General features: G+C 54.7%; 6 protein-coding genes and 2 long non-coding RNA genes across 22 annotated transcripts in view; 2 read left to right on the forward strand and 6 right to left on the reverse strand.

Annotated features, from left to right (window-relative positions):
* Positions 1-25,428: 25,428 nt before the first annotated feature.
* On the reverse strand, positions 25,429-35,081 carry FGD2 (FYVE, RhoGEF and PH domain containing 2). Of its 2 annotated transcripts, XM_063418183.1 has the most exons (16): positions 34,852-35,081; positions 32,769-32,994; positions 32,615-32,695; positions 32,160-32,308; positions 31,620-31,776; positions 31,359-31,497; positions 30,794-30,852; positions 30,320-30,466; positions 29,848-29,940; positions 29,459-29,538; positions 29,348-29,378; positions 29,152-29,244; positions 28,862-28,987; positions 28,407-28,553; positions 27,793-27,936; positions 25,429-27,604 (listed from the first exon to the last, which is right to left on the reverse strand). In XM_063418183.1, the coding sequence occupies exons 1-16, from the start codon at positions 34,914-34,916 to the stop codon at positions 27,371-27,373; spliced, it is 1,971 nt and encodes a 656-aa protein (XP_063274253.1). In that variant the 5' UTR covers positions 34,917-35,081; the 3' UTR covers positions 25,429-27,370. The 2 variants fall into 2 exon arrangements, with proteins under 2 accessions (XP_063274253.1, XP_063274254.1); XM_063418184.1 differs by lacking the exon at positions 27,793-27,936.
* A 1,579-nt stretch (positions 35,082-36,660) lies between these two features.
* MTCH1 (mitochondrial carrier 1) lies at positions 36,661-47,581 on the forward strand. The gene is made up of 12 exons (XM_063418447.1): positions 36,661-36,912; positions 37,973-38,057; positions 39,348-39,454; positions 40,223-40,300; positions 40,739-40,796; positions 41,521-41,572; positions 42,331-42,390; positions 45,438-45,531; positions 45,884-45,931; positions 46,125-46,192; positions 46,885-46,960; positions 47,362-47,581. The coding sequence occupies exons 1-12, from the start codon at positions 36,676-36,678 to the stop codon at positions 47,434-47,436; spliced, it is 1,038 nt and encodes a 345-aa protein (XP_063274517.1). The 5' UTR covers positions 36,661-36,675; the 3' UTR covers positions 47,437-47,581.
* A 278-nt stretch (positions 47,582-47,859) lies between these two features.
* On the reverse strand, positions 47,860-59,197 carry LOC134561448 (uncharacterized). 3 transcript variants are annotated; one of them, XR_010082918.1, is made up of 4 exons: positions 55,998-59,188; positions 52,996-55,438; positions 51,399-52,472; positions 47,860-50,721 (listed from the first exon to the last, which is right to left on the reverse strand). It is a non-coding gene; the product is annotated as an uncharacterized LOC134561448 (long non-coding RNA). The 3 variants fall into 3 exon arrangements; XR_010082917.1 differs by having other exon boundaries at positions 50,914-52,472; positions 55,998-59,185; XR_010082916.1 differs by having other exon boundaries at positions 47,860-51,954; positions 55,998-59,197.
* On the forward strand, positions 54,469-73,660 carry LOC134561450 (uncharacterized). Of its 8 annotated transcripts, none has more exons than XR_010082926.1 (5): positions 59,353-66,520; positions 67,125-67,374; positions 71,031-71,116; positions 71,680-71,779; positions 72,886-73,660. It is a non-coding gene; the product is annotated as an uncharacterized LOC134561450 (long non-coding RNA). The 8 variants fall into 8 exon arrangements; XR_010082920.1 differs by having other exon boundaries at positions 59,357-66,520; positions 67,145-67,374; XR_010082922.1 differs by having other exon boundaries at positions 59,357-66,520; positions 67,148-67,374.
* Positions 73,661-75,929: 2,269 nt separating this feature from the next.
* On the reverse strand, positions 75,930-84,496 carry PI16 (peptidase inhibitor 16). Of its 4 annotated transcripts, XR_010082907.1 has the most exons (9): positions 84,256-84,495; positions 81,595-81,813; positions 81,226-81,335; positions 80,378-80,466; positions 79,852-79,944; positions 79,538-79,599; positions 77,962-79,447; positions 77,401-77,613; positions 75,930-76,393 (listed from the first exon to the last, which is right to left on the reverse strand). XR_010082907.1 is itself a non-coding variant. In XM_063418407.1 (8 exons), the coding sequence occupies exons 1-8, from the start codon at positions 84,406-84,408 to the stop codon at positions 77,471-77,473; spliced, it is 2,352 nt and encodes a 783-aa protein (XP_063274477.1). In that variant the 5' UTR covers positions 84,409-84,496; the 3' UTR covers positions 75,930-77,470. The 4 variants fall into 4 exon arrangements, 3 of the variants coding, with proteins under 3 accessions (XP_063274477.1, XP_063274475.1, XP_063274478.1); XM_063418407.1 differs by having other exon boundaries at positions 75,930-77,610; positions 84,256-84,496; XM_063418405.1 differs by having other exon boundaries at positions 75,930-77,613.
* Positions 84,497-88,704: 4,208 nt separating this feature from the next.
* LOC134561423 (peptidase inhibitor 16-like) lies at positions 88,705-97,625 on the reverse strand. Its single transcript, XM_063418410.1, has 7 exons — positions 95,883-97,625; positions 95,124-95,278; positions 93,882-94,119; positions 92,446-92,658; positions 91,751-91,860; positions 91,405-91,493; positions 88,705-90,361 (listed from the first exon to the last, which is right to left on the reverse strand). Exons 3-7 carry the CDS (start codon positions 94,032-94,034, stop codon positions 90,228-90,230), a joined length of 699 nt encoding a protein of 232 aa, XP_063274480.1. The 5' UTR covers positions 94,035-94,119; positions 95,124-95,278; positions 95,883-97,625; the 3' UTR covers positions 88,705-90,227.
* A 6-nt stretch (positions 97,626-97,631) lies between these two features.
* Positions 97,632-119,702, reverse strand: C23H6orf89 (chromosome 23 C6orf89 homolog). The gene is made up of 8 exons (XM_063418409.1): positions 119,574-119,702; positions 116,009-116,216; positions 114,478-114,643; positions 102,728-102,882; positions 102,297-102,418; positions 101,131-101,257; positions 100,308-100,431; positions 97,632-99,944 (listed from the first exon to the last, which is right to left on the reverse strand). Exons 2-8 carry the CDS (start codon positions 116,195-116,197, stop codon positions 99,859-99,861), a joined length of 969 nt encoding a protein of 322 aa, XP_063274479.1. The 5' UTR covers positions 116,198-116,216; positions 119,574-119,702; the 3' UTR covers positions 97,632-99,858.
* A 3,682-nt stretch (positions 119,703-123,384) lies between these two features.
* Positions 123,385-136,335, reverse strand: part of RAB44 (RAB44, member RAS oncogene family) — a 14,899-nt gene continuing 1,948 nt past the window's right edge. Inside the window, exons 2-17 of one of the 2 annotated variants that reach the window (XM_063418234.1) lie at positions 136,272-136,335; positions 136,064-136,178; positions 135,600-135,771; positions 135,197-135,340; positions 134,787-134,877; positions 134,592-134,687; positions 134,095-134,282; positions 133,691-133,739; positions 133,297-133,391; positions 132,422-132,816; positions 127,337-127,897; positions 126,793-126,874; positions 126,346-126,460; positions 125,600-125,701; positions 124,715-124,791; positions 123,385-124,275 (exon numbers count right to left, since the gene is read on the reverse strand). The exon at positions 136,272-136,335 is cut by the window's right edge and continues 179 nt beyond it. In XM_063418234.1, the coding sequence (XP_063274304.1) occupies positions 124,188-124,275; positions 124,715-124,791; positions 125,600-125,701; positions 126,346-126,460; positions 126,793-126,874; positions 127,337-127,897; positions 132,422-132,816; positions 133,297-133,391; positions 133,691-133,739; positions 134,095-134,282; positions 134,592-134,687; positions 134,787-134,877; positions 135,197-135,340; positions 135,600-135,771; positions 136,064-136,178; positions 136,272-136,335 (2,434 nt within the window). In that variant the 3' untranslated portion in view covers positions 123,385-124,187. Of the gene's footprint in view, positions 124,276-124,714; positions 124,792-125,599; positions 125,702-126,345; positions 126,461-126,792; positions 126,875-127,336; positions 129,982-132,421; positions 132,817-133,296; positions 133,392-133,690; positions 133,740-134,094; positions 134,283-134,591; positions 134,688-134,786; positions 134,878-135,196; positions 135,341-135,599; positions 135,772-136,063; positions 136,179-136,271 lie in introns of those variants that run through there. The other variant, XM_063418233.1, reaches the window with a different exon arrangement.

The raw sequence follows: 136,335 nt of genomic DNA on the forward strand, positions 1-136,335 counted from the left end.
CGGCGTCCCCCGGTGTCACCCCGCTGTTGCTTCATCACGGGCCAACCCGTGCCTGAACTTTTCGCCTTTCCAGTAAAAGTGGCCATGTGGCCGTTCCAGCTGGGGACTCTTGACTAACATCCCTTTTTTTTTTTTAGGGTTTTTTTTCCCCCCCGTCTTCTTTTTTCCGGAGAAGTCGCTGGCTGAGATGCTTCCCCGAGTTCCAGAGATAAGATAAATAATTGACTGGATGGAGATCTCTGATTACTCACTCTATTAGCATTTGGAGCAAAGAGCTCCAGCCACTGGGAGCTGAATTATTCCAGACAAAGCCCATCTGGGCTCCTGCTCCTAAGCAAGACCGAGGAGTTCCTGGCATCCCACACATACTTGTGGGATGAATTGCTTGAAATCGAATGGGGTTTACTGGAAATGCTGGTGAGATCCTCTCCCCTTTAGTGTTAAGGAAAAGGATTAAATACTTTAACCAAGATGCACCCCCAAAATGGGGTTTGGAGCTGCGGCCCAGCCCCCGCACCGGCCGGGAAGGACTCGCCACCACTGCTGCCGCTTTTAGATTTACGCAGAATGTGACACATCCTCTTTTAGAGGCTGAGACAACCAAAAACTGGAAGATCAACCTTCCGTTTTACCCAGAAAGTGGCATTTTTATTTAGGGAAAAGTGTGGAGAATCTGACGCAGCGCCTCCATTCCTCTTTGTTTAAAATATATAAATGTTAAAAATATTTTTTAATATATTGTTGTTGCAATTTGAGGTGATGCAAGCTGAGAGTGGGGCAGAGGGGCAGGCAGCGCCTTTCCCCTGCCTTATTCCCACCCGACGCCTGGGCATATTTAGGACAACTGGTTCTGCCAGTCCATGCTCAGCCGTGGGATGAGGTGACTTAGCATTTGGGCCCGAACTCATTATCAAATTCTTTGCCAGGATGATGAAAGGCACCGAAGGGGCTGCTCCTGAAACCTGTTGACAAACAGAGCTCGCCCGGAGCGGCCGGGCTGGGCTCTCCCGGGGGCTGCCTGTCCCTGACTCCTCGGGAGAAGCAGCTCTGCCCAAACCTGCTCATTAGCGTCGGAGGGAGCAGCGTGTCTTGCAACCGGGATGATCTGGGGCCAAAATCATCCTCGTGCGTAAACCTGCCCGGCCGCTCGTTTACCCCGCACTGAGTCAGCGGCCGTCCCTTCCTGCGGAGCGCTGGGGCTGGGTCCCCTCTGGACTGGGGAATCCCCCCTTGGAGGCGAGGGGAGCTCGCTGCTCCGTGCCCTGGCCGCGTGGAGCTGGGAGGCAGCCGCACTTCCCGGCCATATCCATCTCTTTCCAGAGTAACCCATCCAGAAGCATTCCTGTTCCCAAAATGACCCCTAACCAGGGCTAGGAGTCGCCTTTTCCTCTCAGCCCGTTCCACGTACTCAGCTTTCCCCTGCCAGCCCAACGAGGCCATCGGGATGTGTCAGACATTCAAACTAAAATGAAATAACCCCCATCCTGTTGCTCTCACCCACTTTGCCCTCATCCCTAGGGATCACTTCTTTCCCCAACCCTCTCCCCTGGGATGAAAGCCGCCGAGGACAGTGCAGGAGAGCAGCCCACATCCACCAGTCCACCTTGCCCTCGCACGGACATGGGGATGTCCTGCGGGTCCTGCCCTGGCCAGGGCTGCCCCTTCCATCCCTGGAGCAGCCCCGGCTCTTGCCATGAGCCCTCGGGGAGCAGTTTGCAGCCCGGAGGAGACTCCGCTAGGCTCGCTAGGAGGGAAAACCCAACCAGGACCATGCCCGGGGAGAAACAGGACCCTGGGGTGGCATATGGAGCTGATGGCAGGTCTGGGGGAGAGGAGCTCCCAGCAGACATCAAAAGATCAGTTCTGAGCCCTGCAAACAATCCCAGAAGCTTTCAGGCTCTTCAGCGGCATTCCAGTCTAACCGGGGCTGCCTTGCATGATAATCAGGCTTAATTACTGCTTTATCGCTTGATTGCTGTGCTGGGCCCTTGGAGCTGCAGTGTTGCTTTCTCAGTTTACTTTTTGTATTTCCTCCCCCTCGCCTTCCCCGCCAGCACAATTAGCAAATAGGTGAAAACGGGGAGGGCCGGGGCGATACCCAGCGGGGAGACAGAGGCGAGTCTCTCCCCAGGAACGCCTAGGGCGAGGGGTTATAATTCAGGTTTCCACTGATGCCCTGGAACAAAACAGCAAGGTCAATGCCACGCCGGGAGCCCGGCCCCGCGTCAGCCCCACGAGCATCCCCCGGCACAGAGGGGAGGCCGCGGGGCCACGAACGCCGTGACACACACGAGGGCTGTGGCTTTCCACCAGGAGCTTTGAGTCATTGCGTGACCTTGGCTGAGTGTGCCCGTGGCTCCCTCGGCTCGGGCTCGGTCGCCCGCGGAACCGGCTGGCCCAGGGCGTGGGGCGAAGCACCGACCTGCAGGTCCCCGGGGAAAGCCCAAAACCTTCCTCTTCTCTTCCCGGTGCTCTGACGGGTGCCCGGCTCTCTCCACCTCCCCTGACAGAACCGGGAAAAAAGGGACTTGAGGGATCTCAGTGATGCCCACTCTCCCATGAGGAGGGCACGAAACCCTTTGTCCACCCAGGGCTTGTCCCAGCCTGGCGGTGGGAGCCCGGAGAGGGGAGAGGTAAGGAGAGGCGGGAAGTGAGGATGCTCCCACCTACACAGTGAGCAATCCCCAGCAATCCTCACCCAGGCAGTGCGAGGGTGTCACCACCTGCACCCTACAGCCACCACAGCGTGCTCTGGGGTCTCACATTAGGAAATGCAATAGGATGTGTGCGTTCCTCGGTGTCTTGGCAGTGCAGGTGAGGGACATCCCTGCAGGATGAGCCGATCCTGGGGTACACAGTGTCCTCAGAGAGAGGAGGGCTGGGATCCCGTGGGTTTGGGTCATGAATTTTGGGAGCCAGTGCAGCCACAGGGCGCTGGTTGGGTGCTGCTTTTCCTCCTTGCCTCATCCTCAGGGGTCCCCCCAGCCCCAGCTGGGCCCACAGGGCAGTGGTGACACATCCTGGGGCTGGAATCAGCCGAGCACAGGGAGGAGGAAGGTCCTGGCGGGAGTGCTGCAGCTCCCCAAAACCCCTCTCAGCCAGCACCCAGTCCCAGGACTTTGGGGTGCCAATTCCCACAGGCTTAGGGGAGTGATGGGACCTTAGAGCGGGGCAAGAGATACTGAGAGCTCTCCTGCTCCCCGGCGGGAGCAGCCGCGGGGATTTCTTCTTAATAATTGTGATTTTTTTGTGTGTGTTGGCTTTTTCGCGGGCTTTTTGGGGCGAGGTGTGCGGGGAGGCGGCAGCATGGCTAATCTGCTTTGTGAATAGAGCCTCACGGGGGGCGGCGGAGGGGATCGGGGAGGTGGAAGGAGCCGCATATTTGGGATTCCATCATCTGGGTGGGCTCCTTCTCCCCAGACTCTCAGGATGTGGGAAATGGAAGATGAAAGGAGCTGCATTTCCAGGCTCTCGGGTTACAATGTCTAAAGCAGAAAAGGGTGGTTGGGGAAAGAAAGAGAAAGAAAAAAAAAAAAAAAAAAGAGCGGGGGGGGGGGAGTGGGATGCTACAGGGAAACCTGGGTTGGGAAATGGCCCGGGTAGGTTGGGGCAGGGAAGGGGGCGGCTGGGGCCGAGCCGCTCGTGTTTCACATCACGTCAGGGCTGAGGAATTTCCTCTGCTCTGGGGGTGCCTCGCAGAGAAAAAGGGGGAGGCTTTAAGGTTAGCTGGGGATGAATAATAGCCAAGAGAGGGATTAGAAGTGTTACCCAGGGGCTGCTGTTTACAAGCAAACCCTCCTACCGAGAGCAACAGGGGAAAGTGGGATGCATCGGGGTGATGCTGGCGATGCCATGTGCCACCCACATCCCTTCCCCGAGAGCACAGCGGGGCCATCACCCCCAGCCCCTGGGAGATTTTCTCCCCAGCGGTCCCCTGCACACGTGGCGTGTCCTGGGGTCCTCCTGTGGCCCCAGGAGGTTTCCCACCCTTCTGTAACCCTGAGACGCAGACACCCAGATCATCCCTGTGCACAGGCAAGAGAATCCAGGAGAGCATTTGTGTCATTCCCTGGAGAAAGAACAGGGAGAAGGGCTATAAGAGCACAAAGACACAGCCCGGGGGCAGTGCCCGGGTGTGGGGCTTGTACCCTGCTGGGTGATGGGAGCAAACCCTGGACCTGCACATCTCCTGGCATCGTCCCACCACCTCCTGAGCCAGGGCCCAGGTTTTGTCCCAAAACACTTCATTTTCATTTCCCTTTTATTGTTATCCTGAGTGATGCAATGTCAAGGTGAGGAGGAGTAAGGGGAACCACATTTCTCCTGGGTTATTCCATATCATCCTCCATCTCTCTTAGGACAACTGGGTAGGGATTGTCACAGGGTGGAAGTGCAGCCTCCAAGCTGGGCCCAGGGAAACTGTAGGATCCAACCTGCCCACCGTGGGGTAATGGCAGAGACACAGGAATGTGCTGTGGGCAGCTGGGCTCCACTTCCAGGGGGTGTGTGCTAGGGACAGGCTGTTCTCCCTCATTTAGCCCAGGGAAACTGAGGCACAGGGGGGCCAGGAAGTCCCTGTGAGGCTGAGGTGGGGAAATGTGCTTATTCCACCCCATAAAGGGGATAAAAGAGCAAGGGGAAGATGTAGCTGGAATCAGCTGAGTGCTGTTTGGAGGAGGCTGAGCTGGTGCACCTGCACTGTTGGCCACTCTGCTGAGACCTCATGCCCAGGTGAGACCCCTGCCCGTGCCTGGGGACTTGGACCTGGCCCAGTGACAGCACGAGGGACAGGCACCAATTGGGGGACACAAAACGCATCTCTGCCCGAGGCTCGGGCTGAGTGCAACCCCACCTGCCCCGCTTAACAGGTTTCTTCCTGCAGAGCATTTGCACAAGAAAAGCTCCTTTTAAAGGTTATACAACAAATGTTGGTGGCTAACTGTGGACAGGAGGGTGCTCAGCCCTCCTCTTCCCCCTCCACCCTGCAAAACCCTGCCTATTCCCAGGTACATTCCTGGCATTGCTCGGTCCTGGAGTGCAGGGAGGGCCCTGACCCCCTGAGCATGGGAAAAATGCCTGTCTGCGTGCGGGAAAGGAGGTGCAAACAGTGCGGGGTGAGGAGGTCAGCCGGGAAATCCCTTTCATCTTCTGCCGGGCCTTTGCCGACACGCGGCCGGAGAGCGCGTGGGGAGAGCGGGAAAGGGTTTTGTCTGCAGCTGGAAAAGAGGAGGCTCCCGGGAGACTCCTGCAGGGACGGATGCTGGTTCCAGGCTGGAGGAGGCTGAGTCGCCACGTGGGGTTGGGCTCTTTCTCCAGGCAGCACTGACAGAAGGAGAGGACACAGTCTCAAGCTGTGTCAAGGGTAATAGAAGTTGGATATTAGGAAGAAGTGTTTCACAGAGAGAGTGATAAAGTACTGGAATGGTCTGCCTGGAGAGGTGGTGGAGTCACCATCCCTGGATGTGTTTAAATAAAGATTGGATGTGGCACTGGTGCCATGGTTTAGTTGAGGATTTAGGGCTGGGATGGACTCGATGATCTTGGAGGTCTCTTCCAACCCAGTGACTCTGTGACTCTGTGACTCTGTGTGATATGGGGTGGGTGGTGTGGAGATGGGCAGGCCCTGGGATGGGTTTGGTGCTCATCCCCTTGTGCAGCTCGGTGGTCCCTGGGACTGGCCACAGGAGAGGGGGCAGAGGGGCACCCCCACACCCCATGGTGCCCATGGCACACAGGGACCAGCTCTTGGTGCAGGTGACACAGAGCTCCCAGGGCACAGGGCACTGTCCCAGTGTCACCCCAGAGAGCTCTGAGTGCCAGAGGGACTCGGACTGGTGCTGTCCCATCTGGAGAGATCCCAGTGGAAACCCATCCCCATTCCCATGAGACCTGACGTTGCTACAAAGGCTGGGCCTGACTCTGCACCTGGGCTGCTGCAGCAGGAAAAACTCCTGGCAGGAGCACAATAAAAGGCAGGTCTTGCCCTCCCTGTCTGGCAAAAACCTCCCGGGTGGAGGAGAAAGGGGGAGCCCCTGAGGAGCCCGGGAGATGCGGGGCCATCCCACCCTCTGCCACAGACCCGCTGCATTCTGTCCCTCCTCTCTATCTCTGCATCCCACCTGGACAATTACAAACCTCTCCCTGCGGTCTGAACTCTGCCGTCTCCCTCCCAGCAGCTCCCCCCGCGCCATCCTCGTCACCGCTGTCCCCTGCCCTTGTTGGCCAAAGGAGGAGCCCCAGCGCTGCCCTGCCCCGCGCCTGCCGAGCCGGATCCAGCCTGGCTTCCAGGAATCGGGGCTGTGCCGGCGGCTGCGGGTGACAGCTGCTGCCTTGAGTGGCACCCGCTTGTCCTGATGTGCCCAGGTCCCCCTGCACCCCTTTCCTAAAGCACCCACCCTTCTGTGGGTCTCACCTCTCCCCAGGGGTCCCCACTACCTTTCCCCAGCGTGGGACAAGAGCTTCTCGTGCCTGCACAAAGCAGATGGCAACACATGGACTAACAAGATCAGAGATTAATCTGCACTTTACTTCCAAATCGCATAATCATGTAATTATTCCCAGTATTGAAGAGGAGCAGGCTCCAGGCTCCTGGGCCACTTTGCACGGCAGGATGGTGTCAGGGGGTCGGATCCTGCCTTGCTGCTGCTGCAGGGCACCGTTACTGTGGTGGAACTGCCCAGTGTCCCACCAGTGGGAAGTGCTGGGGGAGGCCCAGGTGTGTGGGAGCAGCAGCTCCCATCCCACCCCACATCCCTGTCCAGCCTTGCACCAGGGTTATCCACCTTGTGTCAGGGCAGCCCAGCAGGAAGCACATCCCAGAGCACCTTTCCACACCCGCTGGCACGGCACTGGAGCAAACCCAGCCCAGTGACTCCCAGTTCCTACCAGTAAGAGTCTCCGGGGTGGAACTGGGGTACTGCTGCTGTGATGCTGCTCTGTACCCTGCACAGGAGTCAGGCAGCATCAGCACCATCTGCTGCTGCCCCAGCACCATCTCTTGCTTTTGTGGGAGAGGAAATGGGGGAAAATCCCACATTCAGGGCAGCACGTGTGGCCATTGGCTCCGAATTCCTGGGTGGCCGGCGGCACGGCCCCATTATCAGCAGGCCCGGGCTGTTTGCTGGAAAAGGGCGGCAGCGGGGCTGGGTGACCCCACACTTCCTTCCTTTCCTGGAAGCCGCTCGCTCCGAGCGTGACGCCCGCGCTCTGATAACCAGCTGCTTTCACAACACAAGCGCAGGGCCGGGCTCACTCCCTGCTCTGTCACCATCCTTCCCGCCCAGCTTCCTCCACCTGCCTTCCCTGCCTCAGCTTCCCCCTTTCCAGAGGTGGGAACACAGCTCCGAGCACTGCAAGAGTGAGGGTGTGGATGTGTCTCACTGCAGGGTGAAATGAAGTGTGTTGGGCCTCAGATTCACTGTTCATCCATCCATCCATCCATCCATCCATCCATCCATCCATCCATCCATCCATCCATCCATCCATCCATCCATCCATCTATCCATCCATCTATCCATCCATCTATCCATCCATCTTCCATCCATCCATCCATCTGTCCATCCATCCATCCATCTGTCCATCCATCCATCCGAGTAGTGAGGGCTGTGCTGGAAATTTTGCAGCATTTGGACTGGGGGAATGAGAAGTGGGGGATCCTTCACCACCTTGGCAGCACCCAGGAAAGGGTTCAGGAACTGTGCTGAACCATGGAGCTGCACTTGTGGCCGTGCTCTCCCTGGTCCCCCTGTTCCCTGGGGTGGGTGGGGAGCTCGGTGCAAGGTGCAGGATTGGACAGGAGCGGGTTGGGGGGTTCTTGGTCCCCCTGTGCCCAGGGAGAGCAGCCGGTGGCTCCTGTGTGATCTGAGGGGCTGAGAAATCGCAGCTGCCTTTGAAGGGGAGTGGCAGGCAGGGTCCTGCCTCTGTCCCCTCCCTGCATGGTGGCAGGTCCCTGCACGCCACGCAGGAGCCACTGCCGCGGGTCAGGGAGGGACAGGCTGAGGGGGAAACTGAGGCAGGGCTGGGGAATGCCATCACTTGCCTGAACCCTTCTGGACAGGGACCCAGCAGCCCTCCCTGGACACCAATTTGCAGCTCTGGGGGCTGCGTGGAGCCAGGCTGGTGCAGACAGGGTTTGGCTGTGGGCTCCAAAACCTGGCAGGGGCTGGTGCTCAAATCCTCCCAAACCCCAGTGGGATCCACTCCGCACTACCCTGTGTAGGGCAAAGGGTCACAATCAGGGTCTGGGGCTCCAGGTCCTCCCTGCGAGGCCGGCACACGGCCGAGCTCGGCTCCTTGGGCTGTCCAAGGAGGAAGTTTGCAGGGTGGATTCCAGCGGGCAGGTAAACAGCGGCCAGATGGGACCCAGGTCTCTGCCCAGAGACACCCGCCGAGCTGGGTTTGCACAGCCCCGGTGTTATTTGCTCTAGGGAGGGCTTTTCCCTCGCTTGGACGTCAGCTGCGGTGCCAGGATGTCACCACTGCCACCCCGCCGGGCTCCTCCGTCACGCTCCTGGCCAGGTGCCTGCAACTGGGGCTGGGAGGCTGCACTGCTCGGTGTCACCCACATAGAGCCTCACCTCCCACAGCCACCAGCAACACCCAGGGCTCCTCCAGCACGGCCTGAAGGGCTGGGGGTCTCCAGGTGCCCGGCAGTGCTGGCCTGGGGGACCTGGCCTCACTGGGGCCCTTTGCAGGGGTGAGGGGTTGCTGCTGACTCCCTCGGCTGGCAGAGGATGCCAGGCATGCCCTGGCACACGTGCTGGAGCAGCTCACACCCAGCCCTGGTCTGCAGCGCCACTGGGATGCTCCCGGCCCCGGTTGCGAGATCCTGTCTTGGCTCATCCAGCTTGCACAGCTCAGCCTTGTGCTGCCACACCCAGCACCTTCCCTGCTCCCGGGGAAACTGAGGCACGGGGATGGCAGCATTGATGCAGGGACATGGAGTGAAGCTGCTGAGGGACGGTCACCGAGCATCACCCACCCGTGGCACCGCAGCAGCCTCCACCCCAGGGTGCTGCTGTGTTACCCAAACCCCGGGGCTGCATCGCTCCCAGCCAGAGGATGCTGCCGGACTGTTCCTCCTCTCAGGTTTCCATCACTCCCTCATTACATCCCCGTCCCTGCAGGCCCGAGGTGGGACAGCTCCGGGGCGCAGTGCCCACCGCAGCATCACCCGCATTTCCCTGCCCTTTGTGTGGTGATGAATAATGCAGAGCCCAGCCCGGAGGGTTCCAAGGACGAGCACCCGCGGGAGGCTGCTCCCTTTGCTGCCGGGGCACGGAGGGGAAATGCCGGGTCAGGACCCCGTCAGCGTGTGTTTACTGTGTCAGGAGAAGCCGTAAATTCACTTGGTTTAATTGAAAGCCGGTGCTGTGGGTTTGGCTTAATCCACCCTCCTCCTCCTCCTCCATTAGATAACGTCTCGCTGAAACCACTTTGCAAACTCACGGCATTCCTGCGTGCTGAGCACCGGGCAGCGGGCGGGCCACGGGCCACAGCCACGGGCCACGGGCCATGGGCCACAGGCCACGGCCGCTCCGGGGCTCCTGTTCCTCGGGGCCACTTCTCTGCCACCAGCCCCGCCCCTCATCCTGCCCCGGTGCTGGTCCCAGCTGCGGAGAACTGCCCCACTCGTGACATGAACCACGGGTGGCAACAGAGCAGGATGGCTGAGGGCGGTGGGATGCAGAAAAATGCAGAATGGAAGCACCCCGAGGGAAGCAGGAGGGATTCAAAGGGCTCAAGTTGAAAAGAAGAAGGGAGGTCCTTTGGGTGGCAGGAAATCCAAGCAGTAGGTGGGCTGGGATGCTCCCAAAAAGAGCTGGTGGGGAGAAGCAGTGGGAAGCATCAGAGGGGTCAGCACTGCTTCTCCTCACCCCAACAAAGGGAAACTGAGTCACAGAGCTGGGCAGTGCTCGGGGAGTGCTCGGAGCCCGTTCCTCTTCGGAGTTCTGCAGAACTGGTGGAGAAGGAAGTGCCCGGGCCACAGAGGTCACTTTGCCGGCGCAGGTACTCCCGTGAGCTCTGTCCCCATCCTCTGGCGCGGCCACCCGGGGGGACCCCGCTGCCTCCCGGTGCCCCCGCAGCTGCGGGGCCGAGGAACCCCCGCATGTGGCGCGGGGGGAATCTGCTTTGCCAGCGGAGTTCAGGCGGAGGCCAGGGGCGGCGGGAGCTGCCGGGGTGTCCTGCGGCCGCCGCTGACCTGCGAGGAATGCTGTGAGTCACCGCGAAAGCATCCCCCGCCGCCAGCCCCTCGCCGTGCCTCCGGAGGCTGCGAGCCCGGCACCGAGGGCTTTGGGGTGCCCGGGACACCCCGGGACACCCCGGGACACCCCGCAGGGGCACGGGCAGCGCCCACCCAGGGGTGAAGGACCCAATGCTGCGGTCACCCCGGCACACGGGCAGAGACAGGGCGGGCAGGGCAGGAGCGAGCCGGGGAGGCCAGACATGAACTCAGCTTCTCCGAGAGGGAAGAGCTGACGTGATGCTGGGAGGTCACCCGGGGCCGGGACGCCGTCCCAGCCCAGCACTCGGGGCTCTCCCGCTCGGCCACCTCCGTCCCCTCCTGCCGGCGGGAGATGCTCCCGGAGGCGGCTCCTGCTCCGCTCCTTCCCCCTCCGGTGTTCCAGGCTTTATCAGCTCGGCGCACATTGGTGCCCGGCGCTGCAGAGGAGAGAAAGGCTTTTCCCGGTGGCGCCTTATCGAGGCGCTGAGCCTCGGACGCTGCATTGTTTCTGGTCATGTCGCACAATTAAAGAGGCAAATGGCATTTCGGAGAAGAATTGCGAATTCCTGGAAGATTCTTCTGAGCGTGGCACCTCTCCCTGGTGTGGGGCAGTGGGAGGTGGCAAGGGGCCAAGAGTGGGAATCCCAGGAGGGGACAAATCCCAGAGCATCCATCCCTCTGTAGGTGAACACCCAGAGCCTGCCCAGCTGTGCCCTCACAGCTGGATACATCCTAACAGGGAGGAAGGTTTGCAAAGAAGCCTCAGCCCCGGGCTCCTCCCGGGCACTGGGAGGATCCTGGAGGGCTCTGGCTGCACTGGGAGCTGAGCGAGGCACCAGCACCGGCCGCTGCCCCCGGAGCAGCTGCTGCCCTTGCAACAAAACACAGCGGGTTATGGAAGGGACAAGTGTGAGACAGAAGGAACCTGGTGCCACCTCCTGCCTGTCCCCAGCACTAGGGCAGGACACCCAGGAGGTGACGGAAGGGATCAGCTGGGGGCAGAGGGATGTGACCCTGTGGTATCCTAAAGGACACGTGGTGCCCTCCCTGCAGCCAGAGCTCATCTCCCCTGCCTGGGGCATCTCTGTCCCCAAGGCGCCACCCCAGGGGCCACTTCAGCACCCATTCCTCGTGTCCCACACCGCTGCTCCTCCTGCCAGGAAGAGCAAAGACCTGATGCTCTTGTGACACCTAATGGCAGTCGCTGTTATCAGACACAGCGCTCTCCCAGGAACGCTCGTCTCACCCTGGAGCTGCAGGTCAAAGGATGTTCTGCTCCCAGTCCAGGCTGGTATCCCTGGGCTGCCAGAGGGGTTTGGGAGATGGAAATATCCCAGTCCAGGCTGGTACCCCTGAGAAGGACAAGCCCAGGAGTTGTTTTTCACCCCATTCTTTACAGAAACACTGGCTGTGATGTGCTGGGTGTCCTTTTGTCTCCTCCAAGGGATGTTTGAACCTGCTGACCACTCCCAACTCCCAATGGTGCATGCACAGCCAAGAAGAACCAGGCAGGTGCACACACAGGAGAAGCTCCCACTGTTGCTCCTCAATCCTCTCCCAGCACGATGGGAGAGGCAGGACCTGCCCACAACCACAGCACCAGACATCAGAGAATCCACACCTAAACACCACTCAGCAGTCCTGACTCCCCAAAACCTGGGGAGCTGCTGGGGAACGCCCTGATAAACCCAGCCCTGTCCCTGGGGAGGAGGATGCGTGCCCTTGGATCACAGCACCGAAACCTCGGATCAGGGGCTGCCACAAGGTTGTGTCACCGAGGTTGGAAAACTCCTGGATCAGTCCTGAATCCGTCACCAAAGGGATCAAACCCTTTGAGTTACCCAGGACCACCAACCCCAGAGCCTCCTGTGTTGAGTCACACCCCTCAGTCCCTGTTTGCTCTGACCCTGCAGTGCTCCAGCCACTTTCCAAACCCCAATTCCAGCACACACAGAGCGGACTTGCAGCCCCTCAGACCCAGCTGGGGCCACGGGGGCTGCCAGGCTCCCTTCCCCGATGGCAGAGCAGGATCCTGCCTCCAGGCCCTGCTATTTTCTGCTTGGTGCACCCAGCCCAGCCCAGGGATTGGCATCCCAAGGGGCTGCAAGGTCCTTTTTCCTCCCCACAGCCTCCTTCTGCCCAGCCAGGGCTGTGCAGGGTGCAGGGGGAGTGGGTGATAGACCCACGAGTTCCTGGGAATTCAGCTACCGGACCACACACCACGCTCACCACTACTTCTGCTCCTGGGAACAGGGGTGACAGGGACATGAGCAGCACCCATGGGTGGCTGCAGACAGCACTGTGGGCAGGATGGGGAAACTGAGGCACAGAGCAGGTACCTGGGCTGCCTGTGGTGTCATCACAGCTCTCTGAAGAAAACGAGGGTACTGAAGGAGCCAGCAAGCCCAGGAGTTGCCCCTGGAGCTGGGAAAGCATCTTCTGGACTGGATCAGACTCCAGAGGATGCAGCCCCGGAGCCTCCTCGCTGCCCCCCCTGAATTTCCACCCACCTTCAGGCTATTTTTCCTTACTGAAGTGGCTCTTTGCAGGGCGGCTGGCAGAGGGGGGCACTGGCTTTAAGTGTATTTGATGGATAATTCCTCATTACTCTAATGCATTTGCAAGCTGGGATAATTGATGGATGTTTAACAGGATGCGTTTCCGACAGTCGGCTGGAGAAATGGACTCCCATTACCCCGCAAACGTTTCTTTTTACCATTGAACTCCTTTGTTTCAATTGATCCGCGCCTTTCCCATCACTTGCTGCTCATTAATAATCCCCAAAGCAGCTGCTCCCCCACTCCGGCTCCTCCCAACCTGCGATGCCGGAGGCTTTAGCAGGGGTTTGCAAGCAGATCTGGGCATTGCTGCAGTTTTATAATAAACAAGATTTTTTCCTCCCCAAAGTGAGGCGAAACCTGAACAGGAGCAGGGCAGGGCACGCCCAGGGTATCGCCCGGGTCCCTCAGAGTGATACAAGCCGCTAATCAGGGGCAATTTGGGGTGAGAAGGGGGAGGTGGCCGGTCCGTGGGGCTGAGCCGAGCCCAAGGGAGAGGTCGCCCTTCGGGGCTGGTATCAGCCCAAGCCAGGCTTGGAGCTGAGCCCTGCTCTGCCTGCAGAGCTTTTATCTGCAGCTCCCTCTGCTCGGGAAGGGCAGCCAGGGGTTTATCGGCTCTGCCTGTCCCCTGTCCAGGCTCCATTCCCACCCGGAGAGGGTCCCTGAGTCCCCACCCTGCAGAGCCACTCGGGGGGCTGAGCTGCTGGCCAGGAGCAGCCTGGCATTTAATTCCCCTGGGATTTCCTCAGCAGAGCCCTTGGCGTGGCAAACAGGGCTCCTTCCACTCCAGAGTCACCCCAGGTGTGGCTGTGGCCCTGCCCCGAAGCTGGGGGGCACTGAAGCCCCCAAGTTCCAGGGTGCCAGGAGCCAGCAGTGCTGGGGATACCAAGGAGCTTTTCCCCAGGGTGCTGAGCTGTTCCCACTCCCAATCCTGCTGCATCCCAAACCAAGATGCTCCCTTGATTCTCCCCTGCACCCTCAGGTCAATGCTCCCACCTGTATCCCTGCTGCAGCCCCATCCTTGGCCGCTCTCACCCTCAAATCTGGATTTGGAGCTCACTCTTCCCCTCCATTCCCCAGGAGACCTCCAGCCTTGCAGAGCCATCCCTCACACCTTCACTTCTCCTTCCCAGTTCCCCCAGAGCTGCAGACAGACCTGCATTCTCTGGGCTCTCTCACTCCCTGACATCACTGGGGCAGGAGCTTGCACTGCTGCTTGCCGTGATCAGAGCTGACCCTGCAGCATCCTTTGTCCTTTTCCCATCCACATCTTGCCCAGGATGAAGCACAAGAGCCTTGGCATGGGACAGGAGCATCCACAGGCTTGGCTTAAGGCAGAATTTAAGAGGAAAAAATTAAAAAGAGGGAAAAAAAGAGGAAAAAAACCCAAAATCCATAAAGGAGAAAATAAGCTGGGGCTGCTCAGGGGTTATACAGACCTGAGAGGGTGGAATGAGGGAGATCAAGCTGGATTCAGGTCAGCTGGGGAGATGGGATGGGACGAGACTGTGAGACCTGCAGGAGGGAGTGGCTGGGATGGAGTGTGGGGAATAGAGGCTCCACAGGAGGTGTTCCTGCCCTGGGCTGCACTTGGGGCTGTCCCAGGGCATGGACCCCCTGATGGAGCCCACCCTGCTGGGCCCAGTGAGAGCAGCAAATCCCTCAGTCCCACATGGCTGAACCGTGAGCCTGAGCCCCTGCACGCCCCAAAACATGTCCTGCACCCCGTGATCCTCCCCAGAGCCCTGTGCCAGGGAGCAGCTGGCTGCTAACACTCCCTGCTCCTCTGCATGGCCTGGGGAGCCAATAACCTGCTTTGAGGGGCTCCCTTTGATGTTTCAGCTCAGGAGGATCTGGGGGTGGCAGAGGAGCTCACAGCCCACCATCCTCTATGGGGTTAACACCCTGAGAAGGGATGGGCAGAGAGGGATGAGACCCCTCTTGCTGCAGACAAGGTGCTGAGCAGGTGAGGGACAGAGGGACAGCAGGGACTGGGATTTGTCATTGTTCCCATAAAGCACATCCCAGGCAGGTGCCTAAAGCAGGCTCAAGTCCAGGAGATGCTCCCAGTGACTCTGCAGCTGCCCCATGAACAACCCTGGTCTGCCCCTGCCCATAATGGAGCATTTCTGAGTCAGGACAAGCAAACCCTGGGCACACCTGGGGGGTCCCCCAGAGCTGCCAAACACGGCTCTGATCCCCTCCTGACCTGCAGAGCTGCTCTTAAATCATCGCGGGAAGGCTGGTAAAAGCCTCAGTGCCTTCAAGCATGAAATACAAAGCACTCACCACCCCCTTTCAGCCTCTTCCCTGAGTGCCCGGCTCACCACATGAAACCTTTTATATCCCCCCTCCCCGTTTCCCCCCTCAGCCCGGAGAGCGCCGGCGCGCCGCCAGCAGCACAATCCCAAATTGCTCCCTTTATTAGGGGAAAAAGGAAAAAAAAGGAAGAAAACCCAGGCTTCGATTTCCTTTCTCACCTCTGAAATGGCCTGGGGGGGTTGAGGAGGGGGGTGGGAGGCCAAAGTCACCCCAAACACAACACTGACCCCAAACCCAAACGCACCAAAGGGTTTGATTTTAACAGGAAGGATCAGGACGGCTCTTTGCAGGGAGGGAGGGTGTGACTGCAGATGAACCGTGGGGATGCAAAGAGACCCCAGCGCTGGCTCAGCCTGTGGCAGCGCTGGTACCCCCCGGGCACCGCAGCAGGAGGGCGGATGGACCCCGGGGATGCTCCCCGGGCAGGGATTGGATCGGGATGCACGATCCCACTGCAGTCCCATGGGGATGGAGGCAGCCGAGGGTGCCTCAGGGTGCGGGCGAGCATCCTCCCCGCAGCCCGGGGGTGGGGAGGGCTCGGTGGGGCGATGCCGCGGCGGGCAGATGGGGCTGCGGGGCTGTCCCCGGGAGCCGGGGGAGGGCGCAGATGGCGCGGGGTGGGTCCTGTCACGCTGCCATCAATCAGCGCCGGCTCCTCCGAGCGCGGCAGCGTCTCCGGGGTGTAAATCAGACCTGAACGAGGCTGAGGGTTCCTCTGCAAGGTCTGGCCTCGCTGCTGGCATTCGCTCCGGTGACAGCGTCGCGACGGGGAGACCTTGTGTCCCCGCCGGCCCGGCAAAGGGCGCGCGAGGACGGCTGCGAGAGGATGCTGAATGTGCCACCTCTTGCTGTGGGGGAGAAACAGCCCAGAGGAGCACGAACGGCAGCTCCTGGCAGCCTGAACTCCTCCTCAGCCGTGTTTCTCGTGTTTCCCACCTTCCCATGTCCTGCTGATGCAGCCCCAGCCGAGCAGGTGTCTCCCCACCCGCCGGGGCCCTGCTGGTGTTTGTAGGGGACAACAAGGCACCGCAGACCCTGCGCTGCACCTCTCCCTTCCCAGACCAGGGGTTGTGTGTGTAACACCAGGACTGGCCCCCCAGCTGCCCCAAGGAGTGTCTGGGATGGGGACAGGGGCTCTCTGGGGAGCCCCTGGGTGTCCAGAGGCTGTTTGGTCTCTGCTAGTGGCCTGTCACCTTGTCCCCATCCTGCCTGGGACAGGACAGGGCATGCGTCTGGGCGGGTTTCAATCCCCTCCTCCTCATTTTCCTCAGCATCCTCTGGGTGTGGTGCAGCCCAAGGTAGCACAGCATCCTTCCCACGTGCTTTATTCTCCCTCCTAGTACTGTATGCTCCCAGCAAGGCTGGTGCCACTGAATTGTTTCATCTCTTGCCAAAATTTGTCCCCCTGGGAGCCGGCCCAGCCCTCAAACTGTGCCATGCAGGCATCCCCATGCCGAGCCAAGCCTTGCTGGCACTGCTGCTTCACCCGGAGGCACCACTCTGCCACCAGCGTTTGCTCTGCAGGGTTTCACTTTCCTGCCCCTGCTGCTTCTCTGTTCTGCCCCGCGTTTCTCCCATCGCCCCCAGCACCCTCCATCCCAAGCTGCGGCACATTCCCAGCTCCCGACAAAAGGTGGCTGGATCCGCTCCTTCCCTTCAGCGGGGGGAGAGCGGGTGAGCTCCCTGCCTCGCCTCATGTGAGCATCTTTCATCCCTGCAAAGAACGTGCTCACATTTAAGGAGTAATTACTGCGTGACTCAGCCGTTTTGGCAAACACCCGATGGCTCCGTCCCCGTGCGCTCCCATCGCTCCTGCGGCTCCCCCGTTCCCCCTCCCCAGCCCTGCGGATGTGAGCTCAGGGCATCCCCAGCAGCGGCTTTTGGGGGGAGCAGGGCGGGGGATGCAGCGCATCGTGTCCCTACAGAGCCGCGCAAGCCCCGGGGACAGCGATGCCGTGCGAGGGGCTGTGGTTCAGCATCCCCCCGGGCTGGGGCTGCCAGCGAGCGCCCGGGAGCAGGGGAGGGCTGGGCGGCCGCGATTATTCAATCTGGAGCAACCCTGACCTGCTGACAAAGGCAAAGTTATTTTTAAAAAACAACCACTCAGCGAAATTCGCCTCTGCCGCTCGTCCTGCCGCTGCCCGCCGCCGGGGAGAGATCCGTCCCGGGAAACGCTGCTCTGGGATGCCTGACACGGGGAAGAGGCGTGGGCCCTGCTCCACACCCTCCGGGCTCCATCCCCGCGCCCCGCCGGCTTTTTGGGCTGTCAGATCTTCCACGGGAGCATGGCAACCTGCTTGCCAGCATTATTCCAGCCCCACGTGCATGGTGAGCCCAGGGCACCCCGCATGCACCCCCCGAGGCTCCCCAGAGCATCTCCCTGCTCCCTCCTCGAGCAGCAGAATGGATTCTGAAGGGATGTTTTTATGCCAGGACGGTGCTCACTGCAGTGGTGCAGGGAGCGGAGCAGCGAGGCAGTGCCTTTGTGCAGGGCGGGGGCGTGGGGCTCCCCCATCCTCACTGCCCCCTGCTCAGTCTGTGGGGCAGGAGCAGCCTCGGGCTCCCCCCGTGCTGGGGTTTGTCCTCTCCGTGCCAAGGCTGGCTGGCATCGGGAAGGGATGCAGCCAGGGGAGGGCTTGGTGTTTGCAAGGGAAGAGCTGGAGCTGCTCCAAATTTCCAGGGTGAGAAAATCGCCCCAAGTCACGCTCCAGCTCCAAACAAATGCTCGGCTCCAGGGGCCGGCGATGATTCACCCGGATGAGACCTCGCGGCTCCCACCTTGCAGCCGCCCCCTTTCCATCTGAGAACACTCAGGGAGGGTTAAATCCCAATTAAGGGGGGATGGCTCCAGGATTGCCTGGCTGTTGCCCAGGGCTGTGATCCCAGCCCTACTCGCCCTCACTCCCCCGAGGTGGCCGCGCTGCCCGGGAGCCCTCCTTCCCTTTTATTGCCACGAGGTGAATTAATACCCATTTCCTGAAGCTTTTATGGTTTCCTCCCAAATGGCTCTTACATCAGGGGCATATTGGGTTACAGCAAATACCAGCAGCGAGGAACGAGCCCAGGCTTTGCTGTTCCTAAATCCGCCGGTGCATTTGGGGACCACCAGCCTCCGGTCCCTCTTCCCCTCGCCGCTCCCTTCCCCCAGAGCCTGGGGGATGCTCACAGCAACAAATGACTCCCTTGAGATGTCGGGAAACAACGAGGACTCTTGTGAAGCTCTGCACGAGGAGCACAGCGCTGGCTGAGCTCCTGCGGGTGGGGATTCGGGGGTGGCCCCCGGTTTCGGGCTGGTTTCGGGGTGCCTGGTGTGGCTGCTGAGGCTCCGGCTCCGTCTCGCTCCGAGCGCACGCACACCTCTTGGGCTGGTTACTGTAGAAACGAAATTAGCACGGGGAGGGAATGCAATCCCAGAGCTAATTAAGGTAATTACAGCTTCACACCAGCTGCTCACGAGGTCCAAGGACCTTCTGTAACTTGTGGAGGGGATCAGGCGCTCCGGGGGACTTTGAATTCTAATTCCCCGGGACCACGCGGCTTCCGTGGTGGCACTTGTGTCACTTGCCAGTGTGACATTGAGCTGGGGGGGATGCACGGCGCCAGATGCGCCTCCCAGATGTGCTGGCCCCAGCGCAGCAGTGGGTTTCAGGCTGTGATTGGGGCCTGGGGTGTGTTTGGGGTCCCTGGGGAGCTGATTTGGAGGGGGGTCAGTGGTGGGGGCTGGCAGGAGGAGCTCTGGGAGCCCAGGGCATCCTGCTAGAGGTTGTATTTTACAGATGTGTCACCTTGGCTCTTCAGCTGGGGACATGCTGACCTGGCAGGGAGGGAAACTGGAGCCAGCTTGGGGTCCCCCTCCACCCCAAGGGGACTGGCTGGGGCCAAGGGCTGCAGGACGGGTGCAGGCAGCAGGGAGGTGGCAGAACCTGGAGCTGGTGGGTGTCAGGGGTGTTTGTGTGGGTGCTGGAAAATGGGACTTCTGCTCCAGGCCGCTGGAACCAGTCAGACACCCTGGGGTGGGTGACCATGGGGTCTGGCACAGCATCCCGGGGGCAGGAGCACCCCCAGATCTCCCTTTCAGCTGCCAAAATGTTACCACCCAGCGGGTGCCCTCCCCAAACCCGCGGCTTTTTGGAGCCGATTCCTGGCACCGGCCGAGACGGGAGCCAGGAGAAGGTGGCCAAACGCGTTTGTGCCGTGGCCCAAAGTGCCCAGTGGCCCGGCTGCGGCCAGGGGCGGGACAGCGGCGGCTCCGCTGCCCGGGGACCCGGAGGGCTGGCGGGGGGCCAGCGCTGGGGACAGGAGCGCCGGGGAGCCGCGGTTTGTCAGCAGCAGCAGCAGCAGCAGCGCCGGGAGCGGGCGGTGATTCACCGCTTCCCAGCAGCTGATATTTATTACTCAGCCTCGCTACGGGGCCGACATGAAATGTGGTACAGGGAGAGGAACAAACACGGAGCAGGGGGCGGCAGCGTCGCCCGTGAAACCTGATGGGTTTCCCCATCCTCCCCCTCCCGCTGCTCTCTCCGGCTGGTGGATTTTGATGGAGGAAAATAAACGCTCACAAAAATCACTCTCTCTCTCTCTCCTGGCTTGTCCCCGTTTGCCCTGCGCCTTGGCAGCTCTGCCGGGGTGGGCTGGGACGTGGCGGGGATGGGAGCCAGGAGGGAGGGACGGCAGGAAGGGGCTCCCCTGGGACACTTGGCCCCACCAGGGTGATGGGACTGAGCTGGGACCCTCCTCCTGAAGGGGACCCCCCTCCTGCAGCCTGTTCTCCGTTGCTTTGGAGAAAGCCAGGCTCGATGTGGAACTGCCCGAGGTACACAGGCAGGAGAACTGCCCAGGCTGGTCCACGGATGGGAGGCAGGAATGGGGTCCCGTGGGATGGAGGGGTGGGAGAGAAGGGGGCAGATCCTGAGCTGGTCCCCAGAGCTCATCCTGCACCCTGAGGAGGGTGGTGAGGGGAGAGTGGGGCAGTTCGGGTCTGGGGCAGGATCCGATGAAGGGAGATAGATCCGTAGCAGCAGGATGGATCCACACAGCACAATGGATCCACGGCAGCAGGGTGGATCCACACAGCAGGATGGATCCACAGAACCAGGGTGGATCCACAGAAGCAGGATGGATCCACAGAACCAGGGTGGATCTGGTCCAAAGCGAAGGAGCTAAAGCAGAAGGATGCAGCTGCTGCGAGGGGACAGATCCAGCACAGAAGGATGGGTCGGATGCGGGCGGCTGGTTCTGCTGCAGGGGATGGAGCTGCTGCAAAGGGACGAGTCTGATGCAGAGGGATGTGACTCAGAGTGACACGAGTGCAGGGCTTTGTGTGTCTCCCCCTCCAGCCCTGCCATCAGCCCCGGGCTGATGCCCTCTCCCGCCCCAGCAAACGGGTCCATCACCTCCCCTCCCTCCCCAGCAGAGCCCCACCTGTGCCTCAGTTTCCCTGTGCAGCCAAGGGGCAGAGGCTGCTCCGCCCCGTTTCCCTGTGCGCCTCCGTGTGTCCATCCACCCCTCCGGTGGCACGGAGAGGACGGGGGCTCCGACCTCCTCCCTCAGCTACCGGGCAGGGCCGGTGTGAGCCTCCCCCCCGGGTTATTTATCACCGGGTGCCGGAGTGCGGCGGCAGCTCCCGGGGATATTTTTAGCCCGCAGCGGGGAATCACGGCGGCAGGGGCTCGGGAGCAGCAGGAGGGAGGCAGAGAGGGAGAGGTGCCGCAGCACGAAGCCCTGCCAGCATTCCTGCTCCAGAAACCCTTTCCAGGGAGGATCCCCGCTCCAGGATGCTGGCGGGGTCACGCCTGGTCTTGGCACCGTCGCCTCCCTTCATGGCCCGCTGGCAGCCGGGGGACCAGGTCCCTGTGACCCCCGAAAAGCGAGGGCTGCAGGCTGGGCTGGGGCTCGCAGCGAGGAGCCGAGGGCGGCTGCAGCGCAGGAGCTGTGCAGGCTGCTGCTGTCTGCTCGAGACAGGGAGACATTAGAGAGCAGCACTGTCTGCATCCCTAATCGGCCTCGCTCCGCCGCCCGCCCGCTCCCCCTCCCAGCGCTGCGCTGGGCGCTGCGGGAAAGCCAGGCTGGGGACCCCGGGAAAACCGGGCTGAGACCCCGGGAAAGCCAGGCTGGGGAAAACCGGGCTGGGGACCCCGGGAAAGCCGGGCTGAGACCCTGGGAAAGCCGGGCTGAGACTCCGGGAAAGCCAGGCTGGGGACCCCCAGGGGCTCCATCCCTGCAATGGGGGCTGCTGCCTGCCCCCTGTCCCCGTGTGTGGGTGCTCTGCAGCACCCGTGTGGCACTGCCACACATACCCGTGTGCACATGTACAAACACACCCACCCCCATGTGCACATGTACAAACACACACACACACGTGTGTGCATGGCTGGCAGGCAAAGAGCACCCACTGTGAGCTCTGGGCTCACCACCCAGGCTGTATTGAGCAGAAAGGGACCATTGAGTGTGCCAGCCCCGCCAGACATTCTGTAGTTTTATTCTCCTGTGACCCTCTTAGCCCCAGTACCAACAACACTCCCCATTTCCCACACCCCAAAGGCCATCACAGCCCACAGCAGCTGCAGAGCACTCAGTGGCTGCTCCCAGACATGCCAGGATGTGGGCACAGGAAGATCTGGGGATGCAGGACCGGGGCTGGGTACCCCAGGGTGCAGGGCTGGGCATACCAAGGTGCAGGGCTGGGCACCCCAGGGTGCAGGGCTGGGCACCCCAGGGTGCAGGGCTCAGCATCCAGGACCAGAGCCGGGCACCCCAGGATGCAGGGCAGGATTCCCAGGACCAGGGACAGACACCCTGGGGACAGGGACAGACAGACACTCACCCCTGGCAGCGCCAGCAGGGCATGGGGCTGATGTGTGAGGCACTGCCCTCGTGTTCCAGGCAGTTTCCCAGTTTATTTTCTCCCCTATTAGATTCCAGCTGGCAGGATGGTTCCTATAAATATACATAAGGGCTCATTTACATGACGGTTTATTCGGGAGCAAATTCCACAGCTGTCTGGCAGGCACTGCAGTGGGTGAGAGTCGGGCCCGAAACCAACCCTGCCTCAGTTTCCCTATCTGCGACCCAGGTGACAGGGAATGGTTTTCCCCACATTTTTGACAATCCGTTCCTGGAAAACCCAGGGTGTTATTATCAAGGCTATTTATAGCCTGGTAAATATGTTATTAATATGATTATTTGCCGTCTGGCAATGGGTAATTGCCCTGGGTGGAGACGGGGACAGTCTCAGGCCCAGCCTGCCTCCAGCTGAGGGGAAAACTCACCCCAAAGTGCCAGGGGGGCACTGGGATGTGCCTGGTGGGCGATGGGGTCCCGGGGCAGGAGCAGGGACTCAGGGCAGGTGAGGGGCTTTGGTGCCTCCCTGCTCCAGCGCTGGACTCCGGCTCCTGTTTCGATCACGATGATTAGCTGAGTCACAGCTGGGGTGCTGCTAATTAAATGTATTTCTTAATTAACAAGATCACAGAGACGGCCTGCCAGCCCGGCCTGGCTCTCCATCACGGCTGACAGAGGCAGCTGCGGCCACGGGGCAGGCGGGCCCGGGGTGTGGCCGCATCCCCGCGCTGCCCCCGCGGCCCCCGCGCTCCCTCCCGCTCCCGAGGGCTGTTCCCGCCAGCCGCAGGACTGTGAGGATGAGGAGGGCTCAGGGCCAGCATCACCCAGCCCCTGGCTGCCCCACTCTGGGGTGCAGTGGGTGCCTCGGGGCTCAGTGCAGGGCTGGGCCGCCCCCTGCTCCCTGTGACTCAGGGCTGCTTCATCCCTCCCTGCCACCTGAGCCCTCGCCGAGCCTGGCTATTAATTAATATTAATAACAACCCCCTGCAGCTGCTCTTCACTGACCTCAAAGAACAACCTGAAGTAACCCCGGTCCTGCTGCCCGATGGGGAAATCTCCACTCCTCACCGGATGGGGAAACTGAGGCATGGGAACTGGGGCAGGAACCGTGCCAGAAGCTTTCCCTGCTCACCCATCGAGCCTGGGAGATGGGGAAGCAAAACCCCGGGGACTCCCCCCAGCCCCACGGCGACACAGGGAAGGGTGAGCCAGAGTGGGTGGGGAGGGTTTTCCTAGCTGGGAAAAAACCCCACAAACAAACAAACAAAAAAAAAGGGCAATAAATGACTAAATAAACGAATAAATAAGCTCATTGTGCCCCCCATGCTGAGCTCTGCCCCACGGCGAGGGGCTGCGTCTCCCTGGGAAGAGGGAGGCTGAGCTCCCCGAGCGGATTTGGCGCGGGCGGGAGTCGGAGCTGGGGCTTCTCCCGGTTTTTGGCAGTCTGGTCATGTCCTGCCGGCAGAGCAGCAGGACTGAGTCACGTTCCAGCGGCAGCAGTGACTCACGGCCACCCCAGCCTCCCGGGGAGCAGCCGGCACATTGCAGAGATTCCTGGATGGAGGAAGGAAAATAAAATTAAATAATAACAACTGCCAGCTTCCCCCCCCTCCCCGCTCCACCTCCGCCCCTTCTTCCTTCCCCCAACCTCCTGCAACACAGGCGCAAACAGCGAATTCCTGCGCCACCGGGAAACACCTCCCGCCTCGCCGGGATGCACGACCTGCTGCTCAGCGGCACGAAATGCCCTTTGCGGGCACCCGCGGGGGCCACCGGGGAGCAGGTGGAAGCTTCCCCCCCTCAAACTCTCCCCCAAACGTGGGGACAGCCCCACAGCGAGGTCCTGCCCGTGCATTGTAAAAATGGGGTGCAGCAGGCTGGATCCTGGGATCCCCCTCCCGATCTGAGCTGCTCCCCTGAGGGACTTGGGGGGTGAAGAGCAGGGTGGGGTACCCCAGCCCTAAGGTTACACAGTCCTGGCTGTGGGCTGGTTTGGGTTTTTTTGAGGGGGGGATATCACAAATATTTTACATCATTTAGCATCATCTGGCATCCTTAAATCCCCGCATGCAGGGGTGTCCCCAGCCTCAGGGGACACAGAGTTCCCCGTGTCCGCAGCCCTGGCACGGCGGAGAGCGATGCCCCGGGGCAGGGCTCTGCCGCGGCCGCCTCCCAACTCGATTTATTTCTTATTCAAAGCGCTTGGCGGGAGCGGCGGGAGCCCCGGAGGGCTGCAGAGGCTGCGTGGAGGGAGAGGCTGAGCTGCTGCAGCTCCGGCACCGCGGCGCTGCGGCGAGAGCTGCCCAAAATCCCTCTGCGAGGGGGAGCTGCCCCACTGCCCCACAGGGAGGGATGGGCTACCCAAAATGTCCCAGTGAGGGATGTGCTGTCCCCGAGCAGGGACTCTGTGGGTCACAGCCCCTCCAGCCCCTATGGAACTCCACACCTACAAGCAAGAGCCCCCACTGTGTGGAGCTGGCCCCTATGGAGCCCAGCACCCACAGAAGCAAAGCCCAGGGGTTATAGAGCAAAAACTGCTGCCCCAGCAGAGCAGACCCCTAAAGAACAGTCTCTAGAGAGCCCAAACTTCCATCCCATGTAGTGCAGAGGGACCTGCAATTAGAGAACATGCCCAGTGGGACAGTCCCAAAGAGGGGGAGTGCCAGCCATGAAGAGAACCCCCCTACAGAGCCTGGCCCTATGGATGTAGAGCCCAGACCTTCACTCCCCACAGCTGAGCTGGTCCTTGGGAAGAATCCCACCTAAAACTTTCTGCCTCGGGCCCCTCCCACCCTGCGAAGGTGAAGCAGCTCCTGGAGCAGCCCTGCAGGCTGGGGCTGTGTGGTTCTATGGGCCCGTGTGGTTCCCATCCCACCCCACACCTGCAGGGGCACCGGCCCAGCCCCGCTGAGCCCCTGCCTGGGCATCAGGGGGGGATTGCACCGCACAGAGCCCTGCAAGGGGGGACCACAGCTCTGCCCCTGCCAGCCCGCTCTGCTCCTTCATGCCCTTGAACCTCTCCACATGCCCCTCCCGTGGTGATGGATGGAGGTGTGGGGCCCAGCCGGGGTTTGGGATCAGCACGGGACAGTGGAACCCCTGCAAGCGTCCCCCGGGCCCGGCTGGGGGCTGTGTGTGCTGGGTGTCCCGGCCCCGGCACAGGCACTGCGGCTTTCACAGAGTATTTTGGTCAGTGCTTACGAGAAGAGGCGTGGGGGGGCCGGCGGGGGGGATGCCAGTAAATGGCCTGTGAGCCTTCCCCATTCTCGAGAATAGGAAACTGTGACTTCTGCATGGGGGTTTCACTTTCTGCTCTGCAGGCGCGAGGCCAAACTCTGCTCTGCTTGACCGCTGCTGTCACACCGCCCGGGGACTGAGACAGGAGGGGCAGAGAAAATTCATCTGTGTATTTTCTGCACGTGCAAAAATAATTTTTATAAATTTATTTATTTATTTATTTATTAGGAAAACAGAGTTGGGGAATCATGCAAACCCCTTAAAGTTCAGTCTCCCACACTCCTGTTAGGGATGCTCAGGGCATCAGGGCAGTGATGCTGCCTCCCTCTCCTTGAGGGTGGCACGATGCCAAAGCCACGGCAGTGACCTGCCCTAGTGCCCTGCCACCCCCTCCACCCCTGGGCCACCTCTCCTCTGTGGCAGCCCCCTTCCCGAGGCACCCCTGGGTGCTGCAGTGGGGCAGTGGTCCCGAGGGTGCAGGGGGTCAGGAGGAAGGAGAGCAGGAGCTGGTAAAAATAGCCCCAGGTGCCCTCTGCCCCAGGAGCGATTCCTCACTGGGTAAACAGGAAATCTATTCTTAGGCCATTCACGAGCCGAGGGCTGAGGGCAGCTCCCTGCTCCGGGCTTGTTTTGTTCCTCGCTGACACAGAGGTGACGCCGAGGTGGAAGAGCCACCACGCAGAACCTTCCAGCCCCGCGGGCTTCCCCTTGCTCACTCTTTCCTCCGGCAGCAGCACCCTGCACTCCCTGGCTTTTCCAGGGCTGCGGGGGTTCCCCTTCCCACGGTGTGATGCTGGGAGGTGAGGGCTGTTTTGGGGTGTCTCTGGGAAGCCCTGATTGTGCTGTTTGCATCTGGGCTCAGCCCCGTGGCACCCTGAGGAGCAACTGCTTTGGCAGAGCTCTCGCCCTGACATTCAGCTCCTCTCCCCCCTCCTTGATGGGATCTCTGAAGTTGGAGGAGATAAAGCCACCACAGTTTGCCCTTTCCCAGGATGAGCTGAGTGGAGTAGACTGAGGAAGGACATTGCTCACAGCTTTTTCACGTCTCTCCAAAGGCCCCCAGAGCGGTGACAGCCGTGGCTCATCTTTACCCCCCCATCCTTTCCCCAGGTACTGTTCCCATTTGCAGTATCCTGCTCCACCTCCTTGCCCAGTCTGCAGGGATCTGTTCAGCCTGTGACACCCCTGGGCTTGCCTGTGCTGGAGCTGCTGCGTGGTCCAGGCACAGCAGCAAGCCCTGCCTGCCAGGGATCCTGGGCTCATCCAGCTCTGTGCACTTCTGGCAGGCTCAGAGGTGGCAGCTTCTGCCTGGGCAACATTTTTTGGGAGCTAGAGAGGATGCAAGAGAATAAAGTGTGGGGCTGCAGCCTAAAGCACTGACTGAAATGAACAGGGGTGCTCGTTATGCTGGTGATGGAGAGGGGGATCCCCCGTGCCCCCCCAGCATCAGAGCAGCACTGTGTGGACAGGACCTTGTCCCAGAGTGTTTTCCTCCGGAGAATATGTAACTGAGGGAGGTACAAGGGTGGAAATCCAGGGAAAGTCTGGGATGGGCAGGAGTGCGGGCTGGCTCAGTGAGGCAGCTGAGGGCTGTCTGTGGTTAAGGGGTATCCTCACACCATGGGACTGCAACGTGAGGCCAGGAGTGATGACAAGCTGGAAAAGGGACACCCTGAATCCCTCACTGGGGTTCCTGGGCTGCGAGGCTGAGCTACAAGCTGAGTCCCTGACATATTTGTGCCATCTCCGGCCACGGGGACAGTCCCCCGGGGCTCTCTGGAGAACACCCGCCCAAAGCAGGCGGCACGGGGCGCAGGGAGGGCTCGCGGGTGGGATTTATCTGGGATTGATCTCCGCAGCCCCGGCCCCGCTCCCGGCCCGGGGCAGCCCCGCAAGGACGGGGCCGTGCTGCCCTCGCGTGGCCGCGGGCGGCACCGCACAGCGCCCGGGCCGGGCTCCCCAAAATCCCCCGCCGCCTCCTCTCCCAGCGCCTCTGTCCGGCGAGGAGGGCGAGGAGGGAGGGAAAGGGGATCCAGCGTGTCCCTGTGGTGGCAAACGCGTCCCCATCTTGCGCCTTTCACGATGGAAAAGCAGAACGCAGAGATGTCGGGGGTCTGCCCAAAGCCAGCAGTGAGAGCAGGCAGGGGAGGTGTGACCCCCCAAAGGCAGCGCAGGGGTGGGAATGGCCTCATTGTGCTTCATCACAGGGGCCTGCACCCTCCTCCTCCTCCTCGGGGTGTGTGATCCCCGCAGCAGAGCGCGCCATGGCCTTCATCCAGCGCTGTTTCAGCTCCTCGGAGTCGGCCACGAAGGTGAACACCTGCCCCGACTGCGCCAGCTGGAAGAGGTGCCGGGACTCGCTCCGGGGCATGTCCCGCACCTGGTAGCCCAGCAGGGGGATGGAGGTGTGGGCTCGGACGTCCTGCCAAGAGGAGACAGTGGTGGGAGGCAGGGGATGGGCACAGCGGGGATGGCCCCTGGGCATAGCGGGATGGCCCCTGGGCACAGCGGGATGTCCCCTTGGGCACAGCGGGATGTCCCCTTGGCACAGGGGGATGTCCCCTTGGCACAGGGGGATGTCCCCTGGGGTGGATTCCAGCCAGGCCTCACCTGGGGCGCTGCATAGATGTAGAGCACCAGGGGATCGTCCTGGGGGATCACGAACCAGCCCCGTGTGCCCCCCTTGCCGTTCTTGTCCAGCAGCTGCAGGGAGCTGCAGAGCAAACTCCTGCTTGACACCTCTGCAGCTCCTTTCTGCCAAAAAACCCAACAAATCCCTCAATACCCAGTGCAGGTGGTAGAAGGGGCGCTGAGATAATTTCCTGGGGGATTCCCTGCCCAGAAACGCCCCCAAAGCAGGGGCAGGTGAGGGGCTGTCCTGGCTGTGACGGTGCTGCTGACATTCTGTGGTGAGGTGAGCTCTGGATGCTTGGGGGAGCTGCACCTCTGCATGCAACACATGCACCTTCTGACTGCAACACATGCACCTTCTGACTGCAACACATGCACCTTCTGCATGCACCTTCTGACTGCAACACATGCACCTTCTGACTGCAACACATGCACCTTCTGACTGCAACACATGCACCTTCTGGCTGCTGTGGGAGTGACTGCCACGCCTCCTGCTGCGGGTGCAGGGCCAGGCTGGACAGCGAGGCTGGAGACCAGGGTGGGTGACAACGCTCGGAGGGCACGGGGAGGACAGAGGGAGGGGCGGAGCTCACCTCCAGGATCCCTTTGTGCTTCCCCTCGCGGTCCTCCAGCACCGTGTGGCCGCTGAGGAAGATGAAACACTCCTGGCAGACGCGGTTGGGGCGGTTCCCGTCGTACTGCAGCTCGGCCTTGTAGTCAGAGCAGCGAGCACAAACCACCTGCAGCCACCACAGAGGGACACTGGTGACACTGGGACAGGGCGAGGGGACCCACAGACACTGGTGACCCTGGGACAGGGCTAGGGGATCCAGGGACACTGGTGACACTGGGACAGGGCTAGGGGATCCAGGGACACTGGTGACACTGGGACAGGGTGAGGGGACCCAGGGACAGCTCCATGGGGAGCTGAGGGGCAGGAGCAACCCTAAGCCTCGGAAAGGGGTTCAAGGTGTAGGAGAGGTGCAGCCCCAGCCCAGCAGCCCCCTGAGCAGGCCAGCAGGGAGGGAAGGGGGCACGGGGGGCTCACATATCCGCAGGCCCGGCAGTGGTGCCGCCGGCGGGTGATGGCGTTGAAGGGCTCCCTGCAGCGCATGCACATGGTCACCAGATTGTCCCGCACCCACTGCGGGGCTCGGCGGCCCAGCTCCTCTGTCTGGGGGTGAGAACAGAGTCTGGGTGGTCTCAGCTCCTCTGTTCTCACCCCTTGCCCTCCTCAGCCTCTCCCAGGTCAGTTTAGTTGGGAAACTGAGGCACAGCAAGGTGTGTTCTCCCGAGCAGCTGGAGGCAGGTGGGGCACAGGGAGAGCAGGAGGGTTACCTTCAGGGCAGGGGTGTCTGTCTCCAGTCCATGGACTGCTGTCTTAAAAGTCTCACTCTTCTTCTCTTTCCTGTCAATGGCATCTTGGAAGGCCTGGAGGGGAAGGCAGGGCTGGAGCGGCACTGGGGGTGCCCTGACCCAGGGCATCCAGAGGGAATGGGGGGGCTGTGCCCCCTCTCCCAGCACTCAGTGGTACCTCGATCCAGGCGTCCATCTCCTCCCCAGACCTGGGCACAGAAAGGAGGTGGATGAGCTGTTGTCCCTCCTCCCCGAGGGAGGCTCTGCATGATGTCACCCTTCCCCTTACCTGGCTTGGAGCTCCAGCGTCCGCTTCTTTCCCGAGACCAGGAAGGTGTGAGGGAACTCAGTGTCCTTCAGCTCCCGCACCTGTGGGAGACCAGAGAGAGGATGTGGAGCTGAACCCACTTCCAGCACACCTGGACCTTTCTCCATGGCATGGGGCACAGGGATGTTCCTCGGGCACAAGCCCTTCAGTGCCTCAGATCCCACATGAACAAGATTTCACTGGCACTTCCCAGAGTATCAGAGCATCAACCCCACTCACGAAGCCACTGCTGGCTCCAGCTCCTCCCTCCCTCCCTCCCGAGGAAGTTCAGGCAGCAGCCACACCCTGGAGCAGAGGTTTTGGAGGAGTCAGGAGCTGGGGGAAGCACAAAGACAAGGTGCCTGTCTGACCTTCATGCCCTCCACGTCCATGCGGAGGTGGACCTGGAACTCGGCGCCCACCTGGATGAGCTTGGGCACGCAGTACAGCAGCATGTTGTTGAACTGGGAGGGGAGAAGAGGGTGGGTTGGAGCCCAGCACTGCCTGCTCTGAGCTGTGGGCTTCCCTGGAGCCTGGGGTCTTCCCCACGGCTGAGCTGGTTCTTGGGAAGAATCCCACCTAAAACTTCACTGTTTCTTCCTCAGGCCCCTCCTACCCTGCAAAGGTGAAGCGTCTCTCAGGGCTGCCACACGCAGGGATCAGCAGATTCCCAACCGTGTCCTGCACAAGGTGCCCTGCACTGAGTGGGGTCAACCCCCCCTCCCCAGCTCTGAATTCATCCCCTCTGTGTCAAGGTGACCCAGCAACACCCTGGCCAGGCTGTGATGCCCCTCTCCCATCTCATCTGCCCCCTCCCCTTGCTCCAGGCATCCCAGCTCCCACCAGGAACAGGTACTTCTCCGATGTGCTGTTGTTACGGGTGGAGATTTTTTGGATTGGTCCCTCCTTGATCAGCTCGTTGGAGGGATCCACGATGTCATCCTCGAGGCCCAGCCTCTGATAGACCACCCAGAGGTTCTGCAGCCGTTCCTGTAGAGGGGGAGGCACAGGGACCTGTTTTTGTGGGGTGCTGAGCAGCCACAGCCTTGTGGCTCCCCTCCATGCCCACCTCCCAGCCAGTTGCTGAGTACTGGGAGAGGTGGCACAGCTCTCTTAGCCCAGACTGATCTCTGGGAGCAGCTCCCAGCCTTGACCAGCTGGTCACATCCCAGCTGATGCTGCAGATGTGACTTCTCCAGGCCTGAGGTGCTGGAGTTGGGCATTGAGAGCAGGGTCTAAGCTCCACAGGGCTCTTGTCCCCTTCAGGGGGACTGTGCTGTGAGCTGCAGAGCATTTCCAGCTGGGACAGGGCCTCACCATCTCGGCAATAGCTGCATTGGAGTGCTTGGCCACCATAAAAATCATCTCCAGGGCCTCTGCAATGAGAACAGACAGGCTGGAGGTGAAACACCTGCTCTGGAGCTCTGGGAGGAAGCTTCTGGCTCTGTCCCTCATGGATGCACATGAGCAGCAGCTGCTGCTCTTCCGTGAACAACCCAAATGGCCCTGAAATGCTGTGCAGGAGTTTGGGTACAGCTGGACTGCACATGGAGGGGTCTTGGAGGGACAGACAGCCCACTCCTGTATCCCTCCATCCCAGCAGGACTGGGAACTGTGTTATCCACAGGGGCCTGAAAGCTCCCCCATCTGCTACGGTCTCTTTAGGGGACACTGTGGACACCTGACACACCATCCTTCCCCTCCCCAGCCCCTGAAAAGGCAGATTAATCCCTCTCCCTGCTAGAAAAGGATCAGACTGAGAGGTTTATCCAAAGGCACAGGGCAGCTAGTGAGTGAATCCAGGTATTCTGGTGCTCATGTACAACACGGGGGGTTGTTATTTCCCTAGAAACCCACTCTGCTCTCCCCACCGCGCCCTTACTCTCGGCGTCGCCCCTGTCGGGGGACTGGGGCGGGAGTTTCCGGATATATTCCTTTAGGAGGAGCTCGTAGCGCGGGATCCTCTGCACGGGTTCCAGCATGTGGTGCTGCAGCGTCAGGTTAGCACAGACCTTCCTCTTCTGGGCAGGGAGAGCAGGCACGGGGAGAGGAACAGTGACCAAGGCAGCTCCCAGCCTCTGCTGTTTCCCCGTTCCCAGGAGATTTTGGGAGCTCTGCTGCGATTCCCCTGCCCTGCCCTTACCTGGATGTCAGCAATGAGCTCCTGGAAGGGGGGTGATTTCTCTGACCAGGCAGTGATGAGCTCCACGGCCTTGTCGAAGTTCTTCACGTACTCCCCATACATCTTGAGGAAGGGTGCAAGCTTCTGGATCACATCCCCAATGCGGGGGTTGCGGTTCCTGCAGGAGGGAACCACAGACCTGCAGCTTCCCCAATCCCAGACAGACAGTGAGGGATGGACTGAAGGACCACAGTGGAGGACTGAGGTTTTCCCTGATGCAACCTGCTCCATCCCCACACCATTTCCTGCTCTCCAGAACAGCAGTGTCCCCACCTTGCAGCCAGCCTGGGCTGTTCAAACCCGGGCACACCCTCAAACCACCTGAGATGTCACCCAGCTTTCCATACTCTGATCCGAGTGTTTTAAGGAAGTGTTTTCCAGCAGAAGACATTTGGAGCAAAACAAGCAGAGCTCTGGTCCTGGTGGGAGCCCGAATTCAGTGCTGCTCCCCCATTCTGGCCAAGCCCCCCAGGTGTCCTGCCCTCCCCTCCTGCAGCTCACCAATCCTCCATGCGCTTCCGCAGCTCTGGCAGGAAGAACTCAGCGTGGAACTGGTAGATGGAGGAGATGTTGGAAAAGATCATTTTCACCACCTCCTCTGGCACCGTCTTCCCGGTTTTGGCTTCTTTCATCAGCTCTGTATAGAATACCTGGAAGAAAGAAGGGTGAACAAAAAGGGCCAGGGAGATGCTTGAGGATCCCATTCCCTCTCTGAGACTAGCACATCATCCAGTGAAAGGCCTGACTGTGCAGGAGGGAAATCCCAGGCTCCAAGAGGAGAGGGGAATGGAAGGCTTTGCTGGGACAAGTCTGCTTCCCAGAGGTGTGGGGTGCAGAAAAGGCAAAGGCCAGACCCAATCTCTGGCTGTAAAGACCAGTAGCCCACATGTTTCTCATTTTTACAGCTTCAATCTCTCAAAATCCCCTTGCACTGGTCCCTCCACTCCCCAGTTCACCTGGTCAAGCAGGTGGAGGCGGTTGACATAAGCCTGTTCTGTCTCCAGCAGCTCCAGTGCGATTTTCTTTTCCTCTGGTTCCTGCATGGAGAGCAGGGCTCAGTCTTGTGGGCAGAGATGAGACCCTGAGCCACCATCAGCCTCTGGAGCTCACCTCACTGCCAGGCTCCAGGCCTGGGCCCTGTGGCCTCCTCCAGTCATCCTCACGGATTTTGTATCGCAGAGAACGGAGGCATTTGAAGCTGAGTCCACGCCGACCTTGCTGATCCTCCTCATTCTCTTCTCTGGTCAGGGAGTGGCTCTGGCTGGCAGGGAATGTTGGAAGCTCTTGGGGATGGCTGCCTGCCTGCCTGTCCCTCTGGGCAGATTTGCTGTCCCTGCTACAAAGGAATGTGATCAGCTCAGCCATTCCCCCAGCACAGCCCCCAGGCCCAGCTTAAAGCCACCAAAAGGGACAAGAGCAGCTGACACTGCTCTGCTCCATTACAGCCCTGCAGTACAGGGCTGTACTCAGCATCCTCAGCATCCTCCACGGCGCCAGGGTCCATCCTCTCTCCTCTCAGTGCCCCCTGCTGCGGTGCCCAGTCCCTCTCCTGCTCTGGAAATGCAGGATCCTGCTGTTTATTCCACCCACAGCTCTGGTTTCTGCCTGCTGCCACCATGGAGGAAAGCAGGTAGCAGCCCGATAGCCAAGGGGCAAGAGCAGGCCATGTGTGGGTGGTTTTGCAGACAGGCTGGTTTTTGGTGGTGTTCTCTCTTCCCTTTTCTGGCAAAGACAAAGAAAGCAGGTCCAGAGCAGGCCTGAGAGAGGAGCCAGGCTGTGAAAGTGGCAGCAAGTGACTTGTCTGTCATCCAAGAGCTGGTCCCTGCAGGAACTGCTCTGGGCAGAAACTGGAAAGACATCCACTGCTGGCCTGGAGACAGGAGTGGGACGGACAGGATGGGAAAGACATGAAGAAATTGGACATCAAGCTGCAAAGCTGAGGATAGGAGGTGACTTGAGGGGCAGAGACTCATCTGAAGAGGAGATCAGCTGCATCCCATGCTCAGGATGTCTGTGAGCTCGGGAGTGCATCCACAGCCATGCACAATCCCCTCCTGTCCAAGGGGGCTGGCAGAACTCTTCAGAGACAAAGAGGCTTTTCCCATCTCTCCCAGTGCCTTCCAAACCTGTGTCAGCCTAAAGCCACAGCTCAGTCCCAACAGGGAACTTCTCTCTTTCTACTTATGCTGACTTAGGCCAAACCATTGCCTGTTCCAAAATGCTCTGCTCATTCCCAGGTTCCCCAGCTTCCTCTGAAAGTCCTGAGTTGCTTTTATTTCCTCTAAATCAAACTCGCACTCCAGAGCAAAAAACAAACACACTGCAGCAGTGACATGGGGGCAGATCAAACACCGCAGTGGTTCCAGCACATCGCTGTGGGAGGATGGGGACAACCACAAAGCCTGGGGAAAAGCACACAGCAGAGATGTTCCTGGAATGAAAGGAAATCTCAGCATCTGAGCATCTGCCTGAGCATCTTCAGGAATTGCTGCAAAACTCACCTGCCCAACCACCTCCTCTCCAAGGCTCACTGAGAGCATCTCACGGGTACTAGGAACGGCAGGATTCCATATTGTGATCCCACAGATGGAGAAACTGAGGCACAGCCCTGACAATCACTCACCTGAAGGCTCAGAATTACTACACCAGAGCCAGGGCAGATCCCCTCTCTCCAACCCCAGCACACGCTGTGTGAGGGTCCCAGCTCACACTCCAAGGAAAGGAGCTGTTTTATGAAGGGAATTCTCTCTCTCCCTTAATATAATGCTTCATATTTCCTTTCCTAGGAGCCACATCTCTGCAAACAACTGGACAGTTTGAGGCTGGGACCCTCCCAGGCAGGCAGTTAATTCCCAGTGAAAACCCCTGCCTACATATTTGCAAACCATGATTCCTTTCCCCAGCAGCAGCAGCAGGATGCACCAGCCAGGCTGAGTGTGGGGGAATGGGCTGCCACAGCCTAACCCTGAGCCAGGCAGAACCACTCACACCCCACTGAGGTTTTCAGATTTCTGGTCATGACCCGCAGCGGGAGGAAGACACTGAGGCAGACCAGAGTGGTGAAGAATTGAAAATCACCTTGTCAGCTTCTCCAGAGGCTCCAAGCCACCTCCACAGTGGGTTTCTTCCTTCCCAAACCCACTCCACGTGGAGACCTAACACACCCTCAGCACCCAGAGCTCTCCTGCCTTACCAGTGCTCTTCAAACACGGCCACCAGCTTCACCACGCTCTGCTGATTATCCACCTTTCCCTCCATGGCACGGGCTGGGGGCAGGTCCTGGGTGTCCAGGAGCTGCAGGGGCAGGTGCTGGAGCTGCAGCTTCTTCCTCTCTCCCCCTCTCTGCTCTGAGGCGTTTCTGGCTGCAGCTTGGGGACAAGGATTTGCACGAGGCAAAGCCCACCTGCTGCCCTCTCTGTAGCAGTAGAGCTCCTCTCTGGGCTGGCCTCAAAAGGGAAGGGAAAGAGGAAGCACAGCAGTTTGTGGGTAGGAGAAACGCTGAGAAAACACTCAGGAATCACTTCAGTTTGGGAGGGATCAAAGTGGCAGCACAGCCAAGGCCAGAGCAGCAGCAGGGACGGTGCAGGGCAGGTGTGACCTGGGATGATTCTGGCTGTGCAGCCCAGGTGGGGTGGGCTGTGTCCCACCAGGGTGGGGGTCTGGGCAGTCCAGACGGCTGCAGGGGCCAGGAACGGGCTGGCAGGACCCCGGTGCCCAGGCAGGGCTGATGTGTCTGTCTCAAACATCACCAGGTGGATGGATGGCTGTGGAGCCAGCCAGGCACTGCTGGTAACAACAGACAGGGATTGTTGGTAATAATCATCAGAAAGAGCAAGATGTGTTTGGAGAAGGGGCCACGTGGAGGTAGGGCAACACTTGTTGCCAGAGATCAGCCAGAGTCAAGACAGCACTCAATATGAATTAAAGATCCTGCTCATTTATTCACCTATTTGTCATACATGTATACTGTGCTAAGCATATCATGCACCTATCTCTGAACATCATTGGTTAAACCATAGTGTTCATGTGTCCTTGCAGCACACAGAATTGGTTCAGAAGCTCTGTCCACGAGGCTAAATGCTGCAAACTTATGGTCAATGCATCCTGTCTAGCATCCTGTCATGGCTATTGCTCCAAACTTTACTTCATCCTTATCCTATCTAAGGAACAGTTCAAGGACGTTTCAGCTTCTACTCATCCTTTAAGCTAAAAGCAGGATTGTGCACATGTCCCTGCTCTTCCAGGCATGCATCCACAAACACTCTTCGAGAAAGGTCTTAGAGTGCACTGTGCATGAGAACCAAATTGCACAGAAAGTGAGAAACCCATCCCAGAGCTTGTGCCCCAGGACAGCCCATCAGCCAGACCAATGCTGGAACCAGGACTAGAGATCTTTCCTTTTTCCTCTTTTATTTGCCTTGTATTTTTGGGGTTCTCCTCTCCTCTCCTCTCCTCTCCTCTCCTCTCCTCTCCTCTCCTCTCCTCTCCTCTCCTCTCCTCTCCTCTCCTCTCCTCTCCTCTCCTCTCCTCTCCTCTCCTCTCCTCTCCTCTCCTCGAATCTCCTCTCCTCTCCTCGAATCTCCTCTCCTCTCCTCGAATCTCCTCGAATCTCCTCCTTCCTCCCTCCCTCCCTCCTCTTCTTTCCCTTCCCTTCCCTTCCCTTCCCTTCCCTTCCCTTCCCTTCCCTTCCCTTCCCTTCCCTTCCCTTCCCTTCCCTTCCCTTCCCTTCCCTTCCCTTCCCTTCCCTTCCCTTCCCTTCCCTTCCCTTCCCTTCCCTTCCCTTCCCTTCCCTTCCCTTCCCTTCCCTTCCCTTCCCTTCCCTTCCCTTCCCTTCTCTTCTCTTCCCTCTTTAACTCGTGTTCTCTTTTCCCTCTCCCCTCTCCCCAGGCCCCTCTGCCGATCCTCACAAAGCCCCTCAGGCGCTGACACCAACTCTGTAAATCCCGAATCCCTCACTCGCTTCCCGCCGCCGCCATCGCCGCCCCTCAGGGCGCGCCCCCCCGCGCCCTTCCCCGGAATGGTTCCTCCCGCCGCGGCTCCCCCCGCGCCGCGCGCGGTGGTGGCGGCCGGCGCGCGGCGTGACGCGCGGGCCATGGCGGCCATGGCGGCGCTGCCCCCGGGCGCGCTGTCGCCGCCTGGCGGGGGCGCGGCGGACGCGGCGGGGCCTGAGGGCGCCGAGGGCCTGTTCGTGCTGCTGGGCGCGGGGCTCGCCGCCGCCAGCCACCCCCTGCTCTACGTCAAGCTGCTCGTGCAGGTCTGCTCGGGGGGGAGCGGGGGGACGGCGGGGTGGGAATCCCGTGTGTAACGGGGGTGGCGGTTCCAGGATAACGGGAGCTGGATAATGCTCCCGTGCAGGCCTCCGTGCGCTGGGGGTCCCTGTATGTACAGCCCTTCGCTGTATAACGGGGCCTCCTGTGCGATGAGGGCACCTACAGCATGGGGGGACCTCGGTGTATGTAACGGGATGGGGTCCCAGTGGATAACGGCGGGTCGGGACCCCACTATAACGGGAGGAGGTGGATTCCTGCACAGTGCCCCTATGGGAACCCCCATGTGCTGGGGCTGTATTTACAGTATGTAAACAGCACCCGCTGTTACAACGGGACTCACTGTGCAATGGGGGCATCGACAGAATGGGGGGCACCTGTAGAATTGGGGGGCCCCCATGTGTAACGGGGTCCCTGTGTGTGGTGGGGGTGTGTAATGGGTGGAGGTGGACTCCTGTTTCGTGCCCCTGTGGATGCTCCGTGCACGGGGGGTCACTGCATATACAGCCCCCCTTCATGAGGGGATCCCCTGAGCACTTGTAGGATGAGGGACATCTGGGCAATGGAGTGCCCTGTATGTAAGGGGATGGGGTCCCCTATGTGCTGGCAGGCCCTATATAAAAATGGGGTTCTGTATAATAGGAGGGTGAGGATGCCTTGTACAACAGGGGCACCCTAAATAGGGACTAGGGGACACCATATAATGGAAGGGTGAGGCCCCCTGTGCAGTGGGGCTCCTTTGAAATGGGACATTGGGACCCCTCCTATGATGGGGAATGAGGACACCCAGTAACCTGGAAACCCCTATAAAATTACCCCTCTGCCGTGGAGCCTCCCATGTAAGGAGAGACAGGAAGCCCCAAGACCCTCTCAGTAATAGGGATCCCCTAAAATGGGAGGGTGGAGGATGCCCTGTAACCTAGGGACCCCATAAAATGGGGAAAGGAGTGCCTGAGAGTGATTGGGGGGTGCTGGCATCAATCCTGCTCATCCCAGGGACTTTGGGAACACCAGAACAGAGACCTGCTCACGAGGTTTCTCCCTCAGGTTGGGCATGAGCCTCTACCTCCAACCATTGGCAGAAATGTGCTGGGAAGGAAGGTCCTGTACCTGCCTGGCTTCTTCACCTACGGTGAGTGACTGTCCCTCCCTGCCAGGACAAGGTGCTGCCCTCGGGGGATCGGGGCTGGGAGTTGCCAAGCAGACTGAGCTGATCCCCACATCTCCTTGGGATCATCCTGAGGCTGCAGTGAGGCACAACTCCTTGCAAGGCTGTCAGATTTATGTACCTGTTGCTGGGGACAGGGGATGGTGGCCACAGTGTTGGTGCTGCATCGTGTTCCTGTGGCACGTTGCTCTGGGTTTGCACCGTGGTGGAGGGGTTTGGGGGGGTTTAGGTGGTGTAGGCTTGTTGCAGGAGGGTTTTGTGTGTTTTGGAGATTGCAGAATACTTTCCTTCTGCTCCAAAACAGCCCTGGAATAGCCTGTCCCCCTGCCCTGCTCATTTGTGTTGTAGATGGAGCCCTAAAGGGACAGAAATAACAAGAAAAGGGCAGGTAATATGTTTAGAAGGAAAAAAAAAAGTAGTATTTTCCTTTTTTTGTGGGTGGAGCAGCATGGGAGAGGTGGGTGAATATTTTGTGACCTGCTGTCACAGCAGGTTTGCTGTGGGGAGGGGGAATGCACTGTCCAGACAGCTGAGCTGGGCCAGTGCCCAGTGGTATCCGTGGGGTGGAACAAGCACAGGAGCAGGAGGAGAGCACTGGGAGTGCATCCTGGGACACCCAGGGCTGGAAATGCTCCAGTGCTGCCCTTTGGAAGATGCAATTTCCAAACAGATGGGCAATGTTGGGTGATGGAGAGGTGCAGAGCCTGCCTGGCTTTGCTTGGACAGCACAGGGCAGGGGCCAGGAGCAGTCAGTAGCCACCAGCACATAGTGGCTCCTATCCCACCTTGTTATATGTGGGAGAAATGGGAGCTCTGGGCTTTATTTGCAACTGGAGACCTGAGGAAGTTTGCCTGGGAGAAGGTGGTGGGGCAGGAACTGAACATGGATTTGTGAGGTCCGTATGAACCCTGAGTCAGACTTCCCTGGGGTGGAGGGAGGAGGTGACAGCACAGAGCACATGGGACAATCCCCCCTGACTGGTTCAGTCCAAACTGCCTTGGAGCCCTTTCAAGTGAGCAAAACCATCAGAAGACAAAAAGTAGCCCAAAATCTTGGAGCTGTCCTTCCAGATTAGGCAGATGACAGAGAGGAAGAATTCCTGTCCTCCGGTATGAAGTTTATTTAGGACTGTTACAATAAATCACTAACTGGGCTGAGCCTGGCGGGGTTTTGGCTGAGCCCTGGGGCAGTTTGGGGTGCCCTCCATGCACTGTCCCCCCTCACTGACAGCAGCCTGGTGTTGTCCCACCCAGCCAGACACATCGTGGAAGTGGATGGGAAAAGAGGCCTCTTCCGTGGCCTGACTCCTCGCCTCATCTCAAGCACTTTATCAACCATCACCAGGGGGAGTGTGAAGAAGGTAAAGGTCGGCTTCTCTCTCCATCAATCACCTGAGGGTCAGTGCTACTGCAGCAAGTGCCTGCAACCAGCCAGGGCTGCACAGGAGGACCGAGTCACCCATCCCTCTCCATCTCCTCAGGGAACAGTCCTCCAGTGCCCTTATCTGTTGCCCGGAACGCAAAATCAACAACACGGAGGCAGAGGTCTTCAGTGAAAAGCTGCTCCCCACCAAAAAAGGGGCCAGCCTGTTTATTTCTTTTCCTTTTATAATTTTGTGGTTCTGGTAGCAGATTGGCTTCTGGGGTTACTACCCCTTAACCCCACTGGCCAGACCAGCTGTCAACCAACATTGTTTTCAGGCTGGAAATATGTAAGCAAAGGACAGTGAACAACATGTAAACAAAGGACAGTTTATGTTCCAGAGTGTGAGAAAGTGAAAAACTGACCGTTAATATTGTACAGAAACTAAAGAACTGACTCCATCTTATAAGCAAGTAGAAGGCTTTAAAAAACCTCAGAAAAACCAGGGCAACACTTATCCCCAGAACATTTTTTTATTTATAAACCATTTTAATTTGATTTAGCATCCCCTTGCCTTCCCCTCTATCAGCAGTTTTGTAGCTCCTCTATTCCTCTATTTTACTTTCCATCCTTTCTTCTCCTGTGTTCCTTCTTGCCTGTTTGTCTTGTGCTTTCATCTAGAGCTGTTGTGGTTTCCCCCTGTCCTCAGACATTGTGGGTCAGCATTTCCATCAGTTCTGACCGTGTTTCTTCCCTCTCCACTCAGGCTTTTCCACTGGAGGACATGGAGCATGTATCTAACAAGGATGATGTGAAAACTTCGCTTAGGAAGGTGGTCAGAGAGGTGAGAAATGGATATTGCCCATTAATGAGTGGCTGGGGAGGTCCCTGGGGATGTGGGTGAGAAAGTAATAGTTCACAGGAAAGGCTTTAACACAACCCAGATTGTCTCAGGAGGGCTCTGAAGTTCCCCATGCTCTGTAACCCTCTTAGGAAATCCCACTGCTGTGAGGGGAGCATAGACTGCATCTGAAGGACCAAAGTGCTGGTTTGCTCCTCTCAGCCCTCCTGGTGCAATCCCAGCAACTGGAGTCAGAAGTTTTGGTGTTCAGTGGCCGTTCTGTGTCCATCCATGAAATAATTCACAGGAACAGGGGTTTACCACAAGAACAGACTCAAAAGAGGGGCCCAGAATGGGTTTCCCCCCACTGAGGGGCAGGGCCTGGGCCGTGCAGGAGGAGCAGCACAGCTTTCCTCACAGGTGTTTTCTCCTCCTTTGCAGACATCCCATGAGATGATGATGCAGTGCGTGTCCCGGGTGGTCTCACACCCGCTGCACGGTGAGTCCTGTCCCCTGCTGGCAGCCCCCTCCAGGCTGGGAACCACCCCAAACCCTGCGTACTCAGGAGGTGATACTTGGGGTACTCCTCCATCATGTGAGGCTGATGCTGGGGTTTGCCTTCAGGCACTAACACAGCTGAGCCAATGAGGTTCTCTCTTCCCACTCATCCAGGACCTTGTCTTAGAGATCCCATCAGGGTTAGGGCCAGTAGCAGCCTTCCAGTGCCTAAAGGGGCTCCCAGAGAGCTGAACAGGGACTTTGGACAAGGGCATGGAGAGACAGGACATGGGGAATGGCTTCCACTGCCAGAGGGCAGGGATGGATGGGATATTGGGAAGAAATCCTTCCCTGTGAGGGTGGTGAGGCCCTGGCACAGGGTGCCCAGAGCAGCTGTGGCTGCCCCTGGATCCCTGGAAGTGTCCAAGGCCAGGTTGGACGGGGCTTGGATCAACCTGCCCATGTCAGGGGGTTTGGAAAAAGATGATCTATCAGGTCCCTGCCAACCCAAACCTCTCTGTGATCCTCTGAAATCCTTCCCACCACTTACAGGCTCAGGAAAGGCCCCAGTTTCTAATGAGTCTTGCAGTGCTGATGACCACTGAGAGGAGCTGGAGATGCTGTGAGTTGAGGGAGAGCAGAAGGGTCGTGTTTCATTTTCTTTCACTTCCATTACAAGCCAAAGTGGATTTGTTTCTCTATGAGCCCTGTTTCTTTCCTCCCAGTGATCTCCATGCGCTGCATGGTCCAGTTCGTGGGCCGGGAGGTCAAATACAGGTGAGTGGCAGCAGCCTGGAAGGGTCAGGGGTGCCAGGGGCTCCCAGCCCGTGGGGAATGGGGTTATCCAGGAGGCTTGAGAGCCTGAAAAGTGAATCTGGGCTGTGCTTAGAGGGAGGGTGACTGGGGCTTGAAGGGATGTGGGAAGGCTGGGCTCTGTTCCACCTTGTGCCCTGGGGCTGTATCACCCCTTGGTGATCCCACAGGGAGTCTCCTGCCTTTTTCCTTTAGCTATTAATGGAAAGGGAAGGCAGCAGGGAGGCAGAGTGGATAACACAAAGCTTTGCTGCAGCCCTGCTTAGTCTGTAAAATTTTTCCAAGGCTTTTGCAGTACCAGCTGCCTCTCTGCAGGGCAGAACTGCCTGTGGAGCAACGTGGAGGCATCCTGGACAGGATTGCAGCCAGCCCAGGACAGGCAGCTCAAGTTCCCAAAGGCAGGACAGGCTTCTTGGGCTTAGAATCAGCCAAATCAAACCATGTCACACAACGTGTCCCCTCACAAAGCCTCACAGAGCTCGTGTACCTTCAGCATTGAACAGTTGTGTGCAGGCTGGGTGTTGTCCCGGCTGTCACTGCAGACTGGCAGAGTACAGACACGACCTTCCTTCCCTCAGAGCTGCCTGGTCTGAGGAGGATGAGCAGAACAAGCTGGAATTATGGCTGGGGAGGAACTGCCCTGGCTGGGGGCTGCAGGGTGCCTGTGCACAGGGCAGAGGGGGAATAAATGCACACTCACAGCTCTTTTCCTTTCTTGGCAGCGGTGTGTTCACTGCCATTGGCAGGATACTTAAGGAAGAAGGGATCCTGGGATTCTTTGTGTACGTGAGTTGTTTAAATACTTTCTCCCATAGCTTGGAGGCAGTGATGGCTCTCCTGGCAGCTCTGCCAACCCCAGCTGGAGTCACGCTGAGCTGAAGCCTTGTCTGACCAAGGAACCCCCACATCACTCCCATGATTAAATCTGTGCCTTTGACCTCCAGTTTGACCATTAAGTCTGCCCCAGATCTTATCTTCAGTCAAACCTTCAGTGCCCAGAGGAAGCTGTATTTTTTCTTATCTTTCTTTTTCCCTTGGTGCTTCTGTGTGTTTCAGTGAAGGGCCATTTAAAACATTTGTTTGTGCAACAGGCACCAAGATCAAGTGCAACAATAAGATCCCGTGTTGAAATGAAAGCCAGGGCCTGGATAAGCAGCATATTCCTCTGCAGAGCACTGTGGGTGCTTGTAATGAGCAGATTTACCTGTGTGCTGGGAGTGTGGTGGTGCCTGGACTGGGAGGAGCTGAAAGGTGTTTCCAGCTACTTACACAGCATTGCAAATTGGTGCATCACTGAAATGGAAGTTTAGTGGACACCTTTTTGCTTGAACCCTTAATTAATGCTGCCTGCCTTTCTTTTTCACATCTACATAAAAGCAGAACTACCTGCTGTCTCTGCTCGTGGTGGGGAGATAACTCACTTTATTATGTCAATAATAGTAAAGGCAGCTCTGGAATTTCAGTAGGGGTTTTCAGGATGCCTTTGGCTCTGCTGTCACTAAAATGAAACCTGAATGCATCAGGAAGAGGGAAGGTCTCATGCTGTCCTTCCCCAAGGGGAAATGGCCAGGGGTCTGCAGAGACCCCACCCATTGAGTGTCACTCCTTCTTCCTTTGGCAGCCCACAGCTTCTGAGCTGAGCTGTGCAGCTCCAAATCTGCTCCACTAAATGTAGGATCCTCTGGGATGGTCCCTGCGAGTGGGGCATGGCTGGAGCAGGCTGCTCACAACCCTCCACCTCCCAGGGAAGTGATCTGAAAGAAGCCGCCACATTCCCTTCCATCCACATCAAATAAACCCTGCTGGTGGCCTAATGAAACATAATAGTTCACAGGAAAGGCTTTAACACAACCCAAATTGTCTCAGGAGGGCTCTGAAGTTCTCCATGCTCTGTAACCCTGTCAGGAAATCCCACTGCAGTGAGGGGAGCACAGACTGCATCTGAAGGACCAAACTGCTGGTTTGCTCCTCTCAGCCCTCCTGGTGCAATCCCAGCACGTCCACTGCCCTAAAATCATGGCAGTGCTCTTGATTCTCATGGCATTATAAGCACCCCCAGCAATAACAGTGACACATATTCTCCGTGTGTGCTAGCTAGAGATAAAGATTTTTCAAGGATGGATTTATCTCCCTTCCCCTCAGGCTCCTGCCAGCCCAGGAAGGTGTTCCCTGAACTCCAGAACTGCTGGGCATGGTCAGCTCAAGGATGGCTTGTCCCAGGTCCCTTGCACTGGGGTTTCTGCTGTTGGGTCACATCACTGTACATCGTTCAGGCTTCCTCCTCTGCCTGCTGCAGCTCCAGCTTTTCATCATCTTCCAAAAATATTCCCAGTTCAGATCTTGGACATCTCAGCAGGTGTGAGAGTTGCAGCACTCACTTTTTTATGTCAGTAGTAGCAAAGGCAGCACTGGAATTCCAGGAGGGGTTTTCCCTCCTGATGCCTTTGGCCTGTTGCCTTTTCTTAGTTCCTTTCTGCAGCTCTCAGACCCCTGGTTTCCAGACATCCAGCTCAGGGCCAGCAGCTGTCGTTACTTTGGAGGGGAGAGAGGGATGGGATCCTTACTGGAAGTGGAATAAACAGTCTATCAGCACTTGGGTGAGGTTTTCCTTACGGGGCTGCCCTGGCCCAGCCCTTCACTTCTGGACTTTATTAGGCTCTGTTGTATCTGCAGCAGCTCAGGAGCTTCAGATTTAACTCTGAGTTAGAGAAAGGATGGTTTTTACAAAGGCTGAAAGCCAAACACAAAGCAGAACATCTCTTTGGGGCCAGAGAGCTTTGATTTCTTTGTCCTGTCTGCTGCTCTCATGTATCACGTCTTTGAAGCCTTCTGTTGAAGGTTTCTGCTGTGCCTGGCCCCTGAGACCTCAGCTGCATCCCCAGGGCTGCTGGGGCCTTAACAATGCATTGGTTGTTCCCAAAACCAGTCCCAGTTGCTGCTCTGCTGCTGCAGCAGCCACAGCAGGAAACAAACTGGTCCCTTGCTCTGAGGAGGCAGCGTTGTGTTTGGGAAGAAACAAATGACTCAGATTAATGTGCTTGGAGGTGGCTCCTTCCAGCTCAGCAAACACTCATGTGGCTCTTGACAGGCTCCTTTTCAGAACTGTCCACATCCCCTGGTGAAACACAGGTTTGACACTCACCTGGATCCTTTTGCAATGGAACAACCCCTGCAAAAGCAGGAAACCCCTGCACTGCTGCAGCAGATGCTGCAGAAGCACCAGCAAACTGGAGAAACCCTCTGGAACATTTTGTTAAAGTTTTAATGCCATTATCTGCAAAAGCTGGCAGTGCTGGGAGCTGCAGTGTGTCAGTGGGAGGTATTCACCACAGAGCTCTGCTCCTGGGGGCAGCAGGGACTGGGAAAAACCAGAGGCACCTGGGTGTTCCTCCAGTTACCCCCACTTCTCAGTGGAGCAGGTTGTGCAGGAACAACCCCTCTCATTTTGATTTCTAAAAGAAGGGAGGTTCCACAAAGAGATGAATTTGTCATTCTGGATCCAAAAGAACATCTTCAGAAACCGAAACAGCTTTGTCTGTGTCTCGCTTGGGTTTCTCAGCAGGAGTTGGGCCAGGAAGGGATTTGGGATAGAACAAGGGGACTTGAGTCATGCCCAAAAAATGGATTCCAAAAACTTTCCAGCCAGAGCAGCACGTGTAGTACCAAGTTTGAAGGCTGAAAGAGCTCTTCCCTGAAATCTTTTTCAGTTCCTCCCAAAGTAAAAAATTCATTTTGGGGGAGTGGAGTTCCTCTGAGCTAATGGAGGAAAGGAGGGCTGGGCACCATTGGCACCCTCCTGCACCTCACACTCCTCCTTTTGCCCTTGCAGTGGGTTGGTCCCTCACATCCTGGGAGATGTCATCTTCCTGTGGTGCTGCAACCTCCTGGCTCACTTCATCAACACCTACGCAGTGGATGACAACGTGAGTGGAGGTGTCTGAGGGAGGGCTTGGGGTCTGGACCAAGCACCTGCAGTGGGAAGGAGTTACTGGGGGCAGGGGCTGATTTAATGCAGAGCCTGGGCTTTGGGGATGTCCCTGTGAGAGTGCTGGAGGTGCTGTGTCTGCTGAGGCTGTGCTTCACCTGCACTTTGGGGGATCACAGTTGACAGCAAATGCCTCCCCAGACTCTCAGCTGGAATGCAGCTGCTCTCCCATTGCGTTCTGCCTCGTCCCCTGCCCCTTGCCCCTCACCTCAGGCTCAGGGATTGTCACATAATGACAGTGCCAGCCTGGTGTCATCCCCCTGCTCCACAACACTGGTTTCTCTCTGCAGTTCAGCCAGGCATCGGTGATCCGGAGCTACACCAAGTTCGTGATGGGGGTACGTAGGCAGCTGCTGTGTCCTTTCCCCTCCTCCTGCCACCTCTGGGCTGAGAGCTCGTGCTCTGGGGGCACAGGCTGGCCTGGATTTGACATCCCGTATCCAAGGATAACTCTGCTAACATGCAAAAGCTGGAAATGGCGTTTTTGACACGGGGAGCGTTAGAGAGGCTGCTGGTTTTCTGTGCTTTCAGATCGCTGTGAGCATGCTGACGTACCCATTCCTTCTCGTGGGAGATCTCATGGCAGTGAACAACTGTGGGTATGTCCTTCACACTGAGATCTAAAGCTTTTCCCTTCCTTTCTTGCAGCCCCTTGTTGTCTGAATGGGCTGCTAACGACCGTAAAGCTTTCCTACAGCCCCATAAACTCTGTGGCACCTCGCAGAGCTGGCTCGTTTCCTGTCCCAGGTTGCTTATAATTTTAGATCAGAGGGCACAGACACAAGCAGCAGAAAAGCTCAGGTGGTAAGAAATCGGGAGAGTTGTGGTGGTGTGGTCCGATCTGAGCTAAGCTGGAGGCACAGAGATCAAAGGGACCGTGCTGGCTGCAGGGAGCAGCGTGAGGGAGGCAGAGCTCTCATTGCAGTGATGGGAGCAGACAGGAGCAGGACCCAGCTTGCCTTCCCAGTCACACTGCTGCAAGTCTTCTGCCTTGGTGCTCATGGGAACAGGGTGGGATCCAAGTCTGGTGCAGTGTTTTCTCAGTATCTGCAGGTTTTTGAAGGTGTAGATACAGTCCTGGACTTTGCACGTCTCCAGGTAATGCTCCTTGTCTGTGCACTCCAGGGGTAATTAAATTACAGATCTGCTGCACTGTAAATAAGGAGCTGTCGCTTGGCTGCCAGCCCGGTGCAGACACTGTCCCCTGTCCTCGTTCACACTTCCTGCTGCTCCTTTGTTACCTCTGGGTAAGGTGACACATCCACCTCAGCTGTTCCCTGTTGCCGTGCAGGTTGCGCGCCGGCCTCCCTCCCTACGCTCCCGTCTTTGCATCCTGGATCCACTGCTGGAGGTACCTCAGTGCTCAGGTGAGGGAGCAGGGCACACGCTGGGCTTTGGGCTCCCCCTGCTCCTTCCCCAAGCCTCCAGCATTCCCCAAAGTGCCTGTGCTGCATCCTTGCCGTGCTTCTGTCCCTGCAGTTCTGGCACTGGTACCAGCGTGGCAGTGCTACCGTGCCCATTGCACACCCCGAGCTTGCAGCCTGTGAGCTTTTAGCCCGTGCATTGCACACAGCAGAGTCTGTGCCCCTCTGCACCCCTGGGGGAAATGCCCAGCTCCAGCACCCGCAGGGCTGGAACCTCACTTTGTCCTGCGGAGCAGCCCAGGGTGCCCAGGCCTTGCAGGGGGCATGGAATCATGCCCTGCTAAAAGAGCTGCAGTTCCCTGGCCGGGTCTGAGGCTGCCCTGACCCCGGGCTCTCCTCCCCAGGGGCAGCTGTTCCGTGGCTCCAGCCTGCTGTTCCGCAGGGCGCCCATCCCAGCCGCCTCCTTCCCCATCGACTGACGCCTCGGCAGGGAGAGCTCTTCAACTTGGACTCCTCAAGAAATCCCAAGCTTGTTTCGATATCTGTATATTTCTATTTTCTGATCCAAAGTCCATGGTGCCAGAAATGACACCTCCTCTCCAGCAAGGCCAGCAACAGACTTCTGGACATCTGGCTTCAGGCTCCAGCTGGACCAAAGCTCCATCCCCGTGGCTGTATCGACTGGGATGTGTAGGAGAGAGAGCAGAAAGGCTTTGTCCATTTGGTCCAGGCTGTGGCCCTGGAGTTGCTGGGGAAGTCCAGGAATCCAGAAAATGCCCAGGTACTAAAGGAGCCAGCCATGAGCTGCAGGGACAAAAGACTGCTTTGTTCTGCCTGAGCTGGGAAGCAGCAGGAGTTCCAAGGTCACCTCCCTGGGAAGGTTATGCCAGGTGACAGCCTCCTGCCTCGTCCTTTCTGGAGAGAGCACCTTTGCCTGGCAGGTGGCTCATCCTGGGCAAGATCAACCTGGCATCCATATTTAAGGTTTGAGGGATACACCCAGGAGTATCACAACTCCCATGGGCATGAAAAGGAAATTATAGGATCCAAACAGGGAAGGGAAACAGAGTCCCACTGCAGAGTCCCAAAGAGACGGGTCCAGCCCAGCTGAGGGCAGCGATGGGATGTGGACACAGAGAGAGCCCTTGGGAAGGGCTGTGCGCTGCCTTGGTGCTGCTTTGGACAGGATTTCAGTCACGGTGTGTTCAGGATCCACCCAGCAGAGCTGTGGGCTGGGCAGGCAGCCTGCACACACTCAGGGGAGGCAGGTTGGACTGGCCTGGCTGCACCGAGGGGCAGCTCCCAGGCAGCAGCACCCGAGCCCTGCTGGGCTCCTGCTCCCTCACTGATGGAAACGGAGCCACTGGGATTGGAGAGCTGCACACAAAGGGCTCTCCTGCAGCAGGGGCAGCCCTCCAGGGCTGTCTGCAGTGAAGGGATACACCTTGAGCTGGTGAGGCATCAGGCTCCAAGGCTCCTGGTGCTCAGTGGGGCATGGCTGGCTCGGTGTAGCAGAGCAGGATTGCTGCTGAGGGCACTAGGGCAGGATTGATGCTCAGCTCCCCACACAAGAGTTTCTTTGCACCAGTCTGTGCTGTGATGGCAGCCAGGCAGATTTCCCCCCTTTCAGTTCCCCACAAAGCAGTCTTTTGCACAGAGGTGATGCTGCACTCCTGGGAAGAGCGTTCCTACAGCAGGTTCCTGTGTGCTGCAGCAGCAACAGCAGCAGCTGGGGTCCCATCTCATCCTGGTCCTGCCATCACACGGGGTTTTTTCTCCAGCAGGCAGGGCGAGTGCACACCCCAGGCAGGGCCTGCAGGACAGTGGTGGTACCTGCTGGGACTGGCAGCCCCCACCCAGCTCCCTTTGGTGTCGTGAAGTCGGTCCTGTCTGTCCTCCCTCGCTCCCAGTTTGTGTTACAGTTAAATAATGCATGGACCTGTTCCCTAACACCAGAGATGATTGCAAAGAGGATTTAATTATGCTCCAAAATACAGTTATAAAACAACTATTGGGTGTTGCCATTTTTTTTTTCTTTTGGTGTTTTTTTTCATAATGTTCTCCCTCCGGAAGGTTTCTGTTTAAGACAGGCACTTCCATTGGTCTCTTCTCCAAATCAGGGGCTAAAACAGCTTTTTAAAACTCAGATTCTGCCTGATTTTCCTCACCTTCACAGAAGGTGGGCATATTTAGGATGAGCAAACTGCAGTGGGTGCACCTGGAGTGAAGGCAGCAGAGGGCTTGGTGCTTGAAACAGTAGATGTGGAATTAGGTTTTTGGAGTTAAAATGGACCCTGAGTCTTCTTGAAGGGATGCTGGAGACCCTTTGCTGCTGTCAGACCGGTCAGGTGGGCTCAGCCATCCCATCTTCCCCCTCACAGCTCCATCCTTCCCCACTGGCCTTTTATCACCTTGTTTTGTGACCTGTTCAACACAGGGCATTGCATCTGCCAGGTCACACAGCACCTGCTCAGGAACCTTTATCCTCCAAATTAAAGCCACCTTGTGCTGCTCACATGCCTGTCCAACCTCCTGCAGCCTCTGCACAGCCTGACTGCAGCCACTGCAGGGAAAAGTGCTATTTCCTGTCCTTTGAGGAATTTACCTAAGGAATGTACCTAAGGGATTTACCTAAAGCTGCACCATTGGATGCATCCTGTCAGTAATTTCTGCCCAGTTCATCAGGGCCCACAAACTTGGCTGAAAACCCAACAGTTGACCATAGCTTTTGCTCAGTTTAATGAAAACCAGGTTTCAAAGCTCTCAGTGCACTGCCTTACTTTGAAGCGAGGGGCTGCCATTCTTAGCATGATTGAATATTTCCTCACCTCCTATTTTTCTATCCCTGATTCTTGTCTCATGCTTCATTTGAGGGGTCCCACCACAAGGACAAATGTTTGCATTAGGAGCAGGCTGGGAGACAACCCAAACCCTGGCTGGGCATTCCTCTCCCTTGAATTGCCACCCCTTAGTCAGTGCCTGGCCCTGCAGCTGGTGCTCCGGTATCCCACAGGAGAAGGGATCCAGGCTGGAACATGTCAGGAGAACAAATGAAGGGGTGGAGGAGGAGGTTTGGGTCTGGCACCCGGGATGGAGCCGGGGGGTTCTCCCACTGGCGCTCCCCTGTCTGCCCAGGAAACAAACTCTGGTTTAAATATTGACTCTCCTGCACAAAGCCAGGCCGGGTGGGGACCGCTGCTGTTCCGTGCCCGCGCCGTTTATCAAGCTCCAGTGGAGAACTGAGATTGCCGGGACTTTGGCCTCATCTGCTCCCAGCTGCCCAGGGGAGAGGGGAGGCAGTGACAGCAGCCAGGAGAGGGGATCTCAGGTCAAGGCTGGTCTGTCTCTCTGCTGGGCTTGGATGCTGGAGTCTGGCAGGATGTGGGAAGCAGCGAGATGAGCCTTTGTGCCCAGGGAGGTGCAGCTGAGCTCGGAGCCACTGTTCCATCCTCCCCTCTCCCCTGCAGAGCCGTGCTGCTGGAGACCCTTCAGTTCAGTCCAAAGCCCTTCCTGGCCGTGCCGCTCTCCCGCCGTGGAGCAGGGAGGGAAGATCCCCGAGAGCTCTCCCGATGCCTGGGTGCTGCCTGGTGTCTCCGTGGTGTCTGGTCAGTGGCAAGGCCGGGGGTTCCCAGCCCTCCCCCACAGCCGTGCAGGGCCCCATCTTGCAGCCACGCATGAGGAAGTGCCCTGTGGCACAGCTGCCCTCGATAAGGCTGTTTGCTCTGTTCTCCCGCAGCGCCGAGCTCCACGTAGGCAAATAATTCCTTAAAAAAAAAAAAAATATATATGTAAAAAATAACCCTCGCAGAGGAGATCTTGCTGCTGGGGTGGCAGGGCCAGCTGGTGCCAGGAAACGCTCAGGGTGGGGACTTGGACTGGACCCAGGCACCAGCAGCACAGTGGCCCTGGATCTGTCCCTGTCTTGACACAGCCCCATCCCCTGGGATGGCCTTCACCTGAAATGGGAGATTACAGAGGAGCCAGGTTCTCGTGGATTCCTCCCTGGACAAGAGAAATCCCATCTGGAAACACGGAGAAGAGGCTACAAAGAGCACGGTGGCAAAGCTCAGGGCAGTGGCCTGACCTGCCATGCTGACTGTGAATGCTCCATCCATCACTCACAGCTGGTAAGAGGATGGGAAGGATGTGGGGAAATGCTTTCCACGCTCCTGCTTGCCTGCTGCGCGGGTTTTTTTCAGAGTAAATTCCCTCAAATCTCCCTGCACTGAGCTGCCCTGTTCCCTCCTGGGCAGCGCTCTCAGGGGGAGCCGGTGGTGTTTTAACCCACCCTGAGGGGATCTGGGTCTTTCAGGGAAGAGATGGCAGCACAAGGTCAGCGAAACTCCTTTTCTGCAGTTACTGTGACCCCTGCACACCTCCCTCGGCATTTACACCGCGCTGGGCCCCCATCCCAGGGGAGAAACAGGAGGGGGAAAGTCACCCCAGCCTTAAACTCGGCCCCACTCCCCTGCTGTGACCCCAGGCCGGGCTGGCGTGGTGAGGGTCGGCATCGCTGCGGCCGCGGCCCTGGCTCGAGGCGCCGGCCCTCGCTGCAAACACGCGGCTGCTCCCATCCCTGGGAATGGAGTTTCTCCCTGAAATGCAGCCTGCGCTCTGCGGCCGGGCGGCTCTTGTCAGGCTGCCAGAGGAGGCCGGAGCAGCGTCACATGCAGCAAAGTTTTACAAGGCGAGCGAGCGTCTGGGGAGAGGGACGGGAGAGGGACCGGCCGCCGCACGCACACACTCGGACGCGCACACGGAGAAACCTCCTCCGGGCTCCCTCCAGCTCTCATCCCAACGCTGATTTTTTTTCTTTCCTCCTTTTCTTCTTTTCTTTTTGGAAGAACAAAGACTTTGGGGTGGGTTGGCGCTGTTGTTTTTTCAGGGTTGCTGTCGGTGGACGGGGGGAGGCTGGAGGTGGAGGGGGGAGCCGGTGGCTTGAACGCGAGAAAGTCCCGAATTTCCGTGGCCGAGTTGCTGAGATCGTCTGTGCGAAACTTAGAGAGGGAAAGACGGGGGAGGAACGGGGGGGGGGGAAATAATTAAAAAATAAAATATGATGACGTCACTCGGAGCAGGGGTGCCTTCCCTGCTGCCTGTCAGATGCGCCTGAAAAGAACAGGGCAATAAAACAACAGCCGCCTCTGTCTCCCTCGTTAAACACGGCACTAATTGGATGTTAATTTTTCCTTGCTCTTCTCGCTGCTCGATTGTGAGGGCTCTGCCTGGCTCTCCCTCTCCTGCTTCCTTTCTTTCCTGTTGCAATGCTCTTGGCAGCTCTGAGGGACTCTGGACTGTGCGCTCCCCTCCCGCTCGTGGACTGGAATAATTCAGGAGCTGGGAGAATTAAAAAAGACGAGGCGCGGAGGCGAACGGTTCAGAAACGGGGCGGGCGTGATGGATTTCGAGAGCTACGCTAATCTCCCCGTTTCCCGTGCATTGTCCTGCCGACTTGGAGCTATTCTCTTCCCATTTGATTTCTCTTCCCCTCCTTTCCCTTCGCGTTGGGTTTGGACTGCAGGGCAAAAATATATGTTCAAAAAAAAAAAAAAAAGGCATTAAAAAAAGGAAAAAAAGGCAGGAAAAATAGAAAAAGGCTAAAAAAGGGGGGGGAAGAGAAGAAAAAAGAAAAAAAAAAGAGGAAAAGAAAAAAAGCCTGGTTCAATGACGACAAACCCCCAAACCTCCTCCCAGCTCCCCCCGTCTCGCCGCGCTGCCTAACCCCTGCGTGGAAACAGGCGTTTTAGGGAGCCAGAGCAGGAAGTTGTTGTTCTCTGTCTTGCCCAGTTCATCCTTCCAGGGTATGTGTGCAAGGGCGGTGGGCACGAGGGCTCGGTGGGCGCCCAGCAGCCGCCGGCCGCCCCCCGTGCTACCCCCGGCCAACGAGGCGGGTGAGCAGCGCCAGGGGAGCGGGGGCCGGGCGCTGTTTTGGGGGACGCAAGAGGGGCCCAAGGGACAGGATGGGTGGGGGAGCGGAGGGGAGGGAGCAGGAGGCGGAGGTGGGGGGAGAGAGCGAGAGCCGGGGAGTAAAGTCCTACCTGGGATCGGTGCCAACTTCCTGCAAAGGGTTACAGACCCGCGGCTTTGAGAGCCCACCAGAGGCGAGTGCGCTCTTGTCACGGTTCCAAGGCGAGATGAAGGCAGCGGGAACAGGTACAGCAGATGCCGAGTGGCCTCGTTTGCCCGCCGAGCAGGGCTTCGGCTCGATTTAAACCTCGATTTAAACGAGGAGCCTTCGGTGCTCCCGCCGGCGGGGGCCTCGCCAGCCCTGCACGAGGCCACCGGGGCCGTCGGGTGCCAAGGGTGGGGTGGGTGGCTCGGTGGCGGGGGGGGTGTGTGTGCATGGCACGGGGGGGCTCCGCCGCTCGCTCGCCTCCTCGCCGTTTGGATTAACATGCGGAAGATGCGCCTGTCACTTTGCTTACTGTCAGCGCCGGCTCGGGGATGGGTGACGGCTTTGTTCGGCGCAGCCGGGGGAGCCGTGCCAACTCGGACTTGGCAGGCGAAGCCGGGTGGGCAGGGAGAGGGGGACGAGGGAGCGGGAACGGCTGTGGGGCGGCTGCGGAGGGACGTGGCCGCAGGCCCGCGTCTGAGCACGGCGGCTTTCTGTTGGCGTGCGCCTCCCTCTCCCTCCCTCTCTCCCGTGCTCGCCTGCGCCCAGGCTGGTGCAGACAAAATGAAAACGTGTTTTGTTTTGGTTTTTTGGCATCTCCCCAGCAGCGCTACCAATCCCAGCTGCCCCCCCCTCCGCTCCCTTCCCCACCCCGCCGTGACTCCCTTTTACAATCGGCACGACCCAGGTGCTTGGGCAGCAACAAAATAAGGCCGAAAATACCCCCTGGCACCCAAACCACCCCCAATCTGCCACCCTTGGCAGCAACTGCTCCCAACCGTCCTCCATGGCGGCTGGGTTGTTGTTTGTATGTATACGTTTATATTTTTTGTCCTCTTTCTTTTCTGCCCCCATCGGGTCCCTCTCGCGTTGGGTGTGTGTGTTCCTATTCAAGGACTCGCCACCTCCTGTCGTGCTAAAACCAGGAAGGAGGGAGCCAAGGGCTTATTTCTGCCTGGACGCTGGGGCGGCGGGCGACGGAGACAACGATGGAGGACAAGAGGAGGGAGGAGAGGGATGGGAAGGCGGGAAAAGGAGCATGAGGAGGGCGGAAAAAAAATCCACCTCCCCAGGCCTTTTGTTTAACCTGCATCGATGCAAAGAGGGCTCTTGGAGGTTTTTTTCCTCCCCTTGTCTATTTTTTTGCCCTGTGCTTGAGCCTCATGGGGCGTTCTCGAGCCTGATGGGGCAACTTTCCGGAGCGGGCGGTGTCGGAGGTTGATTTTTTGGGAGGCGGCGGGCTCGTCCCGCAGGCGCGCGGCTCCGAGTGCAGGAATTCCTGCCAGCTCGCCTTTGTGCCAGCCTCCGTTGGCCTTGGGTGTCTCGTTCGGATGGAGCCTGGCATCCAGGCACCGCCCATTTCTTGGCATTGAGCTGCGAGGAGAAGGAAAGGGGAGAGAGCGAGCGAGAGAAGGGAAAAAAAAAAGCTGTCTCACTCAAACTGGCCTTTCTCGGAAAAGGATCCTTCCCCGATGATTGTCCGGATAAGCGGAGCTAAATCCAGCCACTACTCAACAACAAAACCACTCTCTTCCACGGTGCGTCTCTCTTGCTGCCTTGGTACGAAATTGAACCTCACTCTTAATTTTGGTTGGTTTTTTTTTTCTTTTTTGTCCGTGCGGTTGGGGTTTTTTTGCCTTTGATTTGAAATAACGTTTTGTTCCTCCAGTTGCTCCGTTGCTTTGTTGTTGCTGTAACGTGCCTTCTCCCCGAAATCCCTTCCCGCCGAGTCCTCCGGCCCTTGGTGCTAAAACACCCGACTTTAATCGGTCTCCTAGAGAGGGATGTGTAGCAGATAGGCAGGTCCCTACGTGCAGCGTTTGGAGCAGGACTGGAGGCTGATTTCTCCCCCTGCCCTCGCCCCACCACCCGGGACGTCCCCAGGAGCCACCCGGGGCTGGGCGTTGTCGCCCGGGTGGTGCCTCAGTTCCCCGCCGGGCACCACGGACGGGGTGAAATGTGTCGAATCATGTCGGATTTGCAATTCAACATGGCAGCCGGAGCAAACGTGGTGGGAGACGCTGGGCACGGGCGCTCCCGGCCGCGCCGGCGCAGGGTGGGGGCACAGCAAGAGCGGAGGCACAGACAGGGAGGACGAGAGGACACCGGGGCGAGGTCAGAGCAGGAGGATAATTTTATTTCGTTTCATTTGAAGGGGGTGAGTTCCACTAGGAGCGGTCCGGGAAGGAGGGAACTCAAGCTGCCTGGTTTTGTCGGCATTAACTGTTTAGAAGCTGGCTGGTTCCCCACGCTGGCACGGCGTGCCCGGGCGGGCGCGGGGCTGGGAGATGCCCGGCAGCGGGGCGGGACGGGGCGCTCGGGAGGCGGCTTTTCCTGGAGCCACGGCGGCCTCGGGGCTGGGCCGGGTGCTGCTGGAGGAAGCCCAGCAAAGGCTCAGGATATTCCTGGCTGCTGCTGGAGGAAGCCCTGCGAAGGCTCGGGATGTTCCCGGGCCCTGTGGCCCCTCCGGCCTCGTGCAGGTTCGCGCCTCGCACCGGGGCGAGGTTTGGCACGGCCGAGGCTCCGCAGGGCGGCCCGGCCCTACCCGAGCCCAGGGCTTGCCCCGGAGCGGGGGAATCTGCCCTCTTTCTGTCAAACTTAATTTAGGCCCGGTTGGGACACAACAAAAGCAGCTTGTTTGCAGGGCAGGGTCCTCCTTCCCGGCTGCCGTGCACTCTGCAGGCGCTCGGAGCCATGAAAGCCACCCCTCCTCCTTCACCAAATCTTTCCTCCTCTTCCCCGCTGCCCAGCCTCCCCGCTCCTCCTCCTTTCTCTGAAAAAAAACCCTTTTTCAGCGGGTGACGCATGGCCCTACAGTGAAACCTTCGAGCTGGCCACAAAGCAGCCAAATGCCCCTCTGTGACCCACCAGCCTGCACTGCCTGTATCAGCCCCGCTCTGGGGACATTCCCAGAACTGCCTTACCCACCAGGACGGTGACAGCCTCGCAGAGATGTTGTCCTGGGCATTTCACATCTTCCTGACCCCGCAGGGAGCTCTGTGGCCTCGTGCACCCTGGTTTGGTGGCTGGGACGCTGGGGTCCAGTCCTGGACCTTGCTGGTTGTGCTGTTTCCACAACACTCCACGGCTGGTTTGTCATGTCGTGGGAGCTGGGGGCAGTCAGGCATTTGTGGGGTTTGACCCCCAAAATGTGCCAGCATGGTCTCTTCAGCAGAGCGTGTGGACACAGCGGGTTACATCCAGACCCTTAATTCCAGTGAAAAGGCAGCACAAGTGTTTTACTCATCATTCCAGCTTTTCCCTTGCAGATTATTTATACAAAGAGGGGCTGGGGTGAAACCAAATCTTTCCCAATTTGCTTCCAATCCCTATTGCTTTCCTGTGAAAATCTGGTGGAGAGCAAATATTGAAAAAACCCCAAAACCCACTGAAGCTCCTGCAAGCAGCCTGAGAGGAAAAAAAGTCTGAACTCGAGCAAGGCTCTTCTGACGTGTCCTAAGCAAAACATCTGGCACCCCTGGAAGAGCCGTCCAGCCAAGGGACACAGCTGTTTTATTCCATGCAGCTCACAGCAAAACAGGGCTTGTGCTTCCAGAACGTGGCTCAGCAGAAAGGGTGAATTCTTAAGAGGGGGAGTCAGATCTTTCTGCTGTTTATTGCCTCTGAATCCCCAGTTTGCTCTCAGGCTGCTCTGGTGTGAGCTCTGCTCCATCTCCTGGCAGGAGACCAGGAGCTTTGCTCTGAGGCTGGAGCCTCGTTCAGCTGCTGTAACCCCCAGCAGGCAGCAGAGCCACTCTGGATTTGCACAGACATTCCTTGCAGCAGGATCAGGCCCCCAGGTTTGTCGAGGGTGGCTCTGGGAAATTTCCTTTCCTTAAAAGGACCAAGTTTGGCCAAGGCAGAGAGTTTGAATTGTGATTTCCTTTTTTCTTTTTCCTCTTTTTTTTTTTTTTTTTAATCCCCTACAACTCAGAGCAAAGTCTATATTGGTGAGAACTGCCTGATTTACAGCTGCAGAAAATGCTGAGCTCTGTGTCTCCACAGGCCAGACTCAAGGGGGAAAGCTGCCCCCATGCTGGGCCATCCATGTAAGCAACTTCACCACTCCAGGAACCACTTCTGGTGGGGAAAGAAGGGGTAAAAAAATGAGACTAATTTGGCCTCTGTGGGCTCCACTCTCAGCCTTTCCACTAATTGTTCCAAGGGATTTGGGGGTACAAATTTCATGAGATCCTTGTAGAAGCCCATCCAAGGGAGAGCTCGTGCACCATGGGGAACACGGTGTCCAAACACAGCCAGATCTGATTCACCCTCTGTGCCACCCCACAGCTGGGCCTCAGAAGAATCAATACCATTTATTTTTCTCCCTGCAGTGTCTTTCTCTCCCTGCCACCTCTCTCAGCCCTAATTTCTGTCTAGCTTTTCTCTGTGGTGCTGGTTTTTTGTGTTGGAGTTGCTCGTAGCTACTGTTTAACTTTGGTGATAATTGGCTGCTGTGGAAGGTGAGGGCTGGGAGGACACGGCTGGGAGGTGACCAGTTTGTTATTGCAGGGTTGCTCATGGGCACTGAGCTGTGCTGTCTGGCTCTGCAGCTGGAAAAAGCCCATGAGACACGCAGGGTCTGGCATGCTGAGGTTGCTCTCCAGATAGTCCTGGCCACAGGAAACTGAAGAGAAGCAGCCCAGCAAAGGACACAACCAACACCTGCATGAGGCGAGGTCTGTGGAGTCACAGGGCTGGGGGCTGTGTTGTTGAGGTGATGGCAACCAAATCTCACCCTGTTCTGGGAGGTCTGTGGGGGTGGCTTCACGTGAACCTCTCCTGCTCCTTCCCACACCAGGGCTTTTCCCCCACCAGTGCTTTTCTCTTGTGTGGCTGCTGCCAGCACGTCCCCATCCTGCTGGCCTTGGGAGGCCCAGCTCAGGGGAGGTGGCCGTGCATCCTTGGCTCCTGCAGGGCTGGGCAGGAGATTTCTCATCTGCAAGACCACTACAAACATTGTGCTTCCTCCTCCTCCTTCTTTCTCCTTCCTCCTCTTCCTCTTCTCCCAGCTTGAGGGCTCTGCAGGGCAGCCACAGCCACCTTTATCTCAATCTTCAGGTCTGGTTTGGACTCACAGGATGGTCCATGCTGGTGTTTTATTGCCAGGTGTGAAGGTCTGAAGCAGCTTTGCAAGGCCTGGGGGGTTCTGAGAGTCAAGAGCTCAGGTTCTCCCATCCTTCAGTCTTGGTTTGCTCAGTGCTGGGCTCTGATGGGGTGAACAGAGATCATGGGGCAGCACGTGGCACCCCGGCATTGGAGCCAGAGTGGATCTGGGTGGGGAGCAGGCACAAGGGTGGGAGCAGCCTAATTTGCTTGCATCAATCAGAAACGTGAGCTCAGGCTGGCAGTGGAGGCACCTTGGGCATGCAAGGAGAGAAGGTCCCAAAGCCCAACTTGGAGCAACATCTTGGGTTTTAAAGGTTCCTGAGCAGGAAACTTTTCACAGAGACTCCACCAAAGCCAGGGCAGCTGCTGATGCCCGTGTGATCGGCAGCCTCGGGGTCTGCACATCTGCTCCCAGAGCTCCTGTTCGTGGAGGAGGATTGGGCTAAAGCCCTTGGAGCTGAGCAGACCCAAGGAGGATACCTGGGATCATCCCTCCAGCTGCTGTGCCTTGGGAGCACACCACTGCCCCTGAGGAGAGCTGGGGTGAACGCAGAGGGACACAGATAAAAGTGTCTGGGAGGGCTTTGCTCCTTCCTGCAAGGTGGCACTGCATAAAATCCAAGCAGGTGATGAAACCCAACCACTTGGCATGTTTCAGTCTCCAAGATATAAGAAACAGGTGAGGTTTCCAACATCACCTCCCAATTCAGTCTGGCCAGTCAAGCTACAGCATGGTGGGGAATTGCTTCTGCTGTTTTCAATCCACAAAACCTCCTCCTCTCCCTGTCCCCAAAGGCCACGTGCTGTGCACATGCACCAAACTCCACCCCAGGAGTGGCTGCATCTCAGCAGAGATGAGGAGACACACAGTGAATGATGTGGCAGACCCCAACAGCCTTTGCTGTTCACCTTGCTGATCCTGAAATCTCCCTGGCTCTTCAGAGAGGCAGCAGCAAAAGAAGAGCCTGGCAGCAAACTCGCAGAGTCGGGAGAGCTGAGCTGGTGGAGCCTGGCTGTGCCGGAGCTGGTGGATCCTGGCTGTGCCGGAGCTGGCGGAGCCTGGCTGTGCCAGAGCTGGTGGAACCCGACTGTGCTGGAGCTGGTGGATCCTGGCTGTGCCGGAGCTGGTGGATCCTGGCTGTGCCGGAGCTGGTGGAGTCTGGCTGTGCTGGAGCTGGCTGAGTCTGGCTGTGCCGGAGCTGGCTGAGCCTGGCTGTGCCGGAGCTGGTGGATCCTGGCTGTGCCGGAGCTGGCTGAGCCTGGCTGTGCCGGAGCTGGTGGATCCTGGCTGTGCCGGAGCTGGTGGATCCTGGCTGTGCCGGAGCTGGCTGAGCCTGGCTGTGCCGGAGCTGGCTGAGCCTGGCTGTGCCGGAGCTGGTGGAGCCTGGCTGTGCCGGAGCTGGCTGAGCCTGGCTGTGCCGGAGCTGGCTGAGCCTGGCTGTGCCGGAGCTGGCTGAGCCTGGCTGTGCCGGAGCTGGTGGAGCCTGGCTGTGCCGGAGCTGGTGGATCCTGGCTGTGCCGGAGCTGGCAGCCAGGAGCTGCCCCTGCCCTGGGGCGGGCTCCAGCCGTGCCTCAGCACCGCAGGAGTTCCCATCTGGCTCCCGGCTTTGCAGCGCAGCCCTCCCTGCCCAGGGGATTAGCGGAGATGCGGTTCCCAGGGCGGGGGGAAGGGGCTAATGAACAGAGACAGGATAACGAAGCAGGTATGGGCTTCCTGTACTTCAGGGCTCAGGAGGAAATCCTGCAGCTGGTGAATCTGGATGCGATTAGTGTCCATTTCTCCCTGTGTAATGAACCCATCTGCTCATCCTCGCTCACGCCCCAGCGCAGGCAGAGCCTCTCGGGCTCTGTTTTCATCCCTGTCTGCCACGGCAGGCTGAGAACAAGGCTCGCCCTGAGCCGGGGCTGGGGCGGTCCCGGGGGAGCTGCGCCCACCACGGCCCGATCCCAGCACAGGGCGCTGCCCTGCGGGGAGGGCGGCTCCTCCAAGGGGCTTGGAGCAGTTCAAAGGCATCGCTGAGACAACAGATAAGCTCAGCTTTCCTGACTCTGCCCGCTCATCCCAGCTCAGCTTTACCACAGGCAGGTAAAGGTGGATTTTGTTTGGCTGCCTGGCTTCAAAGCCTCCCTCAGCCCTTGGGATGCTGAGCACAGGGCACACAGTGCCCCCGTGGCTGGGGAGGGACTGGGCTCTCAGTCCTGCTCTGTAAGAACACTGGTGAAGTTGGTAGGTGCTGCTGCAGGATCCTGAGGGTTCGTTTCAGCTTCTTTTCCTTGGCAATTTTGTCCAACTATGCAAAAAACACAGCAGCCCTGCAGTGGGTTACAAGTGTCGGGTAACACAGAGGCCTGGGCTGAAATGAAATCAGAAGAGGAGCTGGTGTGTGGATCAGTGTGGTTTTTATAGTGCAGTGGCTCAAGCTTCCATGATCCTTTAGGGTCTTGTGAAAGGTCCAGCTCAGTGACAGAGTTGGGACAAAGCTGCAGGTTACAATTCCCAGTCCTGGTGTCCTGTGTACCCACTGCTCTTCCTGTGGTCACTGGAGTGTCCTGGGGGATCTGTCACACCACGTGAAGATACCCGGGGGAGTTCCCATGTGCAGCCCAGTCCTCCCCCGTGGTGGTGCTCAGGGATGCAGGCACCTGAGCTCCTGCCAAAGTGTCATTACAGCCAGCAGCAATCTCAGGAATGCAGCACACGTTAAACATTTCATTCGCTTTCAAGGGCTACTTGTTGCTTCTAAACAACCTATCCTCAGCCCCTGTTACATTGCTCTTCAGGTCCTAAATCTTCTGATTTTTGGTTTGGAATGCACTGATTTACCATAAGGAATAAATGAAAAGCAAAAGAAAACAGCAGTACTTGTTTGCATAGGGCCTACATTGTTCTGTGCTCTGCTGCTACTGAAATAGGAGTGATAAATCCCACTCCCTGGACAGAGGTTTTTTTGGGTGGTAGCTGTGTGCAAATAAGGCTGGGGAAGATAAACAAGCAGGAAAAAAAAGGGTTTAGGAAATGACAGTTGAGGATGGTCAATCAGCTGATGGGTCAAAGCCAGCACAAGACCATCAATTAGCAAAGCCATATTGATATTGTTTCTCCAAAGATTTTTTTGTCCACAAAGAGGGCTGAGAGCAGGATCTGTGGTTACACTTGGCTGCAATTAGGAATCTGTACAGTCTCTATGTTGCAAAGGGGGAGTTTTAGGAAGGATTCTGCCTGTAGAAAATATGTCCACAGTTCCAGAAGGGCTCAGCCGAAAGGGTGATGAAAATCTGTCTGTTGGTGTCATCGTCAGAACTGCTGGAGGTGGGAACATTTGCTAATCTTGCTTATTTTAGGGGCCCTGCTTTCAGAAGCAGTTCAGTTCTGAAAATGCAGCTCTGAAAACTCAGCTCTCAAGAGTCTCATACAATACATGCCTCTGACTAGACTAAGGAGGGATGAATTTTTCAGACTGTAGGTTCCTGCTTGCCTAATTATGATTTTCAGCTCCTTACAATTCCATCTTTGCATTGTATAAGTGTGACACAGAAGAAATAGCTGTGACATTGCCTGGCGTTTTCTGTTCCAGCTGGGGAGGAACCAGCTAAACCTGCAGGGTTTCAGAGCTTGCAGAGCTGGTGTGGAAGGAGAATTTAGTTTCACAGTTTGGGAATCAAACTCAGTTCCCTGAGTAATCTAAACTGTCACAATTTCTGTTCCTCCAGCGCCCCCAGGCCTGGGGACAGTGTCACTCTGAAGGGGTAACTTTGGCACCCTGAGGCAGTGCAGGGTTGAGCAGGATTGTTGTGCTCATACCAAATATCAATTCAAGGCAAACAACCTTCATCAGCTCCGGTGTTTACATCTCTATTGGAACCTTTTCAGCAGGTTAAAAGCTCCACTATGGGTTTTGACTTCCCTGTTCAGTTGCCTCAATAGACACATAAGGTGCCTGAAGCTGCACAAAATGGCTTTTGGATGAGCTCAGGACTGGCCAAAGTCTAAAGTGGTTTGGCTTGCAGGATTTGTGGCAGCTGCAGCTCCAAATGCAGCCTGGGCTGGGTCCCAGTGATATGGATAGAGAAGGCATCTCTCACTTCAGAGTTCTCTGCCACCATCCAGCTTCTGGAAGAGACAGGGAGAAGCTGCCCTGGGTGTGAGCAGAGCTCCAGAGCAGGGTGGGATGTGGCTCACAGACTGCTGGGCACATACTAAAAAGGGCAGCAATGTTGCCAAAACCCCTGGCTTGGGGTTTTCCTGTGTTTTGTGGGTCTGGAGCCCCAGAGCTCTGTCTGTGATATGGCAGCTCCATCCATGGTGGGAGCAGGAAAGAGCTTGGATGGACTCTGGCCTTTGTGCTTTGGAGGTGCCAGCAGTATGAATAATGTATGGCAGCTCAATTCTTCTCTCCCTGGCTGAGGGCAAGGTGTCCCAGCTGATAAGAACTGGGAGCTCAGTCTTGTAAAACCAGTGTTAGAATTAGACCTTCATGGGACCCACTGCCTCAAGCAGTCCCATTGTTCAAGGCACATTTGGTTAATTAGTACATTAACTAATAACCTGCTCAGCATCCCAGGTAGGGAATATCTGTCTCCCAGAGGAGGAAACAGAGGCAAAGTGACTCGCTAAGACTGGATGCAGGAGCTTAGCAATGCAGCTGTTAAGTCTGGTTTTTTCAGTCCCAAATGATTTTGTGTGGCTGCTGCTGCCCTATGCACATTATTTCCCTGAGGCAGAAATGGAGGAGTCCTAAAAACTCCCCAGAGAGTGCTCAGGCCCAGTGAGGGAAGATACCACTGGACAAACCTGAGAAGAACTGAATCCATCCAAATACTCAGAGGAGGCAATTTGCTTCCCCCACATGCACCAACTAAGGAATAAAACCAAAACCACTTCTCATTTTCAAGGAAAGTTTTTCTCACCACCTTGGCTTTTCACTCACATCTTCATCTACTCTAAATTTCATGAACAAATGGCCAGTGTGGGGAGGAGAGAGCACACGAGGAATGACAGCGTGGCTGTGTTTGCAGAGGCTCAGTGGGATGGGATCAGAGCAGAAGGATAAGACCTGAAGAGATTCACACAAACAGCCAGAGGGGAAACTTTGATTCTGAGGAAGTCCTTCGACTCCAACACATGATGATGAGCAACTGATTTCCACAGCTTTGCAACGTGGTTGGGAAAAACCCTGAGCTGAAGAACAAGGGTGTAGAGTTCTCTGGCTTGCAAGACTGATGGCAACACCACAGACCCTTTCTCACGAGCCCTGATCCCAGGTAGAAAGGGGAGGCTTGTTCTCTCCACCCAGCTCTGACCTGAAGGTGCTTTGTGCTTTACCTGCTCTCAAATGACAATTCTCAGCAGCAAGGATGTGTGTGCAGAGGAATGAGAACCAACTCCTGCAGGCAGGGATCCATCCCTGAGGAGGAGAATCTCACGGGGTTCAATTGTGGGGCCACGTGCCTTATCAGTGTGCTGGCTCCCACCCAGCCGGGCAGCCACAGCCCTGCTCAACACTGGAATGTCCAGGGAGTGCCTGGAATGAGAGACCTGCTGAGCTCACAGAAGCAGAAGGCACCAAAGGAACAGGCCTGTCCTGCAGAAGGGACTCCTTTCATGACCACAGCTCAATCCACCACCAGTTTGCTGAGCCCACAGCAGCCCAGATTGGAGGCTACAAAAATATCCCCGTTCAGCAACTCCTCCCTTGTCCTTTGTGAAGCTCCAGCATTTTAATCATGTTCACACCTCCCTCTCCTGACACAAACCTTCTCAGCTCCCTCCCAGGTCCACAAAACCTGTGCATTCCTGGTCTCATTCCCTTGCTTATGCATCAGACACTCTCCCCTGCCTAAGCTTCCCAAATTTCCCCATTTGCTTATTCTGTGTATTCCCATCTTTCCCCCCGTGCACCCTCACTTGACTAAGATTTGTTGAATAACCAGCCAGTGCTGCAGGGCTACAGGCAGTTTTGGGTGTGCTGTTGATAGATTGAGCAATCCCAGCCCCATGCACGTCCCCAGTTCCACATTTCTCCATCTCAGGACCACCAGAAAAGTGCTGCTGATGTAGGGGCCCTGTTATTGGGAAAGACAAAACACCCCATCGTGTAAACGTGTCTTGTAAACGTGTCTCATCCTGCTCTGTTCATAATAGGCTCAGAATAAGGGTAAAAACAGAGTCCCTCAGGTTGTTGGGGGTTTCTAGAAGACAGTATTGGTGCCAGAGCAGCTGAAATTGGTTTTGATTCTTAGCTTCAGCCTGACATGCCGCATGTGGCCATTCTTGATCTGTTCCTATACACATCTAAAGCCCTTTGGTTGTCATTCTCCAATCTGTATTGCTGGTTTTCCTGGAAGAGTATTACACAAGAAATGCACTATTCTCTCCATGCAAAGGCATTTTCAAGCAAGTCTTGTCTTCTCAAAGCCTAGTAAAATCAGATTTGGGTCTCTCAAATACCTGCAAAACTCCCAGACTTTGAGGTTAATGCAAAGTGCAGAAATCTACCTGTGGGGTTACATGGCTCCATAGCAAACCCATACCAGAAATCAGGATAACCTGAGTGGGCTCTCAGTGGAGTTTGTTACAGGTGATGCTTATTTTTAGGGACATTTTAATAAGCCTAATCAATCACAACAAATTACTAATAAATCCATAACAATTTTCACCTGGAGATCTTGGGTTACTTTGCCAGAAATTGCAGTGAGGAATAGTGATTATTAAAAAAAAATCTAAAGATTTAGCTTTTCTCACAGGATAATTCAAGATGTTGCCATTATGCTTCTGCTCTGAATTACTTTGCAGAGAAATTACCCTCCCCACTTGAGAAAGCTGAGCAGGTCCAGCCTCCTGTGCTTAAATTTATCCCACGTGAATATGGCACAAAGTGCTCGTCCTATTGACAACCTTCCTTACAGGATTTTCCTACAGGTCCTGTAACAGCTTCAAAGCTGTGCTGGCTTTTGGCATTTCCAGTCCCCTGCATCCTTAAGGGATGTGACTTCTAATGGGGAGATCTTACCAGTCCTGAACCCTGGGAATATTCCTGATTTTCGCACCTTGTGCCACCTACAGCAGCAGAAAGCCCAGGGGTGTTTGATTTGTGTCCTCCTGAGGGTCTTCCCATGCCAGGTGCTCCTAGACAGGTTTGTGAGGTTGTTTGCCTTGCTCTAAAAACCTGTCATTGGTTTTGCTCAGGATTTGGAGGAACACAAGGGCTGTGCTGGAGGGTGGATTCATCCGTGTGTCTTGCTGGATGCTAACTGGAACCTCAGCCCTGTGCTTTCGGGAGAGGAGGGTCCGGTGAGAGGCGTCTCCAGTCCCTCAAGCCACGGGCACGTTGCCTGGATGGGCAGCTGTGGGGCTGCTCCGTGGAAGGGCAGGAAGACAAAAGTCATGGAGCTCACGAGGCTTTTTGTGGGCACAAGGTCCTGCTGGAGAGAGCCTCTGTTTCCGAGACAGGCTCGTCCTGGCGGGAGCGAGCGAGGAAAGCTCAGAGTGCTGTTCCCGCGGGCGCCGTTGGGATCCGGGCTGCAGAGGCCACGCTGTCCCCAAGGCCGGGCTCCTCTCCCCCTCTCTGCGGGTGTTATTTACACCGTTTCCTGCCCAGGGAAGTTCAGGAGTTTGACGTTGCGGCGTTGGTTTCCGCTCTCCTGCCTGGCTCCCTTCGGGAGCTCTCGCAGAGCCCGGCAGCAGCCGGGCCGGACCCCGCGGGCGGGACGGAGGTGCCGGCCGGGCCCAGGGGGGAAATGTAACCCATGTCAGGCTGGACAGCTCAGGCTCAGCCAGCTTGGGAGGGCTGGAAAACCAGCCCTGTGTCCATCCCTCCGGCTCAGCCCAGCTGTGGGACTGGACGGGGCCGGCAGGAGGAAGGAGGACACGCCCGGGCATGGCTGCAGAGCTTTTGGGTCCCTGCCGAATTGACGCCCTCCCCTCTCCCCCCTCATCCTTCCCGCCTGGCCTGCGTCTCCCCTCCCTTCCCTTCTCCCTCCCATCCCGCAGCAAACAAAATGGCTGCTCCATGGCCATTTTGTTTCCCATCTGGAAGGGGGAAGCCGGGACGCTGGGACTTGGCTCTTTTTTGGAGGCTGCGGCCATGTCCGAGCCCAACTCTCCCGTCTCTACGTGGCACCGGCTGTAGCAAGAGAGAGAAAGGGGAAAAAAAAGAGAGAGAAAAAAAAAAAAAGGACATTTTGGAACGAGACCAAAGGCAGAGGCAGAGAGTGGGTAGTTTTGGCGTATGTTGAGCACTGAAAATGCCTGGAATTGCCAAACTGAGCTTTTGTATGAGCAGCGTAAGGGCTACTCGGTGCACGCAGAGCCGCGGGGCTGCACGGAATAGCCGGACGGAAAGGTTTGTTCGCTATATTCAATAAAACAGCCCTCCTTTCTTCTGGATTTATAAAGTACCAGAGAGCACTGTTGTCTTAATTTGTTTTTGGACGGGCGGGTGGTTTTACACATCGGCTTGGTATGACCAGAGCCGGTCATTGCCGGACGGTAGCGTTTTAACCTGTTGTGTGTCCTCTTGCTTTTGGTGCATACGGGATTTGACCTTTCCACCGAGCTGGCACTGCCTGGACTTAGCTGATGTAATCCGGAGGATATTTTTTTAGGGAATTTTTTTTTTTGTTTATTGCCTTCTTGCCTTGAAAGTTTTCATCTCAGGAATAAAAACATCTTAATTTAAATATTTAAAGCAATAGCTGATCTTGGCTTTTTAAGCCCTTGCTTTTCTCCCATGGCTGGAGCTGTACTGTGCTCACAAGCTGTTTACTGCACCCTGTGTGTATCCTGCACACGTTAAGGTGTGATACACAACAGAAACACCATCAACAGGAACACGCCTTGAAAGTTTAAAACAACTTGGTGGCGTTACCGTAAAATTTTGCGCAGAAGCAGGGCAAAACCACCAGAACATGTGCCAAATAAAAGTGATTTTTTTTTTTTTTTGTAAGTGATTCTGCATTTCCTTCAGTAGCCTGGATGTCTTGGCGTTAGTAGCCACGTCGCTTTGTTTGTGGACACTCCGAGGAGCAGATCCCTGCCCTGTGGCACGGGGCGGATCAGACCCTGATAAGGTGTTGGAATGATCATCCTGCTGTTCCTTGAGTGGCTTTGCAGACATGTGGAGAGAAGCAGACACTGCCAGAGCGGAGCTGGGAAGGAGAGCAGAAAGAGGTGAAATGGCTTTCCTTGCACAGAAAGGTATTTGATTTGCCTCCATATCCCCTTGGCTTGTTTGCAAGCAGACAATAGAGAATGGCAGGGCCATGGTGGCCCCGGAGCCGGGGCTGCACAGGCGGGCGCTGGGCGGGTGCAAATTTAATGTTTTGGTCCAAATCTACATTAGAGGTGGACATTACCTACACACCTTTCATGAACAGCTTATGAACGGAACATTGAGAAGGGGAACAGTATTAATAGAACGGTTTTTATAGAGTATTACAGAAAAAAAATGTTCTTCCTTTAGATTTTCGAGTTAACCCATAGAATTGAGTGCAGAACAGGTAAAAATAAGCCTGAAGGATATTTTTTTCCTCTTATTTTTAGTATTTAGTGAAATTACTCTGTGAAATGTCAGTAGCGCCTATCTTTTATGACAAAAATACTGGGAATTTTTCTTTTGCTTCAGAGGAGGGTGAGGTATATACAAATTTACAAGGAAAATATACAAACATTTAGAAAAACCATTACCTTTATGGCCACCTTTAATGATACATTTAGGAAGGGTTAATAAAAGATAAGTCATATAACAAGCAGGTAACAGATGCCTGCATTATAAATAAAAATATCAGATTGATTAATAATGATCCAGATGTTTTGAAACATCTGATTAGACTCAAGAAACCCCTAAGTGATGAGCAGCTGTTTATAAAGATACCTGCTGATTATTTAATAATAAATGCGATGACAAAGTTCATGTGAAATATTCTCCCTTTGTATTTAAATTGTGTGGAGTAAAAGCATTGCTGAGAGACACGGGCTGTTGCAGGATTGATCTGTAAATATTTTTACTTCCACTTCTCTTTCCCTATTCACGCTGCCTTTGATTGACTGTTTCAAAGTGTGATATTTAATATTGACTTTAGGATGGGGTGTTGCGAAGATGTTTGGCCTTGCTTTGCTGAGAGGTTTGCCTGGCCTGGGAGAAGTTATAAACAACTTGTCTTCATGGCTAGTTTGGCAAATGACATTTTTGATTGCTTTCCCGTGGCACAGGGTGTGTCCAAGATGGGGTTTTGGTCTGTTTTCTGCATTTTGTGGAGCGGGTTCCCGCTGCCGGCCGGATCAGCGGCTCCAGTTGGCGCTGCAGGTCTCCAAAATGTTGGGGAGTCATTGAAAACCTTCCGCGCTTCTTTTGGGTTTGATTTTCCAAATTTTTTTTTTTTTTTTGCTCTGTTTGGTTTTTATTTTTCCATCGCAGCCAGGTTGGGAGGACACGAAGCCAAGGGAACAAAATGGCCACACTCGGCCATTTTGTGCCAACGCCGCCGTTCCAGGGAGCCGGGGCCAGTTCTGCCCCAGCTCCAGGAGGCTGAAAATCCTCTTGGAGACTCAGGGTCCTCATTTCCCTCTGAGAAGCCCTCCCTGTCCCTGGCACGTTTCGGCACCGATGCGGGACCGCGGCTTCACAAAGGCTGAAAGTGGTGTCAGCTTTTAAAGCAGAGATTTTTGTTGTTTTATGGGTTCCTCCTCCCCCCTCCTCCATTTCATTCAGTGCTCCTTAACAAACCAGATCAGCTCCTCAAGGCTTCGGAGCCTTTCCAGCTCCTCCCCGAGGTGGGCTCTTTTTAAACACACACACTTGGCCATGCTCAGGAATCTCTGGTGCAAAGACGTTTCAAAATTTGGGGGGGAAATAGTCTTGGGTTTTCTGCTGGGGTCATCACAAGCCACCCTGAGCCCTGATAAATGAGGAGCAGTTCAGGTCACTTCTTGATCCCAAAAACAAGTCTGAAAGCTGGACTGGAAATGCCATTTTTATTCCAGCCTGGAGGACTTTGCTGTGAAAAACCCATACCCTTAACCTGGCCATTTTCCTCAGCCCTCCAAGCACCTGTAGGCAGTGGGCCCATGCTGGGACACACTCTGTGCACAGGGACCTTTGTGCAGTGGCTTGCAGAAACTGGGGAAGTGTTTTCACAGAAATCAGATTTAATAAATTTTGAGGGGTCCATATGAATGTGGAAAGTAAAAATTACAGGGCTGCTGCCTTAAGGCCTGCACAGACAGTGGTGGTTTTGGAAGAGGTTCTTGGCAATCAAGTATCCAAAAATCTTTCCATTTTAGTCTGAGAAGGCAGTGAGAGGCTTTGGGTGTGGGTCTCTGACTCCTACAGACCCTGTTGGCTGTTTTATCTAGAATTTTGCATAGCTACATCACACCCAGGCAAATTTGGGCACATCTCCTTCCTTCCCTCTCTTTTGTCTTGATGGTTTAGACCTCGGGCCATGAGGAGAGGGAATTCCTGTCATTGCAATTTGTGTAGGACAAACAAGTGTGACAGCAATACTGAGAAAGGATGCTCTTAGTCATCCTTACTGGGCATAAAAAAAATCCCCCTATTTGCTCCATAAATCCTCCTGTTTGACTCCTTTCTTCACAGATCTTGCTAAAATCAGGATTCCAGAGTCAGCAGCTGGGTATTCCCAAAACCTATACTCATTAAGACAATTATTATAATTAAGTCTTCCCTTTTCAGGTTTACTTACAGAAGTCAGAAGAGATTTTTTTTCTCTCTCTCTCTCTCCATGCATAATTACATCTCTGTGAACTCAGAGTTATTTAATGTAATTTCCCACCAACACTTTGAGATTGGCCTGTTGTCTGCAGTGGTACCAAGAGCGACCTTTCAAATGCCTGCCTGATACACCTGCCTGATATGCTTAAAGTAATATAAGTTACCAGATTGGGAACCAGGAAAAATTGTTCCTCCAGGTCAGTTGCTAAAAGTCTCTTTGGAGAAGACGAGCATCCTCTGCCTTTATGCATCACCCAGGAATCATCTAGATCACCCAGTCCCTGACCAGTGCAGCATCTGTTGGCTTTCTTGCCACCCTTCTGCTCGCTGCTTGTGGCAGCAGCTTAATTTTTGGGAAGCTGAAACATTTTTGTTTAAACCAAGGAGCTGAGCAGTGGCACACCTGATGGACCTTTAAGCCTGGCTGCCACCTCCCCGAAGCTCTGGCTGGTGTTGCATGTGCTGAGGAGGGATGTGCAACCCCCTGTGCATCACTTTCTTTGCTGGTAAAAACAGCATTATAGCATTTCCCATCAGGAGGCTGTTTGGGATGCACTTGGCATCGGGGATGGGCTGAGCACTGCAGTGCTGCAGGAACCAGTTCTGCCACATTGGGGTTTTGACGTTGTTCGTACAGGAGAGGCCTGGGCCAGATGGTCCAGCACAGTGGGTCATTCCCTGTGAAGGACCAGTTTGTCAGAGGAAATTAAGAGAATTACCTGGACTGTGTCGAATGCCAGTGAGGAGAGCCTGGGGAGAGCTCTGGGGAAGAGGACACTTCCCAAACCTTGCTGCAGAGATCGCCCTGTACCTGAGGCCATCCTAAACTCTCACAAGGATTCCAGCTACAGCAGTTCACCAAAGCTTTGGGAGTGTTTAGGCTGTTGCCTGGTAGCTGTGGAAGCACAAAGCACTAGGCAGCTTTTATCCCTTTGGAGACTTCTGCCCCCTCCTCTCCCACCACAGCACTCAGCTTGTGGAGCTGGGGACATCTCCTGCTGAGCTCCCATGGGAGGTTTTCCTTTGGGTCTGTGCTGGGCTGCACATGCAGCCTGCTTGGCGTGGCTCCCTCGTCGTTAGGGCTGCTTTAATCTCCAAGGGGAATTCTTTCTCCTTGCAGAAGAGCCTCACGCGTTCCTTTCAAACTACCAGATTAATACCTCGCCTCTGTATTTGGGTGTACAAAGAGTGAAGAAGCCTCAGAAGGTGAGCCAAGGGCTTGGGGGGAAGCCAGTCTGTCTCAGATCCATGCTAATACTGCTTGGCTGGGCTGGAGCATTAGAGGAACAGCACGGCTGCATGTTGCACTCATTTGTTTAGGAAATAAGATCTGCCTTGATGTACTCGATACCATTACATTTGCAGCCTAAAAGCTTCCTTGTACTTAGTTATTTCTAATCTGCTCAATTCCCTGGAGTGCACAGCAGCTGAATTGATGGATTCTCTTATCTGGTCTGGCAGGTTTGTTCTAGATACTCTGTGTGTTCAGGAGGTGAGGTCAGCCTGGCTGGGTGTGCTTGGCGCTGCTGCAGCTTCCCGAGAGCTCTGCTATCTCCATGTGTAGCCCCGGGTTCCAAGGGCAGGGCTGCTGCTTTTGTGCACCCTTGGGTGCACGAAGTCTGCAGCCAGTGGGATTGCCAAGCACAAGGTGTAGTCCAAGTGGGCTGAAGGAGGTTTGAAGAAGGAGAAAGAGCTCCAGGACAAGGTTGGATATGACTCCTCTCCCCTGCCGTCAAAAATTCTGATTTTTCATGCATTCCTCTTTGCAGGACCTGCGGAGCAGCCAATGCCTGGATCAGGCTCATCCCTGGATAAGGATCATCTCCGTGCCCTAGGCTGCCACGGTCCCAAGCTGTCCTTGAGGCTGAGGTAGTAGATTGAATAGTTGTGGAGTCCGGTCCTCCCTCTGAACTAACTATACAATCTACTGTCTTTCCTAAGGAGACAGTCAGGTCTTCAGGTCTGCTCATCCACCTCTGCACCAGCTGTGGGGGCAGAAGGTGCAGGTACAGCAAATCCCTGGTCTCTGTTCTGCTCTGTGGAGGTGAGGTAGTAGGTTGTATAGTTTGGTGGGAGGGATTTGATCCCATTTCAGGTGATAACTATACAGTCTATTGCCTTCCTTAAAGAGCAGCAAAACCACCAGAGGAGCTCCTGAGGCATCGCTGCTTTTGTTGAGGATCCAAAAACGCATCGTGGCATTGTTAAATAACTCAGTGGGCGTTTCACTTACAGCATCCAGAACTGCATTCTTCCAGGAATTGCTTCATGCCTCAGGCACTGGAGCATGGAGCCACCTGCTTCCAGGGAACCCACCTCTCTTTAAGGTGTGAGAGATCCAGGGAAATGAGTTTGCACAGCAGCTCTCAGTGTTCAAGTCTATTCTTTTTTTGCAGGAGATGGCTCAAGTTGTAAAGTGTTTAAGTGTGTTGATATTTTCTGGTCTGTCCTCAGGTCTGGAGGGGAGCAGATATTTTAGTATACATGGGACAGATCTGAGCTCATGATTTAATTTTGTTGTGCCCAGCTCTGAAGTTTGGGTTCAGAACCAGACCCAAGGCCAAGCTTAGCCTGTGGACCCAGAGCCCTGGGAGCTGATCAGATTTGGCTGCTTGGCCCCTGCTCAGGAAGTGCATTTTGTTTTGGACAAGTTCCCAGCCTGTCCCATGGAACAGAGTTAGAGGGTGGTTCTTTCTGATCTGATAATCCCTTATCAAATGAACTCACTCACATGCAAACCCTGCCAGGAAGTTTAGGGCTCTTGGGTATTTACATAGGTTGAGCCAATGCTTCAGACTAAAATCTTATCCTGAAGTGGAGACAGGTAGGGAAGAGACAAGAGCCAAAGGGAGCAGGTTCTGATCCCTCTGGGTTCTCCTGACAACACCTGACAACACACAAGCGAGAAGTCCTCACGCTTCAGAGCCCTGGCCCTTGGCAAGGGGCAGGGAATTGTTAATTCTTCCCTTTCTTAGGAGCAGATGGGGCTCTCCCTCTGCCGCTTTCCAGAGTAAGGAGGATCAAGACCACGAGTGGAGCTGTAACACGATCAGGGCTGCATCAGGAGGGACATTTCAGGCCATTATCACAACCATCTCACTGCCAGGGAGACGCTGAGACCCGAGACACCGGGGAGCGAGGGCAAGCAGAGGACACCTTCTCAGATGAAGTGCGAGGGAGAGCGCGAGGAGAAATTGGAGCCCTCAAATTTCACCCCGAGCAAAGGCCCAGGGAGAGGCAGGGCTGGCTGCGGGGCCGTGGGAGTCCCCAGAATGAAGCAGCTCATTTCAGGCCCCTCTGCTGGGACAGGGCGGAGCTGGGACACAGCTGCTGGGTGGGGATGCTGCAGCTCCAAGCGGCGAAGGAATGCAGCCCTCTCTCCATAAATCTGGCTTTTCAGCAGTCCTGGCAACTTGCTGTGCAAAACTACAGCTTGGTGCTGTGAGCTGCGTTATTATCCTCCAGCTGCTCGCTCAGGGGCAGGGCTCCTGCCCGCAGATTGCTTGGAAGGTACCAAAATAGCTCCACAAGCATGGGAACAGGGTGGCATATCCACTTCATCTGGAGAGGTGTCCCTGGAAAAGAGCTAATCCCGCCTGTCCCAGATGGAATCTGTTCAGTCCCCCCTCATGGCACTGATATTAATGCAGAGAATCTCAAACAGGGGAACTGTGTGAGCTGGAAGCCATGAATAAAATATTGCTGGAGATATTCCCTTGTGAAAATAAACTTGGTTTGACTTTTTAAAAACAGAGTCTTTTTATTGCCCTGCAGTGAGCTTGGCTGGTGAACTGGGACCTCTGGAGGGGTGGTCACTGTGCCTGACTGCCCAAAATCCCAGGCGTGAAAGGGAAGCCACAGGATGAGGATGTGGGGCAGACTGGGTTGCCCAAGCTGAGCCCATCTGTGTTAGCTGTCAGCAGGTGCTTTCCTGACACAAATTTTCAGCACAACTCCTACACGAAGCCCAACCTCCTTTCTCACCCTCAGGCAGCTCAAGGGCTGCAGGTTGGGCTTCCCTCTGCCATGGATGGTCCTTGCTATAAACATGTTTATAATGTTTATACCAGCAAGAGGAGAACACAGGGACTTCCAGGGTCCACTAAACAAGAAAATCCCATCAAGAGTAAAACCTGGCAGCTTTGTCCAGGAGGAGGGTGACCAGCCTGGCAAATCTTACACCCATGGATATGTGGGACACCCACCTGACTCACTGGCCAGAATCCCACAGCACGTGGCATTGGGGGAGCCACAATCACCCCTACCACAATGGCAGGGAGGCATAGGCACCTTCTTTGAGCAAAAAGCAGCCAGGAAGCAAAATCCAGAAAGGTGAGTCCTCCCCAAACCCTCACAGGACAGTGTGGGACGAGAGTACTTTCAGCCCAAACACTCGGGGGGAATACTTGGAAGCTGGATGGACCTGCAAATCCCAAATGCAAATCCCCCAGCTGGCTGTTTGTGCTCCCACAACCCTTCTGACCCACTGCATTCATGGGAGATTCAGGAACTGAAGCAAAGGAACCTCCTCTCACTCAACCAGCAGCAAACACCTCCCTGTCCCTGCTGGAAACAGGCCCAGCAATGGAGGGGACCAGGCAGGAGAGGCTCATAAAGAAGCCAGGTCTCCTAAACACCACAAATCCCACCACTGAACCCAAGGTAGCCCAGTTAATGCCTTCTCCTGCCCCACCACACAGGGCCATGGGGCCGTAAGAACCTGGCAGAATCCTTGCCAGGGTCACCCCAGTGCCAGAGTCCCTTTATGCCAACCCCAGAAATGGAATGGAAATGCTGCAGAAGCCTCCCTTGACTGTTTGTGTGCTCCCCTGTGCACCACACCAAACCCTGGCCTTGCCAAAAGGCCCAAATTCAGGATTAAGGCCCCAAATGCCTGTGTGGGCAGGCTCAGCCCCGCTGTCCCGGCCAGCAGGGCAAGAGGAAAGCGGATTTCCTTCTGGGTTGGAGTTTTCTGCTGCAGGGAACTCTATAAATAGGTGCTTGCACAACAGCCTGTCCCCACAACTCAGAACCTTCAGGAAAACACAGCTCAAGAGCTTTCTCAAGGTTCATAGCCCCACACCAGTGACAAAACACTTCAGTGCTGGAATGATGTTGGTGGCTGAGAATCAGCAGCACCTCGAGGTTGTGCCTCGATGGCTCTCAGCAGGGTGAGGGATCCAGCTCTGCAAAAACATCAGGGCTTGCCCCAGTGCCCTGATCTTGCTGGGAGGAGAAATGTTTTTCTGCTCTTTGTAGTGTTTCTAGGGAACTTTTAGGGAATGCCGCACTGTCCCTTATGCAGCTCCAAAACCAGACGAGGTCCTGAAATGCTCTCCCAGCTCGGACCCCTCTCCCCTCACCCGGGTGAGGAGCAGCCTCTGGGGCTGCATTTTTCTCATCTGTCCATCAGGCAGGGATGGATTTGTGCCCCGAAGGCAGCTCGGCAGCAGGAGCGGAGCCTGCTGGCAGAACGTGCAGCAGCCGCGGCACCTGGGCACGGGGTTCTTTTGAATCTGATCCTTAACTACATCTGAAGCTGGCGGTGGAATCGAGCTCAGACCTGCGGGCAGGGAGTTGAGCTGCCCAGTTCCCACTGGTGCCTGTCCCAGTGCCATCTGCTGGTCAGTGCCTGGCCGGGCTGGACTGGCCAGTGACCCGAGAACACCCCGCAGGCAGCTGGGTTCCTGCAGGACAGCTGCTGCTGCCGGGCTGCCACAGCGGGGCTTCGGGAGAAGGGAAATGTGGAGCTACAGGGGCAGAGGATGGGGAAAAGCAAAAGGCAAAGTCAGAGACCAGAATCACTGCAGTGCTGATTCTGCCTCGTGAGACCCTTTCCCCTTATGCTGCTCCCAGATGGATGTTCTGAGGTGAAAATGCTGGAAAACCACAGGATCTGGGGATGTACCCTTGTATTTAACTTTTTTCTATGCCTCAAAGATGAAATTGTGTGAGTTTGGGAGTGGGAGGCTTGTACTGGGCTGCATAAAACAGGGAACCAGAAGTGCTCCAGCCATGGTTTTTATTTCTTTTTCTTTTTTTTTTTTTCTCTGAGCTCTTTTTCTCTTGCTTCCCTTGCCCAAGAGTTTCTGGTGGGGACACATTTTTACTTTACACTCAGCTGGATGCTCAAGAAAAATTCCCTACGTCATCCTCAATCCCCATGGCCTCCTGCTGCTTTTACACAGCTTTAAAAACATTAAGTCACACCCTTACAAAATGCAGCACATGGATGCTTTTGGAAAGCCAAAAAACCCCTTCTGGACCTACAGAAGTCATGTTATCTTTTAGCAATTCTATGTAAGCACATAATTAAGAGCATTTTACAGGTATAACAAGTGGCTCCCAGGTGTCCAGGTCCCCCAGAGAGACAGTGAACAGACTTTCACAACAGGATTTATTCAGTGCATGCTCTGGGGATGCACAGGACAGAGCAGCAGTGGAGGATCTCAGTAATGGCCTTCAGGTCATCCTCCACCTCATCTGTAAGAAAGGAAAGGTTGCAATGACCGGAGAAGGGGCTGCATCTCTCTGTTATCTTCCTTCCACCTGTCTGCAAAGCTTCTCACATATTTCACACCTCTGACCAGGAATCCTCAGGGGAAGGGAGGAGAGATGTGGGATAACAAAGCACAGTGGCCCAGACAATGCCAGTGGTCCTGCAACAAGCCCAGGAGCCACCAATAACCTCTAACAATGTCACTTGTATCCCTGGAGCTCAGATTGTACCAGCACACCTGGGGACTTGTTCTCCTCAGCCGCACACACACAAGTTACACGTCAAGAGGAATCTGTATCTAAATTCAAATACACTGGAATGATGCAAAGGATGAAGCCATGCAGGGAAAAGCTACATGAAGGAGCTGGTGGCCTCCATCAGCTCTGGAGGTTTCTCTTCTGTGCGTGCACACAGGTGCAGGCACACGCGTAAAATAAATCTTCGGCACTGGAGGAGGCAAGGGCTGCAGAGTGTGAGGAGGAGAGGGGGGAACAGCTGGGTAGTACTGGCCAGAGCTGTACCAGGAGCAGGAGGAAACAGAAATCCTCAAAACAGCAACTCCATTTGGACAAGAAAGGAAAGAGGTAAAACTTGTCCAAAATTGAGAAGGACACATTGGGAGGGAAAAGAGCATTTCTGCTTTAAAAAAACGCCAAAGTCAACAACCATGTCTCATCTACAAACACCAAAGCCAACACCATGTCTCATTGTCCCCAAGTCACCCTGCTGTCCCCAGGGTCACGCTGTGGCAGGGCCTGCCAGCCACATGGACAGGTGAGTGGGAGAGCTCAACAATTCCAGCCTGGGAATGGAACAGAAGCCAGGAAAAAGGAGAAGTGCCCAAGGTCACCAGCAGTATGGCAAACACCCTCCTGCCCTCAGGTCTCCTCAGGAAGGGGAAAAAGCTCCCCCTTGGCTCACTGGGGCTGCAGCAGAGGAGGCAGCGTAAGGAGGGAGGGTGTGAATTGTCTAAGGAGTCTCCTGAGCCTACCAGGGCTGTGGAAGAACCAGCGCTGACAAAAGCCTTGGTGAGGGGTGCAGGGAGAGCTGAGGAAGACCCTTCAGAGCAGAAGGCCCACCAGGGTGGCACTGGGGAGGAGGAAGAGCAAAAGGCCCAAGCAGGTCCTGGGGGCTCCAGCTTTGGGTGGATCCACACTTGTCTGGTCTGAGTTTGTCTCCAGATCTTCTGTGTCCAGGGCACCTGCTGGAAGAAGAGAGGAAAATGGGGAGTTAGAGGGGATGATCTGGCAGAAGAGAAACTCCCACTCATGCATGTGTGCCATGACGTGCCCCGAGGCACTGTGAGGCAGCAGAGCTCTGGTCCAGGGAAGCTGTGCGTTAGTGGGAGCAGGCTGTGAATGAGACCATGCTTCAGGGACATCCAACCAACCCCTCAGGGTTAGAGCAAGTGAGGAAGAGGCTTGGCGCCACATACAAGAGGAGGATCCAAAGGACCAGTCTGACACTGCTCCTCCCAAGCCCTCTCCATGCTGCTTGGGGATCCCTGAACGTCCGAGTGTCCATGCCAGGACAAACTCCACGGTTGCCTTACCTGAGAGGGAGGTCTGGAAATGGGGGCTCGGCCCTTTTTTGTCTTTGGAGGATGATGTTAAGCGCAAGAACGTGGGCTCTTCAGGGCTGAGGAGCACTGACTTGGAGGGGGTTATGAGCTCAGCTCTATTGAGACCTAACTTCATCTCTGGAACAGCTTGGCTGAGGGATGGAGATGGACTAGAAAAGGCTGATTTCTCTTTCTCATCCTCTTTGACATCTTTCTTTCTTTCTGGGACTGATCTGGGGCTGAAGGCTGTGCCCATGCTTTCTAATAAGTCTGGATCCTCTGTACTGAAGGAGCTAAGAGGCTCTCCAGTGTCTGCCTCTGGAGATACTTTATAATCTGGGTCTAAGGTGGGCTCAAAGGAAAGAATGACCCCAGTTGCCTCAGTAGGATCAGGCTTTTCTGATTCTGGCTTTGTGGTTGTGGCTGTTTTCAGTTGTGTCTTTGCTGTTGTGGCAGGTGCTAGCATTGTAGCAGCAGGTGTTGGCTTGGCTGTCGTGGTGGTAGATGTTGGTGTGGTGGGTGTTGGTTTGGCTGTGACTGTAGCAAGTTTTGTCGTAGCGATAGTTGGGGTGGGTTTTGGTGTGGTGGGTGTTGGCTTGGCCATAGCTGTTGTTGGTTTTGGCTTGGCTGTAGTGGTGTTGGTTGTGGTGGGGTTTGGTGTGATGATAGTGGTGGTGGTTGTGGGGTTTGGTGTGGTGGTAGTGGTGGGTGTTGCTTTGGTGGTAGTGGTGGTGGTTGTGGTGGGGTTTGGTGTGGAGGTTCTTGGTTTGCTGGTGGTGTTTGTTGTGTTGGATTTCAGGGGGCTGTGTGTTGTCTTGGTAGTAGTGGTGGTTGTTGGCTTAGTGGCAGTGGTAGTTAGGGTGGGTTTGGGTGTGGTGGGTGTTGGCTTGGCCATAGCTGTGGTAGGCTTTGGCTTGGCTGCAGTGCTGGTGGGTTTTGGCTTGGCCGTGGCTGTGGTGGCTGCTGGTGTTGTGGGTTTTGGCCTGGCTGGGGTTGTTGTTGGGAGCATGCTGGCAAGTTTTGGCTTGGCTGTGCTGAAGGGTGCCTGTGCTGGGGGTTTGGGCTTGGCTGTGGTTGGGAATGTGGTTGTAGGTTCTGGCTTGGCTGTGGTAGACACTGGTTTTGTGGGTTCTGGTTTGGCTGCAATGGACACTGGTGTGGGTTTGGGTTTGGCTGTGGTGTGTGCTGGTGTTGTAGGTGCTGGTTTGGCTGTGAGGGACACCGGTGTGGGTTCTGATTCAGCTGTAGTGTGGACTGGTGCTGTGGGCTCTGGTTTGGCTGTGGGCCCTGGTTTAGCTGTGGCTGTGGGCCCTGGTTTAGCTGTGGGCCCTGGTTTAGCTGTGGGCCCTGGTTTAGCTGTGGGCCCTGGTTTAGCTGTGGCTGTGGGCTCTGGTTTGGCTGTGGCTGTGGGCCCTGGTTTAGCTGTGGCTGTGGGCTCTGGTTTAGCTGTGGCTGTGGGCTCTGGTTTGGCTGTGGGCTCTGCTTTGACTGTGGGCTCTGCTTTGGCTGTGGGCTCTGGTTTGGCTGTGGCTGTGGGCCCTGGTTTGGCTGTGGGCTCTGCTTTGACTGTGGGCTCTGGTTTGGCTGTGGGCTCTGCTTTGGCTGTGGCTGTGGGCTCTGGTTTGGCTGTGGCTGTGGGCCCTGGTTTAGCTGTGGCTGTGGGCTCTGGTTTGGCTGTGGGCCCTGGTTTAGCTGTGGCTGTGGGCCCTGGTTTAGCTGTGGCTGTGGGCTCTGGTTTAGCTGTGGCTGTGGGCTCTGGTTTGGCTGTGGGCTCTGGTTTGCTTGTGGGCCCTGGTTTGCTTGTGGGCCCTGGTTTAGCTGTGGATGTGGGCTCTGGTTTAGCTGTGGGCTCTGGTTTGGCTGTGGCTGTGGGCTCTGGTTTGGCTGTGGGCTCTGGTTTGGCTGTGGGCTCTGGTTTGGCTGGCCTTGCCTTTGTTGTCACAGAGGCCGGAGTGGTCTCTTCTACAACGAGTTCTGGTGAGAGATGAAAAGTGCCGTGGGTTAGGGCTGGCTCAGCTGATCTCAGTGGATCCCCTGCACTGAGCAGGACCAGCAGAAACCAGTGAGGGGCTGAAACAGCAGCTGATCCCTCTCAGGTCACTCTGGGCCATCCCCCACTCTGAGGTTCCCAACCTGGAGACATCTCATGTCCCTCACACAGCCTCCTGCCATGCAAGGGGCAGAAAATGCTGCCCAACGGGGTACAAGGCTCTTGTCCAGTCCTCCTTATCTTAAGGCAGTTGACCTCTGCTAGGAGCAGGAATTGCTCCTGATGTCTCATGGTCCAGCCCTGGAAGTGCAGTTCAAGGGCTTCCTGACAGCTCCAGGAGGGTTCAGAGCTCAGACCCAGCCCAGGGTCTCGGTCCCAACAGCCCCTCCAGGGCCATGCATGGCTCTGCTCACTCACCACACAGGTTGTTCTCACAGACTGTGCCTGGGGGACACATTTCACATGAGGGTCCTTCCATGTAGGGCTTTCTCCCTTTCACGTTACCCCTGGAAGCAGAAAATGCCAAGATAAGGAAGGTGTGAGGAAAGGGGAAACACCCATCCCAGAGAGGGGGCTGATTCAGCCAAGGCAAAACTTGGGATCAACACACAAAACAGGTCTTGGTCCCCTGCCACGGCCTGTCAGGGCCATTTACTCACCAGCCTGACCCCAAGGCAGCTAAAGCCAGGGCAGATCCCTGACTCCCCTCAGAACAGAGCAGGGGGTGGGCATTGGGACAGGGAATTCTGTCTCACTTCTGCTCCAGACCCCCGGGAAGGTCTGCAGCCACAAGCTGCTCTTGGTGCTCTCAGCAGCTCTAAGCAAGTGGAGCCAAGGCTGGTCCCAGGGCTGGAAAGGGGGTACCCAGCTCTCCTCCCACATCCAACCCTTCCTGCTGCTGCAAAAGGGCTTCTCCACCCCCAGGCAGTGGCTGCTGCCAGCAGGGAAGAGCAAGGCCCAGGGCAGGGAGCTGTTTGTACCCTCAGCTACGGCCACTTCAACCTTGAGCAGCTCCTGGGGAAGAAGGTCCCTCCCTGGGTGTGTGTCAGGAGCTGAACCAGCCCTCAGCAGTCACAATCATGGGCCAGGATCTCCAGACAACCCTTCCTTACTCTGGGACCAACCCAAGATAACAGAGGCATTATTTGGAACTTCTATTTCTGACCAAGGACAAACCCTGCTCTGACATGAGGACGGAAGCCAGGGCATTTCCAGCACAGAAACCCCACTGAGATGCACCAATCCATGCAGTGCCTGGGACTTACGGGGGATAGTAGTTGCAAACCAGCAGGTGCATGTTCTCTGTTTCGATTCCATCGATCTTCTCACAAAAATGTGCCCCGCAGCCGATCTGATGCGTGTTTGACCAGACCACCTAAGGCAAAGACCAGGGTGGAGCTGAGGGGATTGGGTGAAGGCAACCTGTCCCCTGGCCTCAAAGGCTGCTCCAAAGACCTCCTCATCCCACAGAGTGTGCCCCAGATCCCACATCCCCATGTTCCTTTGGCTCTCAGGATCCACCACCATCTCTGCTCCTACCCAAGCTGTGAAGAAACACTCAGACTTCATCTCTCTGAGAATATCTGGCACCCAGCTCTGCTGAGCAGCCACCCCTCCACGCCAGCAGCTGGTACCTGGGTGTAGTGGCCACACATCTGCCCGGGGACACATGTGGATGTTGTCAAGTTGTAGAATTTCTCCTCCCCGTTCCAGTCTTCCACGGCGAATTCTAGCTCCAGGGTTGGGGCCATAGCAAAGAGGTTTTCTCCCCGTCGGCCTCTCTCCTTGTTGTGGTCCCAGATGCACTTCTCTGCATAGGATTGAGCCAGGGCCTCCAGCTCCTTGTCCCAGGTCTGAAAGGAGCTCGGTGTCAGCACACACAGAGGGACACTGGGCTCTCCAACAGGAACAAGGCACTCACCAAGGGCCCCTGCGCTCTCTGGCTGCAGTTTCCCCATTCATGAGGAAAACTCAAATCCCTACCCAACAGAGCTCAGGAGAGGGGAGCTCCATGGTCAGTCCCAGCACAAACTAAACCTTGGTTTACAGATCAAACAGGAGAAGGTCAGGGCACCAGCACAACCCTCACAACCTCTCCTGGAGCTCATCTAACACCATCACGGAGCATCCTCAACTCAGCATGGAGAAACCATGAAGTCATGGAGAAGGGAAGGAAACCCACTGTGGGTCACACCAGAGGGGCCTGGGGCTGTCCCTCCACGCCCAGGGTGGGGACAGGAGGGGAATGGGATACATCTCTCCTGGCAGCTGGGAGCACACGCTCCTGGGAAACATCATCTGTCTGCCTGGAGCAGAGACGTGGCCACCTGGCTGCCAGCCAGGAGCCCCCTCTGGAGCAGCAGCGGCCCCGCCGCCAGCTGAGCCCCCAGCCACAGGGATGTGCGGGAGGAGAACAGGGAGGAGGAGGAGGAGGAGGAGGAGAAGTAGAGAGCTTTTCTCTCAGCCATGCATATGGGGAATCCTACACTGCAGCTGTTTGGACCATCCTTGACGGAGAGAGCAGCTTGGCTGCTGGAAGGCAGCCCTGCAAACAGGGGGTCCTGAGGGGGGACCCTCCTGGACAGAGCCAGGGCTGCATCCAAAAGGTGCCAGACAGGAGGGCACATCACCACTGGGGGGTTGAGGGGAGGAGGACAGGCCCGAAGGCACTGGGGGGAGGAAACACCTGGATGGGACAGAGAGTGTTGGTTCACCCCTCACCATGGCCCTGAGCCACACTGAGAGATGGCTGGAGACCCCAATTTGGGGAGCACACACCCCTCTCCCTCTGGCACAGAGCTGGGCTCCATAAATAGGGAACTCACACCTGCAGATTTGCCTCATTAGTAAAGTGATTTTAGGCTACAGATTCCTCCCCTTCAACTAAATATTTCCAAAGCAACCAGCCCCATGTCCCAAAAGGAAGCACGGAGTGACTTCAGCCAGGCACGGTGCCACAGCAGCAGGTGAACCCAGAGGCAGAGACAGCCCAAGCAAAAGTCCCAGGAGGGAAGTGAGGACGATGTTCTCATGGAAAACCTCTACTGAAGAATCGTCAGGGCTGCTGTGAGCTAAACATTTGCTGGGATTCAAAATGAAAAAGCCTTTGGCTCCAGATCCTGTGTGTTTAAGCAGGAGCAGAAGCTGCAGAGGGAGCATCTCAAAGCACAGGGGCTACAATCAAAGATTCAGGAGCAGCCCCCATAGGTTTGGAATTGCACTGAGTTAAGGACCTTGAGACACCATTTCCCTCAGGCTTTCTCTAACACTGTGGCTCCAAAGCCCTGACACTCTGAGCCTGGTGGGTTCGATGGGACCATGGTGCTGAGGGCTCTGGCTCTGTCCCCTTCGAGTCTGCAGTCACTGCTCAGGCCTGCTCTCCCTGAATTCAACTTTTTGCTTCTTTCTAATTGTTAAGCTCCCATTTATCAGCCCATAAGGCTGGGCAACTTCTGGGCCAGGCAGGAAGGTGTCCTCCAAGCACAGTGACCCAAAGAGGAAAGGACTCCAACTTTCCATGATAAACAATTATCCTTCTCTGTGCAATTTGCAAACAGGGAGGAAAAAATCACATATGGTGCAAGATAAAACTTGATAGCCAAGTTCTAATCAAATCAAGAGTCTGAACAAGACAAAAAGCAGCAGCAGCACCAAGCTTGTTTTTGGTCTTACTACAGGTTCCACTGGTGTGGGACCTGACTTGATTTCTCCAAACAAATCAGGACAGGAGATCCTGTTTTCTTTGGATCTCCAACACACCAAGTCATGGCAAGGATTAGGAGTGTAATGAGCCCAAATAACTGAAAGACCTTGACTGACAAGTTGACATTCCTGCAATAGATAAAAATACCTTCACCTGCAAAGGCAAATACAGAGCAGTGCATGATGTCCCACACAGCAGGATTCCCCCACCAGCTCTTGGTAACAACCATGGCAAAGTCTCCAGGTCATGGTACCTGCCCATGGCAGCCCCTCACCTGCCCTTCCTGCCATCCCAGGGAGCTCCAGCAGGCACTCCTGTGACTGAGGGCTGCACCACTCTCATGGAAGGGCAGCTGGGGACTCACATCACACTTGGGAACTTCCAGAAAATGATCAAAGACAACTCCAAAGACAAAAGGAAACTCCTCTCTTTTTGAGGCTGTTTAAGGAACGCCTGCACTGACACCTACTTGTAACCCTACACAAGAATTGCTCTGCCTCCCCTAAGGAACACCCTGATCCCTCCTTGCATTAGGATCGAGCCTTGGACCACACAAACACCCCAATATTCCTCTCTAATAAAAGCCACTTACCATCTTCATCATACCCTTGGCAGGAGGAGAGACCTGGGAGCGATATTTATTGTGCTCATCCAAGATGATCTTCTTCTCTTCATCACTCAGGGACCAGCTCAGCTGCAGCATTGAGAGCACCAGGAGAACGGGAGGAAGACCTGAGCTCAGCATTGTGCAGGCAGCTTCTGCTCTCAGCAGCCCACGGCTCTGGCAGTCAGATTTAAAGCACCTCCCAAAAGCCAGGAACACCCAACAGCTTGAAGATTGGGGAGGAAATGTATTTATTAGAGTTTTGGAGCCATGTAGAACACACCCATCTCACATATCGGCCTTGATGGAGAGGCAGCAGTGCCAACGAACACGCAGGGTCCTCTCCCAGGGACAGACCCTGTGCCTGAATCCTAATCCCTGGGCTGGCACTCTTCATCCAAACCTCTGCTGCTCCAAACCTCAGCCATCCCTTGAGCCTCAGTTACAGGTCCTCTCTTCTACCTCCTGTCCCATTTCTCCTAATCTGTAACAATAATCCCATAGCAATCAGCAAAGCCCTGTTCTCACACGGGTCTTCCCCCGTCCCTGGAATGCAGCTGCGTTATAAACAAAGGCAGCAAGATGCAATTGCTGAGAGCAGTTTGCAGCACAGCAACTCCCCAGACAGAGTCAGAGCCCACCTGGGCCAGCCCCGTGTCTGTACTGGGGGACAGCAGCATTTGGCAGCTGAGGAACAGACCCCGGGCTGCCCCAGCCTGCTGGGAACAGGGGCAAGCAGTGTAAGCCATCAGGAGAAGGGGGAACAGGAGAGGAAGAACGGGGTACAGAGCTGAAATCGCCCCGAACAGGAGAGCTGGGAGCCCGTAGCTGCCCTCGGCGCTGGCTGCAATAACCGCACCGCGGCTCTGCGGGACAGGCTGCGCTGCTCGGCACCCGCGCCCCGCAGCCCCCGCGCCGCAGCCGCTCCGGCAGAGCCCCCCGGGCTGCTCCGGCCTCGGCTCCCCATCTGCGATTGTGCAAGCGCCCGGCCCGGCTCCAGCAGCTCCGCTGGGATCGCAGCCTGCTCGAGAGGAGCAGCGGGTGGGCAGCTCGGGAGAGCCGAGCCAAGTTAATCACACGCTGTAGGCTTCGCCTCCCCCTCCCCAGTCCCCAGGCAATGCTTTGTCGGCTTTGCTCTGGTTTCGGACCACACCGATCACCTCTCACCACAGCAGTTCTCCTCCTGCCCCCCAGATCTCTTAGCTCTGTGTATTACCTTGTCCTTCACTGGCTCTGGGGTCAGCCATCCCCTCAATTGTCCAACAATTCCTGCAAGTGGGGTCTGAGGCCAACATCTCACCAGGTCTTCAGCTCAGATGGTCAAACCACAGATTCCCATGTATTGCTAAGGCGAATCTGTCTCTTGATGGGGACACCTCAACACATTTGCTATTGTATCTCTGTAGACCTGGAGAAACGTCTAGAAAACATCAATACAGGCTCCAGCTCCTGCTGCCCAGCTCACCGTGGCCTGGCTTACAAGGAACAAGGCAGTGCTGAGAATCACAGAGCCATGGAATGGTTTGGATTGGGAAGAACCTGAGAGATCATCTCATTCCAACCCCTCTAGTGGGCACCTTCCATTAGACCAGTGCAGGTGCTGGTCTCTCTAAATGTGACTGGGAAGGTGGAGATGCGGGGCCAAGCTCCCCATAGCCCCTGGCTGAGCCCTGCAGGAGACAGCAGGGCAACAAGGATGAAGAAAAATGGGATACACAGAGCTTGTGGGGAGGAGCAAACAGCCCTGGAGGAGTCATCACCAGGGCATGTGGCTCGTGGGGAAACGTGAGTAAGAGCCGATGCCTTTGGCAAGCGCAGGGCGGCTGCCAAAGGGGTGCAGGGCCATTTCTCAACTCCCAACCTGCTGCGATGGCTCCTTCTGCAGCCAATGTCTGAAGCATCAAGATCAGCAGTGCAGGGTCCAGGCTCCACCCTGGGCTGAGACACTCGTGTCCAGCCGGCATTAGGTAAGTGTGTGTGGAATGCAGCTTTCCTTCTGCTCACTCAAGGAACAGCCCATCCCCACACCTCAGGGAGCAGCACCCTCTGCACGGGGACAGGAGCCGCACACCAACCCCTGACAGGCTCTGCTCCAGCCTGGGGGCTCCAGAGAGGCCCCACTCTGCAGCACAGCAGTGACCAAGCCTGGGCTGCCCCTGACTCACATCTCGAGGGTCTCCAGCGGGGCTGGCCGGTGTCTGAGAGGGTTCCTGCACTGGAGTGGGAGTAACAGGATCTCTCTCTTTTCCCTGCTCGCCTGGACTGATGAGCTCTGGAGGAGTTTATTGTCTTCCACACTATTCACTCATCCATTCTATTATTTAAAAATGCTGGGACACAAGTGTTGACTGGGGATCCCTCTGAGCTGAGCAGAGTGAGAGTGGGGTATTGTCCAAACCGGTGCAGTGAGTGCCAAGGAGAGCTGAGGTGAGGGAGGCCATGGTAGACACCCCATCTGTGACTTTTCCAATTGTGTCTGCCACCACAATGCCTCAATAGCTGCAGGAACAGCTCCATTCACTCAGTTCCACCTCAGCAGGTCACTAGGACCACCAGGCTCTCTAGGGAAGTCCCAGCCTCCTGCAACCTTTCCAGGGATCTGTGAAACTGGAGCTCTGATGAGGAAAATTACCATGGGTCACTTGCAGCTCATTGCCCAAGGTATCAAAACCTCCCCTTGGTCATCCCAGTTTTGCCATTGTGGCCTCACCTCTGATTTTCCCATCCTGATGATGCAGAAGGTGTGAGCTCCACTCTCCTCTGGCAGCTGGGGACAGGAGCTACTCTGGAAGCCATGCTGCAAACCAGGGCTTGGCAGATTTGGCCAAAAGCGATTCCTGACCACCAGGAGAACTGCCCTCCTGTTTTAGTTTTGCAAAGGGTTGCAATGGCATGGAAGGGCGACACCATTTAGCAAAAAGCAGCCAAGAAGCAAAATCCAGAAAGGTGAGTCCTCTCCAAACCCTCACAGGACATTGTGGGATGAGAGCACTTTCAGCCCAAACACTCGGGGGGAATACTTGGAAGCTGGATGGACCTGCAAATCCCAAATGCAAATCCCCCAGCAGGCTGTTTGTGCTCCCACAACCCTTCTGACCCACTGCATTCATGGGAGATTCAGGAACTGAAGCAAAGGAACCTCCTCTCACTCAACCAGCAGCAAACACCTCCCTGTCCCTGCTGGAAACAGGCCCAGCAATGGAGGGGACCAAGCAGGAGAGGCTCATAAAGAAGCCAGGCCTCCTAAACACCACAAATCCCACCACTGAACCCAAGGCAGCCCAGTTAATGCCTTCTCCTGCCCCACCACACAGGGCCATGGGGCTGTAAGAACCTGGCAGAATCTTTGCCAGAGTCACCCCGCTGCCAGAGGCCCCTTATGCCAACCCCAGAAATGGAATGGAAATGCTGCAAAAGCCTCCCTTGACTGTTTGTGTGCTCCCCTGTGCACCACACCAAACCCTGGCCTTGCCAAAAGGCCCAAATTCAGGATTAAGGCCCCAAATGCTTGTGTGGGCAGGCTCAGCCCCGCTGTCCCGGCCAGCAGGGCAAGAGGAAAGCGGATTTCCTCCTGGGTTGGAGTTTTCTGCTGCAGGGAACTCTATAAATAGGTGCTTGCACAACAGCCTGTCCCCACAAGTCAGAACCTTCAGGAAAACACAGCTCAAGAGCTTTCTCAAGGTTCATAGCCCCACACCAGTGACAAAACACTTCAGTGCTGGAATGATGTTGGTGGCTGGGAATCAGCAGCACCTCGAGGTTGTGCCTCAATGGCTCTCAGCAGGGTGGGGGATCCAGCTCTGCAAAAACATCAGGGCTTGCCCCAGTGCCCTGATCTTGCTGGGAGGAGAAATGTTTTTCTGCTCTTTGTAGTGTTTCTAGGGAACTTTAGGGAATGCTGCACTGTCCCTTATGCAGCTCCAAAACCAGACGAGGTCCTGAAATGCTCTCCCAGCTCGGACCCCTCTCCCCTCACCCGGGTGAGGAGCAGCCTCTGGGGCTGCATTTTTCTCATCTGTCCATCAGGCAGGGATGGATTTGTGCCCTGAAGGCAGCTCGGCAGCAGGAGCTGAGCCTGCTGGCAGAGCATGCAGCAGCCACGGCACCTGGGCACGGGGTTCTTTTGAATCTGATCCTTAACTACATCTGAAGCTGGCGGTGGAATCGAGCTCAGACCTGCGGGCAGGGAGTTGAGCTGCCCAGTTCCCACTGGTGCCTGTCCCAGTGCCATCTGCTGGTCAGTGCCTGGCCAGGCTGGACTGGCCAGTGACCCGAGAACACCCCGCAGGCAGCTGGGTTCCTGCAGGACAGCTGCTGCTGCCGGGCAGCTGAGCCCCCAGTGACCTGTGACAGCATCACTGGTATCTCTGCAGCTCAGGTTGTACCAACAAATCCCCCTGTGTGGGGATTTGCTCTCCCTGGCCACACACACACAAGTTACACATTAAGCAGGATCTGTATTTAAATTCAAATACACTGAAATGATGCAATGAATGAAGCCATGCAGGGAAAAGCTACATGAAGGAGCTGGTGGCCTGTGGCCTCTCTCAGCTCTAAAGGTTTCTCTTCTGTGCGTGCACACAGGTGCCGGCACACACGTAACACACACGTAAAATAAATCTGTTGCTTTGGAGTAACTGAGGAATGGGATGTGCCAGAGAGCAAGAGAGAGGGAGGAGGACAGAGGGAAGAGGCAAGTGCTGCAGAGTGTGAGGAGGAAAGGGGGGAACAGCTGGGTAGTACTGGCCAGAGCTACACCAGGACCAGGAGGAAACAGAAATCTTAAAAAAAGCCACTCTATTTGGACAAGAAAGTAAAGAGATAAAATATGTACAAAACTGAAACACCTTGGGAGGGAAAAGAGCCTTTCTGCTGGAAACTCATCTGGATGTGAAAAATATGGGATGGTAATTTGTGTTCTTATGGGTTATGGGATGTTAGAAATTATAAAAACCAATGTAGATATGTTATATGGGAATATAGTCTTAAATTTCAGTCTGCCTTGGAATTCACTGAGGCAGGCACCACCCTGGAATTTCCATTTAGAAAGGAGACAAAGGATTTATGGGAAAACCCTGGCCTTCTCCTTGGCATCAGAAAGGACACATTAAGATAAGCTATCAGTCCTTCCTCCATTGAAGGCAGAGCCATCAGAGCACCATCATCGTTAAAATCTCCGAAGATGAACTCTTTCCATTCATAAACTTTGGTGTCTATTCAGTCACGGGAAACCAAACACTGACAATTTAAAAAAGAGGAGGAAACTCTTCAGTTCAGCCAGAGACAACTATGAATTTGAATAACCAGCATAAAAACAAAAGGACTATGAGGAAATTTTTGCCAGAAGCGGAATAAAGTGTATAAAAACTAAGCCCCGAACAAGGCCAGTTTGTGAACTCAGGGGGGACAGCAGAGTGCCAGATACTGCATCCCACTTCACCCTTGACGATTTCCTGGGTCAATTGTGAATGTCACTCTGCTGGGGGGGTTTTGCAGAAATTCTGTAATTCAATCCTTTTTTAATACACCAAAAATTATATTTCTAGTTGGACTACTGTATTGGCATTTATAACATGGACAAACACCAAAGCCAACACCATGTCTCACTGTCCCCAAGTCACCCTGCTGTCCCCAGGGTCACTCTGTGGCAGGGCCTGCCAGCCACATGGACAGGTGAGTGGGAGAGCTCAACACTTCCAGCCTGGGAATGGAACAGAAGCCAGGAAAAAGGAGAAGTGCCCAAGGTCACCAGCAGTATGGCAAACACCCTCCTGCCCTCAGGTCTCCTCAGGAAGGGAACAAAGCTCCCCCTTGGCTCGCCGGGGCTGCAGCAGAGGAGGCAGCGTAAGGAGGGAGGGTGTGAATTGTCTAAGGAGTCTCCTGAGCCTACCAGGGCTGTGGAAGAACCAGCGCTGACAAAAGCCTTGGTGAGGGGTGCAGGGAGAGCTGAGGAAGACCCTTCAGAGCAGAAGGCCCACCAGGGTGGCACTGGGGAGGAGGAAGAGCAAAAGGCCCAAGCAGGTCCTGGGGGCTCCATCTTTGGGTGGATCCACACTTGTCTGGTTCAAGTTTGTCTCCAGTTTTGCAGCCCGGGCTGAAGGAAGAGAAAACATGAAGTTAGAGGAGAAGATTCTCTTTAGTGAAGGAACTAAGAGTCTCTCCAGTGCCTGCCTCTGCCTCTAGGGATGAGTCTATCATGGGCTGAAACGAAAGAGTGATCCAGTTGCCTCAGCAGGTCTTTCTGCTCTGGCTTTGTGGTTGTGGCAGTTTTTGGTTGTGACTTTGCCATTGTGGCACGTGCTGGTGTTGAAGCAGCAGATACTGGCTCAGCCAGGGTTGTGATGGGTTTTGGCCTGGCTGGGGTTGTCACTTGGGACCGTGGTGGCAGGTTTTGGTTTGGATCTTGTGATGGGTAAGAGTGTTGGGGGCTTGGGCTTGGCTGTGTTTGGCAGTGTGGCCGTGGGTGGTGTCTTGGCTGTGGCTGTGGTTGGAAGTGAGTCTTTGGATGGTGGCTTGGCTGTGGTTATGGTGGCCTCTGATGCTGTGGGTTCTGGTTTGGCTCTGGTGTGTACTGGTACTGTGGGTTCTGGTTTGGCTCTGGTGTGTACTGGTACTGTGGGTTCTGGTTTGGCTCTGGTGTGTACTGGTACTGTGGGTTCTGGTTTGGCTGTGGCTGTGAGTTTTGGCAGAGCTGTTGTGGTGGATGAAAGAGATGCAGAGATTAAAAGTGCTGTGGGTTAGGGCTGGCTCACCTCAGCAGATCCCTGCACTGAGCAGGACCAGCAGAAACCAGTGAGGGGCTGAAACAGCAGCTGATCCCTCTCAGGTCACTCTGGGCCATTGCCCACTCTGGGATTCCCAACCTGGAGACATCTCATGTCCCTCACACAGCCTCCTGCCATGCAAGGGGTAAATAATGCTGCCTAATGGAGTACAAGGCTCTTGTCCAGTCCTCCTTATCTTAAGGCAGTTGACCTCTGCTAGGAGCAGGAATTGCTCCTGATGTCTCGTGGTCCAGCCCTGGAAGTGCAGTTCAAGGGCTTCCTGACAGCTCCAGGAGGGTTCAGAGCTCAGACCCAGCCCAGGGTCTCGGTCCCAAGAGCCCCTCCAGGGCCATGCATGGCTCTGCTCACTCACCACACAGGTTGTTCTCACAGATTGTGCTATTGGGACACATTTCACATGAGGGTCCTTCCATGTAGGGCACTCCTTTCTTTCTACTAACCCTGGAGGCAGAAAATGCCAAGATAAGGAAGGTGTGAGGAAAGGGGAAACACCCATCCCAGAGAGGGGGCTGATCCAGCTGGGATATCCCAGCCAAGGCAAAACTTGGGATCAACACACAAAACAGGTCTTGGTCCCCTGCCACGGCCTGTCAGGGCCATTTACTCACCAGCCTGACCCCAAGGCAGCTAAAGCCAGGGCAGATCCCTGACTCCCCTCAGAACAGAGCAGGGGGTGGGCATTGGGGCCTGGAACTTACGGGGGAAAATATCTGCAAACAAACAGCTGTACGTTCTCTGTTTCAATTCCATCCATCTTCTTACAAGAACTCTTCCCACAGCCAACACGATTTGTGTCTCCCCAGACCATCTAAGGCAAAGACCAGGGTTAAGGTGAGGGGATTGGATGAAGGCAGTCTCTCCCCTGGCCTTAAAGGCTGCTCCAATATCTTCCTCATCTTCCAGCATGTGCCCCAGATCCCACATCCTGATGTTGCTTTGGCATATAGGACCTTCCTCTTGCCCCTGTCTGGACCATTTTCCCAAGGTCATACATTCCAGTGCCGCAGCTTTCCTACCATGTAGTCTACCCAGGCAGAGGATCACCACCTCTGCTTTGGTCTTGGAACCATCCATCCATCCATCCATATACTTACCACCATCATCCCTTCTCCTCCTTGCTCCCACCCAAGCTGTGAAGAAACACTCAGACCTCATCCTTCTACCCAAGACAAGCTGGTACTGAGCTCTGCTGAGCAGCCAAAAAAAGGGCTGTAGAGCTTGTCTCAAAAAAGGTCTTCTCCAAAAGGCTGCTCATGGCTGACACCATCCCCAGGCCCGCCTCTATCATTGTGAATCCCACCTGGTTCCCTGTCCTTTTGCAAAGATTTTGGGAGGAGTTGGGGCACTGGCACAGCTCCTGTCTCAACAGCCCCTCCACCCCAGCAGCTGGTACCTGGATGTAGTTGTCACACGTCTGCCCGGGGTCACACGTGGAGGTTGTCAAGTTGTAGAATTTCCTCTCCTCGTTCCATTCTTCAATAGCCAATTTTACATCCAGGGTTGAAGTTGTAGCAAAGAGGTTTACCCTGCCTGGGCTCCCGTTCTGGCCCCAGATGCAATTCTTTGCATGTTTTTGAGCAGCAAACTCCAGGTCTGTGTCCCAGGTCTGAAAGGAGCTCGGTGTCAGCACACACAGAGGGACACTGGGCTCTCCAACAGGAACAAGGCACTCACCAAGGGCCCCTGTGCTCTCTGGCTGCAGTTTTCCCATTCATGAGGAAAATTCAAATCCCTACACAACACAGTCCTCAGGAGAGGGGAGCTCCATGGTCAGTCCTAGCATAAGCCTTGGCTTAAGGGTCAAACAGGAGAAGGTCAGGGCACCAGCACAACCCTCACAACCTCATCTGAAGCTCATCTAATGCCATGGTGGAGCATCCTCAACTCAGTGTGGAGAAACCATCACAGTGCTGAGGGTTCTGCCTCTGCCCTCTTTGAGTCTGCAGTCACTGGTTAGGCCTCCTCTCCTCGAATTTAACTTTTGGCTTTGTTTGTTTGTTAAGCTCTCATTTACTAGCCCACAAAGACTTTATTCAGCCTAGGCAACTTTGGTGAGGTGTCCTCCCAGCACACTGTGACCCAAGGAGGAAAGGGCTCCAACTTTCGAGGATAAACAGTTGTCCTTCTCCTCCCCACAAATTGTAAACAGTGAGGAAAAATCACATGTGGTGCAAGATAAAACTTGATAGCCAACTTTTAATCAAATCAAGAGTCTGAAGAAGACAAAAAGCAGCAGCTCTAGAGCTCAGTTTTGCTCCCACTGCAGCCACATGTGATGTGGAACCTGACTCAATTTCCTCAAGCAAAACAGGGGATCTCTCATGTCCAAGGCATGGGGAGAAGTAGGAGCATGATGGGCCCACATACGTGACAGACCTGACTGACATGTTTGAAGTTGATGCAAATACAGAGCACTGCATGATGTTCCACAGCAGGATTCCCCCAACAGCTCTTGGTAACAACCATGGCAAAGTCTCCAGGTCATGGTACCTGCCCATGGCAGCCCCTCACCTGCCCTTCCTGCCATCCCAGGGAGCTCCAGCAGGCACTCCTGTGACTGAGGGCTGCATCACTCTCATGGAAGGGCAGCTGGGGACTCACATCACACTTGGGAACTTCCAGAAAATGATCAAAGACAACTCCAAAGGCAAAAGGAAACTCTTCCCTTTTTGAAGCTGTTTAAGGAATGCCTGCATTGACACCTACTTGTAACCCTACACAAGAATTGCTCTGCCTCCCCTAAGGAACACCCTGATCCCTCCTTGCATTAGGATCGAGCCTTGGACCACACAAACACCCCAATATTCCTCTCTAATAAAAGCCACTTACCATCTTCATCATACCCTTGGCAGGAGGAGAGACCTGGGAGCGATATTTATTGTGCTCATCCAAGATGATCTTCTTCTCTTCATCACTCAGGGACCAGCTCAGCTGCAGCATTGAGAGCACCAGGAGAATGGGAGGAAGACCTGAGCTCAGCATCGTGCAGGCAGCTTCTGCTCTCAGCAGCCCACAGCTCTGGCAGTCAGATTTAAAGCACCTCCCAAGCGCCAGTAACTCCCAACAGCTTGAAGATTGGGGAGGAAATGTATTTATTAGAGTTTTGGAGCCACGTGGGACACACCCGTGTCACGGGTGTCCAGCCTTGATGGAGAGGCTGCACTGGGGCTGGTGCCAACAATCATGCTTGGTCACTCCCCATGCCTGAATCCTAATCCCTGGGTTGGCATTCTTGATCTCTTCAAACCTCTGCTGCTCCAAACCTCAGCCATCCCCTGAACCCTCAGTTATGGATCCCCTCTTCTACCTCCTGTGCCTTTTCTCAGAATTACAGAATTCCAAAATAGCTGGGGTTGGAAGGGCCCTCAAAATCATCCAGTCCAACCCCTCTGCAAGATCACCTAGAACAGGTGACACGGGAACACGTCCTGGTGGGTTTGGGATGTCTCCAGAGTGAGAGACTCCATAACTCCCTGGGCCTCTGTTCTAGTGCTCTGCCACCCTCCATGGAATGAAGTGTGTTCTCGTCTTGATGTGGAACTTCTTGTGTTTTGAGTTCATGGCCATTGCTCCTTGTCCTGTTGCTGGGCACCACTCAAAGAGTCTGACACTATCCTCAGACCCCTCCTGGATATATTTATATGGATTGATGAAATCCTCTCTAAGTCTTCTCTTCCCCAGACTAACCAGGCCCAGTTCCAGCAGCCTCTCCTCATCAGAGGGATGCTCCAGTCCCTTAATCTTTATGGCCTCCACTGGACTCTCTCCAGTAACTCCTGGGTTTTTTTTGAGACCAGAACTGAACACAGAAATGGCCTCCCCCGGGCAGAGCAGAGGGTAAGGACCACCTCCCTGACCTGCTGACCACACTCTTCCCAATGCCCCCCAAGATCCCATTGTCCCTCCTGGTCCCAGGGCACTCTGCTGGCTCATGGTCAACTCATGGACTCTCTGTCCTTCTCTGCAGAGCTGCTCTCCACTAGGTCACCCCCAGCCTGTGCTGGTACCTGGGGTTTTCCCTCCCCAGGTGCAGGACCTGCAGTGACCAAGCCTGGGCTGCCCCTGACTCACGTCTCGAGGGTCTCCAGCGGGGCTGGCCGGTGTCTGAGAGGGCTCCTGCACTGGAGTGGGAGTAACAGGATCTCTCTCTTCTCCCTGCTTGCCTGGATTTACGAGCTCTGGAGGAGTTTATCGTCTTCCACGCCTCAAAGATTGGCTTAAATCAACTGAATTGTGAAGGAAACATGGAGATTGTTACTGGGAAGAAAAGAAAGGAGGGACAGGCAGAGCTGTTGCATCAACTTTGTTCAGAGAACCAGGCTAAAACCCACAGAACATTTCCCAAACTGCTCCTTTTACACAAAGTGTTTCTTATGGCATTTTTCTAACAAAAGCATTCTGACTTTTTATTTAAAATTACACTTCCCTCAGAAAAAGTGCCCTAAAAAAGGTTAAATAACCCCTCAATAGCTGACATGCAATATGAAAATAAAAATCACAAAAAGGGAAAAGGGTCATCAACACTTGTATTTAATTGCAAAAATTAAAAAATTTTTTATTCTTTTTACATACAAATCTCATTTATTTACACACTTTACAGTCTTTCCCCAAGTATTTACAAAGTTTGCAATATATTAAATTAGGACCATCCATAAAATTCTGCATTAAGTGCATATTCACATTCTTTTTTTTTTTTAATCCATCACTGAATTTAGTGTTCAGCATTGAAACAGTCTTTATGCATATATAGCTTTACTTCCCAGCACCTCTGAGCCTTAAGAATGTGGCTCCCCTCCCCAAGACAAGGAGATAATGCTAAAAATAAATCACCTGTCATTTGTTTGAATCTCCAAAGCAAAGGGAAGTCCAGCATCTCCCTTGTCTAACTCAGCAGGACACTAAATCTGCCCTTTACAAGGAGGAGGTTCCTGAAGAGGAGGATATCGAGTTCTACCTATAAAATTTACCAAGAGGAGAAAGTTTGGTTTGCAGGAAGCAAAAGCTCTTTGTGCACCCACCAAAATGGCCTCACCCCAGGAGTGTTCAGTTCTCTTGGGGGCCACGAGGCTGAACGTGGACCTGGGATTGGGGTGTGTGGAAGGGAAACTTCCCTCCTGGAGGGAGGGAACAAGAGGCTTTCAAGGCAGAAGGATCCCCTTTTCTGAGACACTGGTGTTTACAGAGCTCACATCCCTACCATGAGATGCTCTCCTGCTCCCCATCTCCTCCTGCTGCTGCTGGAGCGCAGGAGGCCATGAGGGAAGGGAGGTGCTGTGATCCAGCCCAGACAAAGCAGCTTCTCCTTCAGAACACTGCAAAAACAGGCCTGGGACAAGCTGCAGTCTGGACACTCATGGGAAATCTGACTCAAAGCTCTCCAGGGCCTTGCAAAGAGACCCCTTGGGGGAATCAGTGTGTGCAATAACAGTGGGCAGGGAAAAAAATGAAAAGGAACAAAGCAAGCAAAAAAAAAAAGAATCAATAGAAACCGCCAGCGTTGCTCCCGTGGGGGCCGCTGATTTCCTGGTACTGAAGTAAATCATAATAATCCTTTCTCCTCCTTTCAGTTACCCTGAGTTCAGGACTGACTGACAGCACCGTTCAGTGACCCCTGCTTTGGGGAGCAGCTTTAAACCACGATCCTCCTGCCCAGCTGATGGAGACAGCCTGTCCTTCCAGCCTGGCAAGTGCAGAGGTGACCCCTCCTCACCTCTGCCCATGGGCTCGTGGCTAGTACCGATTTCTGGTGTGATTTCAGAGCAGCTTTGGGGATGTGGGGTGAGGAAAAATCCACTTCCCAGCTCACAAGCAATGAGCTCTGAAGCACAAAAAAGGATTTGAAAATGTGTTGACTGGGAACCCGTGTGAGCTGGGCAGAGTGGGAGATTGTCCAAACCAGAACAGAGAGTGCAAAAAGGGAGCTGAGGTGAGGGAGACCACGGTGGGACACCCCCTCTGGGATCATCTGATCATGGCTGTGAAACCTCAATAGCTGCAGGAACAGCCCCATTCCCCCCAGTCCCACCTCAGCAGGCCAATACAACCACCAGGCTCTCCAGGGAAGTCCTGCAGCCTTTCCAGGGACTCTGTCAAGCTGGAGCTCTATATGAGGAAGATGACCACGGCTCATTTGCAGTAAAGGTATCAAAACCTTCCTTTGGCCATCCCAGCTTTCCCACCGTGGCTCCTTGCCCGCCCTGGGATGTGGAAGGTGTGAGCACCACTCCTCTGGCAGCTGGAGACAGGAGCTGCTCTGGAAGCTGTGCTGCAGACTGGGGCTCTGTACTTCAGCCAAAAATCAGCTCTTTATCAGCAGGAGAACTGCCCTCCTGTTTTAGTTTAGCAGCTAATTCCTTACAGCTTTTGGAAGAGGAAGAGAAAATATACCGGAGAGCTTAAAAACAAATGATGTAAACTCCGAAGGGAGCGAGGTTGGGACATATGCAATGTATTGCTGAGACAGGGCTGGAAACTTATGCAGAGCCCATAAAGTGCACTTGGAAGGCTGCTCTGCAAACAGGCCAGACTCACCAGCTCCTGTCCAACCAGCTGCAACTCTTCGAGGAAGGGAGAAGCACACTTCTGCTAAACAGGCACAGACCTGCCCCTTCCTCCCCCCAGTCCAAACAGAAACTGTAAATAAATCCATTTTCTCTGCTTCTTCCCGAAAGAGCCAGACAGCCACAATGGCTTAAGTGTGACTCTCAAAATCCAGGCATTTCACAGACACTTGGGAATTGTCTCCGCAGCTCTTTTACAAGTTACAGTCAAGGACACTTAGCAGTGACAGTGTCACCGAACCACCGCAATCTCAGCAAGAATGGCTCCAGCAGCATCTCTGAGCAAATGCTTTACAAAAATGGTTCAGATACAAAACCAGTAAGAGGTGAAGTAACCTTGTCAGTCTTTGAATTTGATTTGAGAAGCTGCCAAAGTGTCAATAGCAACAGTCACTAATGAGGCCCTAATTCTGCCATCACCAAACTCCCAAATTTCCATTAACTAAGACCCAGGCTTTAAGACGAGGGAGAGGGGTGATGTGTGTGTGTGTCTTGGCATGTACAAGATTGAATGCAGTGTCATGAGTGTGAAATACACTCCAAGCAGTGAGAATACTAATGGAAGTTTTATTAGTCCAATTCCCTTTAATACTTTGTAACAAATTATATTAGTCCTTTTCTATCCTGAGAGAGCAAGACTCTCCCCCTTTGGTTCTACTAGATCTGGTGTGTGTCCAGCACCGAGGGCCACGCACAGACTAACACAGGTGCTGGGCTTGTTCTCATTGTTTTGACAGGAGAAAAACAAGGATTATGCATAGAAATGTTTGTAGTGTCAAGGCCTCAGACTAAATTCTTTGGAGCAGGAACTGTCCTCTGCCTTATTCTTGTACAGGAGCCAGACCTGGTCATCCCACTTGGCAGCTTTTGTCAGCTCCTAATCAGATTAGCACAATGTTTGCTCCCATTCTCCTCAAAAACAAAGGGTGGACAGACGTTTTCCCAATCTGTCATTTGACATGTACCTAAAATATTTACAGAGAAAAAGGCTCTTGCTCCTGAGAACAGAGTTAACTCACTGTCAACCAAAACCCCTCCCAACTCCATATTAACAAGTGTGAGAGTATGTCCTGAACTCCAGCCCTGGCCTATGAGTTCAGCCTGACACATCTGTAAATGATCTTCAGCAGTGGGATCAGGCCCAAAGGATCAGACTTGGAAGGGACCGGAGCAAACACCGAACCCGAGCCTCTCTCAGGGCACTGGAGACAGCCCTGCTCCAGCAGCAGGAAACACGCAAAGGCAGCTTGGAAAGGACCCAGGAAAAACCAACGTTCATTCTGAAGACAGAGTTCCAGGTCTGGAAGGAGTCAATGCAAAAATATGCCAGGGAAGAGAGAGGTTTCAGGTGCTCCCAGAGGTACCGTGGGCTGGGAACGCAGGCAGTGTCTCCAAAAACAAAGAGCAGTTGAGAAGGGCTGTGCAGCCCTTGGTGTCTGAGGTGGAAGTTGGACAGAGCTGCTCCCTCCCAGCCCCAGCTCCATCCAGAACTCCTGCACCACCAGCACCACTAACGTGTGTGTCGTGTGTTGGTGATTTTGCAAGAAAGGAAGTGGAGGTGAAGAAAAGCACAATTACCATTTGACTCATTCACAACCTGCTGACAGAGAGCTGCAGAAGGGTGATTACAACACAGAGGCCTGAAGGGATTCTTTTGGTACAAGAAGGACAAAGTGGGTGAGAGTTTCTGCTCTCAGGCTTGAGGCTCTCCCCAGCCCGGGAGCAGGAGCCAAGATCAGCTCTGCAGGGCTCACACAGCTGCGGACGTGAGGGAGAGCTGACACACATCACCAATTAATTCCCTTTATAGAACTGGCCTGACTACACAGGCTCAAAGCTTCCTCCTCAGGAGGAATGTACAGAAATGTCACACACCCCATCCACTCCCAAACCCCCCAGGAAGTTTCAGAAGTGCCATAATCCACAAAGAACACAAGGTGAATCTCATCCTGAGAAATCCATCTGCTGCTCCTGGAAAAAAAACCCTTTGCTGCAAACCCAGGGCTTACCTGAGGGGACAGGGAGGGTCATAAATAGCTTGAGCTTCTCCCAAAATACATTTGAGGAAAGGCAAAGGATTACCTCAAGGGTCAGGAAAATAGTCACTTTTCAACACTGTAAACATGCAGGGTGGCAAAGCTGCCTGCCCCAGTTGCCCCGGCTCGCTCCTCTCAAGACGTTGCCTTGGCTTGAAGCTGAAAGTCTTCCTGTCCTGGGAACAGCTCTGTTTTCCCACCCCTCCATCCTTAGCTGGCAGCTCCATCACAAACCACAGCTGGCTCTGTCCCTCTGGCCATGAAGCTCATTGTCCAGTGATCTGCGCTGGCATAACCTTGGGAAAAGGCAATGGAGAGGCTCTGTTAGATGAGCCCATCCTTAATGAGTGCTCCCATTTCCCACAGAGGGACGTGGTCATGCTGGAGCCCTTTGGAAAGACCCTTCCCTCAGTGGGCACTGGGTTTGTAATGCCCACTGTGTACCCACACTGCTCAGCTTTGAGCATCTCCTGGTGTTCCAGTGTTGGTGTTCCAACAGGACCAGGATCATTGCCTGTGCTGTGACAAGCAGGCACACACCAGCCTGGAGGTGACAATGGCACAAACACCATCCCAGGTGTCAGAAAAACCCAGCTGGAAGCAGTCTCCTGATTCCAAGGGCTCTCCCAGTCCCTGCACGCCACAGCTCTGGTACTCACCCAAATCCCCAGCTTCCAGCTCCACCTTGAACATCTCACAGTGTCCTCTGCACGTGTCCAGAGGTGCCACAGTCAGGGTGAGCTGCCCACTCCCAACAGCGAAGAGGCTGTGCAGGCTGTAGCTCTAGGATGGAAGGAAAAGATTTCAAAAGCCTGGCCAGCTTTCCTTGGCTCTGTCTGCCCAAAGCAGGGACAAGTCACGGCCTTGCAGGCAGGTGAGACACAGCAAACACATTTGCTGCTCCCCCAGTTACCAGAGGATCACAGAATCTCAGCTGAGATGCAAGGTGCAATCTCAGCTGCATGCAAGGCTTCTCCTCTCCTCCACGGCAAAGCAGGGCCTGCACATCCCCAAAACTCAGGAAAACACAGAGGAGGAGATCAGGCCAGCAGCCTGAAGTGTCTCAGAACGAGTGAGACTCTGCCAGAACAGCTCCTAAAATGCAACTCTTAAAACAATTCTGCCCAACTGTGCACAAAAAGACCTCACCCAACTATAGAGCAAGGGTAGACACATGAATGCAGCAGGCAAGGGGTGCTGGAACAAGATGATCTTTAAAATCCCTCTGTTTCTGTGACATCTCCAGCTGCCAAGGGAGATGGGCACAGGGTATCTCCTGCCCCAACTGACACAACTGCTGGGAGGCACAGTCACCTTGAGATGCCACTTTACACAGGGGTGGACAGAACTGATACAACCCCAAATGCTCCTTTTCAGGACTGTATCAGCTAAAAATACCCTGCAAATCCCACAAAAAAACTCAGAGCTGCTGGGAGACAACACACAGACAGAAAGAAAATGTCTCTGGAATGAATCTCTCACCTTATTCCCCAAATCTGGATGGCGGATGAGGAAGCAGCTCTCTAGGGACACTCTCTTGGGGAAGGACAGCAAAGAGGAAGCAGGGAAAAATTCCTGCAGAATCCGAGATTTATTCACGGACTTGTTCCTAAACAAACCAGCCCATATTAAAGAATCATCATACAATGATAATGTTTGCATTTAAAAGCTGCTTTCCAGATAAAATTCTTGCCAAACTTTCATGCTTGATAAACAGCATGACAAAGTAACCCTGGGAGCGAGAAATAAAATTCAACCTCAGCCTTTAAACCTGTGCTCCTTCCCACTTTCCTCTGGGCTCCTGTACCAGGACCACGTAAAGAAGGAACAAACAGATCTTGAGGGATACCTGAACTTAATTTCCCTCCCCTTTTCCCTTAAAATGATCCAAGTCATTGAGCAGATCCATTAATTACAAAAGATGCAGAGAAGTGGCATCAGACACAACTGAACCCACATGGCGAGGCAGGGGGGATCCAAGGCAGTTCTCTACACCAGGAAATGTAACTGGAAAAGGCCAGGTGGGGTTTGTTATTATTACATGCCTGTCTAGGGGACTGACATGATTAATTCTTTTGTACCCTGACCATCCCTCTATCAGTGCTTGCTCTGAGACTTTAGAGAGCTCTGAATTGTTCACACTAAAGGCTTTGGCAAAGAGCTTTTGGTTAACAGGGGCAGGATTAGAGCTGACCATATCTTCTGCACAAGACCAAACACAAATTGCAGGATTCTTTGACCTTCCATTACTACTCAGTGTTTACAGAAGTCATGGCATCTCGTCAGTGGTGGAGGATCTCCACCGAGCAGACAGAGGTGATAGAAATGTGAACCAGCTGCCTCAGGTGATCAGATCACAGCCCAGATGATTTACAGCCTGAAGAACAGGACCAGGCAATCCCTCATTAATTTTATCTTATAAAGGGAGCAATACCTGGAGACCAAGCCACAACTCTCCATTTTTAGTGCAGAAGTCTTGTCCTCAGAACAAACCAGTGGCAGCAAGCAGAAGCAGCTTGTAACCCATTCCTGTATGCCTTCCCTCCAGTTAAACTGCAACTTGCAGGCACTGGTGCCTCACACAGGCAGAGCTTGAGCACCCCTGCAGAAAGGACGTGTCCATCCATCACTTGTTTTGTCTGACTCACCAGGGAAAGAAAAATGGGCAGCTCCATAACTCAGCTGGATTTTCTTCTATTATAACCTCTGCCAGTTCTGGATCCTGGGACTGAAAATGCTTCAGTTCTTCATAGGAGAGATGCTGCCCTGTCTTAAAGAACATGAAACAAAGATAAAAGCTGCACCCCCAGGGCTGCTCCCATTTCCCTGCCACTAGAAAAAATCCAAGAGCAACAGCCACGTGGATTGCTAAGTGTCCAAATACAATGATCATTGGTCAGAAGAACAATGCAGGGAGCTCTCTCCTCCCACACCTTTACATTGGGGTGAAATGTCCTCTTAGCCACATGTCCTGAATGAGCAGTGGGAGTTCGTGGGTGAAAATACCGGGCAGGGGTTTTGGGCTCGTGCTGTTCAAGAGTTTGGCCTCACCACCCAGCCTCACAAATCCCTGCATTACCTTGATTAGAAAAGGCTGATGCCTCTGGAGCTTTTCTGAGAGCTCTCTGAAGTCTGTCACTATCTGAAGGCTTTTCACAGCAGAACAGACTGTGCAGTTTGCAGGAAGTGCGGAAGTGTTCTGTCTGCAACCTGCTGCCCACCAGTCCTGGCATTCTGGGGAAGAAACAAGGGAAACCTGTTTAGTGAGAGCAAAAATGGAATGGAAAGGAGACAAATTCAATGATAAACTCATTATCCCTAACATGAAACACTGAGATTTTTTATAGTTTCTGATGGCTGTAACTCAAAAAGAAGCAGCTTCACCAGGCAGGGAACTGGAGGGAATGTTTCCAGCACATTTTGGAAATACAGCTAAAGGTTGTGAGCAATGGGAGAGCTTATGGAAATTACATTTCTCTGTACATGAGGCACACAGGCTCAGCTACCCTTCCATGAGCAACAGAAGGATGGCAACCATCATATGTGGTGTAATTAAACTGAAACAAGTCCATAAGCAAAAGAGCAACCCGAAAGCGTTATCAAGGAGATAACACCCAGTAAACAAAAAAAGATCCAGGTTGGAAGGAATAATTCCTACACTGGTGTCATGAACCCTGCTAGGACATACCTGAAATCATCACCCTCCTCTCTACCACTGTGTTAATTTAGAAATACTTTTTGTCCCAGGCAATGGTTATCCAGTCTCTGATGTGCAGAAGATGCTGGGGAAATGTCACATTTCACCAAGACATGCTGCTACTCATTTCATTCATCCCATGCTTTGACTTGAAGATGAAATGGGGAGAAAAGTCCCAGCACAAGCAACCCCTGGACCACAGCCAGATTCATTCTGAATTCCAAAAACTGTTGTTACACCACAATCAGCTGAACTGGCCTACAATGAACACTGCATATGTTTACATCTTCAAAAATTCAACTTTTACATGAAAACACAACTTGATGCCTATATCCAGCCTCAAACTTAACAGCTTTCCCCAGAAAACAAAGAAACATTAAGAGAAGGGACTTGTTGCAGCAGGGAATGGGCAGGACAGTGCTGCACACCCCATGCATTTCTGTGCTAAAGGATGTGTAGAGCAGCCATCACACTGAAAGGGTGTGGCTCTAATTTACAGAATCACAGAAGATCAAATTCCAACTCCTGGCCTTGCACAGAGACAGCCCAAACTCTCACTCTGTGCCTGAGAGCAGTGTCCAAACACCCCTGGAGCTCCGTCAGCCTCGGGGCTGTGCCCATGGCCTGGGGAACTGTTCAGTGCCTCAGCATCCTCTGGGGGAAGAACCTTTCACTGATATCCAATCTAAACGCCCCCAACACACATTTTATATTTGGAGATACAGCAGCAGGTTGTGAGAAATGGGAGAGCTTAATGGAAATTCCACTTCAAACACAGATTTTATGGCAGTGACAGGCCTGGTTCTGCATCCTTAATCCAACAGGAGAGTCTTAACTTAGGCAGGCAACAAACCCATCCCAGGCCTGATCTGTGAGGGTGGGTCAGGAAAAACCCAAGGCTGGGACACATCTCACGTGAAATATCCAGGGATCTGTCCTCACCAACAGGCCCACCCTGCCAGCACACATCAAAACAGCTCCAAAGTCTCCTGGACACTGCTGCAGGCAAACTCAGAAAACAGAGGGGATGGCAAAGGGAGAAAGAAGAGTGAAGCCTGGCTGAAATATCAAGTTGGGAAACAAAGATGCACAGCAGCTTTTTTTGGGGAAAAAAAATGCCACGCACAACCTGTCTGCCACTGCAATTTCCAGCCACACTCATGCTGGGCTAAGAAGGGATGAACAGCACTTCAAAGGAGAGCTCTTGCTTTATTTTCCCCTCTGACATCTGCAATGGGCCACGAGGAATGTTACAGAGGATTTATGTTCATTGGGACATAACAACAAGGAGCAGACTGGGATTCATTTTGCTTCTTTCTTGCTGAGTATTTCCAACTCCCAAATGCTGCATTTCCCACCCTACTGCTGGGATATGGACTGAAAGGGATCAGGAGATAATTCCTAGTCCTTCTGGAAGACGCATCTACACTGCTTTCAGGGAAAGGGGAAAAAAAAGGCAAAACAAAGTGTAAAATCTTTCTTGCAAGCAGAAGTCCCACTCCCATGAGAAACTGCTCCGATGTACTTTCCCTCCCTGCACACAAGAGAAAAAAGAAAATCTTTGTTCCACTGCCTGTAGAAAGCTTCAGTTTTACAACAACAAAAAAACTCAACTCACAAAAAACAGCTGGTCAGTGACAGGAAACAAAAGGCTGAAAGATCTCACCAGAGAAAGGGCAGTCGCTGTGAAGAGAACAAGAAAACATCTCTCTATGGTCTGTCATCAGACGGGGCGTAGCAAGACTGTAATTTCTCTCTGGGCAAAACTCAGAAACCTCATCCCTAAGCATTAAGCATAGTTGTCCCCAAATTTCCCCTCTGGGCTCAGGGCAGTACCCCACGGAACAGGATACTAATCAGCTTGACAGTACAGAGCTTGATTCCTCTTTTGAGCCAGGCTGGGATATTTGCATTCTCAATTGCTCGATTCAGGAGGTGATTTCTTTTCCCCATGAATAACCAGAGCAGAGCACTGGTTGAGATGCATTTCAAATGCTGCAAGTGGGGTTGTGGGATTTTTTTTTTCCTAGTAATTAATCTTTTAGATTTATTGTGGAGGGTGTTAGTCTGTGCACCAGCATGCGTGTGACTGGCATGACAAGTACAGGCAGCGCCTGCCCTTCCCAGGGAGGGCGGGAGGAGAGATGGTGCACGGAGGAGCCAACTGGCACTGGGGACCAGGGCAGGATTTTACCCAGGATGCTGATTTCCCCTCCTTACCCTCCCTGCATTCCTTTTACATTATCACCCTGTCTGCCCAGACACCCTGGGGATTGTTCTGGTGGAAGCCGAGCTGTCTGTGCGCACACACGGCTGCTCAGGGATGCAAATGGAAGATGCTCTTTTCACTCCAGCACAACCCTCACACCATGGTCCCATCCACTCCCATCCACACGCTGAAGGGCTGGGCGTGGGCAGTGATCCCTGAGGAGCTGGAGAGCAGGAGAGCAGCTGTGGCAGTGACACATCCAAGTCGCCACGACACCACACAAGTGTGGCCAACTTCTCTCTGCTTTCTTACCCATTTTTGAGGGGCAGCCTTCAGTTTGTTCAACAGAACTTCAGTTCCCCATTGGCCATAACCACCTAATATTCCCTTTTATGTGTTATTATTTCTCCAGAACAAAAGCTGCCTTCTCCCTCATGTCAGGAGAGCTCCTAGCAGAGCCAGGGCTGGGACTTTCAGCTGCTAACACAGCACAGACCAAGAGATAACAATCTTTCCTTAAAACACATCTATGATTAATGCTACAAGGAGTTTATGACTCTACTTTCCACTATGCAGAAAAATAATTTTCAAGTCACCATCAATTTAAAATGAGTACCCCGCCCTTCTTGGCTGTTTTCACAGAGGATCTCCCAAATTTTTGGCTGCCCCCAGCACTAGAGAGGGGTGTGTGTGCACAGCCCCAGAGATGCTGGGTGTGGATGATCAGATTGTAAACTCGAGGTTCCTGAGAAGACCTGGCCCTGCTTCTGCCCGTTGCAGCAAAGCAAATTAACTTATGGAAACTTGCCCACATGGATCTGAGAGCAGGATCTCAACAAGCCCTGCTCTCTTCAGGGACCATATGGAGGGCGCAGGATCAATCTGCCAGTGCAGCAGGTTCAAAGGGAAGCCTCTAGCAGGGAGAACTTTTGTTCCTGCAGGATACAGAGCCAAGGGCTGCTCCTGACCCTAACAAAGTGTTCAAAACACAAAACCTCCTGCTTGTAGCACTGCAGGTGCTGAGGCAGTTTGCTGGCTCCCCACCAAGCTGGTTTGCTCCCTAGCACAGGGGGCTGAAGCAATCTCCACCAGGCAAGTGCCAGCCAGTCTGGTCCCAGGGAAGACCCCCCAGGACTTCAGAGCCCCCCAGGTGTTGTGTCCATAGGGGCTGTTGCTGCCATTGCCCACAGTAACTGTGGAAGCTCCCCAGAGGACTGGCTAATGTACTGAGCAGCTCTACAACCCACAAAGGCTGGTTCCACATCCCAGATTCCTCTTTCTGAGGATGAGACTATTCCCCAGACCCATCACATACTTCACCAGGGCCAGTCCTAGGAATATTCAAACAACTTCAGCAAGCATCAAATGAACTCAGGGCTCCCAAGAATGGCTGTGCACTGAATATTCCCCAGACATTTCTCTGCCCTTTCTTGTAGGTCCACTGTACAAACCTGGGTGTTTCATTAAAAGGGGATTCTGCCCCTCTGCCCTGCTCAGGTGAGACCCCACCTGCAGAGCTGCCTCCATTCTGGGACCCCAGCACAAGAAGGATGTGGAGCTGCTGGAGTGAGTCCCAAGGAAGCCACAGAAATGCTCCCAGGGCTGGAGCCCCTCTGCTCTGGAGCCAGGCTGGGAGAGCTGGGGTTGTTCACCTGGAGAAGAAAAGGCTCTAGGGAGACCTCAGAGCCTTTCCCAGTGCCTGAAGGAGATCCTAGAGAGCTGGAGAGGGATTTGGGACAAGGCCTGGAGTATCAGGATGAGAGGAAATGGCTTCCACTGCCAGAGGGCAGGGATAGGTGGGATATTGGAAAGAAATTGTTCCCTGTGAGGTGGAGGGCCCTGGCACAGGGTGCCCAGAGAAGCTGTGGCTGCCCCGTCTTTGGAAGTGTTCAAGGCCAGGCTTGACAGGGCTTGGAGCAACCTGGACTAGTGGAAGAATTTAGGCATCAATTCATGATCACAACCTATGACACAGGTAAATCCCATCTTTTTCACTTTACAGATGTAGGAATTCCAAGCTCTGTAGTTACCAGGTGGCACAGTTTGCAAGAGGCATTTGCAGCACTTTGTTGCACAAGCACTGTTTCGCAAACTCTATCTTGCTAAAATTCTTCACTAGACTAAAAATTAATTTGACCATTTATAATGTCATGTCAAAGTCAGGCTAAACTGATGGGTTCTTAAGTAAGTCAGGCAGGAAACATAAGGATTATTAATTACAGCCTGCAAGTCTTGATTAAGGACTGCATCACAGTGGGGTTTTAAATATATACTACAAAGAGTGTCCCTGTTCAGCACAAGATCCTCACCCCTCCCTCATACTGAACTTTTATTGTAGCTCTGGGTATACTGAATATATTTATGCCACGAGAAGAAAGTACCTCCCAGTTTAGTTCACACCATTTTTAGGAACAGCTAAGAACAAAATAACAGCTACAAAAAACCCCATCAAGAACCCCTTTATTGTTGTTCTGGGTAGAAGTCAGCAGCTTGAAGAACTACTCGTTCATCTCGCTAATGGGTAACGGCTGCTCCACCAGCCCAGGGATCATTAGTCAACCTCGAGCAAAGCATGAAAATGATTCTGATCCAACCAGACATTGTGAAATCAAGTCTGCTGAGCCGAGCCCAAGAGGAATTCACAGTCCACTGGGGCAAAAGGGCATTATTTCCAGGAGAAATGTGCACCTACCAGTCTCAACAATGGAAGGCAGGGACCAAGCTGTCAGGAAAGCATCCAAAGCCCACTGCAGCTGCACCTCTGGTTACCTGCCCCAGCGACAGCTTGTGCTGCATGAGCAATCTGCCTCAGAGGAACAGCTTTGGAAACAAACCCCTCCCAGCTGCTGTCACCTGCCTGATGGTGGCCTCAGCCTGTAAAAGGTTTGACATGTCTGTGTCACAAGTGCACAGAGAGCTCTGCCAGGCTGCTAAATGCCTCTGCAAGAGACCACCTATGGCAGATGCTCTTTGCAGGGAGGCGAATCCAAAGGAAGGATTCACTCTGCAAAGGAGGAGACAAGAAATTTTGGAGGCTTCACAATACAGAAGTAAGAGTATTTCCACAGCACCACAATGGGTTGGGGTTAGTTTACTCCCAGCTAACCCAAATAAATAGCGCACTGGCTGAACCAAGGCCAAAGTAACAGAGAGTATGAACAGCTTGGCACCACCCTGCCCTGCAAAGTCAGCCGTTTCTTTCCCCTTTGAACGAGCCAACACATGTCTGCTGGTTGCTCTTAGGTTATATCATAAAAGGGTTGTTTACACACAAAAGATCAGATAAACTGGCAGCTGTGCAGTGATGGGAGGGAGCCCTGCACATGCTGTGACCCACAACCCCCCCCAAATGCTTCAGCCCCCAAAGCGGGTGCACGAGAACACGCACTAAAACGAGCAAAAACCAGCTCAGTTCTGCTTAGAGGAAAAAAGAATAAAAAGTAACATCCTTTGAGAGCCAGAGGAGAGGCAACAAGTTAGAAATCAGACCCTGCCTTACCTCCCAAGCAGCCTTATTGTGCAACCCTTCATTCAGAGCAGGCCCATGCTCCTTGGGCTCAGGAATCCCTGAGCCCCACGGGTCAGAGCGAGCATGAGCTGCAAAGCCCATGGGAAAGGCTGGATGAACTCCTGGGTGCTCAGCTCACAAGGAAAGGCTGGATGAACCCCTGGGTGCTCAGCTCACAGGGAAAGGCTGGATGTACCCCTGGGTGCTCAGCTCACAGGGAAAGGCTGGATGAACCCCTGGGTGCTCAGCTCACAGGGAAAGGCTGGATGAACCCCTGGGTGCTCAGCTCACAGGGAAAGGCTGGATGAACCCCTGGGTGCTCAGCTCACAGGGAAAGGCTGGATGAACCCCTGGGTGCTCAGCTCACAGGGAAAGGCTGGATGAACCCCTGGGTGCCCAGCCATGGGAAAGGCTGGATGAACCCCTGGGTGCCCACACTGCTCTCAAGAAGCAGCAAGTCTCCATGCAAGGCAGGCATGCTGGATGCTTCCCTTCTGCACAAAGCTGTGCCAATGATAAAAACACTCCAGGGCTGGAGTGAGAAAAGCACAGGGAAAAATGTTTTGCCTGGAAAGGGTTAAGATCAGAGAAGAGACATGAGCTGGCCAAGTGCCAAGGCAAGCCTCCAGCTAAACCCAAGGTGGGCCAGCCAAGAGGCAGAGGCTGCTGCCCTCTCCCAGTAACCAGCTGCTGTCCTCCCCCAGTAACCCAGCCTGCTGTGACCCGGCCCCACAAATAGCTCTGGCACCCAGCAGGCTTTAGTAACAAAGTGACAGGCCATTTACAAGGTGTTGCTAAACACTGCTCCTCCAGCTGGGCTCCTTTCTCTACAATAATTACATATAAACCTGTAAACATGATTTTAGCCCTCCTGGTCGAGGCAAAAAGGGTATTTAACACTTCTTCTCCGAGCTGGGGATAACTTGCACAGGCTCTCTTTTCCAGCACTGAGATCCATGTGTGCTTTGTCTGATTTCAGGTGTGCTGAGCAGTTACTGACCCGGCTGATTCTGGGCTGTGCAGGATGAGTGTCATTATCAAAAGCAAAGCTGGATTCTCCTCGAGGTCATTACAACCCCTGCTACCAGGACAACGTGCAAATTGTCACGTTGGGCCACAGCCTGTTCCCCACTGACAGACCTGCTCTGCTGAGGTTTTTGAGCTGCAAGGACTGAACTTACCATGGCCAGACACAGGAGTTAATGTGAGAGCAGCTTAATGCTCTGCTCATCACATCATTGCATGGCTGGCAGGGAACAGTTACCAACCAGCTGACATCAAAAATCATACTTAGATATTAACAAAGCTATAGGGATGACACAGTTGTGAGGGGAACAAAAATCAGGTAGAGTGACCACCAGCGTGGTTTTAAAATTTCTGTTAAAAGCATAGAAAACCCCTTTTCATTTGGCTTTACTGCAGACTTTGAGAGCTCATATATTACCTCCTAATGCCTGCAGGGAGAGAGGAGCACTCGTACCCCTATTTTGCACCAGAGAACTGAAACACAGAGGGAATTGTCCATCCCAGCCAAGGTGAGAAATGAATCCACAATGCACAGGTTCTAGTTTTTCTACTGAAGAGTATTAGATAGCCATGAGTTAACCCATGTGCTCATCAAAATACACTGTTTTCCTTAGAGCAGGCAGACCCAGAGGTCTGACAGCCCCCTGCCTCTCTGGGTTATAAAGGAAGGGCTGATGTGCCAAGAGCCACAGGCCCAGAGCAGCCAACGTGACCCAGCACCGGGGCTTTCACAAGCTCTGCATAAACACCAGCTCAGGAAGAGTAAATGCAAACCACATTTCCACAGACCTTTCCCCCAACCACAGGGACCTTGCCCTGGGAAAACAGCTGGAAGAGAGGCACAGACCCAAGGGTCTAAGAGTCAGCTATCAGGGAACAAAGGCTGGGAACATAAGGTTTAATACGGGAATTGATCCGGGGGGAAAAGTCAGCAAGAAAGAGAGCACAGAGACAGGCAAAAAAGGAAATTTACTTTGGACTCAATCCTATAAACAATGCAAGAGAGTTTTGTGGATGCTGCTCCTCACCTCGGCTGCTCAAAGGTCCACCCACAGCCACTGACAGACATGCAGCCCTTGTCACCCAGAACAGCTCTCAGGTGGAAGGGACAAGGATGGAGGGCACGTCACCATGAGCAGGAGGGAGCGGGGAGCACATCCTGCACCTCTGCACCTCCCAAAGCCTCACCACCACCTGACTGGAGCTCTTGGCTCTCAGGGGAAACCCAGCAACTGAGCTGCCCTTGTTCTGCAACACAAACCTGGCTGCTCAGCCCACACCTCCCAGCAGACCGAGCTCCAGCCTCAAGCCCGGACACAGGAAAGCTGTCCCAAAGCTCAGGAGGGACAGCACAGCCCAGGCTGCCCCTGCCTGCCCAGCACAGAGGAAGGAGCCAGACCACCCGTGTGCCCACGCCGGGCTGGGCCGTGTCCACACCACGCAACGTGTGCCAGCACTGCCGGTGGGCCACGGCAGCCTCAGCTGACAACAGGTGGCTTTCAACAGGAACAGCCCGAGCTGGCTTTGAACTGCTGCCCGAGCACAGAGAGCTCCAAGCTCCATCCTCAGCCCCCTCAAAATTTTCTTCCCAGAACCTACATAGGGAAAGGAAAAGGAGTCTGTACGTCGAGTCCCTTCATTAGTGGTTTTCTCTGCTGCTCAGGCACAGTGCAAACATCCCTTCTATCTCATTAATGCATATAAATATCTCCAAGGGATGCCAAGAGGATGTGCCAGACTTTTCCATGGTGCCCAGCAAGAGGACGAGGAGCAATGGGCACAAACTAAAACGTGAGGAAGAACTTCTTTCCATGGAGGGTGGCAGAGCACTGGAACAGCTGCCCAGGGAGGTCATGTCTCCCTCTCTGTCCACATTCCAAACACACCTGTTCCAGGTGACCCTGCCTTGGCAGTGGGGCTGGACTGGGTCACCTGCAGAGGTCCTTTCCAACCCAAACTATTCTGGGATCCTGTGATCAGAGAACACCAGACCTGCCTACAAGACCTCCTGGACTTACATCAACAAACAAGACACAAGACCCAGCTTTACCCTTCCCTTCAGCAGACCACAAGGCCAAAATTAGGGGCAAAATAATACAACACACACAAAGCAGGGCTAAAAGGGTTGGGAGAGCACTCAGCCCCAAGCCATGGAACTCCCTCTTGCAGATCCCTGCTGGATGGTTTCACCAGTGTCCTCTCAGCAGCAGGCTGTGACGGTGACACCAGTGTCACTGGGACAGTGTCGGTGGCTGCAGCTGCCTGCTGGGAAGCCAGGACATGAGGGATTCCCACAGGAACCCAGCCAAGGTTCAGGCTGGGTGCTGCACTCTCCCATTCAAATAGCCAGGGTCTTGTCCAGTTCCTTTTGCCGAGGCAGGATCAAAGTCACCCCAGCCAACCCCAGTCAATCTGTTAATGGGGACACGCTGTGGCTTCTACCACAACCTAATGTTGTGGAAAAGAGAGCAGGATCTGCTTCCCCCCTCTCCTCTTTTTCCCAGAACTGGATTGTTGCCCACCCTATTGCTCATCGCTTCTGAAGACTTACAGGACTTGCAGAGGCACGAGGGATTTTATGTGCATTTAAATAACAACATTGCATCCTTCCTCTCCATCCATCCATCTTTCCCTTTTCCCTTGCTCCTCTGGATGTTTCCTCACCTCCTCATCATTCAGCTGGTTTTTCCAAAGGTAGACCAGAACTGCTCCTGCTCTTGTTTATCTTTACAAGGAGATGCTCATCTCTTTAAGGGTTTCAGGCAGCCTTTGTCCTACAAACCTTTTGCTGTGCCAAGGAACCTCCCTGGGCTCTTCTCATCTAAAGAGACCCCATAGTATCTGAAGGAAGAACCTATCAACTTTCCAGACAAAATCTGCCTGAACAAATACAACATAAACACAGAATGGTTTGGGTTGGAAGGGACCTTAAAATTCATCTCACTTCAGCCCCTGCCATGTGCAGGGACACCTTCCACTATCCCAGGTTGCTTCAAGCCCTGTCCAGCCTGGCCTTGAAAGCTTCCAGAGATGGGGCAGCCACAGCTGCTGGGGGCAACCTGTGCAAGAGCCTCCCCACCCTCACAGGGAAGAATTTCCTCCTAACATCCAACCTGCCCTCCTCCAAATTTAGGCCATTCCCCCTTGTCCTGTCACTCCTGGCCCCCATGAAAAGTGAAATGAGCATTAAAATTCCCACTGGATTCCAGCTCAGTACAGGAGCAGGGGGGCGATCACCCGTGGAAAAGCTGGAATGCAAGAGATAAGCAGGCTGCTAATGTCAAGTGCTTATCAGAGCCATCTCCTCACCTTTGTTTTTCACTCCCAGAGATATCCCAATGTACGAGAAAGAAGAGGAACAATGGGGGATACCCTGTCCCACCCATACAAATTGGAATCAGCAGAAATCCCATGTCAGCGTCATCGGAAAACAGGGAGGGAGAGAATGCAGAATGGTGCTGGCATTTCAGGGAGCCCTTTTTAGCTCTGGCAGGAAGGTCAGAGCCAACACAGACAACCCCAGCACAATGAGGTGCCCAAGCTAAATATAAACCTGACAAGGGCACGGCTACAGGAGTTTGTTTTTACAGTGAGCTGCCAGACCATCAACACTGTGCCACAACCCTGCTCAAAATAATTCCCAGCTTTATCATCACTGACAGTCTTTGTGTTCCAGCAGAGGCAGACCCCAGGCTTGCACCCACCTGCCAGTCTAAGTCAGTGAAATGATTAACCAAGAATGAGAAATAGCCAAACTTTTCCACTTCTATTATGCCATTCTAGGAAAATCTATGATGTTGCTCTCCTGTGATGAGATCACCTCACAGGGAACCCTTATCTGACTTCCTCACACACACACACTGCCCTTAATGTCACATAAACATGACAGCACTCAATCCCCCAGGCCTTTCCCAATCTGCCACTTGGCAAAAACTCCTTTCCCTTAAACTAGGCCACAAGCTGAGGGTTTTACACTTTGCTCACAGATATCAAAATTTGGTTGAGAAATTGGTTTTGCCTTACTGAGAAAAACCAAGAAAAGGTGACATTTCCCCAGCAGAGCTAGCTCAGTTCTGGTTCTCAGAAGTGCAAAGATTTCTAGAGGAAAGGGAACTCTTGTGGAAGAAAGACCCGAGGTGTTAAAAGCAAGGAAAAGAGAATGTGCAAGAACAAAATTATCCAGTTAGAGATAAAATATGCTTCAGTCCTCATGACACCAGAACTCAGGGTGCTATTTTTAAGTACAGTGGTAGGAAAAGACAAAACCATGATGCCAAGCCAGCAACACATTTGTGGTGCCCTGGAGACGCTCGAGTGACTCGCGTGGCTGATATTTAAGTTGGTATTTCTTGCTAGGCTTATGTTACAGCAGGGAAAACGTTTCCTTACTCTCCAACATGTACTTCTTGGCAATGGGCAGGGACAGCAGCCGGATGTGGCCGACGAGGGAGCCCCAGGCCTGGGCTCTGGAGAGCGGCGCTTCGGGCGGCAGCGGGTTGTAGGGCTGGATCACCAAGTACACAGTCAGCAGCACCAAGCCCAGCGTGAGCAGGCCCTGCCAGGGAAAACAGCACCGAGTTAATCACACTGCAGGGAGCTGAGTGTCCTCACACCCTCTGCTGCTATCGAAGGGCTGTGGCTGTGCACCACAACATGAACACTTGTATTTTTGCTGTGTCTCCTCGTTCAGCTGCAGTGCTATTTATGTACACAGAGCTGACACCAAGTTTTATTAGTAGGGCTGTCCAAGGATGAAATTAAGCAGCCTTCAAACCCAAGCCACACAAACAACTCTGTTCCTGTGTTTTAGCACTGCAAATAATCCAGCATGAGATCAATGAGGATTATCTACAGATAGTTCCTTTTCCTCCCTACCTAATCAAATAAAAGCTTGCACTCCTGCCATGCCTCTTACACAAGGAAAACCCCGTGGCTTTTGCAAACATCCGTCAAGCCTCGAAACACTCTGGCAGAGTTGGCACCAGCTCCCTCCTCCATACCAGAATCCCAAATAAGCCTTTAAAAGATGACATGACGTATTTCTCCCCCGGCCAAAGTCAAACTGAATCAACAGCAAAAGCAAGAACAGAAGCTGAAAGTTCAAATTTGCAGTTTCCTGTTCTCCTGCTTCATTTTACAGCTTTTTATAGGACACGAGGAAGAGAGCTGGAATTTTTTCCAAATAAACCCCATTGCAATGGATTTGTAGAGATGACACTAAAGTATTACTGAATATTATGTCAAAGTGGGAAGCTTTTCAGACTTGAAGGAAACATCTGGTCTAGTGGAAGGTGTCCTGCCCATGGCAGGGGCTTGGAACTAGATGATCATTAAGATCTCTTCCAACCCAAACCAATCTAGGGTTGAATGATCTTAAACCTACCTAACAATAACATCCTTTCACCCACTTTGCAAAAGTGTTTACAGAATCTTTTAGTTAAGGCTTTTAAAACATTTTTCTACCATCAAGCATGATGATAATAGATTTATTTCATAGACCAGAAGGAGAATAAAGACATGTAGAAGTTTGTGGCAGGGTCAGAAACAGAGCCATGTTCACTTCATTACTCAACCCTGAACTTCAAGAATCTCTTTCCTTCCTCACATTTCCACTCAGGATGCCAGCACCAGGAATCTTAGTCTGAAAAATCAATCCAAATCTCATTATTTAATAATTTATGGGAGAGGAAGATGTTGACAATGTGAATTTACAGCACACATGAGCAATTTCAAATTTTGGGCAGCTGTCTCCTGTTGTCAAAGCAGCTCATAGCATGAAGGAAGGAAGCTACACTTCACAGCTTTTTAGGTACAGATCTTGGAAAATTCATCAAGAAAGTGCAATGGGAAGTAACAAGCTCAGGTGCAAAGGAGAACCCTGACCCTCAAATGCTGTGTTCAGGCACCAAAGTTGTCTTACCTTGTAGAGAGCCACTAAGACAGGGTACCGTGGAGGGCCCCTCTGGGGTTCGTTTCTTTCCAAGAGCTGCTTGATGAACTTCTCAATGGCTTTTTCTGACATGCCACACTGGTGGCCAGTCTGCCTCACCAGGTCAATGGTCTCGGAGAGCTTGTCATAGATGCTGAGCTCGTTGGCCGAAAGCTCCATGGCCTCCCAGGAGAAATCCCTGAGGAGAGATGGGTTTGTTAACAGGAATGGGCTGCACAACCCAACAGCAGCGTGTGCACAGCCATCCCAGGAATGTGGCAGTGCCCACGAAAGCAGGAAGGCTCCTCTGGAGCAAACCTGCTCCCAGCCAACAGCACAACGTGGAGCTGCACTCCTAATAGTCTCTGCTGGCTCAGGATCTCCCACCGACTCAAAGGAGCCGTGAAATTTCCTGACAAGAGCAGAACCGGCTGAGATTCGCAGCTTATGTAAATGAACAAAGCTTCCCAGAAATCAATGAAACTCCATTTATTCATCTGCTCCAAATGAATCCATCCCGTAAAGCAATTGCTCACCGAGTACAAAAGCCAACAATACAAAGCTGATCATCACACGCAGCAGCCCCGCTAAGCCCTCCTGTGCTATAATTTCACTCGCTTATTTTAACCCAGATTTGTTTTCCTTAAATCCCCCATCAGCAACAGGGACAGGACAGAGACACAAGCAGAATGTGTGGGGCAAAGTTCAGCAGTTTACAGTTTGTTTAAATTTTCGCAACCTGATGTCCAGGCCAACTGATTATTGAGTAACAGCAACGTGAGAGCAGCTGCTCTGCAGGCAACAAAGCCCCCACCTTCCTCTCCAAGTTGGCCTGCAGGTCAGAGATGCCACAGAACTAAATATCCCAGCAAGAACTGCATTGTGCTGGGTGACAAAATGGCATCTGACAGCAAATTATTTCACACTTATAAGGACACACCCACGACAGATCAACATTAAGTTGCAAAAAAAAAAAAAGTATATTCCTCTACCACTTCCACTCTGCCACAAAGGGCTCTTTGAGAGCAGCTGATGGGTTCAAGAAAAAATGTAAAGAAATTGCTGGAAAAGGTACAAGCTGCCAATGTGAGAATCACATTGTAAAAAAATTTCCCACTGCCTGGGAAAAACACTGGCACTGCCTGGGGGAAAAGGCAGAATCTGTAGAGTTTTGTTTTGCCTCTTGTTTCTGAGCTGGGTAACACTAACCTGATCAAACTGGGCCAACTGGGAGAGAGTTTAGCAGTGCTCTGCCCTGAGAGCACAGCCTGAGGATCACCACATAAAAAAACCAGAAACACAATGGATAATCACAGCTGAAAATTGAAATCACGCTCCTGTCCCCATTTTGCTCTACAGTTTCCTGGCCCCAGGAACCAGCTCATGAATCCAATTCACCACTTTGCTCCCCAACTTCTGTCCCTGCACTGTGAGAACTGAAACTGCTCGCAGGGCTCTGCACGCAGCCTGCCTGGGAAAGCACAGACCTGCTGTGCTCACCTGAGCACACACCGAGCAGCCTGAGTAACAAGCCACCTAAACTTAGATTTGCTCAGCTGTAATTTGTTCTGGCTGCTCCCACAGCACAAACCAGCCATAACTCTGTGTATGGATAGAACAAGAGCCATGACAAAGTTCAGATCTGAACTCTGATTTGCCTGAGAGCTCTCCCTGCCTAAACCACGGGCTCCTACGAGTCACAACTCAAGCAAGGGCAATTCTAATATCTTCATTTTAATGCAACACTGGGGTGTATTTTCAAAAACCCCCAGGTTTCACAGGACTACCAGCTTCAGCAATTGCTCCTCTCCCCACAAGATCTCCCCTTTTCTGCCCTTGCACACTTGTTTATGTGGTCACATGGAGCACCAGGTCAGGAAAATTAAAATAACCCTGATTTGTTTGGTCAGCAGTTGCCTAAGCATTCAACTCCAGCAGTTAATGTCAGATGTTATATTAACATCAGTGTCAAATTTCTAGCCACAGCCACAGAAACACCAAAATAGTAAAAATACCAAATTAAAACCCAACCCTGAGAACATACTGCGCTACATTGCCAGGTTAATTAGCTCCTGGCCCTCTTCTACCAACATTCCTTGCGTTCCATGCAAATATTTGTCCCAGATCTTGCCACCTGAAGAGGCCCATGGGCAAGCAAAGCAGGTTGGGTCAATAATATCTCATATTAACCACTCCAAGACAAGGACTTTTTCTTCTCATCTGGAAAGCACCTGCCACGTACGTGACAATAAAAACAAGCCATTGCTTTACTAACTCTTTCATGCAATATCCTGATTCATGGAACAGGCAAGAGCCAGCACATCTGCAGGATATTAAAGGCCTTTCTTCGCCCCCTCCAGCTTTTCTGGTTACTCTAGTTGCCTGGACACAGTAAGTGGTGTGCTAAGTGGTCTGAAAGATTATCTAGTGTCCTCTGGCTCCCGAGTGCCAAAGCTTTCCCCTGTGAAGCTGTCCCGTGCAGAATTCCAGCAGATTCAACAAGCCTCTCCTGCTTGCAGGATCTGCCTGGAACCACTTATAATAAACATCCCCACAGAAATGCTGTCAAATAGTGTGGTTTCCCCTTTTCCAAACAACAGAAAAATCCTGCTAAAATACAACACGGAGGTATATCCCAGTTCCCACCCCTCTCTATTTACATTCCACTCTGAGCAAACACCTTTGTAGACAACTCCTGTAAATCACAGACACTGAAAACTCAATCCAGCTCCTTGACAAATTCAAGAGTAACTCAATCTTCCAGAGTAACTAAATCTTCAATCTAGGAAATAAGGCATTATGCTCCCACATTGCTAGGAGAACAGACGAGGCCTTAAAAAATAAATAACAACCCATTATTTCCCTTCCTATGCCTCCGATACAAGCGACAAAACAGTAACAACAGGCTACTGTACCCTCTCTGCCACACACACACTGAGCAGGGCTCATCCCTTGCAAACCCCTGAGAGAGAGAGGCCTTTGAACGAGGAACCCGTATGTTATTCTGGTTTTTTAATGAACTCCACCACCCTGGGAGGAAACAGCAGCTCTCTCCACAGACAGAATCAGTGATGGCACTTGGCTCGCCGGGTTTGCACCCCAGAGCCCAGTTCTGCCCACAGACCCCACGGCTGTTAGTCCAAGGCTTTAGAAGGTAAATATTTAGACAGGAACGGTGCTGGAGGAGTCTTTAAAAGGCAAAGCTTGCTCGCCTTGCTGGTGAACCTACAATGATGTACATAGATATAGATATAAAAATATATTCCCATCTGCTTTAACACTCTTGATGCCGCCTCCCTCGCCGTGCCCGGGGAGCAGGTCCCGGCCTTGCGCTGAAACCCCTCCGGAGGGATCCTCACCCGGCCACAGCCCCACGGCCTCCAGAGCAGCCCCAGCCAGGGAGTTATTCTTAAAAATAAATCAATAAGCTGAAGCAGGACACCCCCAACCCCCACTCCCACCCCCGGCCTCCACAAGCCGGGGAGCCCCCTCAGGCCGAGCCCGAGCTGAGGGGCCGCGCTCCGGCTCCCCCCGCGCCCCGCGCCCGCGGCCTCACCCCGCTCGCGTCCCGCCCGGCGGCTCCTCCCGCTCCGGCTGCGGCCCCGCCCGCCCCGCTCCGGCTCCAGCTCCAGCTCCGGCTCCGGCTGCGGCCGCGGCTCCTCCCGCGGCGGGGCGGGCACGGCCCGGCTTCCGGCTTCCGGCACGGCCCGGCCCGGCCCGGCCCGAACCGGGGTCCGTGCACCGCCCGGGGACTCAGCACCGCCCGGGGAGCCCCCAAACCGCTCGGGGAGCCCCAACACTGCCCAGGGAGCCCCAACACCGCCCGGGCTCCGTGCACCGCCCGGGGAACACTGCCCAGGGAGCCCCAGCACCGCCCGGGCTCCGTGCACCGCCCGGGGAACACTGCCCAGGGAGCCCCAGCACCGCCCGGGAAGCCCCAACACTGCCCGGGGAACACTGCCCAGGGACCCAGCACCGCCCGGGCTCCGTGCACCGCCCGGGGAACACTGCCCGGGGAACCCCAGCACCGCCACGAGAATATTGCCCAGGGAGCCCCAACACCGCCCAGGGTACTCCAGCACCGCCCGGGGAACCCCCAGACCGCCCGGGAAACCCAGCACTGCCCGGGGAGCCCACACACCGCCCGGGGACCCAGCACTGCCCGGGACCCCTCACACCACCCAGGACCCTCAACACCGGCCCAGCCCCAGCACCGCGCAGGGCCCTCAGCACCCTGCTCAGCCCGAAGCTTCAACACCCTCCAGAACCCCACCAACACCAGTCCCTCCACTGTCCCAAACACCCCCCAGGACCCCCCAATACTGCCCTGGAACCACCAACACTTGTCCCGAGACCCCTAAAAATCCCCAGGAACCCCCAACACCCAGCTCGGCCCCAGGGCCTCCCAGTGCTGCAAACATCCCTTGGGAACCCCAACCACCCTGGCACCTCCCTGGAGCCCCCCAACACCCACACCCCTCCCCGCTGGCACCTCCAATGCCCCACTGAGACTCCCTGCACGCATTTCAGCCCAGAATATGGAGATCTAATCCAGCACCCATCTCAGTCTGTGATCATCCTCAACCCAGACCAGCCTGAGCCTCCCTTGGATCATCAGAGCTCCTCAGGACCCCTAAGACCCTTCCCAGCACACAAATGAGCCCATAAATACCTTGAGACCACCCCCAGCAACTGCCTGACCCTGTCATTACACACAGACACCCCACCAGTACCTACCTGAGCCCATAAACACCTTCAGACCACGGTCCAGCACCTGCCTGATCCCCCATCACTCACAGACCCCACAAGAAACACCCAAGCCCCCCACCAGCCCCTAAAGACATCCCACACAGCACCCACATGAACCCTCAGCATCTTCCTGCACACCCAAGACCCCCAGAACCCCCAAAATCTTTCACAGCCACATCCCACAGCATCCCTAACACCTCCCTGCACCCCCCAGCACCCCATTAGTCACCCCAGCATCACCCCACAGCTCTCCAGGCTCTCCATCCCCTGGGAGACCCCCACAGTGTCCCCTTGGACCCCACTTATCCCCAGCCCCCTGGGGGAAGGACATGGGTGCCCATTCCCACAGGTCAAGTGACAAGCGCTGAGCACAGGGCTAACATCCCCTAAAAAAAATGTGGGAAAGCCCTAAAAACCTGTGGGAAAGGCCTCGAGGAATAAAGGGCTGCAAATGGGGCAAGAGAAGGTCCCTGGATGCACCCATGGCATTTTTCATGCTTGGGAGAATGCAGGAGTGAGGGGTCTCAGCCTCACCCTACTCTCAGACATGAGCTTCAGTCCTTAACTGCAATTAAACATATTTTCAGCCAGCCCTTGATTGTGGGTATGATGGATATTTTTGGTGTCTCTCTGATGGATTTTCATAGAATCCTAGAAAGGTTTGGGTTGGAACCTTAAAGATTGTCTCATTCCACTGCCCCTGTTCTACTAGACCAGGTCCCTTTAGGGCAACCTTGTTCAAATTTCAACCTTGTTTAAGTTCTGAGCCTCAACAACTTCCTACAGCGCTGAGTTCTGCAGATGAGTTAAACATTGCAAGAAAAAGGACTTCCTCTGCTCAGGTTTGGATTTCCTGCCCTGTCAACCCCAGCCCAGGGATTGTCTCCTCATCTCAGTTTTACTGTCTTTCCAGGGAAATGGGGTGAAATACTGGGAGACACTCCTGGGCAAAACCCAAATCCCATGGCTGGAGCACTGAAAGCTGTGGTTGAAGATCTGTTCCAACTTGTCAGAAGCTCGTGTGGGTTCTCAGCTTCCAAGGAGGATTCATCCAAGCAGGATGGTGGTAAATGCCTGCTGACTTTGGGCTGGCATCCGAGATCTTCCCAATCTGGGCTTGGCTGAGGCAGCTCCTCTAGTTCTTGTGGAGCGCCTTGAGGAATTTCAAACAGCTTAAAAGGAAAACACCTTTAAAAAGAAAAATCCTGTGGTCCAAACAAGTATGCATTTCCCTCTTGCTATTAATATCCCAGGCCTTGATCCTCCTCCAAATATTAGTGCAGGCGTTTAATGGCTTGCAAAGGAGCGGTGCCTTTGATCCCGGAGTGGGAATGTTTGCTGGGATGTGAATTATTGAAGGTGAAAGATGCTTTCAAGTGCAACAGGCTGCCCATGTTTTCCAGTGTGATTTATTGCCTCCCTGGTGTTTCTCCCAACCTGGCAATGAAAAATTCATTTCCGAGTTTGGCGGGGAGGTTTGGAGTGGAATAACTCTTGCTTTGGGCACGAACTCCATCTTTTTATCTAGAGATGATTTCCAGGGGAATAAGATAGACATTTCTTTCTGCCTGCTGTTCTGGGAAGCCTTTTGTTTTTCAGCTCCCACTTCAGGCCCTGTTTGAGCGCCCTGGTCCTTCCCTGCAGCAGCAATATTGCAGTGGGGATGAATTGCTGCAGCTGCTGCCATCTAATGGGAAAATTCAGCCTCCACGGCCTCAGCTCTTCATTTTGGAATCAAATAAAACCATTTCTTGCACAATCCTGCTGCCACTCGGCCAAGCAGCATCTTCCACGTACAATCCCAGCATTTTTAGGCAAAAGGAAAAGCTGATCTGATGGGTGGCTTTGCATGGGGAAGTGCTACAGACCCAGCAGAAAGAAGTTTTTGGGTTAATCGGGTTGAAATGGTGCTTCTCTTATTGTGGATCAAATTTGCAAAATATGCTTGAATTTATATTATTTTTAAATAAAAGAAGAAGTAGTGAAGATGGTCCCAAACAATTAGAAAAAGCCATTCCAGATATCCCAAATACCAAACCCAGGCACAGCTCTGAGCTGAGCCGTATAAATCCTTCCTGAGGAGCTGCTCCATCACTAAAAATATTGTATAAAGAAATATGGTAAAGAGTGATGAACAGGGAATGATAGCAATAAATATATTGCATTAGGAAAATAACGTGTTTTAATTATGGGACCAAAGGAAAATGACTTGAGATAAGCTGGGGGAAGACACAAGGATGGAGACTTAGGGTACAGAGGTACTGGAGTAATAAATTGGGGTGAGCAGGAGAAATAAATCATCCCTGAAAGACTCAGGAATTCCAGAGTGGCTGCGAAGCTAGACCCTCGCTGGTGAAGCTGATATATATAAAATATATATAATTATATATGAAAATATGTAGTGTTGCTAGAAGCCCAACTCCTATTGTCACTTTATTTTTCTAAAGCACAAATTGGCTACTATTATGCTTTGCCATTATGTACATGAAAATAATAATGGCAACAAAAAGCAGACCCAACTAGGCAGAATTAATTCCCCAAACTCTGCACATAAGCACAGTCTTTAAATAAACCTGTTGAACTACTGGGAATTCACATGGAACATATAAAATACAAAATTATAGCACTTGTATTCTTATTTATTTAGACTGTATGTCTTTTTTTTTTCTGCAAAAATATAGTTCAATCAAACTGTAAAAAGATAAAAAACACCCCTTGAAATTGTGGCATATTTATTTAGATGTTTCAAGCTGGATTTAAAACCAATTCAGTACTGCACTGGGGACAACACAAGAAAAAAACCTCTTGCAAGCATTTGTCTTCTTCTTATCCTGGACATGCTCTTGGGGCTTTTGTGTTTATTTTGAGCAAAATATTCAGTAGTTTCTGTCAAGCCCCATCACTGCTCACTGGCAGGATTAACGAGGGAAGGGAAAAACTACTTTTACCTTGTCTCATTGGAGAGATTTAAGTGCATTTAGAATATATTGAATATCGCATTGTTCCTGATCAAATCCAGTCAGATTGCAAAGCCAGAGCAGAAGTCCCCACAGCCCAGAGCACCAACAGCACTAAACCCCCTTGTTTTATACACTTGGATGGCTTCAGGTTTTCATTTATTCTATCCCAAGGCTTGGGTTTACACTCTGCTGCTTCCAGTATCACTGCAGCATCTCAGACCCAGCTGGGTTCCCTTTCTGCCTCTCTTGTTGGCCTGTTTTTGGTCTCCAAAAGAAAGTGATAAAGTTCTCCAAGGAGAATTTTGGAGGGCTGGTGTGCTCTGGAGGAATGACAGGGGGTCCCCCACAGCAGCTTTTGCTCTCAGCATCCAAGGAAGATCAGGCAAGGAGGACACACAGGAAAAGAGAAGGTGTCCACAGACTATTTTTATGCTTTTCTGGCTGTTGGTGCAGTCTGTCCATCACCAGCAGCAGCCCTTTTTCTTCTGGGGTGCCTCTGGTACCTCTTCTGCCTTATTTTTCATTTCATCTTCACGAACTTTGAGCAGCCTGGGAGAAAAGGAAACAAATTAGTTGGGTATTTCCCCATATTTTGTATTTCTGTGCTGTTTGTCTTTGGTACAAGAGGCTCAGCACAGCTGAAATGAGTCAGGATCCTCCCAGTTCCACGTGATCTGAGAGCTGTGGATGCTGCTAAAAATGCCAGCCTAAATCAAATCACAGCCAGAGCTTCTTTCAGTCAAGCCAGGGACAAATCAGCAGCATCCCCCAAAGGGTTTTATTCACCTCCTTGCAATGCTGGTTGTTCAGAGACAAGTTAGGGCAGTGCTAAGTGCTCATCCCAGCATGTGCTGCCCTGAGTTTTCCCGGACATTTGGGCATGGAGTGTCTGGTGACAGTGACAAACCAGTATTTAGAGTTTAAAAAGCAGGGAGAGAACTCATTAAACTGAGGATAGCTGGAGGAAAAATCCAAGCACACAGCTCACCTGACGAAGCTGACCATGGACTCGAGGACGTTGTGGCCCGAGGCAGCGCTGCACTCGTAGAACATGAGCTGATGCTCCTGGAAGACACAGACCACAAACAGAAATGGAATGTTCTTGCACTGGAATAGCCTAATGTGGCAATAATTACCCATGGGACAGTCCCAGTCAAGGGGAAACTGGGGGGAATCAAGGAAACAAATAACTCAATAATTTATTTACTGGAACACGAGGGTGAAATCTAGATTTTCTGGTTGCTACAACATCAGCTTTTAATACCAAGGAAAAGGCTGACTGTGCAAACAGAAAAATTTGTGATGACTTCTGGTTATGGGAGTGAACACAGGGAGAGGCATAACTAGATGTTCCCAACTCTTTTTTTTCCTACCAGTTTGGGAAAATAAGCATCTATCCCTCATCTCCATTTGTAAAATTGGTCCATGGATTCTGGCCCAAATCCCATAAACTTTAAAATAAAGTCAGTAAAGGTGAGATTCTCATTCTCCTCACCAAAATTTTATTAGCCATCTATATTTGAAGAGATTAATCAAAATGTGATCATTTCAGTATCTTTATACCATCATAGTGCTCAGTAGGCTTATTATTTTTATGATGCTGGGACGATACTCAACACTTCACAGCAAAGATAAGCAGAGCTGAAAATGTTTTCATTTACAAATCCAGTTCCATAAATCAATTTACTGGTGCTGAGGCAAAATTAAAGTGGCAAAGGAAAAGCAAGGCAGGGAAGGGTGAGAGATGGGTTCAGAGAATATTTTGTCAACCACTGGTGCATGAGGGGTAAATGAAGGCTTTCCCCTTTCTCCAGCTCCTCGGGCTGCTGGTGTCCATCCTTAGCTGTCCCTGCCTCACTGCTTCACCACCTACCTTGGCCAGGCATTCACCCTCCTTTGTAGGGACCTGTCTCTGGGCAGCACAGTCGGTTTTGTTCCCAAGAAGCAGAACAGCAACTCCATCCTCTGCTGCTTCCTGAGGGAGAGAGAAGGGAAGATCAGGACAGCTTCAAAATCTTCCTTGAATCTCAGCTAGCCACACTGCAAATATCCTGGAGTACCATGACTGACACATGTGGATTTGGGCTAATAATGAAACTTTAAATTCTTAAATAAGTTCAACAGCATGTAAGAATTTTGTTTTCCTTAAATCATCTGCCCATGTCAATTAACAGGACAGAGCACTGGATGAGTTACACTGGTAATGAATTCACTTTGTGCTCAAGTGCAGCCGCCCTCTGGCTGTGATTTACAGGCACCGAGCAAGGCAATATTCTATTTTGTTTCAGCATTTTTAAACACTGGCTTTGTGTCAACTGGAAATCTCTGAAAGGAAGTTTTAATAAGCCTTGAATCACCTCCCATTCCCCAGGACTCAAATTGGACTATTCTTGATGTAAAAGCAACATTTTCCATTCCTTTGCACTAATCTTTAATTGTTTAAGAGCTGATCATTACCCTACTGGTGCTATCAACAAATCACCCCAGGAAACACTGCCAACGTGTGAAAATCTGACAAACCCTCCAGAAAAATTTCTTTTATGACGAAAGCAATGCAGAATACCCTTTCCAAAGGGCTCGGCCACTCCTACCAGCCCCAGAGCCCGGGATCTCCCCCACCTGGACGCAGCCGAGCCAGTAGCGCACGTCGGAGAAGGAGTGCTCGGAGGTGATGTCGTACATCAGCACCACCCCGTCCGCCTTGCGGAAGAACTGCCTGGTCACGCTGCGGTACCTGCGGGCATTTGGGGCGGATCAGCAGCACGCCCTGAGCGGGTTCTGCCTGGGAGTGCTGTGAGATCCTAGCGGGAAAGGTGGGAATGCAGGTCTGCGAAACAGGCAGCCCCCAGATTTGGCTCTTGTCCTGATGGCGGGGGCCATAGGAACAGGCTGAGTGCCAGCTTTATCTTAATTACTTCCTTTATTATGCTTTATCAGATCACGTACTGTACAGAGTCCCTCCTTGAGCAACTTCACCTTTGCTTAGCAAAGCCAAGAATATTCCTTGCCCCTAAAATACAGGGGAAAAAACCCCAGGTTGTGTCCTTAAGCAGCACAGCACCTCACCTTTCCTGACCAGCTGAGTCCCACAGGCGGAGAGCAAAGCACTTGTTGTCCACAACGAGGTTTTTGATGTGATAATCCATTCCTGGAAGACACAAAAGAGGATATTTTGGTAGTGCAGAGTTCTGCCCTGTGACAGAAGATGGATGGAGAAGAAACATGGTGCAGGGTGGTCTGGGGCTGCGGCTCCAGGGGTTGGTCCCAAGTGAACCTCTGGCTTTTAGATGTTTAATCGCTGGATTTTGGGAAGGTCTCTCATCTCATGGTGAATAAAACCAGGTTGGTGAAGAGAGGAGAATGGAGCTGAAAGTCAAAGCAGAGAGTAAAGCACTGGGCCACTGTTGCTGGTGCCCTAGGAAGGATGAGGAGGAGCAGCATTTCCTGCCCAGGAGCATCCAGGCGTGGGGACTTGGTGGTTCTGGTTGGCCCCTGGGGACTGGTGGTACAACACGCTTGGCAGGAGCTGTGACAGGCACGTGGTGACCTCCAGCAGCTTGTGGGGTGGAGGAAAGGGAATTGCAGTGGAGAGGGGCTGGAGGAGACCTACCCACTGTGGCGCTGAGCTGGGGGTTGAAGGTGTCGGCGTGCAGACGGTACAGGAACGACGTTTTGCCCACGTGGGAGTCCCCAACAAACAGCACGTTGTAGAGGTGCTCTGGGTCCAGGGGAGCCTTAGGACAAACCCCTGGAGCAGCTCCTGCCCCACCTGCAGTCACAGCCCCTGGCTTTCCTGGGCTGGGCTCGCCTTCCTGGCTCATTTTCTGACCAAACTCTTGCATATTCTCTCGTTGGCCAACACCAAGGTGTTTGCTCTGTTCTCCCAAGAGCTGCCTTTGCCCCAGTGAGTTCTCTCTGAGGACCATCCCCAGCTGATCCCTCCCAGCATCTCCTGGTTGTGCTGTGGTGTGCAGTGTTGATGCTGGTGGCACCTCTTCCCTTGGACGCCCAGCAGGTCCAGCAGCCGTGTGCTCTGGTTCCGTGGTGGGTGGTGAGTCCCCCTCTGGCTGTTGGGCCACCGTGTGAAGCTTCCCCTCATGTCCCTGTGCTGAAACCTGCTCCTGAAGCTCCCTTTGGGCTGCCTGTCCCGGAGCACAAAGCCGCCACACATCTGGAATGAGAACATCCTCCTGCATCATCGTTTCCAGCTTTAGGGGGCTGATCTGTAATGGCACCTCGGAGACCAGGGAGGCAAACACAGCATCCTCATGGCCCTGGTTTAGTCTTAGACCCTGAGTTTTCACTCCAGTCCTCACCCCTGCCTCCAGCCTCTCTCCCTGTGCCACCTCCAGACCGTGAGGCTTCCCCTCTGCAGCAGCCCTCTCCCCCTGCAGTAATTCCTGTGCCTCCAGAATCTGCCCCTCAGGACCAATGCATGCTCCCAGTTTGGCTTCCAGACCAGGGCCCTCTGCAGCAGTGACAGGCCCAGGACACAAAGCAGCCTCAGCTGGAGCAGGCACATCTGCAGCAGCAGCTCCTTCCCATGGGTTTGCAGTGGGAAATGCACCCAGACCTGCCTCCAGACCTAGAGTCAGGCTCTGCTGCCCTTCCCACATCCCAGCTACACCCAGAGGTGTCAGATCTGCCTCCGTGCTCCCTCCTGAGCCTGATTTGGCCTTCTGCTGATCTGTGAAGAGCTGCACATCAGCATCAGTGCTCTGGGCCTCCAGTGTGTGCAGGCTTTCAGCCTCCTCCTGTGGCTGGACTCCCGCACCAGCCCCCTCTCCCTGTGGGCCTCGTGCTCCTCCTAGACCAAGCACAGGCTCGTGTGACAGCCCATGCTCACCCTGTCCTTGTGCCTCATCCTCCTCCTCCTCCAGCTGAACAGCTCTTTCACCCTCCCAAACCCTTGGAGCTCCTGGGCTGAGACCCTCATGGGACATCCTATCTTCCTGGACATCCTCTGCCTCCCTTCCCAGAAATTCTGCTTTATCCTCCTGATCCAGGGGCTGCACCTCTGAATCCACGCCCCCTCCCTGCTCTGTCCCTGACGATCCAGCCTCACCCAGGGCCGGCAGATCTGTCTCTGTGCTCCCTCCCGGGCTCAGTCTGAGCTCCTCCCCCTCTGCAATCAGCTGCACGTTGGCACCGCTGCTCTGGTGCTCAGGGGTGTCCGGGATTTCAGCCTCTTCCTGTGCTTGCATGTCTTCACCAGCTCCCCCTGCCTGCCTGACCCCTGATCCCTGCAGATGAAGCTCAGGCTCCTGTGGCAGCCCATGCTCACCCTGTTCTTGTGCCCCATCTTCTTCCTCATCCTCCTCAATCTGAACAGCTCTTTCCCCTTCCCTTCCCTTTTCAGCCCAGAAACCCCCACAGAGCTGCAGATCTGCCTGGCCATTCTCTGCCTCCCCTTGCACTGACTCTGCTTTATTAACCTGATCCAGAGGCTGCACCTCTGAATCCACACTGCCTCTCTGCTCTGTCCCTGAGGATCCAGCCTCACCCAGGGGCTGCAGATCTCCCCCTGTGCTCCCTCCTGGGCTCAGTCTGAGCTCATCCCCCTCTGCAATCAGCTGCACATTGGCACCACTGCTCTGCCCTTCCCCCGTGTGCAGGATTACAACCTCCTCCACTGGCTGCACGCCTGCATCTGTCCCTCCTCTGTGTCTGGTGGTCACTCCAGACGGGTGAGGCACCAGCTCCTGCATCAGCCCATGCCCACCCTGTGCCTGTCCCCAGTCCCCAGCCCCATCCCTGGGCTGCAGAGCTGCACTGTGCCCTCCTCCCTGTGGGTTTTCTGGGCTGGCACTCACACACAGCTGACTGTCTGTCCAGGAGTCCTCTGCCTCCAATTCCACTAACTCTTCTTTATCCCCTTGATCCAGCGGATGCACATCTGAATCCGCACCCCCTCCCTGCTCAGTCCCCATGTCGTCACTCTGGCTTAAAGGCTGCAGAGCTGCCTCTGTGCTTTGTGCTGAGGCTGATTTGAGCTCATCCCCCTCTGCAATCAGCTGCACATTGCCACCACTGCTCTGGTGCTCAATAGTGTCCAGGCTTTCAGCCTCTTCCTGTTCTTGCATGTCTTCACCAGCTCCTGCACCGTGCCCAACTCCTGATCCCTGCAGATGAAGCTCAGGCTCCTGTGGCAGCCCATGCTCACCCTGTCCTTGTGCCTCATCCTCCTCCTCCTCCAGCTGAACAGCTCTTTCATCCTCCCCTCCCCATAGAGCCCCTGGGCTGAGACCCTCATGGGACATCCTATCATCCTGGCCATCCTCTGCCTCCCTTCCCAGAAACTCTTCTTTATGCCTCTGATCCAGGGGCTGCACCTCTGAATCCACACCCCCTCCCTGCTCTGTCCCCGTGGAGTCACTCTGGCTTAAGGGCTGCAGAACTGGCTCTGTGCTTTCTGCTGAGGCTGATGTGAGCTCATCCCCCTCTGCAATCAGCTGCACATTGGCACCACTGCTCTGGTGCTCAGGAGTGTCCAGGCTTGCAGCCTCTTCCTGTGCTTGCATGTCTTTACCAGCCCCCTCTGCCTGCCTGACCCCTGATCCCTGCAGACCAAGCACAGGCTCCTGTGGCAGCTCACCCTCACCCTGTCCTTGTGCCCCATCGTCCTTGTCCTCAATCTGAACATTTATTCCAATTTCTCCTCCCTGCGAGACTCTTGAGGGGAGACCCTCTGACAGCTGCATGTCTTCCTGGGCATCCTCTGCCTCCCCTTCCAAAAACTCTGCTTTATTAACCTGATCCAGGGGCTGCACCTCTGAATCCACACCCCCTCCCTGCTCTGTCCCTGACGATCCAGCCTCACTCAGGGCCTGCAGATCTGCCCCTGTGCTCCTTCCCGGGCTCAGTCTGAGCTCATCCCCCTCTGCAATCAGCTGCACATTGGCACCGCTGCTCTGGTGCTCAATAGTGTCCAGGCTTTCAGCCTCTTCCTGTGCTTGCATGTCTTCACCAGCTCCCGCACCGTGCCCATCTCCTGATCCCTGCAGATGAAGCAGAGGCTCGTGTGGCAGCCCATGCTCACCCTGTCCTTGTGCCTTATCCTCCTCCAGCTGAACAGCTCTTTCATCCTCCCCTCCCCATGGAGCCCCTGGCCTGAGACCCTCATGGGACATCCTATCATCCTGGACATCCTCTGCCTCCCTTCCCAGAAATTCTTCTTTATGCCTCTGATCCAGGGGCTGCACCTCTGAATCCACACCCCCTCCCTGCTCTGTCCCCGTGGAGTCACTCTGGCTTAAGGGCTGCAGAACTGGCTCTGTGCTTTCTGCTGAGGCTGATGTGAGCTCATCCCCCTCTGCAATCAGCTGCACGTTGGCACCACTGCTCTGGTGCTCAGGAGTGTCCGGGCTTTCAGCCTGTTCCCCTGGTTGCAGACCTGCACCAGCCCCCTCTCCCTGATCCAGGGTCACCCCACTGGGATGAGGCACTGGCTCGTGTGGCAGCCCACCCTGTCCTTGTGCCCCATCCTCTTCCTCACTCTCTTGGAGCTGACCAGCTCTCTCCCCCTTCCCTCCCTGGGGGGTTTCTGGGCTGAGACCCCCACAGAGCTGCAGATCTGCCTCCACCAGTTCCAGTGCCTGAGACTTAACCGGGAACAGTCCACACAAGTCTGGGCTGCCCACAGGTGTTTCTGTTGGGGAAGGCCTCTCACTGTGCACTGCAGCAGCCCTCATTTCTCCTCCCAGCTCTTCCTCTGGTTTATCCTTCTCCAGCTGCACACCTGGATCCACACTCCCTCCCTGCTGTGTCCCTGGGGGTCCAGCCTCATTCCAGACCTCCAGATCTGCCTCCACCTCTGCCAGCAGCTCCCTGTTGGTGCTGCTCTGGGCCTCCATCAGTTCCACATCTGTTCCCACTCCTCCTTGGCCGTGGGTGGGTGGCACAGCCACTGCCAGTGGCTCCAGAGCACCCACGCTCCCTCTCCACCCTGCGCCTCCCCTGGCACACTCACCCTGCAGCTGCTGCTCTGCTTCCCTGGGCTCTGCTTCCTCCACCTCCTCTTCCTCGGCCCTGGCTCTGCTGCTCCCTGCACGCTCAGCTGGGGCTGGCAGCACCTCTGGCACTTTGGAGTCCATGGCCTTTCCCCGGGGCTGCACCTCTGTCCTGGCACGTTCCTCATCCAGCACTCCTGGGTCAGGGGCCACTGTCACCTCAGGGACACCACCCCCACAGGCTGCTTGCCCCCAGGACGGTGGCTCTGGCTCCAGGTGCTCTCCCAGCTCAGTTTCCAGTTTCTCAGGGAGCCCCAGTGCTGGCTCAGCCCATTCCTGCAGCGCCGTGCCCGGGAGTGCCTGCACACCCTCACCCAGCGCCCTGCCTGGCTGCTGCTCATCCACGGCCAGGCACTGTCCCACGGCTGTGCCTTCCTGCCCAGCCTCAGGCGGCCCCAGACCTGCCTCCACATTTTCTCTCTGCCTTATCTCCACTTCCTCAGCCTCTCCCAGGAGCTGTGGTTTTGCTGTTTTTTCCTGCAGCCACCTTGCTCCCTCCACCTCCATCAGCACCTGCTCTCCTGCCTCCATGCTCTCTCCCAGATGCTCAGCCACATTTAGCACCATCTCCTCCACACCAGCCCCCTTTCCTTGCAGGAATAACCTCCTCTGTGCCTCCTCTGGGCTGTGTCCCTGCTCTGCCCCTGGCTCCTGAGCCGTGCAGTGCCCGGCTCCTGTGGACGCACCAGCCTGTGTCACATCCAGAGCACGAAGCTCAGCTGTGGCTGGTCCCTCCTGCAGGTCTCCTTCCACCAGCTCATGATGGACGTGGCCAGGGAGGGTCTCCTGCAGGACTCCAGGGGTTGTTTCATGTGCTGTGGCTGCCTCTGGCCCCGTTTGGGGCTCAGCATTGTCCCAGGGGTGACAGGGAGTGTCTGCCAGGGCAGGGGGTGCACCCAGTGCCTGTTCCTTCAGATGTTTGCTCAGAGCTGCTATTGCATCATTCATCTCTCTTAGCAAAGAGCTTTGGTCAGAGACACCTTCCTCTTTCAGAGATTCTGGGAAGGGGTCCTCTTCTGCAGAGCTTGCTTTCTGTGGGGCTCCTGAAATGTTTATTTCTGCTGGCAGCATTTCCCAAACCCTGGAAAGGGCAGAAAATGGGGCAATGAAGCAGCTCCCAGGTCAGGCTCCAGCTCCCTCCCATCCCCAGTCAGTCCCAGAGGGTCTCTGATCTACAGCATCACCCCATCCCTCTCCAAAGCGGATTTTATTTCCTCTCTGGGTGCACTTGGACTTCACACAGGCAGCAATGGGGGCAGGGGAAAGGGGGAAGCACACGCAGGCAGACCTGGGGCTGCATCCTGGCCTCTTCCCAGTACCCATATTGACATTATCAGACAGCAAAAGACAACTCTCAGCCAGGCAGAGCAAGTTCCTGAGCCAAGGGAGTGACGAGCTGGGATAAGAGATGGGAGCTCCAGGGTGAGAGATGAGTGGGTGGGAGAGGAGTGCTAAAAGGACAAAATACCGTTGTTTGCCTGGGGGGGTGGAGGGAGGGCCTGGGGCTCAGCCCTGGCTCACAGATCCCAGGGGCGCACAGGGGAGCAGCAGGAGCCCTTACACTTGGTGGGTGCTCTTGGCTCTGCTCTCGCTGCTCTGCGATCCCAGCCTGATGCGCATCTCGGAGCGGAACTTCTCACTCTTCCCAGGACTCAGCTGCAGGAAACAGGGTGGAAGAGGAGAGAGAAAAACGCTTGGTGAGGGAGAATATCCACCTGGAAGGATGTGGAGTTCTCTGACAGGTATCCTGCTGTACCCACCCTTGGGGGTAACAGAAATAAGGTGCTGCAAGCCCCTCCCTTCCCAAACATCTGCACCAGCCCTGACTGAGAGAGCTTTTAGGGGAGGCAGTGCTGCAGGAGCACCCTGTGCTCTTGAGCTCCTCTGCAGTCCCAGACAGAGCAGCACAAGGCCCTGGAGCCCCTGTCCTGTCCCCACACACCCAGCTGAAGTACCTGTGGGGACATTGGCACCTCGATGGGTAACTCTGCCACCACTCTGTCCCTGCAAACAGAGCACAAGGGTCAAAATGGGAACTCCATCCTCTTCACCACATCCACCCCGCACCAGGGCTGTCAGGGTAGTGACAGAGCAGGTCAGCAAAACCCTCAATCCTTGGATCAGTCCCACTGAGCCCTCCTGGGTGAAGGACACCCCCATCCCTCCCCTGCAGGGACACATTCAGTGCGTGGTGCTGGCAGTCCTGCTTTTTCCTCTGGTGCTTTGCACACCAAACCACGGTGAACCTGCACCATGGGCAGCACTGAAGCACCGTGCTGGCTGAGGCCCATCCAACTCATTCCCCACAAGTGACACGTGTGGGGACACCCGTGTGCCCCACGGTCACCCAGCTGCTCACCCGGGCTCCCCCGTGTGCTCCCAAACCACTGCAGCCCTCATCGTGCTCAGGCGGCCCTGGGTGTGCTGCAGCTGCTGCTGCAGGTGCTGCAGGTGATGCTGCAGGGCCCGGTTGCTCTCCTCCAGCTGCCGGTTCTCTGTGCTGGTGACTTGCTGGGAGCTCTGGAGGCTGTGGCAGCGTCGCTCCAGCTGTGGGATGGCAGACAGGACACTGAGAGCCCGCCAAAATCCCCCCAAAATAATTCATAACCCCCTGCTCTAGACCCGGGGCTGAATTACACCCCCTCCACCCCGAGGATGGTGGGTGGGAAACTCAACTCGTGTCCTCTGGGGATGGAGGGGACTGTGGGGATGGGGATGGGGCTGGCAAGTGTGGGGTAGGGGGTCCTGTGTGACAGCCTGCAGCAGGGGCTGGTGGGGACACGGCGGGATCAGCGGGGTGGTTCCAGCACAGCCCAGAAACCCCCGACACACAAAGGAGGGTCGGGACCAGCCCACCTCTGTCTGTGCCGTGAGCAGGCGCTGCACCTCCCTCTCGCTGGCATCCAGCACCCGCCGCAGCTCCTCGCCCTGCTGCTGGCTCCGGGCCGCGCTCTGCGGTGGCACAGGGACACCGGCACCCGCTCACCCATCGGCTGGGGCTCTGGGGTGCCGGGTCCCCCGGCAAGGGGACAGCAGCAGCCAGGGACCCACCTGCTGCTCCAGCCGCAGCTGTTCCTGCTGGATCTGCTGCTCCAGGACCTCGCAGAGCTGCTGCACGTCCTTGTCGTGCTCGGCCACCCGCCTGTGGCGACAGCGGGGCCGGGGAGGGGTGTGAGACCCCGCTCCGGGGCTGCAGGACCCCGCACTGCCCCCGGGAGCCTCGGGCCGGGTTTGCCCGGAGGGTGTCACCCGGCACGGATGTGGCCGGCGGTCCGAGCCCGGCCCTTTTCCACCCCGTCCATGACTGTAGAGGGAGCCCGACCCCAAACATTGGCAGAACCTCTGCTCCGGCCGCTGGGGGATGTGCTGGAAGCACCCAGGCTTCTCCGCACGGCTGGGATGGCCCTGCCGGTCCCCATCCCTCCTGTCCTGTCCCCATGCACTGTCCTGGGGTGACTCACTTGTTCAGAGTCAGCTCCAAAGCCTCCTTCTCGCTCCTGGCTTCCTGGATGCGCTGCCTCATCTTGGCCAGGAATTCCTCCAGGTTGTCCAGCAGCTGGGGCTCGTCCTGCCGGAGCTTCACCCAGAGCTGCCAGATCTCCTGTCTGCAGGGACAGGGCTGTTTCGGGCTGCGATCTCCCCAGAACCCCCAAAGCCAGGCCAGTTGAGTCATTAAATTCACACTTTTTGAGGTGTGTGAGGGCAGATGAGCGCTGGGGTCACTGTGACCCTGCTCCTGTGCTCAGGCCAAAGGCACCCCCAAGGCATCTCTGGGCTCCCTGCCGGTGTGGGGATCTCCTCCCCGAGCCTTTCCCCCTCTATCCATCCTGCAGGGCACCCATGGGTGCCAAGCAGGGCACTTACTCCTCAGAGAGGTTCCCTGTGCCCAGCTGTTCCATGAAGGCAGCAAAGTGTCTGCGCTCCTCGCTGTCCACCCCTGCCAGCTCCGGGGCGGGCAGCACCAGCCGGACCCTCCGGGACGCCGTCTTCCGCCGCCGGTGCTCCCTGGCAGCTTTCTGGGAGCTCAGGAACTGCCCTGCTGACAGACACCCCAAACCCTCAGTTCCCAGGCAGGGCAACAGCAAAGCCCAAACCCCAACCCCAGTGCTTCCCCCTCCACAGCTTCAACAAAGCAGTTCAGCACAACAGGACCCTGCACCAGGCGAGCTGAGGGCTGAGAGCTGCTTGTGGGGAGGATTCACCCTGTGCCACACAGCCAAGGCAGCGTTTCACACTGCTCGTGGGGAGGATTCACCCTGTGCCACACAGCCAAGGCCGGGTTTCCCATCCCCCAGGAGAGCCCCAGGACCATGCCCAGCTACACTTACGGAGCCCGGCCGTGAACTCCTCTGTGCCCAAGCGCCCGGTGCCGGCAGCATCCAGCCCATCGAACACAAGCTCCAGCTCCTCCCTGCTGCATGGCAAACCTTCCTCCTGCAATTTCTAAAACCAGAGCAAATCGGGGTGAAACCCTCCCGTCACACCATCTCTGTCACCCCGGCAGTGCCGGACCCCAGGACACAACCCCGTCCTCACCTGCATGTCCGAGCGGGTGACCGCTCCCGCCTGCTCCGTGTCCCTGGCGCTGAGGAGCTGCTGC

Source organism: Prinia subflava, chromosome 23 (assembly GCF_021018805.1).
Source record: "Prinia subflava isolate CZ2003 ecotype Zambia chromosome 23, Cam_Psub_1.2, whole genome shotgun sequence".
NCBI lineage: Eukaryota > Metazoa > Chordata > Aves > Passeriformes > Cisticolidae > Prinia > Prinia subflava.

Excerpts from the sequence above, each read along its gene's own strand:
- FGD2 (XM_063418183.1), bottom strand. The coding sequence starts at position 34,916 with ATGGAGGGAAAGGTGGATAATCAGCAGAGCGTGGTGAAGCTGGTGGCC. Across the intron at positions 29,245-29,347 it reads AGATGGACGCCTGGATCGAG|GCCTTCCAAGATGCCATTGA; the intron begins GTACCACTGAGT and ends CTTCCCCTCCAG. Across the intron at positions 28,554-28,861 it reads ACTGCCGGGCCTGCGGATAT|GTGGTTTGTGCTCGCTGCTC; the intron begins GTGAGCCCCCCG and ends TGGTGGCTGCAG.
- MTCH1 (XM_063418447.1), top strand. The coding sequence starts at position 36,676 with ATGGTTCCTCCCGCCGCGGCTCCCCCCGCGCCGCGCGCGGTGGTGGCG. Across the intron at positions 40,797-41,520 it reads GGTCTCACACCCGCTGCACG|TGATCTCCATGCGCTGCATG; the intron begins GTGAGTCCTGTC and ends CTTTCCTCCCAG. Across the intron at positions 41,573-42,330 it reads GGCCGGGAGGTCAAATACAG|CGGTGTGTTCACTGCCATTG; the intron begins GTGAGTGGCAGC and ends CTTTCTTGGCAG.
- PI16 (XM_063418405.1), bottom strand. The coding sequence starts at position 84,408 with ATGCTGAGCTCAGGTCTTCCTCCCGTTCTCCTGGTGCTCTCAATGCTG. Across the intron at positions 81,814-84,255 it reads CCAAGGGTATGATGAAGATG|ACCTGGGACAAGGAGCTGGA; the intron begins GTAAGTGGCTTT and ends AGCTCCTTTCAG. Across the intron at positions 79,600-79,851 it reads CAAACCAGAGCCCACAGCCA|CAGCCAAACCAGAGCCCACA; the intron begins AACCAGAGCCCA and ends GGCCCACAGCCA.
- LOC134561423 (XM_063418410.1), bottom strand. The coding sequence starts at position 94,034 with ATGCTGAGCTCAGGTCTTCCTCCCATTCTCCTGGTGCTCTCAATGCTG. Across the intron at positions 92,659-93,881 it reads CCAAGGGTATGATGAAGATG|ACCTGGGACACAGACCTGGA; the intron begins GTAAGTGGCTTT and ends AGCTCCTTTCAG. Across the intron at positions 90,362-91,404 it reads CTGTGAGAACAACCTGTGTG|CCCGGGCTGCAAAACTGGAG; the intron begins GTGAGTGAGCAG and ends CTCTTCCTTCAG.
- C23H6orf89 (XM_063418409.1), bottom strand. The coding sequence starts at position 116,197 with ATGGAGCTTTCGGCCAACGAGCTCAGCATCTATGACAAGCTCTCCGAG. Across the intron at positions 102,883-114,477 it reads CAAGAAGTACATGTTGGAGA|AATGCCAGGACTGGTGGGCA; the intron begins GTAAGGAAACGT and ends TTTCTTCCCCAG. Across the intron at positions 101,258-102,296 it reads TGCCCATTTTTCTTTCCCTG|GAACAAGTCCGTGAATAAAT; the intron begins GTGAGTCAGACA and ends TGGTTTGTTTAG.